Consider the following 144,179-nt stretch of genomic DNA (forward strand, 5'->3'; position numbering starts at 1 on the left):
TGAGAAACACTGACCTAAAACATCATAATTTGAGTTCCTAAGAAGAACGTAGATCTCAGGGGTTTGGAATGACATGAGGGTGAGTAATTAATAACGTAATTGTCATTTTTGAGTGAATTAACACCAAGTAGTTATTTGATAGGAATATGTAACAATCAAAATATGGAAAAATGTACATGATGCCAGCATAATCCTCAAGACCGTAATGAGTTTTAGAAGGTTTTTATTAGCTTTATAAGCTTCTAGATTTTTAACAAAGGTCAAAATGAGTGTGTAAACCTGTGCAAAATGTCCTTATGGGCGAAAAGAAGCCAATTTTTACAACACAATGCTATAGTGGGAGTATTAATTGGTGATCAGTTTTCATTAGAGATCTCAATAAACTGTAAATATACTGTATGAAATCTCACAAACAGGTAAGCTGCTTCATATTCCATCGACTGCCGCGCACGTTCTCGGTTTCGTCGCCATGGTTGAACAACAGACAGCACCGTGGATCTGCATATAATTTGACAAGAAATATGCAAAGGTTTAAAGTCTAAAAACAGAGCAAGATAAAGAACAATTTTCTAAATACTCTCTTATCATCTCATGAGCCACAAAACATGTCTACATGGTACACCGTATGGATTTCGAAGTTGGCCTTGTGTTTATAATACTGTAAACTCACATCATCACAGTTTGTGTTTCCACCATGTAAACGCACAAGAGTTTCGTCATATGAAATAATAAGGGAACCAATCCCGCACACGGTGGGCCAAGCGCGATCTTTTCGTCGACAGATCGCCGGATTCAGAGCCTTCTGAGAGATGGACGGATGAGCTCAGATACTGTACATTTAGCATAAACGATTCTACGTCCTAAACACAAAGTCAAAAAACAGCTGTCTGCACGATGATTTAATGACAACGAACGATAATAATGCAAACTTGGGAGCGCTGAGTTTCCGTGGTGCACACACAGGGGTTATATCTGGTAGAAGTACAGAATATACAGCGGGTCTCGGCGTGACGGGTGACTCACATGAACATCAACACATCAATCTACAAGGTGCTCCACGAGGGTTTCTCGACGGCTACGTTTCTGCCGCTGTGTGTGTGTGGAGATGGACATTGTCTGAATGGGGGTTGGAAAGATCCCTCTTCCATGTACAGTTTGGAGTGTGGCTTTAGGAGCTCCGGGCCTCGTCCAGTGAGGTGTGTGTTAATCGCTTCCTCCTTTAGAGGGTCTCGTTGTGCCCGGAGGAGTGGTCTCTTCTGGGGGTTGAGGCGCGGGATGAGCCTTTGTCTGTGCTCTCGGAGCTGGAGCTCAGGTGCTGCTGTTCAGAGCCAGCGCTGGAGGTGACCGTGGAGGACGAGGTGGAGGACGAGCGGGTCTTCTCCTTAAAGTCTGTGATGATGACCGTCACGTTGCCCACTGTTATGGCGAGCTGCTGAGCCGAGCTCCGGTCCACGTTCTTCAGTTTTGGTCTGGAAAGTTAAAGAAAGAAACAATTGAGCATTACTATTGTGTTCAATGTGCAAAGATTATTAAATGTTCCGGTTGATTTGAACTGAAAATACTGCCATTGTTTACTAATAGGGATATAACGAGTCAATTCTGAGTCGAGTCAATTTAGAAATGAATTAGTGGTCTTTAATTTCTTAAATGCTGCACATTTCTTTGTGAAATACAGTAATTTACTGAGATACTGAATTTGAGGTTTTCATTAGTTGTCATCAAAATCCTCACAATTAAAAGAAATAAACACTTGATTATGTATCAGTCTGTGTGGAATGAATGTATACATGATACAAGTTTCACTTCTTGAACAGAAGTAGTGAAATAAATCAAGAGTTTCTAATTATATAGACCATTTTGAGGGATGTAAACAAAAACAATGGTCCCAATGTATTTCCTGTTTTACATTTTTAATATTTTTAATTTCTTCAGCTTCCGAGAATGCAAAAAGAGCCACGTGTTGATAAATAATGCTATGATAGCTGTTTTAACATTAAGTTATGATTTTTGCCTCTTCTTACAGTTATGAAATAGTTTGATAACAAGCAGGAAATGTTCATGGGCCAATGATGTGACCACTCGTACAGCCTCTTCACTCGTGTATTACTCCACCCACATCAGCAACATCAAGAAGGCTAAACAACTCTACACAGTTTGACAAATCTTGCAGCTCTTGGATAACATAATGGACTTTTGAGGCTTTTTTGGGTAAGAATGTAGTTGTTTAGACTGCAACTATACAGTTTATTTATAGTGCCTATTTGAAAATATGTTTTTATAAATTCGGGACTTTCAGCGAGTCGGCGGTTGTCAGCCTGTCATATTGCCTGTTATGAACACTCTACTGACGGCTACTAACTCAAAACTATGGTGAGCGTCTTTATTTTAGTCTACTGTTAAATGTTACTTGTTTAGGCTTATATCTAAAGGCAATATTTTGGTTACAGCCATCTGTTATTTACTCCAGAGCAAATATATTTGACTGCAATGGTGAAAAGTTTAGCTTATTGCTGACTGACAACTTAGTTGTGGTTCTTTTGACTGATTTACTTGTCTTTATACTGTTTGTTAAATGTTATTAATGAACAAATTCGTTGTAAATAAATTGCAGTAACATTCAATAAAAAATATTCTTGTAGTACAAATTTTGTAGTAATTTAGGACGACTTGAGCAAAGAAATTGACGTTACATTGTTACGCCACAAGATGGCGGCAGAGACAGCATAATAAGCCAGGAGATAAAAATGTTTTTCTGAGCGTAAATTTAAAACGAAACTTGAACAATTCATTATAAAACTGGTGAGTGACTTTCTAAGTCAATCTCTCACTTTTGTATGTTGTAGTGCTGCTTTTATACTATAGTCTGGTAGTGTTTGCTTTGGCTTTTTCAGGGTCAATTATTGTGATCTACCGATTGCAACAAAGAAATACTGGGAAATCTCTGTAGACTGATGGCATTTCATGCCGTTCAGCCTTGTAATCTTAAAATGTGACCAAAATCACCTTTAGACATTACGCTAGAGAATCATTCAAAAACTAGCTCTAAAGTGAAGTTGGTGAATTAGCAACAGTTTCTGCTGATGTGTCGTCAGCTGCAGATGTGAATGAACGGCAGAAGTAGTTCCTCACACAAAAGGATTTTAGACTCTTGTGTTGGATTTTCTTATTTAAATGCATGATTATGCCGTCGAACTGTTGTATAAACGCAATATCCCACTCGTATCAGTTCAATATGGCTGTATATTATCACTGATGGGACACTAACCAACGCACGCCTTCAAACAGTGCTGTGCTGGATCATCTACTAAATATTAGCATTTAGAATCCATAACTTAATGCCTAGTGACTTAGCTTCTTTTAAATTGTTGTTCCCATAGAAACATTCTGACAGTTAGAATCAGTTATTTGCCTCATTTAAAAAAGAACACCTTCAAGAAGTCACTTACAATCCTCTCATCCTGTGATCATCTGTAGAAGCATTGTCTGTAAGTTTATTATCTGTGTGTATTTATAATCTATCTCAGATGTTATTGTTATGTACATAGATAACTATTGCTCATTTTATGTACATCTTTTACATAGTTTCACTCTGTTTCAACATACTCAATGTGGCATGGAATAAAGCAGCATTCTCCCACAATCTCACGTGTTGGAAAGAGTTTATCTGTCTGTCTAACTTTGGGAAGAGAGACACCGGAGTGAGGGCAGAACAAGTGCCAATATACAGCCATATCGCACTGCTACTAATGAGTTATTGCATTTATAAAACAGTTCAACGGCATAACCATGATATTGCTCATATTAGGGATGTGACGAGATGCTTACTCCACGAGACGAGACACAAGATTGGGTTCACAAGAACAAGATGTGATTTTGTATATTATATTTAATCATCAATGATGAAATATTTGAATTAAAAATGGCTGTTTATTTCAACTGAAATGCTTTTTTTAAATCAACTTGTAATTAATGTTATTTTACTTCTATTTTAATGAATTCTATGCTATAAAAGGCATGCAAACACTGCCAAATATTTTGTTAAAATATGAAGGGAAAATAGATTTTTATGAAATAGATTTTTTTTTTTGCTAAAGAATAAAACGAAATAGCAATTTTAAATCACAATACAAAACAAAAACAAATAAAATAAGTAGCTTTAAATAAAAAACTAAGACTTTTGTCTTTTATTAGCCAAGATCTCTGCACATTTACAGTGTCCACTGCAGGACTCAATAAAGTATCTTTATGTTTCTAAGATGACAGAGAAATTAATTACTGCACTAACTTACATTTTTGGAATGAACAAACCTATTAAATATAAACCAAATTATCAACGTTGTTAAAAATGTGCAAAGTAATTGTTGGTTGGCAGTGTTTGCTGTAACTACATCATTCTGACAGCAAAAATTAGCTTTCCAAAATCCACTGGCAGCAGTTCCAAAGTCTGTTGCAGAAGTTTTGGCAACCGGTCATTAATTTACTCTGCAACCAAATGTGTCTCTTCATAAAAGAATAAAGAGAGTATTATTTAGCCGTCTTCTGATTATACATATCAAATAAAACAGCCATTTGAGTCTTGCATAATTGTATGCATATTAGTCTGTAATATGTACTTCTCATCCCTTTAAGAATAAAACCGTAATTATAATTAAGTGCATCTTTAAATGGGGAAATATGGCGGCTCAGTGGTTAGCACTGCCACTCCTCACAGCAAGAAGGCCGCTGGTTCGAGTCACGACTGGGTCAGTTGGCATTTCTGTGTGGAGTTTGCATGTTCTCCCTGAGTTTGCGCAGGTTTCCTCCGGGTGCTCCAGTTTCCCGCACAGTCTAAAGACATGCACTATAGGTGAATTGAACAAACTAAATTGGCCGTAGTGTATGAGTGTGAATGAATGTGCATGGGTGTTTCTCAGTACTGGGTTGCAGCTTGAAGGGCATCTGCTGTATAAAACATATGCTGGATAAGTTGGCGGTTAATTCCGCTGTGGCAACCCCTGATGAATAAAGGGACTAAGCCGAAAAGAAAATGAATGAATGCATCTTTAAATGTTTCATTAAGCCCAGCATACGTAATCCAATTTTACCATTTATAATGAAAGAAAGTAACAGACAGGCTGCTCAAAAACTGAATGTAATTTGTTTTTGTAGGAATCAAGAATTTTTACATTTAATATAAAACTGATAATATAAACTTGCCTGATATATTTTTTTTCTTTTCATATTGCGTTTTAAAAAATCTTTTAAAATATAATGTATGTAAAAAATGTCTAAAAAAGTAAGAATTCAAACTTACCGTGATATAACAGATTTGTTATTCTTCGGGACAGATTTGCCAGGCTTCATGCCATTACTTTCCCCAGCTGGACTTTTCTGAATAAGTTTGGGCCTGTAAATGTTGATACAACATGTAATTAGTAACAGACTATTAGCATAAAACTTAATTGCTTTGAATAATTTACATGCAAATGTGGGCTGGTAAAAAAAAAAGTTTTGAATAACATTTAAATGTATTCATTTAGCAGACAGACTTATCAAAATCAACATTGAGGAACTTTTAAAGTGCACCTATTATGGATTTTCAAAAAAAACTCTTTTTATGCAATGTGAAACAGCTCTAAGTGCTTGAGCTGTCCAGTTGAGTTTTAAATCTAAAACTCTATGTATAAAATCTTGGCCATGTCTGAAATCGCATACTCCCATACCATATAGTACGTTAAAAGGAGTATGCGAGCAGAGTAGTATGAGCAAGTTTATAGTATTTGAAAAACGGTATGCGAAAACTATCTGGATGACCAACTACTTCTGGTAAGATTGTGAAGTGTGTATTCCACGATGCCATGCGAAAGAGTTCATGAATGGGAATGAAGCAACTGACATGAGTAGGTTACAAGATAATTACAAATGGCAGATCTAATATGTCCGAATTACATTCATACTTCTCATATTTCAAATTCAATCTCAGATGTAGTACCTGCTCAAGTACTCGGCGATTCAGACGCAATCCTTGACTCTCAAAATGAAAGAGTTGACTCAGAGTCGTTAATTTCAATCATCCATAATAAATCATCCAGAAATTAATATTAAACATCATCCACTCCCACCTCCAAATGTTGAAGCAGATAGTGGGGGATGGGATTGCATTACAACTTGACAATGAATTGTTAAAGTTAATTTGTCACAAAAATCCTACAGTATAGCCCTAACTTTGTGCTGTGTAAGATATTGCTGTTAAGTATTGCAATATCATTCTAAAACAGAGGTCTCAAACTCAATTCCTGGAGGGCCACAGCTCTGCAGAGTTTAGCTCAGACTCACACCTGCTTAATGGTTCCTAGTAGTCTTGAACACCTTGATTAGTTGGATCAGGTGTGTTTGATTAGGGTTGGAGCTAAACTACAGAGCCGGGGCCAGAAATCCAGTTTCAGACTTATGTACTAAAATAAACTTCGTCATAGATACTAATTTTATCCAATAAAATCTTATTCAGGCAAAAAAAAAATCATTTACTTTAAAACAATATGAATAAGTGAACACCTCATTGGGTATTCTAATTCTTATTGGGCGCTGTCATTTTATTGAAACATACAATAAATGGATATTATTGCACCTCTCTGTGATACTGATAGCACATATACCATCACTGTGATAACGAAAATATTTCAATATACTTTGTGCAACCCTATTCCTGTAATTATACTGATGACTGCTACAGCAACCTAGAATGTGGGATTCACCCGCTATTTATTATTAAAGAAAGGATCAATACCAAATACTAGATGTACTTGGTAATTTGTCAGTACCGTGTTCATTTGGACAACTTAACCCTTTAAATCCCAACCAGAGTGTGACAAAATGGTTGTCTTCTTGTACTCTATGGGCTCTATTTTAAAAATCTAGTTTAAAGCGCAGGGCGCAAAAGCATTAAGGGCGTGTCAAAAAAATATGCTCTGCGCCATGACGCATGGTCTAACAGGGTTGTGTTTATTCTCTTAATCAGTTATGGGTGTGTTTTGAGAATAAACCAATCAGAGTCTCATCTCACATTCCCTTTACGAGTCAGTCTTGTTGCGCCATGACGCATTTGCTATTTACATGGCGGACTTTGTAATGGAAGAACTGAACGCTTCACTAGTAAGAAAACAGTTAAACAGACCATCTGCAGCGCGAGGATAAAGAATGAGCCTCCTCCAATCTGCCTTTACTTTTTTCTTTCTTTCGTGGATGAGGAAACGGTGTTGTATGCACTCCACTGAAGACGTCCATTAGCCTACATGATTAATTTTGTTTGTTAAGCGCAAAGATCAGTTTCAAAACTATTTCTAAATACAGTTTCCAGCAAATGAATAAATGAACAATAATAACGAAGTGTAGACAAAAAAACTGAGTTATATCCAAACACGCGTCATATGCCCTATGTGGTCCAAAACCTGACAGATGGACAAATCTAAGCTTGTTTTTAATAAAACAAATATTTATATATATTTATTTATATATATATATATATATATATATATATATATATATATATATATATATATATATATATATATATGCACAAAATAAATAATCAAAATAATAATATTAATATTTTACAAAAGCAAGTTGTTGTGAATAAACCGAGAAAAGCCCCCGGAGATGAAGGCTGTGGTTTTTATATTTATGTAGAAAATAACAATTTTTGTAATATTTTATTCCTTTAATTCTTTTTCATTTGTAAAGATAGTTACATATTGCTTTCGGCTGGTCTATTGCACAGTCTATTTTAGTTTCTCAAAATAGCAACGCGCCAACAATGCACCTTAACACACCTTAACAGCTCTGCACAAGACGTTTGGGCAGCGGAGAAATTAAAATGGTCGTGCCCAACTGAGTCTGGTTTCTCTCAAGGTTTTTTTTCTTCACTTTCACCATTTAGGGAAGTTTTTTCCCTCTCTGCTGTCGCCACTGGCTTGCATGGTTTGGGATCTGTAGAGCTGTGCATCGTTGGATTTGCTCTTCAGTGTTTGGACTCTCAGTAGTGATTTTTAAACCACACTGAACTGAGCTAAACTGAACTGAACTTAAACACTTCAAACTGAACTACACTGTTCCAATTTACTATGATCTTTCATGTGAAGCTGCTTTGACACAATCTACATTGTAAAAGCGCTATACAAATAAAGGTGAATTGAATTGAACCTCTTTTCTAGACCGGAACACCCATGACTTCACAAAGTGGTGCAAATGGATTTGGTATTTAAACAACGTGGTGGAAAACGGGAAAATTAAGGTTGCACTAGTCTGAAAATAGCAATGTCGGGGGAAACATGTCTTGCGCCTTATTGCGCTAGGTGTATAATAGGGCCCTATAGCATGCAAATCATGCATAGAGTTGTGCGTGTTGTGCATTTGCTCCACACACACGAAAAAAACTTTGATTTGACTGGATTGCTATTTAGCAGAGCTGCTGCAACCACATAACTATGATCAGATGCTTTCTTAACCTTGGAAAATTCTCATGATTTTCTTACTTCGAGGAAACGCGCACAACACATTTTAGTAGCATCAAGATGTTGGGTAATGGCGTTCTCATAGCTCAGGTATTTTCTTTACACCCCCAAGCAAAGCTGAAAAGAACTTTGCGGGACCATAAAAACATTACACTCACTTCATCTTCTTAGGAGTGGGTTTTTTGCTAGGCGTCAGGCTTTTGTGTCTCTCTTTGTGCTTTTCCATCATGGCTCTCTCGATCTTTCCTTTTTTGAGCTCTTCTCTCTCCGCGCCCATCCTCTCGGCCGGCTGCATCCCGGAGCCTGCCGTGTGCGGATGATCTTTCTCCATGTGCTCTCTGAGAGGCTGAAGTTTCTCCAGCATAGCTCTGTCTGTGTGCTCTCTGTCTATTCTGTTGTGCTGCTGTGGATGTTGCTGAGGCTGCTGCTGTGGATGTTGCTGAGGCTGCTGCTGTGGATGTTGCTGCGACTGCTGCTGTGGCTGCTGCTGTGGATGCTGCGGCTGCTGCTGTGGATGCTGTGGATGCTGCGGCTGCTGCTGCGGTTGTTGTTGTTGTTGGAGGAGGTCTGGGGTCAGTCCTGCTCTTTCAGGCCTCCTGTCTGAATCGAGTGCTTGCGGTTTGTCCAGAGCACGTTCCTGTCTCCGTTCTTTGAGCGAATGTCCGCGGTCCAGCTGACCTCCTTCTAGACCAAGTCTCTCAGGATGGTCGGAGTCAGGATGGAGGCTGCTGAGTCTGTCCGAGTCGGAGTTGTCCATGTCGAAGTGGTCGTCGTCAGGCAGGTCTCTGTCTGTTCGTTCTCTTCTTTCTTTCTTGGCTGGAGGTGGAGCGGCGTACTGTTGAGCGACCTGCTGTGCCACGAGTTGAGAGTTTATCCTAGGTTTTCTGAAAGAGACGATGTTACCAGAAATCAAGTGCTTTGTCAACAATACCAATCCCCAAGTTAAACACAAGTGTCAGCTGATTTGCTTCTGGTGTCAAAATATGATGCTAGATAATCTTAACATACAGTGAGGGGGACAATAAGTTTTGTAATAATAAATACATGTCATGTTTTTCCTTGAAATGATATCTCTAAAGGAGCTGTTGACAAGGAGTTGAACCAGGGGACTGTTCCAAAAACCAAGCTTAGAGAAAAAGCCAGGCTTATTTTGGTAAGTCAGGTTTATTAATGGCGGATTCGGTTTCATAAATCAAATTTACGATAGTTCAAACTCAGTTACTCTGGCAACTTATGCTGGGAAGCTAGCCTGGTCCGGGACAGGTTAACTCTCAGGTTTAAGTTCAAGCTTAATCAACCTAACCTAAGTCTCAAGTTCAAGCTTAATCAATGTAATGTTAACATTCACCTGCCATCATTTGATGCCACTTTAATTCACTTAACTTCTTAATAATGATTAAGACTTAATAGTCACCTAATTGTAAATATATATACACCAAACATCTTTACAAATAGAACAAGAACACATTTAAATTCAAATAAAGTTATTCCAAATGAAACAAATAAATACTACAACATTTCAACTAAATGTTATTTTTTTCCGTTTTTGTAGATCTTTTATTAGAATTTGTTTATTAAAATTTTATTTACTATTTTCCCCCAGCATATTAATTTGGGTGTACTACTTTTATTTTTTGTCAGATTAGATTCAGATTTTCTTTGGTACTGAATAATCTAATGTATAAGCACAAAGATATTATTGTAAAGCATTTCCAGAGCAAATTAAAAATCCCGCCGATTGTGCGTGCACGGGTCTTTGTAGCCATTACTTTAAACTTAAGTACTTACCTTTTTGTTACATTATGTATGTTACAGTGAGTCTGCAATGTATTAAAATTTATCCTTGCAAGCAACAATTGGCAGTAAGCGTGTATTCGGTTTCTCTCTCTCGTGTACAAGCACAATGTCAATGCATTGTTTAAATTAATCTCGTCTATCTAATATGATCTTTATTTTGTATTTTTATTGGATTCAATTGAGGTGATTGGCTGGGCCATTCTACAGCTTGATTTTCTTTCTCTGAAATCATTTGAGAGTTTCCTTGGCTGTGTTTTGGATCATTGTCTTGCTGAAATGTCCACCCTGGTTTCATCTTCACCATCCTGATAATGTAGATGTTGGACTGAAGCAGCTAACATTAATTTACAATGACGAAGGGCCCAGGATTGCTGAATAACTACTGAGAGATTTGAATGCCTTTTTACACCTCCCTTTCTTCATGAGTTTTTCACAATTTTTCACTGTGTCATTTTATTTTATCACGTATGATATATGTGTATATATATATATATATATATATATATATATATATATATATATATATATATATATATATATATATATATATATATATATATATATATATATATATATATATATATATATATATATATATTAAAGGAATTTAATAAAAAATTGCTGTAAAATGTCTAACAGCTGTTGTGAGATAAGACTCTTTGCAAAAAAAAATATTTAGATTATTTAGATTGTTGGCGATTAGATGGCTTTCCGCTCGATTGGGTAACATTACTTTTAAAATTAAGACCTGTTTAAAATGATTTAAGACCTACAACACAATATTTCTGTGAATTTAAGACTTTTTAAAGCCTAAAATTTTGTTTTTGAATTTGAAAACCTGGACACCCTGAAGAGGAATACAGATATTTTCAGCATTGATAATAACAACAACCAATAAATAACTGTTTTTGAACACACTGACTCAAACAGATTACATTTTTTCAGAAGAATTAATTACATTTTTTAAATATTTAAAGTAAAACTTCAAATATTTGACATTTCTGCTGTATTTTGGTCAAATTAATGCAGTTTTGTGAAGCACATGAAACGATAACCATTCATTTTTTTAAAAAGCACAAACAAAATGAAACTGTGTATAAGCCATTAAGACTATCATTAGACAATAATTCACGAAAAGAGGAACAACTACTTCCCTTTGAAAAAACGGCAACCTTATTATATTAACCTGTGCATATACTCTCACAATGGCTCAAAATTATTCAGCTTATATAACTGGACTATCAATTTCAGCCCGTCTCAATACTATTTCTTACTGGCACAGCAGAAAGCAATGAGAGATTATAACTGGGCAGCCAAGTTTCGGTTCATAAGGGTGTGAACGAGGAAGGGTGAATTCTGGGGTTTAAAACTGAATTCCTTCATTACCTGAAAAAAGGAGTGCACATATGTCGAGAGAGAATCACAATAAATATGTATCGGAGTTAGTGATTGATTGGCGGCTCTCTATGATACTGTAATTACATTTCCTGGACATAATCACTCTCTTCTGATCTTATTAAAGAACGATGAAGTTGTGCTCATTTTTCCTAAACAATCTCTGCAGCAACATAACAAAGCACTAACTTAAATCATTTTTTATAACTGGTAAAGTTGTATTTTCAAAACTTTCTTATGCAAAGTTTGACAACTGAAACTAATTATAAAATACCTTGAATTTTCTTGCATATTTACAGTTGCTAATGATTATTTTGATACTCATAAAATCTGTTGATTATTTCTTAGAATCATAATCATATGCCACATATGTAATGTGCTAACATTTGTTTTCATATGACACCAATTAACTGATTGTGGTTACAGCAGTTTTGAGTTTTGCTGAAATAAAAAATGTTGTCATAAAAACACAAACACACACACAAACTATTTTTGTATAACTAATGGGTTGCAATTCACAATTATTTTGATACTTGAATAATCTGTAGATAACTTCTTTGATTAATTAGATGAGCACATTGTAAAGTGGATGTAATTTCGGAAGTAATACAATTTTGGTATTGCTATGCAGAAAACAAACTTTAAAACTAGGGCTCCACAATATATCGTTTCAGCATCGATATCGCAATGTGATCATTCGCAATAGTCACATTGCAGGATATGCAATGTTGAGTTGGCATTATATAGTTTAAAATTTTATATATATATATATATATATATATATATATATATATATATATATATATATATATATATATATATATATATATATATATATGTAAAGCATACATATATACATATATATACATATATATATATATATATATATATATATATATATATATATATATATATATATATATTTTTTTTTTTTATTTTTTTTTTTAATTATACAGAACAAACCATCGTTACACAATAACTTGCCTAATTACCCTAACCTGTCTAGTTAACCTAATGAACCTAGTTAAGCCTTTAAATGTCACTTTAAGCTGTATAGAAGTGTCTTGAAAAATATCTAGTCAAATATTGTTTACTGTCATCATGGCAAAGTTCTAATAACTGATTTATTTGATATTTATAGTTATTAAAACTATTATGTTTAGAAATGTGTTCTCCCGGTTAAACAGAAACAGGGGGGCTAATAATTCAGGGGGAAGTTTAAAGCATTCAGGCACAAACAATTTTAGCATTTCTATCTTTAATAGGAAATCATTTTATTGAACTTCTGGACCTGAATATGATTTGATTGCCTTGAAAACCATAAAGCGCTGTTTATTTCACTTTTCTATTTGCCCTGTTGCATGTATCTTTTCTTCTAAGTTGTTTATTTCATGAATGATACACTCCCTATACAGAATCATCCCAGTCAAATCAAAATTTATCTAAAATTAATAAATTATATCCAATTACAGCTATTCAAGTCACCAGGTGAAATTGTACATATTTATTGCAGTGTGCATCGCAGAAATACAAAATATCACAATGTCAGATGTTTCCAATATCGTGCAGCCCTAGTTTACAATATAATTTATCATTTGCATGTGCTTTTGAGGCATGTGATTGTAAGATTTTAAAAGCATTCACAATTGTTCCATTTCTAACTTTAATAACAAGTAATTTTATGGAACTATCTTTATTTTGTTATTCAATTACTGTATCTGAATACTGTTAGACTTGGAAAAGGATAAAACCCTCTTTGTTTCAATTGTGTCTTTTTCTTTATTGCATTTATACAAATAGAGATATTAAGCCATCTGGTGAAACTACATATCACAATATATATATTGCAGGAAAAAAAATGTGCAATATCGTGCAGCCCTACCTTAAACATTTACATTTCGTCATTTAGCAGATGTTTTCATCCAAAGCAATGTACAAAAGAAGATAACACATCAAATAGCTTTTTTGCAAGAATTTTGCAAAAATTAATTTGGAAAAGATTTCCCGGGGGGGGGGGGGGGGGGGGGTTCTGCTTTTTTCTGCATTATTCTGCATAAAAATGCTTTTTTCTGCATTATTATAAATCTTAATGAGTGAAGTTTCACAAACTAATTTCGAGAGGAGCACGTGAAATGATTGACTGCAGCTGGCCACCCATCTACATTCATTAGTTAGCCAATCAGATTAATCCCAACGCACTATAAGTAGCCTAGCTAGTACTACTCTCTTATCTTCTTTTTCTGAAGAAACCCCCCCATCCACCCCTTCTCCTCCTTTACCAGGGGGAGCTCTCGAGAACCAGCTGATCTCGTACTCCCCTCACATGGACCAGGCGGGAGCCCTGGGCTTAACTATCTCCGAGCCCAGGGTTCTCTCCCGGGACAGCATGCCAAACCTGCTAACAGTTGTCAAACAATATCTAAGTGTGAACTCTTGAAACTATTTTGATACTTTATAAAATAGGACTCTTAAAAAACATTTGCTTCATTATAGGGCTATAACTGTCAACTATCAAAATATTACAAATAATGAAATAAGAAAGAATCATGTACTTTTCCTACAGGTATTTATCCTGTGCTGTCGCTACATGTCATAAGCATTTTATTTACTACAGTTTCCATTTTTTTTTACTGATAACCGATCAAAATTGTTAGTTGATCTCATTATCGATTAACTGTTGTAGCCCTAGATTTTATAAGCCTGTGGTCCCCTTCACAGCATAAATCTGGCTTAAAAGAGAAAGACGGAGGCTTTGTTTATGTGTATGTGTGTGTGTGTGTGTGTGTGTGTGTGTGTGTGTGTCTGTCTATGCGATACCCTGCTGATTCCCTCAGCTGTTGCTACTCTGGTGTGCAACAGTATCGAGACACAGACGACACTCTCTCAGGTCAGCAGAAACAGATCTCAGAGCAGCCTAATAAACCATCAAATAACCTCATTACAAGAGAGCCCAGACTGATCCTGTGGCTTCAACAAATCTAGAAAAATTAACATTCAAGCATGCGGTTTAATTTATGCGAGAGAAGATGCGTGCACTTCAGGCCCTAAACAATACATGAAAAGACTGTCACTTTGGCAGAGATATGAGCACCTGTGATAGAGCCAGCGTGTGCTCGCTGCATTCATCCCACTAGAATATTCCTCTGAAAGCAGGCAATGGAGCGAAACTTAAAAGGATGTGGTGTTTCATTTATGATCTGTCAATTTTCAAGAGCAATTCTTTTGCATATATGAAGAATTAAACACCTTTCACATATGGTGCAAAGGTGTGCAAATGCTTGATGCACTGGTGAAAATAGTTTCTTCTAGTGATGTAATGGGTCACAAATCTCATGGTTCGGATCTCAATGGTTTTTAGTCATGGATCAGACCATTTTTCAGATCAGCCAAAAAGGGGAGGAGACAAATATAATTTGCTTTCCATTTATTACAAAAACAGCAGTGCAAGACACTTTTGGTTTTAACAAGCAGAACTGAGAATATGTCATTGTATTACAAATAAAATGAAGAAATAAAGATATTCAGTATGTGAAAAATTCCCTGTTACTACTACTGTTGTGAATATTTTTAATTTGTTCAACACTTATTTTTTTTTAGTCTCATTTTTAGTAAATGATTCAGTTATTCACTCATAAAACTTCATGTTTTATTACTAGATGTGTCATTTTTCAGAATTATTCAATGGAATATTTTTGATGGCTGGTTAACCACCTATTGGTTAAATAATGTAATTGCTGCCTACAACTTTCATTTTTGAGCATCAAGTTAAATGCATATAATGGTGATTTTAATCTTTACCATAAACATCAGTGTTTTCATCTAAACAGTAACCTGTTGTCCCAGTACTTCGGTGTTATTTGACTGATAAACTAAAGACTGAATCTCCTCCTTGATTTTTGCATTTTCAGATTTGAATGCAGCGATTCGAAGGATTAATAATTATATGCAAATCAAGTTGGGTGGGTGTTGAGATCCCGATCTTTTAATGATTAATCATGCAGCTTACACTGAATGCATTGATGCAGGTTAAACAAGTAGTGACAGAAAACATATTTTAAGAAACCCACCACATCCCAATTAACCTACCACAACTTCTTCCGTCATCAATATATTTTACAGAAAAAGTCTAATTGCTTTCATACATGTGATTTGAATGACGCGAGAGGTGATCTCCCTGTGATCAATACAAATTTAGGGTTAACCTACAAGTAAACCAAAAAAAAAAGATCAACCGTGACCCGTTACACCACTAGTTTCTGCCCCCTTTTTTCATTGGAATTCAGTACTTTCAGAACTTAAAATGATAATTTATTTATTGTTTTTACTTTTTTTTTTTTTTTTTTTAATTACCAGCAATTTTCCGCAAAGGTCTTTATGTGTGAACGGGCCCTTTTTGTAAATATAGGCAAATTTGTTCCGGCAATTTTCTGGAAAGAGAAGTTACCAATAATTTGCCAGAATGCTGCGCCGTGTGAACGCAGAAGGAAAATTGCCGGAAAGATCGCATTCACGCGTGGAACACGCTGACAAAAGATGTCTACTCCAGCCAATCAGAACATTCAGACTCATTCATATCCGCACTGTCATGTTCCTTCTTAATGCCAACTGTCTAATAAATTATCGATAAAATGCTTTTGATAACACAGTTTGTTTACCTTCAAGCTCTGCTTGTTTGACGCATGTGCACGTGAAGTAAAGGAATGCTCCGGTGAGCGCCAGCACACACACATATTATGTACATCTCGACATGCGAAAGCATTCCTCCATAAGTTTTCACTGAAGTTGTTTAGAATACTTATCCATCCGCAGAATTTGTAATGTAGTCGAATGTGTAAACATTTAGCCGAGGTTCGCACTTCTGCCTTTGGATGTCTGGGACAACCGCAGCTGTATGATTTAAATTAAAGTTAAACTATCAACGAAAGTTGGACCTCTATTATGTTTACAAATACAAGCGCAGCCGTTTAGAGCTAATTTCTGGTTTATTATGTCAGAATTTACCAGTATTTTCGAATGGATGTGTGAACGGTCTTTTCCAGAAAATTTCCAGAACGTCCTTCCTGTGTGAAAATTGTTTTTTGTTTTTTTTTACCGATAAACGTGTTCTGGTAATTTGCCAGATATTTACCAATATCGCTGTGTGAAAGGGGCTAAAGATCACCTCAGGTAGACCTCATGTGCTTGCTTCAGTGTTAAATACTAATAGTGTGAGTTTGAATGCCATTTTACATGACATGTATTAGCATACTACTGAAAGCAGCAACAGATAGTTCACCTCAGATCTTGAAAATAAAAATTAACCGTTTGATATAGACTGTGACTCAATGCAAGCTAACACATATCAGTGATTCAGCATCAACATTTAATAATGTAAAAGGGGTTTAATATGTATTAATTAGATTATAAATCTTACCATTTTGTAGCAGTGCAGTAGGTGCACTATTCAATGCTTCCGAATGGCTGTATTTAAATTTCTGTGGCGTTTCATCTGGTCCAAATAGCCAAATTGCTTATCAAAGCAAATCTTGTAATATGTTGTTAGGACACAGGTTTACAATGCAATGCTCACCTAATATTAACAATTATAATATTTATATTATTTGCTAATTAATAACCACTCCGTGTGGAATTCTGAATCTGCATCTCATTTCAGAGTCTGCTACTGTCCACCAGAGGTCGCATTTTAGTCGCTGGATGCACACTTTCCGACTAATGAATGAAATATGCTGTTTTCCACCAAGGCAACCCGGGGTTCTGAAATATAATTGCCTAAACTGGCATTGGGCGGGCTAAATGACCAAAACAAATACAGACTTTCCAGCACATAACGCACATTTTCAAAGCAGAATATCTGACTTCAGCATTGTATTTCAGATAAACAATAGTGTTCACTCAGCATGTTTCTTAAATATCTGAAAACATATTATGATATTTTTATGCTTTGGAAGACTCAAAAACTTTCATACAGCACCTTTAAGTAACAGTCATTAAAATATCTTTATCTAAGCCTCTCTATTTGATGATTGGTTCTGCGCATCCACCATGCTTGTAGTTTGTTAACAGTTTTTAGTTCTAAGCAAAAAAAAAAAATGAAGTGCTACTGCAACATATGTCAGCACGCTAACCACTAGGCTATTGCGCCAACTAAAGTTTCACGTTTTAAATTATTTATTTTTTTGGTGTAGAAGCTACTGGTAAACATTGACATTTTAGTGCTCCCCTACGGTGGTTTAGAGAGCTCAAATGCGCGGCAAGTCCAAAAAACACATGCAAACAGAAAAACACTAACAAATTGAGAAAACATCTACATCAATTTAACACATGCAAATTCTCACAACACGTGCAACGACAAAAACATGAAGCAAATAGTGCATATCACAACAGAAATGTGTCAGGGGCCCCAAAATGCGACAAACCCAGTTGCTTCCTGTTGTGTTGCATGCCAAAGAACTGACAGGTTAGTTTTTAGTTTATTTTAACGTTCTGAGTGCTCAGTTTCTTGCTGTTTGTATATTTTAGCCTTAACAATCTGACAAACTAACTCATCTCTCAAACCTTTCAGCAGTGGTCTGTGCTATTTGCAGCACACTTCTTTATTTGCATGTTTTGAGAGAATTTGTGTATGTGTTGCCAAATTGGTGGGGGTGTTTTTCTTTATGCGTTTTCATACATTGCAGCACATTTGAGCTCTCTTTATCATTGTTTACCGATAGCTTCTACAACAAAACTCAGCTAAAATAAGAATACATTATTGACATAAAAAAACATTTAAATATCACAGGTCAGTGTAACATATTACACAACTATTTTATATAGTTATTTTATACAACTGTCGTTCAAAATCAATAGGATTTACCCAGCAAGTTTTTTTTAAATGTAAAACAACTAAATTTAGTGTGATCACTAGGGTCACACGGAATCTGCATGCACAGAAATGCACAGATTTTTATCCCATCAAGCATATTTATTTATTTGTGTAAATGTATATTTATTCTGTTTTAAAATTAATTTCAGTAATATTATACTATGAATGTGTTTATATAATTTTATTTACATCGCGTGGGTTTCCTCCAGGTGCTCCGGTTTCCCCCACAGTCTGAAGACATGCGGTACAGGTGAATTCGGTAAGCTAAATTGGGTAAGCTAAATTGTCCGTAGTGTATGATTGTGAATGAGTGTGTATGGATGTTTCCCAGAGATGGGTTGCAGCTGGAAGGGCATCTGCTGCGTAAAACATGTGCTGGATAAGGTGGCGGTTCATTCCGCTGTGGTGACCCTGGATTAATAAAGGGACTAAGCCGAAAAGAAAATGAATTAATGATTTATATACATATTTCATAAATTAAGTTTTAGTTATGATACTTCTAAAATCATTCCGCATAAATCTGCAGACCCTTTACAAAATTTTGCACAAAAATAGCAAAAAATTTTCACAGATTCTGTCTGGCCTTAGTGATCACTTACCCTTATGTATTTAACCCTTTAACTGCCTGCTCTACCAAATGGTTGACCATGCTTTGACCGTTTAAAAGAATGACTGTTTTAAATAATGGTTTACACCCACAGCATTGTTGATTTACAAAAACATCTAACAAATATATTTCTGTTCTACTACTTCACTTGATTTTGGTTTTAATGTAAAAAAACAAACAAGAAAGTGTTTTAAATGAGAATCTGAAATATTTATGTCATACTTCAAAAAATAAAGATGATTTAGTATTCGAAATGTTTTTATTATGAGTATGTTTTATTTTGAATATATTTTTTAATAAATTGGTCTTCCACTTCATATTTTCTGATTTTTCCTAGTACATGTATTATTTTTCAAGTACTTTTACCATAAACCGACATAAACCATTTTGTAGACATTGATATTTTAGAAATTATGGGATGTGTTTTAAAAAAACGCATTGAGTGTGTTAACTAGCAATATGAGGAGTTAAGAAATGCAATCCAAAATTTTTTTTTCTGGAAGGGCAGTTAATGGGTCAATAAGGTTAAACAGCAGGTTCCACTTTTACAAAAGATGATCTGACATGTTGAAGAATGATGATGAAATAGCGTCCATATATTTACATTTTATTGTCATTAAAGTAGACATTAAGTAGACCTTTATTTGCATTTATGATGGTTTTATGTACGCAAGAACATTTCCGCTTTTAATTTAACATTATGCAGACACTAGCTATGTTTCAATCCAAAAATGCGAATTAACTTGATGCGCAAAACTGGATTAATCGCATAAAATATGTGCGAATAAAGCAGCGCTTCCATCCAACGAGTTAAAGCGAGCAAAATATAAAAAAGCGAGCCACTTCCTCATTTGCTGGCGCCAAATATCAACAGTAGAAATAGAATTTGCTGCAGTAGGAAAATCTGCTTCAATTTTTTCTTTATTTAATAAACGACTTGCATCTTAAAAGGCAATCCTGACACGCTGTGGCGTTTGAAGGCGTGAGACATGGAGCACAGATGATCTTGATTCTGAAGGTGATTAATAATATAATAACACTAATACTGAAACGGTTAAGGTGTTTTAGAATGACCAAAACAACATTTCAGATACTTTACAATATGCTCAGTCTGCTGGTTTGTCCATTCACACACATTTTTATCATCACATGATCCCTTATAACAAAATCACATTACTTTTTTTAATGTACATCTTTTCTTATCGAATAAAAAGTTGATCCTACTCAGTTATGCGCATTCGTTTTTGAAGAGCATTCTCAAAATGTATGCATAAATTTATTAATGTTTCCATTAACTGATTTCTATGCGCATCTCCAAAATGTTCATAAAATTTGTGGATGAACACGTAGCTACGGTGTTGTTTTAAACCTAGGGCTGAGCGATTAATCGAAAAGTAATCGAAATCGACATTCAGAATCTATAATCGATCTAATTTTTCTAGGTTACTTTTTTCAATTACTTTCCCTATCGTGTGTGAAGTCATGTGACGCCGTTTTGTTAGGGTTTATTTATACTTAAGGCTTCACGCAGTCCAGTCGCACCTCTCACAAAATGTAACTACATGTTGCACGTTTGCACTACATTGCCGATGATTGGAAGCGGTGCCAGAGATGCCGTGAGACGGCATATTTCTATAAAATAAATAAAATAATCATTCAATAATCATAATCGAGTTAAACTGTTCAATTAATCGAGATTTTGATTTCAGGCGAAATTGTCCAGCCCTATTTTAACCCCATCCTTCTGAAATTTTTCCAGAACATTTACTTGGAAGCATCTGATATTCTGTACCAGTTTAGCATAAAAAAAAATCCCAACTGCATCTCATAATCCACTATCGCGACATGTGCAACAACTAAAATAATTACACTACCATCTGTGATTAAAAAAAATACATTTTAATTAAATAAAACATGCTCATATCTACAACAATTTTAAAATGCATTTATCTTTACTACGGGCCAACATATCTGATCTTTAACTTCCTCACCAGACGCCTTTCTACATATTTTCCAGAGACCATATTCGCCACTCACACACTAAATTCTAGCACTTAACGTCATCAATATGATACCATCAGTGCATTAGTGGCCACAGCACTACATCAGCCACACACACAAAAAAACAGCCATACGCTCCATATTCTGAACAAATAACTCAACCTCCATTAACAAATCAGCTGTTAAAGCCTTAACCTTGCAGTTTTCCATTTCCTATACTATAGGATCACATAATGGGCCCCTGCACACACACACACACACACACACACACACACACACACACACACACGGGCGCGCGCCAGGATACATCCATACTATCCCAGATCCTGCCGCCTGTCCTAGAGTGTCATTGAAATTCTACAGGAATCTAATGACGTCAGTATGCACGAAGACACAAATCCGACATCAACAAGTCACAAAATATCAATGTTGACATCCTCGTCGCATGCGTGTGCAGTGTGTTTATGCTGCATGATGTGAATGCACAGCTCGTCCTTGTGCCACTTTACCTTGTAGATGTACCTTTCCGCACATCACATATACTGCATTTGAATGCCTCTGCACTGTTTTTGAAGGTGCAGACGCTACAGTCCCAAAATCCGTTGTCTGCAGAGGGCTTGGCTTGTCTTTTTGGCCTGCAAGATTTAAAGGGAGCAATGGTTAGGGCATTTAAATAGCACGCTGCACCCTAATTAGTGCAAGTGTCATCATGTGCACTTAATTCTACGCGCTGGAGACTGTAAACCAGGCTTCACAATCACACCATTACGCGATTTAGCATGCCTAAAGGGCAAACTAGCTTTATCTGTTGACAAAAAGCCGAGTAAAATAGAAGAGAGGAGGCGTTTCCTGAATTCCCTTTGTCTAAAGCTGGATACCGGGAGTCAGGCAAGGCTCTGTATCCGCCATGGCTGCGCTTTTTTTCCGTTAAATCCGACCAGGAAAAATAAGTAGACTTCATCCGCATTACGCGGCTATTCGCCAGTGTACACAAACGCGCGAGGTGCTTTACGAAAAGGCAGAGCAAACGAGTCGTTTCTATACCTGGATGGGCTTTTCTTGTCGCCCATAATGGGAGAAACACCGTCTTCCAGAGGAGGGGGCTTCTGTAATGTACAGTGTGAGCTCCAGACAGAGCCGCTGCTGCTGTTATCGCACACTTGCACTCGCTGACCGCTGCAGCGCAAGGCGTCGGTCCGTCACGTGACCCCGTCCTTAGCCAATCACGACTCGCGCACGTTTAAAAGTCTAAATGTTTTATAAAGAAATTTGCTCGTTTGATGGATATGAGAGCTGCAAACCGCGTGTGTTTGTTGTAGGGTATAAAGGAAAATTACAAAAAATAAAAATAATCCATGGCCCTTGTTTGTAGGATAGCAAGTTGAGTACACTGAAAAAATGGGAACTGGAAGTCAAATAATGAATGTCGGAAAATGACGGGAATTGAAAGCAACTTTTAAAAACTAAAGAGTTGCAGAAACATGGCTTTGACCAGCATGAGCTGTTTTAGCTGATTCTTTGAAAGAAAATCAATCATTCATTTTCTTTTCAGCTTAGTCCCTTTATTAATCTGGGGTCGCCACAGCGGAATGAACCACCAACTTATCCAGCACATGTTTTATGCAGCAGATGCCCTTCCAGCCACAACCCATCACTGGGAAACATCCTTACACACTCATTCACACTACAGACAATTTAGCTTAACCAATTCACCTGTACCATATGTCTTTGGACTGTGGGGGAAACCGGAGCACCTGGAGGAAACCCACGTGAACGTGGGGAGAACATGCAAACTCCACACAGAAACGCCAACTGACCCACCCAAGGCTCGAACCAGCGACCTTCTTGCTGTGAGGTGACAGCACCCACTGCGCCACTGCATTGCCTGAAAGAAAATCCTAACAAATGTAAACATTTTATGAAACACTAATCTTGTGAAATTATTATGTTATGAAACTAATCAATCTTTTAATAACAAAAAAGATTAAAATAAATAATTAGTCAGACACTTTATTATAACCTAAATTTAGACCTACAGTTGAAGTCAGAATTATTAGCCCCTCAGCGTTATGGGAGAGTTTAACAGAGCAAGGAAATTTTCACAGTATGTCTGATAATATTTTTCCTCTGGAGAAAGTCTTATTTGTTTTATTTTGGCTAGAATAAAAGCAGTTTTAAAAAAATTTTATGAACCATTTTAAGGTCAAAATTATTAGCCCCTATAAGCTATATATTCTTTTCGATAGTCTACAGAACAAACCATCATTATACAATAACTTGTCTAATTACTCTAACCTGCCTAGTTAACCTAATTAACCAAGTTAAGCTTTTAAATGTCACTTTAAGCTGTATAGAAGTGTCTTGAAAAATATCTAGTGAAATATTATTTACTGTCATCATGGCAAAGATAAAATAAATCAGTTATTAGAAATGAGTTATTAAAACTATTATGATTAGAAATGTGTTGAAAAAATCAGTTAAACAAAAAATTGGGGAAAAAAATAATCAGGGGGGCTAATAAATCTGACTTTAACTGTAGATTTAAGTTTAAAATAAAGTAAATTAAAACTGGATATAAGGGTATCTAATGATAAAAAATATCAATAATTTAAATTCAACAATTTAAAACAAAGATTATTATTTAATATGATTCTAATAAATTAATTGAAATAAACAATACTGTGATAAATTAATAAGCAAATAAATAAGTACGATACAATAATGATTGTAATAAAAATGTAATATGATAATTATGATAAGTATGTATTTGAGACGACGAGGAAGTGGTGCAGTAGGCAGTGCTGTCGCCTCACAGCAAGAAGGTCGCTGGTTCGAGCCTCGGCTGGGTCAGTTGACAGTTGGGTCAGAACATGGAGTTTGCATGTTCTCCCTGCGTTCGCGTGGGTTTCCTCCGGGTGCTCCGGTTTCCCCCACAGTCAACAGACATGTGGTACAGGTGAATTGGGTAAGCTAAATTGTCTGTAGTGTATGCGTGTGACTGAGTGTGTATGGATGTTTCCCAGAGATGGGTTGCAGCTGGAAGGGCATCTGCTGCATTAAAAACATGTGCTGGATAAGTTTGCGCTTAATATATTAATATATTATATTAATATTATTGTATTAAATATACTAAAACATACCAAAAAAAAGCATTAAAATCACATTTCACAGTGCGCTGGATAACAATCATCTGGTGTGTATAAAATTATGTACATTTTTATTTGTATAGGTCAACTTTTCAATTACAATTTCGATTTAATCAATACAGTATGTTAATCACATTAAAAAGTATTAGATTATAAAATCACAGCCAAATCTGTAAATAAAATCTACAATATTTATCACAGATTTCAGATTTTCGATTTTTACTGTCTTGTTTTTAAAGAAGACACAATAAATTACATAGGCTCATAACTTATTGTTTTTAATTACATTTTTATTTCATTTTTGTGTGTGTGAGTGTGTGATCAGAGAAATGTGCAGTGAACAAAAAGTTAGATTAAAATAAAATGCAACTTTTGATGGTAAGATGCATGACCATAACCCATTTTTAGGACAACACTTTTTTTTCAATAAATAATTCATTCATTAATTTTCTCTCAGCTTAGTCCCTTTATTCATCAGGGGTCACCACAGCAGAATGAACCACCAACTTATCCAGAATATGTTTTACACAGTGGATGCCCTTCCAGTTGCAACCCTTTACTGAGAAACATCCATACACACTCTTTCACACACATACACTACGGCCAATTTAGTTTATTCAGTTCACCTATCGCACATGTCTTTGGACTGTGGGGAAACCCGGAGCACGCGGAGGAAACCCACGCAAACACGAGGAGAACTTACAAACTCCACACAGAAATGCCAACTGACCCAGCCAGGACTCGAACCAGCGACCTTCTTGCTGTGAGGTGACAGTGCTAACACTGCACCACTGTGTCGCCCATAGCCAATTTTTTTAATTGATTTTTGTATAAATTAATAAACAAATAAATAAATTAATTAAAAACACTAATTTACTAATGAATTTAATTTTTTTATGAAAATTATTTTATTTTACTAAAATATTTATCACCAATTGTCTTTATTCGACTCTTGACTCTTGTTCTAAAACTCTTGTTCGAGTGCTAAAATTTCTATTATTCTTCGTTGCATGGTTGATTACAATAATAAAGACTATAAAACTTGAGAACGGGCAGCACGGTGGCGCAGTGGGTAGCACAATCTCCTCAAAGCAAGAAGGTCACCGGTTCGAGCCTCGGCTGGGTCAGTTTGCATTTCTGTGTGGAGTTTTCATGTTCTCCCTGTGTTCATGTGGGTTTCCCTTACAAGTCTAAAATCATGTGTTATAGGTGAATTGGGTAAGCTAAAATTGTCTGTAGTGTATTGGTGTGAATGAGCGTGTATGGATGTTTCCCAGTTATGGTTGCAGCTGGAAGGGCATCTGCTATGTAAAACATATGCTGGATAAGTTGGCGGTTTATTACAATGTGGCGACCCCAGATTAATAAAAGCACTAAGCTGAAAAGAAAATGAATGAATGAATAAAACTTAAGAACAAAACCAATCAGAACTGTTTTATTATGCGGTGTCTGTGTATAGTGTAAAATGACTGTATAGAAATATTCCACTGTAATCACTTTTAATCTTTTTCATTTTATATTTCTTTGGGACAGGTGCATAAGGGTTAGAATTTAACATGATATTACAACAAAAGACTACTGTGTTTTTTGCTTGTCTGTGCACAATGTGCAGTTGAGTTTTGATCAACAGATGAAGACCTGGCGCATGCCCAGCAGAAGCGGTCAGGCAGGTAGTGACGTCACCGGCGCCATATTAAAGATTTGCTGCTGTTTTCTCCGTGTCGCTGTTGCCATCTTTCTGTTTCCAGCTGGACTCAGAGAGACCAGAGAGTAGCAAACATACCTCCACAATGGAAATCGACACGCTTCTGGGAGCATTTCGAGGTACTACGGGGGCTATCTAACGGATAACGAAAAAGATTTGGTAGATTCGTTAGCTTGTGAGCTATGCTAGGGAATCAAACTAGCAGCTGATGCTAGGTGCTGATTCCACCGGGAAAGCTTTGTGTATCAACAATAATCGGGGGTGATGGTTTATTAACAGTACACAGAAAATGTATTGGAGTTGACCTTGAAGATATACCCGGTCGGAAGTTAATAAAGTGGTCCGTTATCCGGGGACAGAGAGAAAGCCGGTTAGCTCTGAGCAGGTCTGATGTTACAGTGTGAGGAGAGAATACACTGCTTTAGTCACTTATTTACTGACACAACTTCTTACTTGCAGTAACTTCGTTGCATAGTCAGCACAAAAGTTTCTCGGGCTATTGTTTACGCGACTTAACCTTGATGAAGATTATAGGTGACTTTTGTTAAAGGAAAATCAAAGTTACTCAGTGAGTGATGTTTTGAAATTGACATGATGGTCTTGTTTATGGTATCTATTTTGGTTTTAGATAAGACATTGAATATACTTTAAATATACTTTATATATATAATATATACTTTACTGAATATATCTTTAAAAATCCACATTTGAGCATTTCCAGCATTATGGATGTGACATTTGCAGCAAAAACTCAAAGCATAAATCCACATAGAAGGTATATGTTAACATTATATAAAAAATAATGATGATAGAATATAGATGTAAAGTTGGTTTTATATTCAGATATTCAGACATTCTCCTTAATATAATTTCAGAAAAGTATTCTTCGCAAATTCTAAATAGGCAAATCAAATTATGTTGTGTACTGCAAACTTGTGTACTGTGCTAACGTTTTCTGTCACATCTATAACGCATGTTTATTTTCCTCATTTAAAATATAAAACATATTTACAGATTGATATTTTTCTGATTGAGGTAAAGTTAATTTTATGTTCACACATTTGGACTCTCCTTTATGCTATAATTTCAGAAAAGTATTCTTTGCAAATTTTAACAGGGAAATCATATGAGCAGTCAATGTTTATCAAAGTACAACAATACTCGCAGTCAAATAAATAGTGCTAATGTTGTTTTGAAGTCACACTTACTGAATTTCAACTCTGAAAACTGGACTGACACAGTTTCAATTTACTATAACTTCTATGTGAAGCTGCTTTGACACAATTTACATTGTAAAAGCGCGATAGAAATAAAAATGAATTGAATTGAACTTGCATGTGATTTCAGACAGACTATTCGATGTACCATGGTAAACAATGGTATGTAAAAGATTCTGACTGTATGAAAACTTTGGATAAAAATCACGGTTTCACAGTATGACAATATTGTGATTCCTGCTCTAAAATATGTTCCTCTGGGTAAAAAAAAACTTTTTTTCTGTTGAACACAATATATTTAATTTAAAAAAACATTTAAAATATTTTGGAACAGTAAACAGGGTTCAACACGAATGATTTTTTTCCCCAGTGGTTCAGATTTTTATTTTCCCTGCCAATAAATGATAAGCGAAATTCTAAGTGTTACGCAAACAAAAAGAGCAGTATGAAAAATGTGCAGATGTTTTATCGCAGTTCTACAATATTTAACAAAAGGTAGCTGACTTGCCAAACTGATGGTAAACTGTGTAAAACCTCACTTCATTTTTTTCATTGTGTTGTACCCACGTAAATGTCTGCTTCTATGACGTTAGAGACAGACATTTTCTTTTAGCCCTATGATTTGATCTGAGTTTGATTTGAGTCTTTTTGCTAGTTTTTACCAAGTTACGGAAAAAAAATAACATGCTCAAAACATCCAAACAGATAAGAGGATCCAAAATAAAAAACTGTTTACGACGTTACAGAAAAGGTAGCATTTAAAGGCTTAAAAGCACATGCTGTTTCTCAATTCCAAGACTGTATTTGCATGCTATTGACAAATTAAACTTTAGTGACAAGGCAGCATGGGCCCGATCGGACCAGTAATGGTCCTGTCTACTGTCCCGAGCGTTTCTCACGCTAGCCCCGGGCCATCAGGCAGTCCTTATTGTTGAGCCCTGGTAAAGATGTCAGGTTAAATAATTAAAGTAAATCATTGACTTCTGCTTTGTTAATTAGTTTACAAAACACAGATTTCTTTACAACTGAAAAAAGGCATCTTTGGATCTCTTTCTGTTCTTTAGATATAAAGTAAGCAAGCCACTGCAATGTTCGGGTGCAAAGCACATCGAATGCACATAGCATGTTAGTTTACAAGGCTACATTTACACTGCAAATCTTGATGGTCAGTTCTGATTTTGTGACTGTTTCCGATTATTATTATTATTTTTTTTTTTGATGACCTGCTTGCATCATCTTTTAAAAGTGACTCATATCTGATTGTCTGCTTTTACACAGCACACGGCAAGGGTGCAATGACCAGGAAAAAAGAGTGGGTGCTGACTGACAGCTGATAATAAAAGAGCGTCATTTTCTCCGTTCCAGTATTTAATCGGTTCACAGCTGAGCGCAGGGTTTCATTTTTTAAAATTCTTTTTGACAATTTGTTTTACTATCGTTTAAGACTGAAAAGTTCTCCTTCGGCCAACTTCTTTTAATCTAGGCCTTTGTACTACTGAACCTACACACAGGAGCCTAATAAAGATTTTTAATTTTATTAAAAAAAATTCAGACGGCATTTAAAGGTTTTTGCATCTAATCTTAAACTCTTTGTAAAAAAAACAAACAAAAAAAATATATACCTTAGGAACGATATAACGTTTTTTGTGGTTTTAAAACCTTCACTTTTAAAAACTGCATTAAACCTTGAAAACGATTATTGTCCCATGCCTGATAGGGAGCATGTCACAAATTGTTACAGAGTGAATGTGCGAATGTAATACCAACTTTACCTTAAAATAACCACCACTATATCTGCAGGAATGCAACTGTTGATATTTCATTAACTTTGCTGAAACCTCTATCACACGCAATTTAAAAAGGCTGTACTAATTAAATAATGTTTCAATAATGTTAACCAGCACAATATGCAATAGATTGAGGTACAGTTGGCTTTATATTCAGAGATTGACATTCAATAAAGTAGTAAAGAAGAATTTCAAAAGGGTTATACCGATTTATTATGTTTACGTACTGTTATAAGCACAACTTATGACATGGGGCCTATATTGTTTACCACACTACTTCGAATATTCGTGCTGAAGTCAGAAGTATGACTTCGAAACAACAATAACACTATTTCATTGACCGTAAACAATGTTGTACTCTGATAGTGATTGACTGCTGTTAGCATGAATATTAGATTACTTTGAAATTATATTTAGAAGGTGAAAGTCTGAATGTGCAAATATAAAACCAACTTTACCCAAAGATGCAGTAGCATTAAATAAACATTCTGCAGTACCTCCATGAAGCATGATTGTTTACTTTTTTGTTCATTGTAGATTTCGAGAAGAAGGGAGACAAGGAAAGCTGCCCAATTTTGGATCAGTTTCTATCGCATGTTGCAAGAACGGGAGAGACCATGTAAGTTCAGCAGTACTTTTACAAACTGATCTATTCAAATGCATGTTTATACTGTTGTGGAGAGAATATGCTACTGTAACATGTTGATTTATCTGATCTACAAAGATTTAGCTTCTGTAAACAGTGTCTACTTCGACCCTACTCTTAAATGTGTTGTCAACATAGTTGAAAATAACCTATGGTTTTGTTTAGACAAGACATTTTTTCTATACAAGTAAATAAACAATTGCGCTGAAAATATATTAATCGTAAATAAAGGACTAAGCCAAAAGAAAGCAAACGAATGAAATAATTGTTCAGTTAATCAAGGCTTTGATTTTAGGTTTTATCACCCAGCCCTAACCAGTCATTTACATGATCAATAAACAATGAATTTCAGTTGGAAGCATTAAAGTTTGACACACAATTGTCCCAATAAAACTACAAATTAAATCAGAATTGTGGAATGCTCATTTAATTTATTAGATTATTTAAGTGCTACATATATAAAATGAGTAATTTAATATTATTTGTTTTTTTTAAATGTGATATTAGGTGTGCATTTTTATTTAGAAATAAATAATGTCTTTAGATTGTTGTTTTTCATAAAATGTTTTATTGAAAATATTATTAATCTACTTTTACTGTGGTATTGAGGAAATGTACCTGTGGTTATCATGATCTGCATGTGCAGTGTTATTAGTTTTGGTGACATTGTTGCTAGAAGCCCCCATTAATATCTGACTGATGGACTTGCGCTTGTAAATGCTAATGTAGATCAATTACACAATTGTGAAACCTACAACTAATAAACGCCCCCATTTCAGAGTTTCAGACTCTGACTGAGAAAAAAGTATTCTAAAACATGTAATTCGTTAATGATGGTAAAATAACATTTTAAGTACAAACTAAATGCAGATGCAGCTATTTTGATTCATGTAAATGGTGGTTTTTAAAAACTAACAATTCTGCATGTTCCAGAAGATGTCAAATAAGTTACAGGCAAACTGAGAAAATGAAATCCTAAATAAATATATGATGTTCAAAACAGTGGTGTTTTCTTTTTATAACAAATGCCATAGACAGCTTATAGTTAAAATTAGTTGTAATTTATTTGCAGACACAAGTGTTCAAAAGATCATTTAAAGTAGCTTACTGTCACACATACAGCACAACATACTGTAGGCTACAGCGGCATTGCCAGTATTTTGAAGTTCCCTACTCGCGCTACTACTGCAGAATCGGTTAACCATACAACCATAGTGCATTGGTGTGAAGCAACAGTAACTCATGCCCTCAATCATATGTTCCTTACATACAGTTAGCAAGCTATAACAGTCACTCACTTTTTTAGAAGTTAATCTATTTTGGGGGAAAAAGAGTTTTGACCTACTCATGGTTTCCGCTACATTCATTCATTCTTTCATGGTGGGGCGCCACACCAAAGTTCATTCCTGCCACGGCTACATTACAGCTTCTCATTCAAAACCTTCAGTTGTTGCTGTTTTTATTTTTTTTTAAATAGCACAAATTATAATTGCACCAAAATGTATTAAATGCAAGTGAATTATAACAGAGGGAACTTTTCTGTAATCGTAGTAGTGCTGTGTGTTATTTGTTTAACCCTTTAAGGTTACATACTGACTGACTGACTGACTGACAGGGCTGCACGGTGCTTGAGGCATTGTTCATCATAGCTTTCAGTTATGATGAACACAGTTTCCATAATTATAGTTTATAGATAAAGGTCTATGGTTCTGCATACAATGACTTTATCTTGCTGAAGTTCATGGCCGTTTCACTTTACTTCAGGACACATCAATGCCGTTCTGTAGGTCTATTGGAGACATTCAACACACTAAATCGCACTTCAGCAGCGTGATTTGAGAGCGCACAAGAAAATCTGTGTTTGAGCAGCATATATTTGAGGGCGTGCAAAATGTTTTGTGCACAAACAGAGGAAATCGGCGCACAATCGAAGATATTCGCATGCTTGTATTACATGAATGCGATCTTGACTTGTAATATTACGTTCACCACGCAATGTAGGTGGTTGGAAGATCTGTGTAAAAGGCCTGCCACTACAGCTGGAAAAAAATTCTAGAGGAAACACTGCTACTCATTAAGTGGTGTAATATTTTCCAAGTGCTGTTTAATGTAAAGAGAAATTTTCAGCTAATTCTTAAACTCAGTAGTTTTAATAACTCTTTTCTAATAGCTAATGAATTTAGTTTTTGCCATGATGACTACATTATATTTTAGTGGTTATTTTGCAAGATGCTAATATTTAGATTAAAGTGCAATTTAAAGGTTTAACTAGACTTACTAGGCAAAAATAATAATAAATAATAATAATAATAATAATATTGCCTTTTGCAGTTTTTACACTTAATTACAACCAAACAAAAACAAATAAGACTTTCTGAAGACGAAACAAGCAGTAGAAAAAAATACCATCAAACAATTTAAATCTCACTTAAAAAATATATATATAAATTACTGTATCACAGGCAGTGGTGGAAAGAGTCCTGAAAAATCATACCTAAGTAAAAGTACCATTACTTGCCTAAAAATGTAGTGCCAGTAGAGTAAAAGTATCTGTTGAAAATATTGCTCAAAGTATGAGTAAAACGTAGCCCTTTCAAAAGTACTCAAGAGTAGTGAGTATTACGATGTAAAAAGCTGATACATTTACATGTAAATTGTGAATGTGTGTAAACGTAACATTCTGTAGTGCATTTAGGTATTGCACAGCAGGCACACAACATCATAAGACGTTAATATTAGGTTAGATTTAGGTTGTGATGTCAGGTGACCAAAATTCAATGTCTAGCCAGCGTCTAATGATGATGTTATTTTGATGTCCTATAACAACGTCGTGTTATAACAATGACGTTGATTTTAGGTTGTGTTAGAAGCTGACCAAAATCCAACGTCGAACCAACATCTTAAACCAACGTCATAAAGACGTCAAATACTGACATTTATTCGTCAGGTATGGCAACCAAAATAAAACGTCTGATAAACATCATAGTGGTAACATCCACACAACGTCTTTACTTTGATATTAGGTTGATTTTAGGTTTGCCTTAGACATTGACGTAGGCATAATGTTGTGTTCTGGCGTCAACATGATTTTTATTTGCAAACAAAATGCAACATCCCCACAACATTGGGGTACAACGTCAATCTGACGTCATGTTGACGTCTTGTGCTTGCTGGGTGTTTAAGGCCATTTCGGACATCCGTCATCTTGTCATCAGTGACATGCATCTAAACAGTCTTTGGGTCAATGCGTGTAAAGATTTTGGACATCTTGGACACGTTTAATTTTCTAAACAGTTTACTGCAATCATCAATTGCCCATGTCTTGAGGTAGTTTATTTGGATGTGATTTGCCTTCTATGTGCGTGGGAATTACAGGACTGATTTTTTTCTAACCCCCATAGACAAGAAAAAATGAAGTAGTGACTGCAGGTTGAAGCAAAGTAGTGGAGTAAAAGTAGCGATACTGCATTAAAAATGTACTCGAGTCAAAGTAAAAGTACACATTTTTAAAACGACTTGGTAAATTACAATTTCTGAGAAAAATCACTCAATTACAGTAATCTGAGTATTTGTAATTTACTTTACACCACTGATCATAGGTGGGCTAATTATTTTGTTGTCATCTATGTATGTACTGTAAATGAGAAGTATCTTGAAATTTATTCTAGAATTGCCCATTTCGTCATATTTTTATCTTATTGAAGCTGTTCCTTACTATGCCTCTAGGATTCAGTGGTCTCAGTTTAAAAGCTACTTCCTCTTCAAACTGGAAAAAGTGATGGATGATTTTAAAGCCTCATGTCCAGAGCAGCGGGGACCTGCAAATCCAAATGTTGAGTACATTCCTTTTGAAGAAATGAAGCAGAGGATTCTCAAAATCGTCAATGGGTACAACGGGTAAGACACGATAAACATATTCCACAGGTGTTTATTTCCTGTGTGAAAATATTTCATAATAAAGTTGCAACAATTGTTTTTTAGGATTCCTTTCACTATTCAACGTCTCTGTGAGCTGCTTACTGAGCCAAAAAGAAACTACGCAGGAACAGACAAGTTCCTCAGGGGTGTGGAGAAGGTATGTTGATACTTTCTATTATAGATTTAATTTGTGCCATGGTTTCTTAATGTCTTAATGGAGATTTACTTAAAGGGATGGTTCTTCCCTAAACATGATAGCTTTGTCATCATTTACTTACCCTCCACTTGTATCAAACTTGTATGAGTTTTTTTTTTTTTTTAGATTTTTTTAAGCTGGGCTGATAAATTGATGTCTTGAGTTTTGTTTATCAGTTCTGCAAATTATTTATTTATTTATTTTTAATTAATTTATTCTTTTCTTTTATTATTATGATTATTATTGTTATTTCTTTCTTTCTAGTTAATTTTATTCTTTTATTTTATTATTATTTATTTATTTTATTTTTAATTAAATTTATTAATTTTTTTTTTGAATGGATCATGATTCTTTTTGTAATCCATTCTGAGCTTGGTTTTGAAGAGCAGATGGCGTTCTATGCTAGGTTTTAATCATTCACTCTTATGCCCACAAAGAAAAGCTATAATATAGGCATAAAGGCCCTGGTATACTTCAAATAACTAACTGAATTGACATCATTTGGACAAATCCGGCCAAAATTAAGTTTGTTTTGTGTTTGATTTGGCAGTTTGAAACTGCTTACCACTCTTGTACTGAACACTCTTGTATGTCCTTAAATTTTCCTTTTATTAATGAATATTTTAGTTTTAAGAAGTATAATTGTAAGGATTGGCTGTACAAGCATACATCGCCATCTGTTGGTAAAAACTAAGCTCAGAATGAGTTCAAAGAGAGATGGAATTCATTGAATTCATCTCAAAATCAACACAGAATTGATTCTCAAATTTCAGTCCATCAATTTGTTGTCCCAGCCCTATTGAATATAGAAATGTTGGTCACTAACTACATTTAGTTGTTCATGAATAATGTGCTTGTTTCTAATAATCAGAGTAAGGGCTTAATCGCAATTTAATGTTACATGTCATGAGCAAAGCACTTAATCCCATTTACATGCCATTTCCATTATTGCATTATTCTATTGTTCCAACAAGCCCGAATCACATGGGGCTTCCGCGTCAACCTTTGATGGAGGGGGTGTCTGATGTTGGGGCTGACGTGATCATCATAGCAGCATCAGCCAATGAAATTAGTCCGCAATCGGCTACTGTCTGAGCTGGGGTATTTGCATTAAGCGATTTGATTGGCTGATGCTTCCGTTGGCACTTGAAAAGTTGAGAAATTTCCAACTTCTGTAGCAAGCAACGCCACTGAAGCGGTGCAGATGGATCCACAATTCAGTTCGACAACACTTGATGTCACACATTCAAAGTGATTGGGAAGCATTGACGCTGACGCATCGTGTGAATTGGGCTTCTTATTCTTACTTCACTTTTATTTACTCAATCACTTTCCTTCTGCGTAGTCCCTGATTTATCTGGGGTCACCACAACAGAATGAACGATTGGCAATTACTCTGGCATATGTTATATGCGGTTGATGCCCTTCTAGCTGCAACCAAGCACTTGGAAACACCCATACACTCAAACCAGCAACCTTCTTGCTGTGAGGCGACAGTGCTTACCACGGAGCGACTGTGCTCCCTTTCACTTTGATCTATTTCCACCTAATGCAAAACACTTTTGTATGGTTGAATTCTGTGCCATAGAAATACCACTTTAGCTGGGTTTCGTCTGCGTTGCCGTCAAGTTCTTCATGCCATTTCGGAATGAGCAAACAGAGGCTGGTGTTAAGGAGTTAACAGAATTCCGGAATATGGAGTGTAGGGGAAGTTTTACAATGTCACGGATATCATTCATAGAGCTGTGTGAACTTGTTGGTCACCGAATGAATCCACAAGAGTTTTTCATTCATGCACCTGACTAACAAAACTGCGAACAGATTTGAAATCGCATTCCATAGATGGCACACTGGACCTTCACCCTCACACGCACTGTGTTCAAAATGGAAATAACTATAGACTGTAAAAAAATATGCACAACGCGACAGTGCCATTTTCCATTAAATACTTCAAATGCAAAATGCCTCGTGATGGACACAAACGGTAGAAAAAACTACTGAAAAAGGAGCCTGGGCATGCGCAGTAGGACTACCTGATGGAGCCGGAGACTGAGCTGCAGAATTAAACTTCCAACCAAACGCGTGTATGTCAAATCAACCACGCCCCTGAACTTCTCATTTGACTGCCTGTATCTGCACTGTAACAAAGGCTCGCTAACTAAATATAAGCACTTGCATTTAAAAACGCTTAATATACCATTTATTCAAAATCTGTGATGTAAACTGTTTTTAATAATTTAATAAAAACATCCCTCTCACCAATCTTTCATACAGTCTTGCCTAAATTAGACTAAGCTGTAAGACGACAAGATGCTTTTCCTCGTCATGGCTAGGTGTTTATCAGCAAACAACTAGGATGAATCCCGACAAAGCTCACACATTACCAAACAAACAGTGATGAATTAGATCCTGCAGGTCAGAAAGGATAGTTTATTGCTGAACAGCTCATTTTATCATGGTAAAATAACACAAAAATCGAACATTGATACTTCAGTCTCCTCTCAAAGCTCCGATGGTCTGCTTGGAGAAGTTGTCAATCACAACTGTCAATCATGATGACATGCCCCATTTTTATAGCATTAAATTACTATCTAAAATCATAATCTTTACAAAAACGAACATCTGAACCTACATCAGCTTGATAACCAGTGCGTTAATTGACCAAAACCATCTTTCAGGAAATTTCATTGCAAGTGTTATTAATTTTTAAAGTTGGACTGAAGTCTCGTTTGATAACATGGAGAAGACAGGCTTTGCCTCCATAGGGTGATCTAACAGCCAAGAGCGTTACTCAAAAGCAGGCATGATGCACACTTGGAAAAGTGCTATTAAGGTAGTTTACATCCCTGAATACTTGAATTAAAATTGGTCTATGCCACCTTTGTTAATGTGATTATGCTTACTGCAATTATGAGCTTGCATTATTTCTATCAAATTATTGTGTTTACATCAAATAAAGTTTAGTCGCAATATTGCCAAAATCCTATTATAATTACATTAAGATGGTACATTTAACATATTCAATGTTAATTATTAAATTCCATAGTAATTTTGTTCATACTATGTATTTTGTTCATACAATTCAGTGGTTACTTACCAATCCAATGTTTAATCAAGATGGTGGAGGGTGAGTAAATTTGTAAATTCTCTGGAAGTACAATGCCTTCAGTTATGTTTCCTGTTGGTTTCAATTAAATTGTTTTTGTTTTTTTATTTCCAGAATGTAATGGTGGTCAGTTGTGTGTATCCTACCTCAGAGTGAGTGAACCTTTCTTTATGTTCTATTTTTTGGTTTATTGTGTGGGATTTCAATATCAGCTTTCATCCAACTATTCTGCTTTCCTTAATTCTACTATTCATAATATTTTTTTTAACAGGAAAAAAGGGTCAAGTTGTGTGAACCGAATGAATGGTGTCATGTTTCCTGGCAACACTTCAGCTTTTCCAGATAGGTGAGTTTATCACTTTAACCACCACTGTGGAGAACTTTGATAATAGCCTTATTGGTCACTGATTTCAGTGATTCAGTTCGAAATGTTAGTAATTGCTTAAAAGAGATTGATGGCTTGATGTCTGTAACAGAAATGTGAATGGTCCAGGAACACCAAGGCCGCTGAATAGACCAAAACACTCCTTGTCCAGCAATGTAGCTACAAACGGCCTTCCTGACAGCACAGAAAGCAAAGAACAAGCCTCTGAGCAATCAGAGAGGACAGTCAGGTAAGTTTGAAATACAGTTGAAGTCAGAATTATTAGCCCCCCTTGAATTTTCTTTTCTTTTTTAATTATTTACCAAATGATGTTTAACAGAGCAAGGAAATTTTCACAGTATGTCTGATAATATTTTTTCTTCTGAAGAAAGTCTTATTCAACCCAGGCTCATTCTGAAAACGTACTTCACGGACGTATCTGGAGACCACGAAATACGTCCTGGCGGCACGTTTTTCTGCAGTTTTTGTTTTTGCGAATCCTCCAGAGGCCGCTGTGTACGCTTTTTGAGATCTCAAATTTCCCTTGGGAGTGCCGTTCTCGCGTAAACCCACCAGAGGCTACTGTCGACTCACTTTTTGACAGACTTTCTGACTGACTGAGCGAACGATCGGCTGACCCACCCTCCCCCTTTCCTAAACTCAACCAATTTTATCGATTGAGCCGCCCTCCCACCTCCCTAAACCCTACCAACACGTTTCAAAAGCAATCCAAAAAATATATATATATATTTTATTTTTTTTACCATGTTTTCAGATTTTACCACATTCTCAACCTGCTATTTACTTATTTGTTTTATATTTTGGATTCGGTTTTTGTCTTACCTGCTTTCTGGAACCGCTCTTCACCGGACTTGAACCCCCGTCTTCGTGGTCAACTCCGCCGATGTACGTGGCGCGCTAACGGGACAAACTGGTTGCAGCCGGAATGCCATCCATACAGAGGTCAGCTGGTAAGCGCGAAAAGAAACGGCGTCACACCGCCCTGTAGCATTTGTTTAAAAAAATGAAATGCAGCCATACTCGCCTCCGCTTACGTAATTCGCTGTCTCCAGAAACGTCCGCAGGGCTACGTTTTCACAATGATCCTATGTTGGTCTTATTTGTTGTATTTTGGCTAGAATAAAAGCAGTTTTAGATTTTTTTTTTTAAAAGCCATTTTAAGATTAAAATGATTAGCCCCTTTAATCCATATGTTTTTTCGATAGTCTACAGAACAAACCATTGTTATACATTAATTTGCTTAATTACCCTAACCTGCCTAGTTTACCTAATTAACCTAGTTAAGCATTTAAATGTCACTTTAAGCTGTATAGAAGTGTCTTGAAAAATATCTAGTGAAATATTATTTATTTTCATCATGGCAAAGATAAAATAAATCAGTTATTAGAAATGAGTTATTAAAACTATTATGTTTAGACGTGTTGAAAAAAATCTTCTCTCCGTTAAATAGAAATTGGCTAATAATTCTGACTTCAACTGTACCAGTGCATGCGACACGCTTGTTCAAACCGTTAAAAAGAATATACATTGAGATATACACTCACCGGCCACTACAACTGCTCGTTAATGCACATTTCTAATCAGCCAATCACATGACAGCAACTCAATGCATTTATGCATGTAAAGATGGTTAAAACTGTCTGCTTTAGATCAAACCGAGCATCAGAATGAGGAAAATAGATTATTTAAGTGACTTGGATTGTGGCATGGTTGTTGGTGCCAGACGGGCTGGTCTGAGTATTTCAGAAACTGCTGATCTACTGGGATTTTCATGCACAACCATATCTAGGGTTTACAGAGAATGGTTCAAAAAAGAGAAAATATCCAGTGAGCGGCAGTTCTCTGGGCACAAATGCCTTGTTGATGCCAGAGGTCTGAGGAGAATGGCCATCAGGTTTGAGCTGATAGAAAGGCAACAGTAACAACACACCGAACCTTGAGGTGGATGGGCTACAGCAGCAGAAGACCACACCGGGTGCCGCTCCTGTCAGCCAAGAACAAGAAACTGAGGCTACAATTCACTCAGGTTCACCAAAATTGGACAATAGAAGATTGGAAAACGTTGGCTGGTCTAATGAGTCTCGATTTCTGCTGTGACATTTGGATGTTCGAGTCAGAATTTGTCGTCAACAACATGAAAGCATGGCTTTATCCTACATTGTATCAATGGTTCAGGCTGATGGTGGCAGTGTAATAGTATGGGGAATCATTTTTTGGCACACTTTGAGCTCATTAGTACCATCGTGTCAACACCACAGTCTACCTGAGTATTGTTGCTGACCATGTCGATCCCTTTATGACCACAGTGTATCCATCTTCTGATGGCTATTTCCAGCAGGATAACGTGCGAATCATCTCAGACTGGTTTCTTGAACATAACAATAAGTTCACTGTACTAAATGGCCTCCACAGTCACCAGAGCTCAATCCAATAGAGCACCTTAGGTATGTAGTGGAATGGGAGATTCGCATCATAGATGTGCAGATAACAAATCTGCTGCAACTGCGTGATGCTATCATGTCAGTATGGACCAAATTCTCTGAGGAATATTTCCAGTACCTTGTTGAAGCTATGCCATGAAGGATTAACGCAGTTCTGAAGGCAAAAGGGGGTCCAACCCGGTACTAGTAAGGTGTACCTAATAAAGTGGCCGGTGAGTGTATATAGAGAGATTTGCTGAATGCATTTTTATTGGGGGTTATAACAGTATGTTTCTGCAGTTTTCTTAATACAGTATCTACTGTATAATTAGTTGTAAAGATGTAGGAATAATCACATTCACTTGTGCCTCACAGCTGTTTCAACTGTTTCAAGGCAATGATCTGTTATGCCATATCAAAGAGCATTAAAACAGTGTTTATTGTTTGAATTTTCTGTTAAAAATGAACAGAATTTGGAAGAAGAAACTTTTTATTTTTATTTCAAAGTAACAAAACAAATCTTCTAGCGATTGTTGGAATGGATGTGTGCTAAAAATGACTGGTAAACGTTTCTACATGCATCAACTAAAATGCCATAGGCTGTTATCTTTGGAGTTCTAAAATCTGTTTCAAATATCAAATTTTGTACAAGGGTGAAAACGATGCTGTTTTTGTTTTGTAAACGTGCCACATAAGTTTCAAATTATGTACAAAGTTATCCTTATTCATAAATCAAGAATCAAACTAAATTGCTTGGTAATTGATGTGTCTGTGCTCTTTGGATAATAGATTCATAAAAATACACAAAAAATCATAAATCCAAGGCTCTCAAAGTAGGTGAAAAAGTTAAAAAACCTTTATTGAAATTTGTATTGTTATAAAAAAACATCTCTTGCCTTCATCAGGGTGTACAAATGTATTTTTGCTTGATAGCTCTTGTACATGCAATATTTAAAGACTCTCCAGGAAAACTTAAACTGTATTTTGTTTTATCTTTGATTCTATTGTATTTATATAGGCTTGTATAAAAATAAACCCCAAACATTCTGAATAATTTTTGTTTATCTTATTATTTTATATTATCATTATATTAACCTAGAACTGTTCAAGTCATGGTGAAATTTTTATTGTGTGTGATTTTAAAAATGAAGTTTATACTTGCCTGAATCTGTATATAACGTTCAGGACTATTGTTTTTGTTTTAGCGAGTCTTCGGCATCAGAAGCAGAAGGTTTACATAGTGGTCCAGTGAAGAGTAAACATCGTGATGACGAAGATGCTACACATGCTGAGACACATGAAGCAAAGAGGCTCAAGTTTGACAAGGAGGAAGAGGAGGAGGGGGAGGAGGAGGAAGACGATGAAGATGGGGATGGAATGAAGAAAGAGATTGATGAACAGCACTCGCCCTGCACATCAGTAGCCGAGAGCTCATCAGACGTAACGCAGTCTTCAACAGACGTCAATGCTGAGGTGAAGGATGAAGACCAAGGTATGTCCTATTTACGGTTTCAAATCCTAACCTGTTTCTACCTGGTATTAACATGTTTTTAGGCATGCTGTCATAAATGGTCAGCCAGGATGCATCACTGTTTAATAAACATTGATTTAAATAGTACCTGTTTGATTTTTGTGATCAATTAAAGAATCGAATGAATCAAAGCTAATGCAGTATACCTAATCAAATCACAGTATGGATTGTTGTCTATGAATATCAAACAAATTTAAATATGAGATCTGCATTTTTTGAGTCCGAGAATTATGGATGCACTGAAAGGAAAATTCTGGATGCACTTGACCAAAAATTAAAAAAAAATAGTTTTTAATAATTTTTTATTTGATCAAATGAAAATTTTTTTAAGCTTAATAAAAAAAAAACACAAGCTAAAAAAGTACAGATGGTTATTTTCAGAGCTGATCACATTTTCCATTTTTGAAAAGTGATGAAATATTGTCTTTCTGACTACCTGTCAAAATAAAAGTCTGGTTTTAATTTAATCTTTTGTTTAAATTGTTAAATTGGCAGTGTTGTTTTTAGTTTTTCATAAATTGTTAAATTTAAAGTTTCATGATTTCAATCTAATATACATGCCTTTTAACTATTGAAATTATTTGTTAAAATTGAGTCCAGTAAAAAATCAACAGTGGGAAAAAATGGAAGCCCAAAAAATTAAAGCAAAAAAAAGTTACTCTGGAATTAAATGGAATTGAGGGCCCTATGTATGTTTTGAGACTAGTTGCGAGTGTCTACACCAGGGCTTTTCAAAGTTTGGATGAAAAGTGTGGATTAGGGCTGTGCGATATGGGCGAAAGAAACCTATCATGATTTTCTTGAACAGTATTTCGATTTTAATCACGATTTTGACACACAGATGTTTTACAAATGGAATCTAATTGTTTTCCTTTGGAAATGTTTCAGATCTTTATCAAAGACCTGTAACGTGTCTCTAAAACAGACATAAGGCAAAATAAAAATCACCTAGTAAAGGTGTAACAAATTGTCTCTAGAACAGCCCTATAGCAAAACAAACAAATAGACAAAAACTTGCCTTGAAATAGTGTGTGCCGTCAAACACAAGTAGACTTTGATGTTCTGTTTGACCACATGTTAGGAGTAGTTGTGTGTATTTTGGTATGTCGTTTTTTTTTTTTTTTGTGCTCAAAATCATAGACCTCTTTGTGACGCTGCTATAAAATAGTTCGTTCATATATTGCATCTTTTGCCTCCACAAGTTCGTTATTTCCAATGAAGTTGCCCAGCTTGCTCGCATATTGGGAATGACGTGCGAATATGCCAGGCGCAACTAGTTAAAAACATCTCTGCTTTCAAAATGCTGCAAGCGAACCGCGAGTCATGTAACAAGAACTGAGCGATCAGCTTCATACTTTATATAGAATTTACACATTTAGGTAGTAGGGGTGGGCGGTACACCGGTGTCATAGTCATCACCGGTGTGACATTGCGCCACGACATGGATTTTCTAATACCGTCAATACCGTGATAAATCAATTATGCGCCTTGAATGGCTGCATTTACATCAATAATAGCTAATTCTAAATAATAAGGCATTCAATTTTCTTCAAACGTTCAGTTGTGGTCTGAATACATGTCCTTATACTACAGGGCTCGAAATTGCAACCATTTTGGTCGTATGAGCGCCCGAAATTTAATCTATGCGCCCTCATAATATATTTGGGAGCATTTGTGTGTCTGAATTAGGGCTGTGACGGTAATGGAAGAAATCATGCGGTATGTCGGTTAACCGCGAAGATATCTAAAAATAAGCATTTTTAACGCACCGCTGTAATTTCTATATCCCAGTCCCTTTATCAACATTTTTAATACAAGTCATTATTTTAAAGAATATGACTTGAGAATATGATTTTACCTCAGCGCTGCACTTTTCTCCTTCGCCCTCGCGCTGAGCAGGTGACGGAGTGTTGTGAAGTAGTTAAACTCTCCTCAGTTTAATTTACAGTGTCAAACTGGCACAGGAATATCAGTATATTAATATAGGCTTTGCTAAAAGGCTGGTCAAATGTGGGTCTTTTTTTACAGAAGCTTTTAACAGACGCGCATGCTGCAACCGGTGATGAGTCAACAATCGCAAATATTTGACTTATTTAAAGTAGGCTATAGGCTTTAGCATATAATAATTTTGTGTAAAGACATTTATAAAAAATGTAGCTAATATATCACAGGGTTTTGTGTAGCAATTACAGTGGAGCATTAATTAAATCCTTTTTTTCCCGTGGAGTGAAACAAACACTACACAGTTGTGTAGCGGATGGGGACGCACAAAAATATACAATTCAGATATTTTCGTCGGAAGAAAAATATTCTTTGAACGAATTTTGTTTTGTACAATTTGTATCTTAGTTTTTGTCGGTCAGTTATTTACAAAATAAACAAGAATAACTAATAAACTGAAGTGAAGCGATGTGCCTCAGGGTCCGCTATATGCCGCGGCCAAAACACAAACTAAATACAATCGTAATATAAATAAAATAAAAGTGAAATATTCAGTTTCGAATATCTCGAATAGGCTGCTCTTTTAATTTTGATCATACAGTTAACAAAGATTCCATATTCGAAACTGAATATTTCACTTTTATTTTATTTATATTACGATTGTATTTAACAGACCAGTTTGTGTTTTGGCCGCGGCATATAGCGGACCATGAGGCACATCGCTTCACCTCAAAGGTTATTAGTTATTCTTGTTTATTTTGTAAATAACTGACCGACAAAAACTAAGATACAAATTGTACAAAACAAAATTCGTTCAAAGAATATTTTTCTTCCGACGAAAATATCTGAATTGTATATTTTTGTGCGTCTCCATTCGCTACACATCTGTGCAGTGTTTGTTTCGCTCTACGGGAAAAAAGGATTTAATTAATACTCCACTGTAATTGCTACACAAACCCCTGTGATATATTAGCTACATTTTTAATAAACTTCTTTACACACAATTATTATATGCTAAAGCCTATAGCCTACTTTAAATAAGTCAAATATATGCGATTGTTGACTCATCACCGGTCGCAGCATGCTGTTTATAGCTTCTGTAAAAAAAAGACCCACATTTGACCAGCCTTTTAGCAAAGCCTATATTAATATACTGATATTCCTGTGCCAGTTTGACACTGTAAATTAAACTGAGGAGAGTTTAACTACTTCACAACACTCCGTCACCTGCTCAGCGTGAGGGCGAAGGAGAAAAGTGCAGCGCTGAGGTAAAATCATATTCTTAAGTCATATTCTTTAAAATAATGACTTGTATTAAAAATGTTGATAAAGGGATTGGGATATAGAAATTACAGCGGTGCGTTAAAAATGCTTATTTTCTGTGGAGCGATTGATTTGAGTTAGTAGGTCTGCTTTATTAAAATAAGCTTAAAAAACAGCCTATGCTGGTTATAAAAAGGATTCGGTGTTTTCGTTTTGTAATCTAAATTTGTAATTTAAGTGGAAAATACTCAGGGCAGGCCTTTTATTCCTTTTATTTAGTTTATTCTGTTTTTCTATACAATCCTGAAAGATTCACAAGCAAAAATCAATACTAAACTAAAATGGGCGGTGATGACTGTAATAACCACATCACTGCGGTTGACATCTCATTATGGCGGTGATGCGGTTACCGTCACACCCCTAGTCTGAATATAATGGTTGTAGTGCAATCTGATTTGATTTTCTCTAAAAACTTGCTGAATCGTTCTACCCTGCTGAAGTATTGGTTATTAGCTGTCAGTCACTCAACGCTTCCCGCTGTCAGATAACAGGGAGCTTTTGTTACTGCAGGAAATGCAAACGGCTAAAGAGTGAAAATTGCACAGGTTTGCAAACCTCACCTAAAGTTATAATAATAATAATAATGGCGCAGATGACAGCGATCATAACATGAGGTAAATGTTGATCCGCCAGCTGAGATCAATCGAGTGTTTTCGGAGAAGGTGCCCGAATCTCGATGCGTTGCATTCACCGCGTGTTCAGCGCAAATGTCCGCTAAATATAAAGTCTAATACTGTAGACATCATCGCCAAAGAAACTCGCCTTTACTAAGTTTACACTGAAACTACAGCTCATAACAAAGAGCGGTATTGCGCCGGTGGTCATCATGAGAATCCTGCTCTGTCTGCTCATAAATTGGTGCGGCTGACTCACCAGCTCATAACGAGACTGAGCATTTAAAATGACCCAAACCAAAACCAAAAAGAGCGATAGAAGTGAGACTTTCTTTTGTCCGTTCTTCCTTGAGATGTATATTATTTTGCTATTGAAAGTAATACCGTGATATTATACCGTCACCGTTCAAAAGATGAAAAATACCGTGATATTAATTTTAGGTCATATCGCCCACCCCTATTAGGTAGACTAATTACCTAAGATGAACACAGAACACCCAAACACTGCAGTGGTTTTTAATTTTCTCCATAAATAAAACTTCAGAACTACCAGACCTGCAGCAATGTTTTGTTTAACATCCTCTGAGGCAACAGTTGATGGACGCTGAGCAACGACAAAGGAGCGTGAATATACAAATCACGTTAAATGCTGAAGGAAGCAACGCAGCTCGCACTTTCCACAAGCTTTTAGACACAAAATGTGACCGACAGGTCTTACAAATTACCTGATTCGGCGATTCATCAGCCTTCCTCTATCCAAAGTAATCCCACACCATAGAACAGGGGTCTCAAACTCGCAGCCCGCACTGCCATCCATCCATACACAGATGGTAGTCAAGCACTAGTTAAAGCAAACTTTACGTTTATTTATTGGTCCTGAAAAATATTTTCAACCAATCATCTTTCTTGTGGTTACAATCACTCTCATTGTTTGGTGCTTATTGTTTCGCGAGCAGTGAGCAGAAAAGAAGTCAAAGTGATGCGTACGCGGCGGGATAAAAGAAAAGTTAGGAACTCAATGCAGCCTAATGTAGGCGTCTGCAGTCACATATTGATCATATTGGTAACCCAGACCAATTATAGAGTCGCACTGTTATTTATGGGTCATTTGCATCGCTCTACCTGCATTGTATTTTCATCGCCTCACACAATAAACATTACATATTTCTATATGATGTAAAAGTAGTCAAAACAAATGTCAACAACACAGTGTTGCTGCTTTTTTCTGTAACAACAGCACAGTGGATAACAGTAAATCTTATTATTATTATTATTAATTGATTTTCTTATTCATTTTTTATTTTTATTTTTTCCATCTTATTTTGTGTTAAAAAAAATAAATAAAAAATTCCAATCTTCTCAAATCTCTTTATTTTTATTTTTCAACAAAAATAACATGAAAAAATAAACAAATAAAAAATGTATAATAAAAATAATTTCTTGCGGCCCAGCCTCATCCAGGCCCCCAGGTAAATTGAGATTGAGACCCCTGCCATAGACTTTTTTTGGGCACCAAGTCCTCCTGTGCTGTACTCATCATCCCTGTTTATGCAGACTATTTGTCATTAAGCTCAGTCTCCTGTTCTCATGCTCTGTTTAGGCGTGCTGCGTTATGATTGGTTTAAATAGCATACTGTGGAAAAATTGTGCTGTAAGATGATTTAGAATTCAAATCGCAATTTCGATATGATTTCAGTTAATCGCACAGCCCTAGTGTGGATTTACTACTTTAAAAAAAAAAAAGTGTTTTCATGTTAGTTTTTTATGTCTTTTTCACAAACGTCCCAAATGAAATGGAAGACGAAAACATTTTGTGCGTGACGCTTTTTAGTCGTGACATATCTTGAGGGTATGAAGTTTGCTGTAATCTGATGACACACTTCATTGTAGTGTTTAGGTGGGTGAGGATGTTAGTTTCCAGAACACAAAAGTTGACCGAATATTCGAGTTTTCAAAAATTATTGGAGAGAGAAGTGTGGATCAGCGACCTTCTTGCTGTGAGGCGATCGTGCTACCCACTGCGCCACCTTGACGCCCATCAGATTAATAAAAATTATTCATTACCAATTATATGCCAGGCATGAATAGGGATTTAAACACATTGACATACATCTAAATACATAGCTTCTAACATCCTCTATAGATGCAGACTGTGAATGTCAGATCACTTTTAATCAAACATCTGGATATTTGTCACTCCCTAAAGGTTTTTTGCCGGCCATCAGAGTGCCGCCTTCTGTTGTATGAGTTTTTAAACCACTTGCTAATGCTATATGTTATTGTCGAACTATAAGCTTACAAAATTGTCTTCACCAGTTTTCACATTTGGTTTGATTGTTTTGGTCTCATCCCTTTTAATATTGCATTATTTGGCTGAGATCCACAATGCATTTGTATTATGAACACGAGTGTCACAGTGAGCACTAGCAGCAGCTGTTTACCACAGTATCTAGGTAACCATTGAGGACAACATGCCAAAAATGGAAAGTGCTGTTAGTTCATTTTTTCACTTGTGTTTTTGTAAGCGAAACTAAACCTTAATACGCACCGCAAAAGCAATTTCTCCTGACATGACCAGCAGTGAAAAATGCATTGTGTTGTAATGGGCTTCCACATAATAAAGCAGATTAATTTTATGGAATTTGCTAACTGTACTGGAGTTCACAAAATCTCATTTTAAAGGTTTGGTGCACAGGCTCATTCAGGAAATGGATTGTCTCATCCCTCTCTGCCTGTCAGTCTGTTCTTGAAATGGGATGTATAATGTCTTTATAAAGGCTATATAGTCATAGGCACATACCGATTCATTCTTGATTATTACTGCATTGAACATCTTGCAGTCTAAGAAAAGTTATAAAAGCTAGAAATGTGGAAAGGTTTAGCACTATGCTAACCATCCCCCACCCCCACAGTATAAAAATGCAAAAAAAAAAAAAAAAAAAAAAAAAAAAAAACAAGCATGTGTATTGTTTTCCAATTTACAAATAATCTGTCAAAGATCACATTTAAAGAGAGTATTAGTTTTATATACAGTGCTCAGCATATATAAGTACGCCCCTCACAAATCTATCTTTTAAATTCATATTTTTAATAGAAAGCTTTACACTATTATATTTGTGCATATACATTAGATTAGTCAGTACTGAAGCCAAATCTGGAGCTTATCTAGCAAATAACATGTGATAACTGTCCAAAAACTAGTATATGCATATTTATAGGTGCATCCAAATCGCACACTTGCGCACTATTCAATGCAATTTTGTAGTATAAATAGTGCAAGTAGTGCATTCACACTGAAAACTTGAAAAAGAAGTGAACTTTAAATACCCAGATGATGCACTTATTCAACCGTTAAAATTAAGTGTGGTCTGTTGGACACTTCATGCACTCAACGGCAGCTGCTTTGCTCAAATAGCGGAAAGGGTGGAGTTTTCGGGCACTGATATTGGATTGCTTGTATTTATTTTGGATTGTGAAAGCAAAATTCTCCTACAGGAGGGATTATAGGGCCTCCCGGTATAATTATACTGGTTATACTTGGTTATTAAACTGGTATTATTTGGCACTTTGGTCATTTATTTCACTAATTTCGAAACTCAAAACGTCAACTGTGAAACGGTTTGATTTCCAGCTTGTAAAAAAAATGTTAGTGTTCCTCTTGGGACGACGCTACATACATATGCTGTTGCGTGTTTAAGTGCATAGGTACATAGTGGATATATCCATAGTGGATATATATGTATGTATGTGTGTGTGTGTATGTATGTACGTATGTATGTGTGTATATGTATGTATATGTATATGTATTTGTATGTGTGTATATATTTGTATACGTGTGTGTGTGTGTATATATATATATATATATATATATATATATATATATATATATATATATATATATATATATATATATATATATATATATATATATATATATATATATATATATATGTATGTATGTATGTATGCATATATATATATATATATATATATATATATATATATATATATACATACATACATACATACATACATACATACATACATACATACATACATACATACATACATACATACATACATACATACATACATACATACATACATACATACATATATATGCATACATACATATACACATATATATATATATGCATACATACATATACACATATATATATATATATATATATATATATATATATATATATATATATATATATATATATATATATATATATATATATATATATATATATATATATACATGCATACATACACACGCACACACACACATATACACATATATATATATATATATATATATATATATATATATATATATATATACATACATACATACATACCTGTAAACAACTTTTAAGCGTCTAGAAATACAACTATACATTAAAAACAATACATTCATTGATATACATTTTTTTTTGACCCCAAATAAGAACCATGAGGTTAAAATGCATCATTAATAAAGTTGCAGCAAATAAGCATATTTCTGAAGTATAATGTGACACTGAAGTATAGATTAATAATGCTGAAATTTCAGGTGTGCAGGACAGAAATAATGTACATTTTTCAATATATTAAAATGGAAAAGTCATTTTAATATTGTTGACTTTTTAATACAATAAAAAATGTTATGTTTTGATTAAATGAATGTAGTCTTAAGAGACCCTTAAAGAAACACTACACTTTTAACAAATAACCTAGAGCTAAACAGTTGAGTTTTAATCCATTCAGCCGATTTGTGGATCTGGCTGGAGCACTTATCTTTTAGGAGCAAAAATAATTATATCAGATTAAATTATTAGCATCTCGTGCAGTGCTTCCCACAGGTTTGAAATATACTTGTGGTGGAAGCCCGATTGAAACACAGCTTTTACCCATGCGACAAAAAAAGTAATTTTTAACAATATTTTTTTATTTATTATGACACTGTTATACACCGTTCTTTTCAATGGGTTGATGTTTTTTTGTTTTTCCTTTTGTTTTTAAATAAAGACTTGAAAAAAAAAAAAAGAAATCCACCGATTGTTTACTTTTATTTTATTCAGGAGCCATGTGCACCCACTGACAGGTCAAATCTGCTGCTGACATGCAAATGAGAAATAAATTACATAAAGGATTAAAAACAGACTATCTCTAAAAAGTATAATAATTACAAGAAAAAAAGTGTAGATTGTTATTTAAATAAGGCAAATAAGTAAATTAACCGTTTCTAATGGTGTACAAATATTTTGCAGCCAGTTTAGTTGCAATTTTGTCCTGGCTGGGTATATAGAAAAGTTTATCCGAGTTGTTTAGATCAAAGAATTAATTCTTTTAATGTTTCTCTTGCACTTGCGGCTGTGCATGCAATCTCATCTGCGAAGCCAAAAGAAAGTTAATCAGGCTTAAAATAAAAATGTAATGCAAAAACGCATACAATTAATAACGACTTTAGAAAGCAAAAGCCGATTCCTGGACATTTTAGGAAATTTAGAAACCCCGAATGGACGCATTAAGTCCCAAAAAGGTGCATCTTTGCAGAGCATGTCTGTGGTTCTCACGTGCACGCACAACTAAATGTAGGAAATGTGTAGGGTGAGAGAGATTTTCCACTGGTTAATCGATCGCAGATGTTTGGCTATTGGGCGAATACAAAAAAAATGTAAATGGATGATAATCGGAAAAAAATAAATGTCACCAAATATACTTGGGCAGCCGTTAATATACCTAGGCGGCCCACCTTAAAGTCTGTGTGTGAAGCACAGTGATAAATGAAAATTGCTTCTTTTTTTGGTCAATATGGCTAGGAAGTACTCTGTTTTCAGTGTAATAATCAAGGAACTTTGCTGCTGTACCATGGCTGCAGCAGGTGCAATGATATTACTCAGTACTATTACCTAGCATGGGAATAGTTCCAGATTTAATTTTGAGTAAAATGCTAATGGTCTAATCCGATTCAGTGATTTATGCTAGGCTAAAAGTGCTCCTACCAGACCCTGAGATCAGCTGAAAGGATGTAAAAATGGTAATACTTAACTAATTAACTCTTTGACTTGTAAAATTATCCTAATTCCAAAAAAGTGGAGTGTTGCTTCAAGCAAGCATAAGAGACTTCCTTTAAAAAGATACAAAAAATATTTAAAACTTTGCATATCAGTAGTGTCTGAGCATATTTTACAATACATTTTTGCTTCTCTCTCTACAGAGCCCTCTAGTACACAGTCAGAGGTCGTAGAAAATGGGGTTGACAGATCTACTTCAGAAGATTCACCCGACCCTTCCCACAACAAAGCAACTGGCAGTGAATCGGACCTTCAAGAGCAGCAAGCGGGGGAGGAGGAGGAGGAAGAAGAGGAGAGCGCAGAGGCTCAGCAAACAGAGGAGACAAATGACCCAGTCAGCAGTAGCAGCAATAACAGCAGTGACGAGGGACTGTCCAGTGCAGATACTCCATCTGCGTCTCCCAGCAGTTCCACAGAGCTGCCAGCAGAGGGCAGTGTCACCGCAGAAATCACTTCAGACAGCTCAGAGACTGCAGATGACAACATGGAGCAAGACTGAAGTGTGGCCACACGCTGTTGATTTTTACACTCTACTGTACAAACCCCCCCACAAATTACTTATCCTGCAAATTTAGCAGATCCTTTATAGACCAGGAGAAGAGGGCATTTTGGTGACGCCCCTAAAGAGCTCTCGAGACGCATCTCCTCCTTTTGAGCCTCCTTTGGGCATTGTCTGTTAATATGGGTTCTTCTCTGAAGAACCACTTCAAAAACTGGAAGCTCACTTTTCTGATGGCTTAGCAGAGCATTTGCCATTGAATAACACAAGTCCTTGTGTCCATGGCGCTTTTCTGTAATCCTACTCTAATCATGGGTGTCCATCAAATTCATGTCTCTCGCCTGCTTTTCTAGGAGTGAAAACGTGGCACATCTTTGGTTTGTGTGAACATATGTTTGAAGGGTAAGGGGCGTATGTGCACTTCCTTTTTAGTTATGTCCAGTCAACAAATGATCTCAGGATTCCCGTTGAATGGCAGACCGGTGTCTAAACATTCCAGGAGAACACCCACTTTTGCCCTTATTGCCTTCCGCATTCATCTGGTGGATTGTAGCACAAAGTGCTCAATAGCAGAATTTAGCCTGATTTCCTTTCTTTGCTAATTGTTTCTCTTTTATTTTTAGCTCCTTTGATTTTAACTGCCTTCCCAGCATAGCACCGAAATGTATTAATCCACTGATGCTGGTAAATAGATTCTAAAATGGACTAATGTGATTTTCCATGCACTAGATGCTTGAGTGCTGTTGGTTGCAATGTGTAACTTAATATAGTGAGCCTGTCTTTTCAACCGACATAATGTGCTTAACCACTATTGAGCCATTCTTATTTGTTATGAGCTTTTCATTTTCTTTCATAAAACGAACGATGGCAAACAGTTGTATACAATTGAAATGAACAACACAGTCAACAGCAACATCTCTTAAACTGTACTTTTCATGCTTCCTACAGACATGTATAGAGGCTGTCCCACCCATACCTATTTCCACAGCTCCTTTTTGATATGTAGAATTTTTAAATTAGATTTTTGTAGATTATGATAAGTGTTCACTGCTTTTGTGAAAAGTGAAATTGTATGATCTCCATGTGAACTGAACGCTTGGGCTTTCGACAGTATTTCTGAAGAGCAATAAATGTTCACATTAAAATCGGTGACATGCTTAATCTGTGGCAAGCTGAGACATTTCTAAACGTTTGTCTGATTTTAGATCACCGACTCAATTAATTTGGATTGCAAATGCTAGGTTTGCTAGGTGGATTGCTAGGTGAAGCCTAAAACTGATAGCCATCTCATATAATGCTGTGTTCACACCAGGCGCAGAACACATGAATAAATGTTGCAATTCACGTGTAAATAGACATGTGAATATTTTTAGTTTACTCGCTTCATTCGCTAATCAGAATCGCCTCACAATAGATGTGGATTTGTGTCATGGGCAGGACTTCTGTTTGCCCGCTGACTCTAGTTTTGTTGCTAAATGGCTAACATGGATTTTATTGAGAGAATAGCTGTGTTTATATTCTTTAGGAAGGCTAAAAACAGTGTATATATTCGTCCGCTAGATTCCTTTAGAGGTGCACCCAGCTCTGTGAGATCATCAACTCTTCCAGAAACTGTACCTGGGTGATGGAAGCTTTCAGTAGTGCTTCCGACTGAGCCGAGCCCAGTTTGATGAATTGTTGTCGCTGTCGGCAGAAGGATTTCCCTTTGGGTCACCAACAACAGGTGCTACATCATGATCACGACCCAACAAGAGAAAGCTCCTGATTGGTTAACGCAGTGAGAATGTCCGCTGAAGTTCAGATTTTTCCAACTTGAACGTAACGCACGATACTATCAAACGTGCAAAACACTCAACTCGCGCCGCTTCATTCACGCGAATTGTGTAATTCGCACTTTTCATGCAGCAGGATGTCCACTCGCGTCTTTGCATTGACTTAACATGTAAATCACTCGCGTCTGGTATGAACGCAGCATAAGTGGGTGATATGCAAGCGGAAATAACTGAAAATAAGAGCATACTGTAAAAAAGGTTTTGCATGAGTTATTGCATAAACTAGGATAAGTTGCCCAATATGAAATTTGGGTACAAAAATTAATTTTGGTGCAGCTGAAAGTTTTGTAAAGTATTAAGATTTGAAATAGATACTTGGAATTCATCATTGCTGTATTCGAACTGCTGTCACACAAATCTCGGTAGGTTTACAAGTACCTAAATGACCCCTTAAATGAGGCAAGTCTTCCCACACCAGTCTGCACAAAATTTTACACAGTAAACTTGTAAAGTGCCCTGAACCATTGTGTAATCCACAGGTGTCAAGCTCAGTTCCTGAAGGGCCGCAGCTCTGCACAGTTTAGTTCCAACCCTAATTAAACACACCTGATCAAACTAATTGAGTCTTTCAGGCTTGTTTTAAACCTACAGGTAAATGTGTTGGCACTAAACTGCAGGGCTGTGGCCCCTTCAGGAACTGAGGTTGACATCCCTTACACTGTTGTCACAGAGAGAAAGGAATTATATAGCTTAGTCCCATCTGTGGATTTTGTTCCATGTGTCAGCAGCTCCTGAATGGTCATCCAGTTGTCAAATATCCTCTTATTCCTCCTCTTCATCATCTTTTTACGGCTAAGCTGGATGATGTCAGGCTCTTTGTTGTTGAGTGTTCCTGTTTTTCCCTTGTTCTCCATGTAGCACTGCTTCATGAGTTCCCGTTGCTGCTGCTGTTCCTTGGCTTGCACGGCATGTTGCTTGCGTTCCTTCTTGTTCCAATATCTACCCAGTTTGAGTTCGCTTCCTGCATCATCGTCTGTAGTTATGCTGTAGCGCTCTTCTCGAATACGCGAAGCACGCTCCTTTAGCAGCTGGTCCCTAATGGGTCTTCGAGTAATGTACTTTGTTCCGTCATTACGGACCTTTACCTTCCACCCCAACTTGGGCCTGGAATCAGTTGTAGTGTTTTCTGGATTCTTGCAAAGGCTGGCTATGCTCACTTGACTGTGGGCGTATTCCACAGCTGACTTTTGCTGAATAAGTTGCATGTAGCTTTGGTAATGTTGTGCATGGGCTGGGATGTAGGTGTTCTTGTATGAGGAATGATGTAAAGAAGACCTTGGGTTCTTCCTCTTATTCTGCTTTCGTTTGCCCTGATTTGTTACCTCTGGATCTCCGGCTAAACTCTTGGTGGGGCTGATCTCCCGAATAGGAGAGAGGTTATGTTTTGAACATGCTGTCGTTGAGTTGCATCTAATCATAGGTGAACCTTTACCCTTGTCTCCAATTAGCATCCTTTGGGATTCAGGAGAATGTGACTCCAAAGCAGGCTGTAAGCTCCAACAGCTCTCTCCAGTGTTATAAGCACTAGTAAAGCATTCGTTGTCCACCTTGTTATTTAAGAGGTCGTGGTGATCTTTATCATTTAGTTGTTGAATGAAGTGCTTTGTGCAGGGATCTTTGGCTTGTGGACCACTATCTTCATCCTGAAGCCTGTGTGCTTGTATTATACTCAGACATTCCAGCTCAATGTTCAACAATTGCTCATTAAGCATCTGATCCTCTTGATCATCACAGTCTACACTAATCCTCTTTCCATATTGTGTAGCATCGTGCTCCAGCAGTCCTTGAAGATTGTTGCTGTTCATAAGACATTTCAATTCAAGCAGTTTCCGGAAACGTTCGCATGCAGTGCCAGGTATACCAATGAAGTTTCCATTGTCTCCATTGTCAACTGAAAGGAAGGATTCATTGCTTAAGTGCATGTCCCCACATTCCAATGTGTCCTGGCTATAGCTGAACTTCTTATGGTTTTCTGTGAGGGTGTCACAAAGAGAATTCTGGTCATCCCCTAAGATGTCCTGCTCGGAGCTTTCATCATTACGAGTGCTTTCATCAGTGCGGCCTACACCACTGTCTTTTTCATGATGGTTGGACAATAAGGTTGCTGTATCAGTAGTGCCTCCATCTTCTTCACGTGTGCTCTGTTAAAGTGAGAGGAAAAATCTTTTAATGACCCCTTTTTTTGGAAAACAATTTACTGATGACTTGACTATTAATATCATACCTGCTGCAGCATACTTGTATCAAACTCTTTGACCTTGTCATTCAGTTGCTCAAAAATGCCCATTTTCAAGTCCTCCTCCAACCAGCAAACATCCTATGACCCAAATTGTAATGCAACGTTATACTTCTACTATAATCAGGGATCTGCATACCTGCTTCTAGAAGTCCATCTCCCCTCAGAGCTTTAAGCCAATCCTATTTCCCTGTTTTGCATTTGAAGGGGTAGGGGTCATCTAATACAGTGTTTCTCAACCACGTTCCTGGAGGACCTCCAAAACTGCACGAGACAACTCCTTTGTCTGTCACACCCATTACAAGTCTTTCAGTCTCTATAAATAATCTGATGATCTGAATCAGGTGTGTTTGGTTAAGGAGGCACGGGAAATGTGCAGAGCTGGTGGGACTCCAGGAACATGGTTGAGAAACACTGATCTAAAATATTTTGCTTGGAGTGAGAAGGGCTTGCTAGCACTTCAAACAAATATTTATTATACCTTACACAAAGTACTATGTCAAACAAAAATGTAGTAGAGTGGTCAACATTTGAAGTGAATCAAAAACTTTCAATGTTGTTCTAAAACCTACTGAACAAAACCCATTCTTTTTAGGACAAGTTTTTTGATTCACTTCTTATGTTGACCACTGTAGTTATGTTATGTATTCTGTCCCTATCAAATTCAATTCCTGGAAGGCTGCTGCCCTGCCCAGTTTAGTGATAACCCTGTTTCAACACACTGAAGCTGCGGTCACACTGGGCTTTTCCTCCCATAGACTTTCATTCATACGCATGTGAATGCGTCAGACCGGAAACGCACGGTCATGCATCAAGTTTCGCATGTTGCTACGGTGCAAAGTTCAAGCTTGGTGAACTCTGACCTGTGAAATTGCATCACTTGACTGCGTAAGACCAATCGAGGATCAAAACAGGACCTCTTTAAAACAAAGGACCTCTTTAAAACAGAAATTTAAAACATGGAGCAATTGCTCGCTTTTTTAATGTCTAATCATCTTGTTTAATCCCACCCCTTTTCGCAGCGCCGTACGACAGAATTTCGCACACACAAAGCCCAGTGTGACAGCAGCTTTACCTGTAGGTTTCAAACAAACCTAAAGGGCCCAATTAGTTTGATCAGGAGTGTTTAATTAGGGTTGGAACTAAACTATGCAGAGCTGAGGCTCTCTAGCAACTAAATTTTAAACTTGTGCTCTAAGGCAGGGTTGTCCAAACACAGTTCTCCAACTTGCCTAAACACACCTCCCTGGAAGTTTCTACTATACCTAAAAAAGTTTGATTAGCTGATCCAGGTGTGTTAATTGGGGTTGGAACTAAAATATGCAGGACACTGGCCCTTCAGGACTGAGTTTAGACAGCCCTGGTCTAAGGGAACGGGTAGAAATAAGGGATCCAGTTCAGGTGTATTTGAATAGGTTTGGAGCTTAACATTGTTGAAAGGTGGTCTAACAGGAGCAAGAACAGGACCCCTGATATAAAACAAATGATTCTTACTAAAATATTTTCTGTGAGATTACAGAACCAGTAACAGACCTGTCTTTTTGGTCGAGCTACTAGGATGGACACATTCTTACTGTCCTCCGTGGTCAGAAGTGCTACTGCCACCTTATGGCTCTGAATATCTTCTCCATTGATCTTCAACATAGAGAATAAAATCGTTTTGTTATACATTTTGTCCAAATATTCCAAAAAGGCAAAGGTATGTTTTCTACCTGGATGATCTGGTCTCCTTCTTGGATTCTACCATCCTTTGCTGCAATTCCTTCTGGATCAATCTAAGGACAGTGAGTTTAGTCTTAACAGTTGAGCTTGGACCAGACTGGAATATCCAAGTCTGCACAGACTTTTGATGCAAAATGTACCGCTGTATAACCCTACCTTGCTAACATAAATGGTAGTCTTCTCATCATCCATCTTGTAACACAACATTAGGCCAAACTTATCCTGAGTGTTTTTCCTCTGGAGATCCACCTCCTATTAAACAGATAATTGAACTGAATTGAAGAGGGTGAAAAAGATTAAGCATTTTACTCAATGTCATCATGTAAGCCAAAGCTTTCAGAATTTGCAGTGCTCTCTGCAGCTCATAGATAAATGCATGATAAATTCATGTGTAATTAAAATGTACTTGGGGAAATGTTAGCAGGTATACGAAATTAAAAATAACCCCAGGAGATGCTCCAATTAAACATGTATCATGCAATAGAGTGTGAAGACGCATCTATACAAACACAATACCTCATATTCCAGTCCTTTACTCTCAATGTTTTTCTCTACACAGTCATCAAAGTCTGGGGGGTAAGGTGAGTCACATCTAGCTTTTTGACACCTTTGATACAACACATATTAACACATTAAATTAAAAATATAATTGATATACTTTTATGACATGGTAGAACAAATGTTTGTAAAACTGACTAGCACTTACTGTTTCAGAATAGCCATACTCTGTGGTGTTGTGGGTGATGGTAACTGGGCCATAGTCTCTATATGTTTAAAATATTGCAGTGTAATGTTGGTCTGAGTGCTGTTGTCCATTCCACAGGCTGGTTTGAGAGCCTTGCAAGTCTTGTGCGTAACCCTGCGTAGTACCTCAACCTCAATGGGATCTTCGGTAGTTTGGAATGCCTCAACTGCTTGATCATGGGTGGCAACTGAAAGACTCTTTCCATTTATCTGCACAAAGAGAATAGAGAAGATATTTCAGTCAAATGGTGGAAAATGTTTCAGAATAACAATGTACACTACCTGATAAAAGTTTTAGGAACAACAAATAATAACGTGACTTCTAGTCAATCATTTGGTATCAGAAGTGGCTTATATGAAAGACAAAGTCCTCTAGATTACGCTTATTTTACTAAAATCAAATACGATCATGCCTTGATTCTTAATTATTTAATTAAGACAGAAAGGTCTGACTCCCATGAGCTTGGACTATTGCATCCATAAATATTTGCAATGACTTAATCAGAATCAGTTTTATTGCCAAATGTGCTTCACACACACAAGGAATTTGTTTTGGCTACAGAAGCTTCCAGTGTACATAAAGTGACAAGTGACAACACAAAATAAATCTGAGAAGAAAAAAAAAAGTTCTTCTAAAGTCCACTATCATCTCCACTGTGTTCAGTGGAGTGTGTTCAGCTCCAGGTTGTTGTATCTGCACCATAAACCAGCCGCTCCACCTCCTGTGTGTATGCAGACTCGTCACCGTTCCAGATGGAGGGGTCTTTTGCAGTCCTTGGTGTACAGGGAGAAGAGCGGTGGAGAAAGAACACATCCCTGGGGGGCACCAGTGCGGATGGTGCGGCTGTCGGATGTGATTTTGCCCATTCTGACTAGCTGCTGTCTATCTGTCAGAAAGCTGTTAATCCATTGACAGACAGAGCTAGGAACAGACAGCTGGGTCAGTTTGTACTTGAGCAGTGATGGGACAATGGTGTTAAAGGCAGAATTGAAGTCCGCAAACAGAATCCTTGCGTAGTTCCTTGGTTTGTCCAGATGTTGTAGGGTATAATGCAGTCCCATGTTGACTGCATCATTCACAGACCGGTTTGCTCTATAGGCAAACTGCAGGGGGTCCAGCAGAGGTCCAGTGATGTCCTTCAGATATGCTAGCACAAGTCTTTCGAATGACTTAATGGCCACAGATGTTAAGACAACAGGTCTGTAGTCACTGAGTCCTGTGATCTTTGGCTTCTTCTGGATTGGGATGATAGTGAAGCGCTTAAAGCAGGATGGAACTTTGTGCTGTTCCAGTGATCTGTTGAAGATATGTGAGAAAATGGGAGCCAGCTGGTCAGCGCAGGTTCTCAGACAGGCTGGGGAAACAACGTCTGGGCCTGGCGCTTTCCTATCTTCTGTTTACTGAAGATCTGACGCACATTATCCTCACTGATCAGAAGTGCAGGGGGGAGAGGAAGATGGCTGGAGGTGTTGATGGCTGTGTAGGGAGATGGTCCGGGCTGTGTTGATGTGGTGTTGATGGCTGTGTAGAGAGATGGTCCGAGCTGTGTTGATGTGGTGTTGATGGCTGTGTAGGGAGATGGTCCGAGCTGTGTTGATGTGGTGTTGATGGCTGTGTAGGGAGATGGTCCGGGCGGGTGTGAGGTGTCTGGTCAGAGGTGTCAAATCTACAGTAGAACATATTCAGCTCGTTTGCAAGATGTTTATTGCTGTCGATACTTGGGGACGGTGTCTTGTAGTTAGTAAAATCCTTCAAGCCTCTCCACACTGATGCAGGGTCGTTGGCAGAAAACTGGTTTTGCAGCTTTTTGGTATAGTGGTTCTTAGCCACACCAATCTCCTTTGTCAATGTGTTCCTGGCCTGATTGTACAAGATTCTGTCCACACTCCTGTAAGCATCCTCTTTGGCTTGACGAAGCTGTCTGAGTTTTGGTGTGAACCATGGTTTTTCATTGTTAAATGATAGTAGGTCCTGGTAGGGATGCATAACTCCTCACAGAAACTGATGTATGATGTTACAGTCTCTGTGAGCTCGTCCAGGTCTGAGAATCAGAATCAGAATCAGAATCAGAAAGAGCTTTATTGCCAGGTATGTTCACACATACGAGGAATTTGTTTTCGTGACAGAGCTTCTACAGTGCAACAGGATTACAGAGACAGGACAAAAAACAGATAATAAATATATTTTTTTTAAAATAGAAGTAAGTAGTGAGTGCAAATATACAGATTGACAAGTGTATGTACATGTTTATTACTATATACAACGTTATATGTGCAGCTGTTATGTGCAAATTGGCATGTAAAGTGTGTTGTTAAATAAGTGTATATGTGTATAAAAGTGTATAGCAAGTAGTGATGTTGGTTCCGCAATTATTATCATCAAGTGTTCATGAGATGGATTGCCTGAGGGAAGAAACTGTTTCTGTGTCGGGCTGTTCTGGTGCGCAGTGCTCTGTAGCGTCGACCAGAAGGTAAAAGTTCAAAGAGGCAGTGAGGCAGTGTGGCTGCAGATTCAAAAACACTCCAGTCAGTGCATTCAAAACAGGCTTGTAGGACTTGTTCTGTGTCGTTGATCCATCTCTTAACAGTCCTTAATACTGGCTTAGTAGTTAAGTTTTTGCCTGTAATTTGGTATAAGATGAACCAGGCAGTGATTGGAGAGTCCTAGAGCTGCTCTGGCGACGGAGCGATATGCATCCTTTATTGTGGTGTAGCAATGTTCCAAAATGTTATTGTCTCTGGTGTGGCATGTAATGTTCTGTTTGAATTGAGGCAGCTCATGTGTGAGTTTGGCCTGATTAAAGTCACCAAGAATGATAAAAACAGAGTCCGGGTGTTGTTGTTCTGTCTCTGTGATCAGATCAGCCAGCTGTTGCAGCGCAGTACTCACGTGTGCTTGCGGTGGAATGTAAACACAGACGAGAATGAACGAGGAAAACTCTCTTGGTGAATAAAACGACTTACAGTTAATGAAAAGCACTTCCACATCAGGACAGCACATCTTCTTTAACACAGTTACATCCGTACACCACCTTCTTTTGATGTAAAAGCATGTCCCACCACTGTGCGTTTTGCCCGTTGACTCCGTATCGCGATCTGCTCTGTACAGCTGATAGTCCAGTAGGTGTAATGCACTGTCCGAAATGGCTTCGTTTAGCCAGGTTTCTGTGAAACACAGCGCAGCAGAGTTGTTAAAGTTCTTGTTTTTGCGTGTGAGCAGAAGTAGTTCGTCCATTTTGTTAGGAAGAGAGTGGAGATTTGCCAGATAGATGCTGGGCAGTGACGTTCTGATGCCGCGCTGTCTCAGCCTGACAAGCGTGCCGGCTCGCTTCCCACGCTTGCGCGTCTTGTAGCGATTCCACAGTGCAGCTGCTCCACCGACGATAATGTTCCACAAAACGCCAGAGAAGTCAAAATCTGGTTCTTGATTAGTTGGTGAGCACTGCCGAGCTGTTCAGCAGCTCGTCCCTGGTGTAACTGATTGTGTTTGATAAACATAAAACAGGACAAATTAACAAAAACAGTGCAAACACTGGAGAGCTCCACACTGAGGCGGCCATCTGCGGCGCCATCTTGATGAGGTCTATATAACTTTATTAGTAAAGTCATCTGGAATGGCAAAGAACACGTTCTTGCAGGACTCCCAGAGATCATCAAGATTCTTTATATTCATCTTCAATGCCGCCTCCTTCATTTTCCCCAGTCATGCTCAATAATGTTCATGTCAGGCGACAGGGCTGGCCAATCCTGAAGCACCTTGACCTTCTTAGCTTTCAGGAACTTTGATGTGGAAACTGACGACTGAAAATGAGCACTATCCTGCTTAAGAATTTGCCCTCACTTGTGGTTTGTAATGTAATGGGGAGCAAAAATATCTTGAAACCTCAGACTGTTGATGTTGCCATCCACTCTCGCAGATCTCTCGCACGCCCCCATACTGAATGTAACCCCAAACCATGCCTTTTGCTTCACCAAACTTTATTGATTTTTTTTTTTTTGAGAATTTTGGGTCCATGCGGGTTCCGATAGGTCTTCTGCAGTATTTATGATGATTGGTATGCAGTTCAACAGATCTACCTTCTGCCACTTTTCCAAATGATCAACTAGAACTCAAATTATTATTAAAACTGGGATCGACGTCAAGACTTTGTCAGGTAGTGTAAGTATGGGATTAGGGTTGGAATTCTTAATTTTTTTTCCCTATTTCCTCTGCTGTACATTTACTTCTTTTAGTAACTTCAATTTTAGTTTTATGATAGCAGCCCTGCATTTATAATACACAGAATCATGTAAGAAACCCCTATACGCAGTACAGCCGCTCCCTATACGCAGAGTATGCAGGTTGCGTAGGGAACGACCTCCAGAGGGGGGCACCATCTCGGTTGCTTAAAAATAGATTATTAATATTTATATTTGTAATATTAACATAAACTAAGTGTAAATAAAATATATTGATAAAATGTTGATAAATACATTTAAAAAATGCATTTTATGGCGAACGCAAAAAAAATACGTGACGCAATTTTTTTCCGCACAGCTGGGCCTACTTGTGTCTGCGACTGCTAACAGTCAATAGCAGTCTGGAGCCGAGAAGAGGAAAAAAGTACAAGATGAATAGCGTGCATCACTTTCAGGTAACTTATGTCTATGAATCTGGAAAACATATTTTTGGTTGGTAAACCAAATTTTACCAATAAGTAAATTAATGAGGCTAAAGTTTTACTTCACCACAACTGCACAAAATCTGCCTGATTTGTTGTTTACATTCGGTTTCTTGCTTTGCTGCTGTGCATTGTGTTTTGAACTACTGTATGATAGGACATGTTCTATGACTTTTTATAATAAATCAATCTGTTTGCCCCTCTCTTCCCTATGTTGCTGCTAATTACACAAACTCAGTTATTATTATTCTTAAGTTGTGCAGTACTTTACAATTCTGTTTGCACACCAGTTACAAAGATGCACTGCACGATTATTTCACTGTATGTATTATTTATTATAATTCAGTGCAGTTATCTTTGTTTATGGTTTTGTCTATTCCTATACATTTCTTATTGCTGCTGTTCTCTCTGAGAGCTGACAAGTTAATTTCGTTATATCGCTGCAATGACTATAAAATCTCTTTAGTCTTTACATCATAAAATTGATGTGCTATAAAAAGGCCAGTTGTTTTCATCTTTTTACATAACTTTTGGAAATAACAAAACTGACTAATATTCTGTGGTTTCTGAAAGATCAATAATATAACCACAGTTAAATTTCGCTTAGTACCCTTTTGGCCAGCAGTGGCCCTGCCTTTATGCAATTAAAATCATAAAAACTCCAATGAACCTTAACTTACAATAGTATTTTTAACCATTTTTTGTTGTTTGTACTTGAACCTTTTTCTTGAAATGTGTCTTAAATTGATAATAGACTCTTGGCTCTCATGGGACTTTTGTACTGATGCATACGAAGTGGTCACTGTCACTCCGAAAAAGCATATCTGGAGATTTTTAGTCATGACAGATCAGTAGTTTGCGATGAAACCTTAGACACATATACAGTAGTCAACATTTGAATCAAAACCATTGATTGAATGCTATGTTCCAAATGGGATATATATCGCCTTCCAAAGGTCACTTCAGAGTGAAAACAATCATAGCTGCCTTATTAAAGTTATATTCCACAAAAAAAAAAAAAAAAAACGCTAAAGCCGGCCACTTTGAAGTGCCTTTTGGAATGAGGGATGAAACTGATGGATACTTCAGGCCATGATCACACAGGGAAGTTGTTTGGGCTCTCACACTGCATTCAGTATGGAAGTGCTCATCTCTAGGCTCTAATCCCTTCAATGGGACTCTTCATAGAGATTAGGGCACCAGCCCTTCTGAATAGAACCCAGTGGAAGTTGTGCTAAAACTATTAAACAACACCTATTCTCATCTCATTACAATTTTGAAAACTTTTTTCCCCTTATCTACTTGCATATCTTAATGCACAATTTTGATTTCTTAATCCATTATTTCTTGCATCGGCTTAAATCTTCTTTAAGAAGTGACCAATATCTGATATTGTAGCATATGCAATTACGCTACAAACTTTTCAAAACAACCAAGGTTAGAGTGAGCTGGAAAGAAAAGAAATAAGAAATTACCCAATTTGCACTAGATACAATCAAAATGATATGTCAAGCGTTTTGCTTTCTGTACCACCTGTAAAGGTCCCCTAGGAGGAGTCTTTGTCCCCCATTGTGCCATTAAAAAGAGTAGTGGTTGATGCTGTACTGTCTTTAAAGGTCAGCACAAAATATAACTTCAGCATGATTCCTCTGTGTTTAGCCTTCGTCTTCCAAGAGTCATGTGATTGCAGTCGGTGTTCACTTGAGTTGATGTCATCATTAGAATTCATGTATTTTGTTTTTCTCCAATGTTTGATGGTCCTCTTATGTCTGCCATTAGTAGAATTGAGTAACTAGTATAAATGTGACCTTTGTGAAGAAACAATATGGCTCTGTGCACATTTGAATTTTTCTACGGTCCTGTAATCAACCATTATTGTCCTGCACTTTAAGTCCTGTTTCCAAAAGCTTGTTTTTAGGTCCCTAAGGTGTAAACGAGCATAACTTTTTCTATTTAGTTGCTAATTGGTGTCACGTGAATGCACTTTTTAAAAGAAAGGCAACATTAGTTTATTTTTCAGCAACACATTTTTCAATTTTGTCATTTAAAAAAATTGGACTAGCTCTTTTGAGATAGATGACATATTATTAGTGAATTACTCCAATGGCTGTGAATTTAATTATCTTAAACCAGGGGTGACCAAGCTTCTACCTTCCTGCAGATTTCAGATCAAACACACTTGTCTGTAATGGGCTGTTCAGGTTCTAATTAATTGGTTCAAGTGTGTTTGATCAAGGTTGGAACTGAACTCTGCAGGAAGGTAGATCTCCAGGAACAGGTTTGAGCACCAGTCTTAAACCAATAACTGGTCCGTTGTGGTAAAGAAGGAGGTGAGCCCAAAGGCAAAGCTCTAGTAGTTAACCCAAAGATCATGACCGTAGGTAAGAGAACATAGATTGACCAGTAAGTTTACCTATGTTCATGTCCGAAAGGACAAGACCTCAGATATAAGTGGACAAAATGAGCTTCCTTGGCAGGGTGCACCATCCATAGGTTGAAGAGCTCTCTCAACCGGGAGGATTGGGAGTAGAGCTGCTGCTCCTCAACATCGAGAGAAGCCAGTCGAGACTGTATTGAATGCCTACCTAGGTAGGGGTTCCAGGGTTGTCCCACTAGTAGGAGGAGCCAGGGAAGACCCATGACATGCTAGAGGGACTGTGGGTGCACTCACATTAGGTACAGTTGCCTTAAACCGTGACACAGCGTGATTGTCCTTATCCCCTCTCCCCCTCGGCCTGCACTCACATGGCATTTTTTACCTACCAGACCTGAGCACGCTTAAGTCATCGATGATGCGACTGTTCAGTTTAACAGGAAGAGAAGCCCTCTCGCTCAGCACAGTGGAGATTGCTTTAGTTATATCGTTTTGTATTATTTTTAGTTATTTGGGATGCGGTGATACTTTGGCGAACAGATCCACCATCTTTGACACTCATAATATATCATAAAAGTCCTCGTGCTGCACGTATTAGGAGGTTTACTGAAGGTCCAGCTGGCGTGCAGTGAGGGATTTACGTCTTTAATAAACTACGACAGTTTACGTTCATTGAAAATTAAAAATGATTAATAAATTCACATGAAACAGTCCTCTAAAAGTGTCGTCGCATCCTAAGTTTCATGCTCAGGTGCCCTTTGCACCTACACTACAAGCATACCGCGCCAAAGCCCAAGTGAACCGCCCTCTGGCACGCCTCTTCCAACTGGGCCAGGGCTGGCCAACTGAACCGTGCTTGATTCAGAGCACTCACACTTCTCAAACAAATCAAGAAACGCGCCTGTGCACAGTTCGGATAGCATAGTGTGAGTGCGCCCAAAGTTTCTTGGGCTGAGAGCACCTTGTGATCCTCCCAAAGAAAGGAATAGGAGGAAGGCTCTGGATAGAGGAAAGTTTGAGGTTCCTTGGTGAGACTGCTGCCCCTACACCAGATAAGTGATGGAAAATGAACAGATACAGCTTAGTTCACCCAAAAATGAAAATTAAGTTCTTACTCTCATGTCGTTCCAATCCCCTGAGATCTTCATTCATCTTCAGAACACAAATTAAGATATTTTAGATTGAATCCAAGATTACATACAAAGCTCCAAGAGCAGTTTTGTGTGCCAAAAACCTAAAAAGGACAATGTCTTATCTTCCTCACCAGGTCCTCGAGGTGTGTGTTTACTAAAGGCAGTATGAAGTATTGCCATTAGAGTAAGCAGTACAACACACAAATGTTGTATTGTCCATAGGAAACATGGAGTGTAAACTGATCTGGAACAAAGTTGTTTATCCAGGTTTTTGGCACACAAGTGTTCTTGAAGATTCATATGCTTACAGTTGAAGCACTGAAGGATTGTTTTGACAATGGTTTTGGATCCTTTTCTGCACTTTTAATAGGGCCAGATGAAATCTGCGGACGTTTTTTGCCATTTCTGTGGAGAACTTTGGTAAAAATCGGCGGATTTCTGCGGAATTATTTTTGGAGTATCATAACTAAAACCTTAATATGTGAAATAAAAACTAATATCTTTTTAACTTTTATTTAATTTTTAAAATGCAAATGCAATTAGATTGACTTTTATTGGTAAACAAAGCAGGTCTCATATAATATCTCTACTAAAAGACAGAAAATACTACTGTACAAACTGCATTGTACATAAATCAGATGAACATTTTAATATTAGTCAATAATATTACTGTAATTAATTAAAAAACTGAATAAATATAGATTTACACACATTTACTCGAGTAAATAAACAGAATTTATGATTTATTTATGGGCTAAAAATCTGCGGAATTCTGCGCACGCAGATTCCGTGTGGGCTTACTATGACCATTGCTGTCAATGGAGGATAAGACAGCTCTCAGATTTCATCTAAAATTTCTTAATTTGTGTTTCAAAAATGCATGAAGGTCTCAAGGGTTTGAAATGAGGGTGAGCAATAACTAACAGAATTTTCATTTTTGGGTGAACTAACCCTTTAAGCAAGGTCTGAGTTTGCATTCTGCAAGAACTCTGCTTCTTCAATGTTCACTTCCCATTATACTTTTTGACAGGCTGACATGTATATTAACAAAAGGAAACCATTCTATAGACAGTATTTCTATAAAATAAATACTACAGTTCAGAGAATACACCTAAATTATCACTTTTAAGTTAATGTATGCTTTGCAGTTCTATGCATTGTCATTGCAACTCGACAATATATCAAACTTGAGTCCTGTTTGTGGCTGTACATTAACCTTAAACCCAGGAATGAGGGCAAAATCCAAAAACCTTCAGATTATTGAGGGGAGATTTGACCTTCCTAGTAATGTAAAGCAGATGAGAAATTAAACATGAGGACTGTTTTTCACAAGCGCAAAAGAACTGTCCATTCAACCCTGTTAATGGACTCTATATTATTATTAAAAGTAATATTTTGGTGAGTTGACTCCAATGACAAAAAAATAAATAAATCATACAAACACTAAGAACAGTTAACCAGCAAGTTAATGATTTGCTGACTAAGAATGAACGACTGTGGACAAATATTGTCATATGAAACACTGACTTCTTGACCTAAAAACAGTTCATTTTGGCTAAACATTGCAAAGCCAGTCCTGAATTTGCAAAAGCATTGCAGAAAGTGATTTATATATATATAACCGGAAGCTCGGTTTTAACATTATCACACAGTTAGTGAGATTTCATTCATCGATTGGAGACCAACAGGGTGTGTAAAAGCTTCTGAATCGCACAAGGAAATGGCTATGTGCCAGTAAGCTAATGGGAGAGAACTTCATTTATCAAAGCGCCGTAAGACTCGAATCTCTAGGCTAATGTCCTGAGGGAGCGCGACTCAATCTGCTGTCTGTTCTGGAATCTTGCAGTGGCAATAACACACATGGGAACTTTGTCAGTGTGCCCATTCATGTGTGAGCTGACAAACTACTTTAAATTCACTTGCTCACACTGTTTCTCTTACGCCTTTTGGCACACGGGGCAGAAAATTCACTGCATATACTTGAGTTTAATTCAATGAGACAAGCTTTGCCTGACTACAGCCATTTTTAAAGTTGCACTAAAGCAAGACGAATTCAGTATGTAGCGTTGCAGCTAGTTTGATGTATTAAATTAACCTGTTGATCTTTTGTTAATGAATGAAATAATCAAATAAAGAATATTTGTTTCCAGCCTTTTATTGGAAAGCAAACTAAATTGAGGACTACAAAAAAAAAAAAAGGTAAATGTTACGATAACTTAATTGTGTCCACAAAATATATTCGTGTCCAAGAAAAAAAGCAAGCAATAATATATCATACAAAAAATAAGACTGCTTATCGTGCTACAGGAATAAGAATGACTAAATTTCATACAGGAATAACAGCGCAATCTGTGCATTAGAATAATCCTTTTATTTACTTTTCTTGGTGATGACGTAATGATGGCGTAATGATGACGTGTTTATTTTTAGCTGCGTAAAGCTTAAATAAAAATAATGCTTTTGAATGAAGATAAGAGTTTGAACAAAGGTCTACGAGAACTGAAAGGCTACAGTGCTTCACGTTTTCTTCTGCAGTTTCTGACTAAAAACTGAACAAAAGGTGGTTTGGATTACTTGTTGGTGAAAATTGATCAGTATGTCATGCGACGGGGAGTTGTCTTCCACGCACTGCCCGTACTGTTGAAAATATCACCACTGTAGAAGACATGTTACTAAGCTAAGAAGACATACCACACACCCACTGCACTGTCCGACAGATTGCATGGGAGTTTGGCAATTAATAACTCTGATATGTAAATATTGCTTTATTTCTGCACGTGCTACTTTAGTTTGCAAGTAATAAAATTAAAGCGTTCTGTCAATATTTGTGTTATCCTTGTTTAACAAGGTAAAGCGGTGATATAAATAAGGTGAGGTGAAAAACATATACATACCATATAGTTTAATCTATTTGCCATCTAATTACAAAATATAATTAAAGTTGGAGGTATTTTGACGAAATTCTGACAGAATTAATTTTGCTTGGATTTTTTAGGACACGGTATATATATTATGGCTGTATATCGGCACAGGTGAGAGGTGTGCGAGGCCGTCTTAGTGTCCCACCAGTGACGATTTAAAGCAATATCGCACTGATGTGTGATTTTGCATTTATGCAACAGTTCGACGGCATATTCGTGTATATAAAAGAGAAAATCACACATGTATGAGGAAGTACTTTCTTCTGCTATTCATTCACATCTGCAGCTGATGTCAGATGAGCAGAAACTGTTGCTAATTACCAACGTCACTTTAGAGCTAGTATTTGAATGATTCTCCAGTGTAATATCTGAAGTGATGACAAAACAGGTGATTTTGCACACATTTTAAGAATATAGGGCTGAACGGCATGAAATGCCATCAGTCTACAGAGTTTTCCCAGTATTTCACTGTTGCAATGAGGATCTCACAATAAGTAACCCTGAAAAAGCCAAAGCAGCGCAAATACTACCAGATTACTGTTGTGTTTGCAATAAGGAAAAAAGCTAAACACATGCAGGCATTTCTTCTTTCTTTCTGTTTACTGAACTAGTCTGCAGTAATGAAAACAACAGACTCATTAGAAACAGATGCCAGACCAAAGTAACTCAGGGTTTTACAAAGAGTGGCGAACACAAAATATACACATTCCTAATATGTGAGTCCCATCTCAATCTCAATACACTACAATTACTATGGTATAAATACAGCACTACAACATACAAAAGAGAGAGATTGACTTAGAAAGTCACTTACAAGTTTTATAATGATTTGATCAACTGTAGTTTAAAATTACGCTGGGATTTTTCTCCTCTAAGGGCTTATTATGCAGTCTCTGTCACCATCTTGTGGATGGTTCTGTATCTCAGAAATTATAAATATTTAAAATAGGCACTATCCTTATAAATAAACGGCAGAGTCGCAATCTAAACAACTACGTTCTCGCCTAAAAAAAGCCTCAAAAGTACATTATGTTGTCCAACAGCAGGAATATTTGTCAAACTGAAGTGAGTTTGTTGATCTGCTGTCACGCTATGTGGGCAGAGTAATACAGAAGGGTGAGGAGGCTGTAGTAGTTATGATATTGCAGAATATCGCATGGCTATCAGCCAATCAGATTCGAGAACCAGACAGAACTGTTGTATAAATACATATATAGTCATGATATTTAGTAACAAAATTTAAATAATAGCAAAAAAAACATTAAAATATCATATTTAAACTGAGAGATTTGTGATACAAATAACCACACTTTAAAAAAAGACAAAACGCATTACTTTAAAAATTGAGTAAACCTGTTGCCTTAAAAGGGACAAGTTGACAAAAAGTGAGTAAACTGAGCTGGAACTCAGAACTGTTGTTAACTTAATTTCTATAATTAAGCACATTTACTTAATAATTAAAGGCTACGGGTCAACTCATGTTTATAAGTAAAGAAATTGCTTTGTGCAGTGCACTAATAACTTTCTAATAACTTTAACTTTCTTCAGTTAAACAAAGAGAAAGCTGAAGTTATTGCATTTGGGAACAGAGATGAGGTTCTCAAGGTGAATGTGTACCTTGGCACTAAGGGTCAAACAACAAAAAATAAGGTCAAAAATCAGATCTGAGTTTCAATAGTCATGTCAAAGCAGTAAGTAAATCAGCATACTATCATCTTAAAAACATTGCAAGATTAAGATGCTTTTATCAGCAGCAGAGTGGATTACTGTAACAGCCTCCTCGACGGCCTTTCCAAAAAGACAGACAGACAGTTGCAGCACATCCCACCTATCCTCAGGTCTTTACTCTGGCTCCAAGTTACTTTCAGAATAGATAGACAAGTATTATTACTTGTCTATAAATCACTAAATGGCCTAGGACCTCAATACATTACAGATATACTCACTGAATACAAACCTAACAGATCCCTCAGATCTTTAGGATCATATGAATAGCAGGGTGAATCGTCTTTCAGCAACTATGCCCCCCGCTGCTGGAATCAGCTTCCAGAAATGATCAGATGTGCTCCAACATTAGGCACATTCAAATCAAGACTGGAAACACATCTGTTTAGCTGTGCCTTTACTGAATGTCCGACAGATCGCACTATTATGTTTTTCTTTTCTTTTTCGTAGTTTTATAACCTGTTTTCACACATTTAATCAGTTTTAATCTGTTTTTAATCATTTTTATTATTAGTTTTTCTTTTTCTTTTACATGTTTCTTTTATTCCTGTTTATGTAAAGCACTTTGAATTACCACTGTGTATGAAATGTGCTATATAAATAAACTTGCCTTGCCTTGCCTTGCCTTGCATAAGTCACTTTTTTTAATTAGTTGGTTTTGACACAATTTTTGTCACAAGAAACATTTCAAATCTGACAGACCAAATGCCAAATTAGAAACAAGTGATTTTTTTACATTCATTCACAGTAATGTTAACATATAAATCAGGCGATATACGGATATCCAATTGTGGTCTTGACTGGTCTCAAAATAAAATTCAGAGTCCTCTTCAGCTGGGACTGGAAAAAGACTGAGTACAAATGTGCTCAACTGTTGTAATCAAGACAGCTTTTAAGGAACGCGTGCATCATTTTGCTTTATTTGTTTACCACTAGCACATGCTGATGTTTTATTTTTCTATACCAACTTGCGTCATAGTTTATGATTCACACATCATATTCTACATACGTCACATTCAAGTTCATAAGGTTCATGTCACACTGTGGGATTTGTAATGATTTTATAAGATGTCTAAAAATCACAGTCTATAGAAGTCTTAAGATGCTTTTTAAAAACATATTGACCACAGACCTTTGGTAGTGTACCGATAAACTGATTCAAACTGGTAAATATATGGTTTGCTCCATTTATCTTAATTATTCCTGGCACTCACACAAGCTTATGACAATAGTTCACATCTTAGAGGTCAACCAGAGGTTAAATTACAGTGAGAGCTAATTAAACAGTGATTGTGGGAATGTTGCTGATCTATATTAAACCCAACCGCATAAACAAAGAAATAAACACACACAGAGATTAAGTATTTGCATTTCTCACTCGTCTTCAGTGGAGTGTGACCCTCTCATGACCCTGTCAAATGTACACACCGTCTCCAAAACACATTCCTTCTGTCTGCAAAATAACCTTTTGCAACCTTTTTAGCATGCGAAACAACCTCCGGAGGCTAACGGCGTGAACTCCAAGGCATTCCAGATTGCTCGTTCAATGGTCTTAATCTAATTATGATTAATTCAATAGCAATGAATGACATTTCTTAATCAGTTTAAATTAAAACACACCTTCACGCCCAGCGGATGTTACCGGAGAATAAACAAACCTAAATGACACGGTGACAAGTCAACTGCAACTCAACATAACTTCATTAATATTCATTTTTACTTGACATTTGCCTTGTAGGAGTTTGCAATTCTCATTTGATTGCTTGATTAATTCAAACTAGCATATTTCTGAAAAAAATGATATGCAAAATATGCTATTTCTGATCCAAAATGAACAAACTTAAGTGACAAGCCAACTAAAATACAGTCTTTATTATTTACCTGACATGTTGTTTGTAGGAGTTTGTAGTTCTCATCTGATCGCCGTATAGCACACAAACTGCAGCCCATGATGGAAACGCATCAGAAAACAGCAGAACGACTCCAATACGTGATCATAAAAGCAAAAGAGCATCTACTGAAGCGTGCAGACACAACAACTCCAGTGTTTGTGTCTGAAAACCACACATGTGAGAGCTTGTAATCTCCTCCCATTGAGTGCAACCCTCTCTCATTAAACCAACGTGTTGTCTATTTGCTCAACTATGTTGTTTTTATCATCATCATCATAAAAAAAAAAAACAATTCAACCCCGTAATCCAAAGATGATAATAACCACGTTCCTCAGGTGTGGCGCAAAAGGGTCTGTTTCGCAATGTGTGGAACCAAGGTGTGAAAATGTTTTGTCGCAGGCCATTAAAAAGCGCACTTCTACGATTGCCGGCACGAGCATGTCGATTGAAAAGTTGCTGCAATAAAAATGAGCAGTTGCTGTAATGTCAGTGCGGTACAAGCATAACCGGAGGGTTTTGTTATTTGTTTTTCTCCTGAAAGTGCACCAATGTTCAGCCTGTGGGCTCTAGGCTGTGCTGTAATCTTGCATGTCACAGACAGGGTAAAGGTTACTGAGGAGCCTGATGCATTTATTCCGTCCTTTTGAAAATAACTTTAAAAGGCAGCACTGAAAGAGTGGTGGAATCATCCAGCAGAATGATAAATAAATGATGGAAGGATGCATTTAATTGATCTAAAGTAAGGGGCCAGATCAGTCTCAAAAAAAAAAAATTTCGAAATAAAATTCATAAATGAACAGCACAATTGACATTTACAAAATCCAAATTAAACACAATTCCCAATTCACAAGTAAAAATCAATAAATAAATAAATTTAAAAAATTTTTTTTTGCCAAATGAATTGGATTTGTGTATTTATGAATCGTGTTTTGAATCTACGAATTGGATTTGTGTATTCATGAATCGTGTTTTGAATTACCGAATTAGATTTGTGTATTTATAAATCGTGTTTTGAATTTATGGATTGGATTTGTGCATTTATGAATCGTGTTTTGAATTTACGAATTGGATTTGTGTATTTATGAATCGTGTTTTGAATTTACGATTTGGATTTGTGTATTTATGAATCGTGTTTTGAATTAATGAATTAGATTAGTATATTTTTGAATCGTGTTTTTAATTAACGAACTGGATTTGTGTATTTATAAATCGTGTTTTGAATTTCCGAATTGGATTTGTGTATTTTTGAATCGTGTTTTGAATTTCCGAATTGGATTTGTGTATTTTTGAATCGTGTTTTGAATTTACGAATTGGATTTGTGTATTCATGAATCATGATTTTAATTTATGAAATGGATTTGTGTATTCATGAATCGTGTTTTGAATTTATGAATTGAATTTGTGTATTTATAAATCATGATTTAAATTTGCGAATTGGATTTGTGTATTTTTTAATCGTGTTTTTAATTAACGAACTGGATTTGTGTATTTATAAATCGTGTTTTGAATTTCCGAATTGGATTTGTGTATTTATGAATCGTGTTTTGAATTTCCGAATTGGATTTGTGTATTTATGAATCGTGTTTTGAATTTCCGAATTGGATTTGTGTATTTTTGAATCGTGTTTCGAATTTATGAATTGGATTTGTGTATTTATGAATCGTGTTTTGAATTTACGAATTGGATTTGTGCATTTATGAATCGTGTTTTGAATTTATGATTTGGATTTGTGTATTTATACGTTTTTAGTATTAGACAGACTGGTTACATATATACAATTGAAGTCAGAATTATTAATCCCCCTTTGAATATTTTTGTCTTTTTTAAAATATTTCCCAAATTATATTTAACAGAGCAAGGAAATTTTCACAGTATGTCTGATAATATTTTTTCTTCTGGAGAAAGTCTTATTTGTTTTATTTCGGCTATAATAAAAGCAGTTTTAATTTTTTTTATGAATCATTTTAAGGTCAGTATTATTAGCCCCTTTAAGCAATTTTTTAAGCTATTGGGGAAAAAATAAACAGGGAGGCTAATAATTCAGGGGGGCTAATAATTCTGACTTCAACTCTACATTCCTAATCAAAACCGGTCTTATACTGTTTACAGTAGAAAATATACAACATATCTTAATGGAACATCTTTAATTAATATTGTAATACTGTAATTTTTGTACTGCCAGAAAATATACTTGTGCAACATAAGACTAGCATTGTGACTAATTTTACATTTGATTTTTTTGCTTTAAAAAAGGAGTTTGACTAGCTTTCAGATTGTGTTGATATTATTGTGCTGGATATACGTTTCTTGAAAAAGTTAAAAACTAGAGTCAATGACCACTGAATAAGAGACTTCTGTTCAGTTGATTCAGTGAAGCATTCAGTGATTCAAAGATTCAAACCACTAACTGTCATTAAAGGATTATAAGCCATGTTTGAATCAGACTTTAATTTGTCAATGTTTTGAATTTATGATTTGGATTTGTGTATTTATGAATTGTGTTTTGAATTAACCAATTAGATTTGTGTATTTTTGAATCATGTTTTGAATTTACGAATTGGATTTGTGTATTTATGAATCGTGTTTTGAATTTACGAATTGGATTTGTGTATTTATGAATCGTGTTTTAAATTTACGAATTGAATTTGTGAATTTATGAATCGTGTTTTGAATTTATGAATTGAATTTGTGTAATTATGAATCATGTTTTGAATTTATGAATTGAATTTGTGTATTTATGAATCGTGTTTTGAATTTACGAATCATGATTTGGATTTACGAATTGGATTTGTATATTTTTGAATCGTGTTTATTCAAATTCAATAGAATTTGTGTAAATTCGAATCATTTCTACACTTGGGCTACACTTTTTCACATACCCGACATTGTGTTCATTGATGCCTGATGCATTTATTGCATCATTTTGAAAATAACTTTAAAAGAGAGCACTGGAGGTGTAGTGGAACCATCCAGAAAAATGATAGAAATCAGTAAGATATTTTCATTGGACAAGGATGGATTTAATTGATGTAAGTGACAGTAAAAGCATTTAAAATATTTTGAAAGATTTGGATTTTTGATCAAACAATTGTTGTTCTTATGAACTTTTTGTTTATTGTAGAACACTTTAAAAAAAATCAGCCTAGGATCATTGGAAATACATGCCTCAGTCTACATTTTTTTGCTAAATTAAAAATTTGTTGCTCGGGGTACATTTCATTGCACGTTTCAGATGAAACATCCACTAGAGGGCACTGTCTACTTTATTTGTGAATCTGAAATATGTATTTGAGAAAGGTCATGATGGTATGGTGGGACAAACGTGTTCACATGTTTAATGTGTTCATCATGTTTATTGATAGTTGGATATCATAATACATTACAGCAAACTGGCAGCTTAGCAATGCCAAACTAAAAATTGGCCACTGTCAAATTTAGTATTTATTTTATTTTAAAATGTAACTTCAAGAATGAGCACAGTGCTGAGCAGTTATCCCTAGAACACATTATAGACAACATCTTACTAGCATATTGGCATAGTTGTCTATCCTAGGCAGATGGTAGTGATGACATTTACATTTAACAGATGCTTTTGTCCAAAGTGACTTACAATTGAAGAGGCATTCAGCGATTCAACAAGAAGCAATACGCACTTGCAAGAAGTGCTAATTACACTAAGCAAATTTTAGCACTCAGTGAATTAAGTGCTAGAGTAAAGAGGGGGAGTGTTTTTAACAGAGAGAAAAGTGTTTCTACAGGTGGTTTGTCAAGCCCACTCACCTGTGTGAAGCACACTTCATAAATGCATTGGTTTCTTTTTGTTTTTGTTAGAGATATGGGGTGATTGTAAGAAAACATTTTTAAGCGTTTATTGACATATTTGTTGAAACATTCATTTGATTGTATTTTTATGTAATTTATATTTTATAAATTTTATAATTAAGCTTATTTAATTATATTACACGTACAAAAAAAACATTAGTTTGTTTCTGAGCTATTTTATATTTACAATATAATTTAATATTTATACGTTTTTATTATTAGACAGACTGGTTACATATATACAATTGAACTCAGAATTATTAATCCCCATTTAACAGACAGACATGTTACATTTGCGGCATTATTTGATCTTTTTCACACTCAGGCTTCAAACTCACATTCACAAATGGTGTGAACTATGATTTCTCTTGCTGTGACACTGAAAATTCAGCAGGAGATTTACACTGAGATCTCATTACACTACAAATAAAAACATATTTACATGAAAATGTCAAGTTATGCTTGATAAAAAGAAAGAAAACTACTACTATAGTATGCTGTGTAATGTTAATAGCAGTCAGTTATGTAAACACACATATAACATTCCATCCAGGATTTAGCGAGGCCAATGGTTCTTGAGATCAAAATAATACATTTTTAATACATTTTACTGCAAAACACAAAAATTCAAGCAAATTATGTAATGTGTTTTGGGAAAAGCTGTATTTTAAATCACAAATATTTAAAAAGGTTCCAGCTAAATTCTGAAGGTACTGATATACAGTTGGAAGTCTAGTTGATTAGCCCTCCTGTGATATTTGAATTGTTTCCTTTTTGACATTTGAAGTGCTGTTAAGGAAGAGAATATTTTTTCAACACATTTTTAAAAAATTATACTTTTAATAAATAATACCTAATAACGAATTTCTTTTGACTTTGCCATGAACCGGCCACTTTATTAGGTACATATGTCCAACTGCTCGTTAACGATGATCTACTTGATTTTCACGCACAACCATCTCTAGGGTTTACAGAGAATGGGCCAAAAAGGAGAAATTATCCAGTGAGCAGCAGTTCTGTGGGTGCAAATGCCTTGTTGATGCCAGAGGTCAGAGGAGAATGGCCAGACTGGTTTGAGCTGATATAAAGGCAACAGTAACTCAAATAACCACTCGTTACAACCGAGGTATGCAGAAGAGCATCTCTGAACATACAACAAACCTTCATGGGCTACAACAGCAAAAGACCACACCGGGTGCCACTCCTGTTAGCTAAAAACAGGAAACTGAGGCTACAATTGGCACAAGGTCTCCAAAATTGGAAAATAGAAGATTGGAAAAAGGTTGCCTGGTCTGATGAGTCTCGATTTCTGCTGCGATATTCAGATGGTAGGGTCAAAATTTGGAGTCAACACCATGAAGCAAGGATACATCCTGCCTTGCATCAACTATTCAGGCTGGTGGTGGTGGTGTAATGGTGTGGGGAATATCTTCTTGGCACACTTTAGTACCAATTGAGCATTGTGTCAATGCCACAGCCTACCTGAGTAATGCTGCTAACCATGTCCATCCCTTTATGACCACATCTTCTGATGGCTACTTCCAGCAGGATAACATGCCATGTCATAAAGCACAAATCATCTCAGACTGGTTTCTTGAACATGACAATGAGTTCACTGTACTCAAATGGCCTCCACAGTCACCAGAGCATCGTTGGGATGTGGGGGAACGGGAGATTCGCATCATAGATGTGCAGCCGATAAATCTGCTGCAACTGCGTGATGCTATCATGTCAATATGGAGCAAAATCTCTGAGGAATATTTCTAGTACTTTGTTGAATCTATGCCATGAAGGATTAAGGCTGTTCTGAAAGCAAAAGGGGGTCCAACCTGGTACTAGTAAGGTGTACCTAATAAAGTGGCCGGTGAGTGTATATTAAGTTAGGTTAGGTTAATTAGGCAAGTCATAATAATATTGATAGCTAATAATATAATATTATATTTAAATATTTCAGGCAAACTAAGAAGAAATAAGACTTTGTCCAGAAGAAAAATATAACAGGAAATTCTGTAAAACATGTAAACATCATATGGGAAATATTTGAAAAATAATTCAACTGTATGTCGTTCATCTTGGACGGAAACACAACATCAGTGGCTGCACGTTTGAAACACACTTGTCATGCATGTAAATACTGAGGAAGCACATGCTAAAGCAGGGGTAAAAGCTTGAAAGTCTCTTTACACGTCCGTGTCCTGATATCCAGATATCATTAAGCCCTTCCTCAGGGTCTGTATAATCCTCTCATATGGCTCAGTGCTCCATCAGGCTAATGAAAATCTCTGCTGGAGGTTGTGTATCACTGAGCCGCAGTGTCTGCCGCAGTGCATACAGCCAACTTAATAGTGAATTGTGCCTTTTTTTACCTCAACCAATGGCATGTATGCTAATGCAAGTGTTGGCGAAATCTAGTTCTAAAAATAATTTAGCTGCGGAAGCCAGTAATCAATATTAAACATTCATCATGAAACCTGCAGTGATTAAATCAATTGGTTAGATAAACAGAAATCTTTCTCCATTCTGTTATTTGGATGTCTTGTGTCTGAGCTGTAGTTCAGTGTGGATCGTTTCTTTTATTTCTGCCTGTAAACTGAGGAGAGATGATTCAGATTGTGTAAGAACACAGTGTCAGGATTGAGTCACCTTTTGTGACTGTGTGTGAGAGCATGCTCCATCTCTTCTGAACATCTCAGGAAAAGCATGACTCACACATGGATAAACTGTTCTGTTTTTCACTCCTCTGTTCTATTCTCATCCATCTGGAGAGTTATGTGTAACAAACTCTACTGTATTGTCTTGAATTAAAAATAGAAGCTAGAACATCCATAACTGCAAACCAGACTCAGTGAAAATACATTCCTCAGCCTACAATTCGTTGCACGTTTCAGATAAAAAAAATCCACTAGAAGGTGCTGTTGACATTTTTGCAAATCTGAAATATGTCACTTGGGGTAACTTACTTGGGGTAAGATTTAGACGAGAAACTGTTGCTTGTTGTACAGTTCACCTAGACCAGCGGTTCCCAAATAGCTATGTTTCCATCCAAAAATGTGAATTAACTTTATGTGCAAAACTGTATTATCGCATAAAGGTGCAAATTAAGCATCGGTTCCATCCAATGAGTCAAAGCGAACAAAATCGTCACTTCCTGATTAACTGGTGCTAAATATCAACAGTAAAGACTGAATTTGCTGGAGAAGCTGCGTGAATCTTTTCTTCATTTAATAAATCCCTTGCACCTCAGAAGGCAATCCTGACACGCAGTGAATGCATGGTGGCGTTTACATTTACAGGCGTGAGACGTGGAGCACAGACGCTCTTGATTCTGGAGGTAATTAATAATGAAATAACACTAATACTGAGATGGTTACGGTGTTTTAAAATGACCAAAGCAACATTTCAGATCTTTTATAATGTGCTGAGCTTTTTTTAATGCGCATACTGGAATTTGTTCGGTAAAAATGTTTCCGTCGTAGTTTACGCACATCTTTTCTTATTGAATAAAAAGTTTCTCCTACTCAGTTATGCGCACATGTTTTTTATGCGCATTTTCAAAACTTATGCGCATCTTGGCATTTCCATCAACCGTTTTTTTAATGCGCATATCCAAAATGCATGTAAAAATAGGTGGATGGAAACGTAGCCAATGACAGGTGATTTCCAAAAGACAAATAAATATTATTAAACTATTAGAATTACCATATTTTATCCATAATCCACAGATGATAAAAATAGTAGTTAATGTTTACATAAAAAAGACAGTAACAACATGCAAATGAAAATCCATCAGTCTTTCAATCTTTTTTTTTTCAGAGGATTGGTGTGTTTATGTTAGATTAACAACACAGCAATAGCGTCAGCTGCTGCAGATTGATTTTATAGCACCAGATTAAACTTTCTAACACCTTTATGGCAATGAAATACATTAAAAATAAATACAGGCCACAACTGAACATTGGTTAATATTAAATTAAACAAACTAATAAATGACTATAAATATTATATGATTGTTAGACTGTAACACTTTTTTTGTGTTGTCAATATGCTCATGTTTATATATGTCATGATTACCAGCGATCTCTAACCACCAAAGGTCACTGGTAAGCACTCACTTTCACATGGACTACATCTTATGAACTACAAATTCAGTCATGCCACACACACACACACCTGCTCCAAGTCTCCACTGATTGGACTCCCACAGCTGATGCTGCTTCTGGACTAATCACACACACTACTTTAGCAGCACACACACTCACTTCCTGACTGAGTCTTGTTTACCTGTAAAATGACAATTCAACGCGTTTTCCTTAGTCTTGTTTCTCCATGTTTTGACCTTTGCCAAGTTTGTCTGTTTGTCCCTGTTCACTGCCTGCCTTCCGACCTCTTGCCTGTTATAATGACTACGATTCTGGATTTGCCTTTTTTCATCTGTTTGCACCTGTGTTGACCCTTGCTTGCCTGACTACCGTATAAACCTGCACTTGGATCCTAACGTTGTCTCTGTCATCCACGTGTTACAATATAGAACTATTATTGTGTGCACAACTTTTGTATATTTATAACTACCTACAAGAAATGTGGGGGTCGCGAGTCACTGGCATTGTTATTTTGGGGGTCATGGGCTGAAAAGTTTGGGAAAGCCTGACCTAGATCAGCAAGTCATTGATTTAAACCTTTCTCTAAACCCTACAAATAGTGTTTTCAAAAGTAAACGTAAGAGAAAATGCACTGTAACTGCATAGTTTTCCTTGATTTTACATTGCTTTCTCTTTTGTGGAACCGTGACACTGACCACACCAGAAAAGTTGTCTATATGCGATAGATAGCTGAGGCAAGCTTATTCAATTACAAATCATTGACACCGTGAAGTGGTTTTGTGATATTTATTTGGTTTTATATAAGAACTATTCATTCATTTTCCCTCTGCTTAGTTGCTTTTTTTATTAGGCGTCGGCACAGTGGAAACCACCAACTATACCAGCTGGGTATGCTCCGATCAGGATTTTTGCAGCCGATACAGTGTACCGATACCTTGATATGGTGATCAGCTGATGCAGAGTATCGATTCTGATGCTTTATAATGCATTAAGCACATTTTCCCCTCTAAGTATGATACTTAAGCATGTCTCTTTTAACCATTTAGGTGCGATAGATGGCACAAAAAAAAAAATTATAAATTACATTGCAAATGATGAAAGGATTCAACATGTCTCAATCAAGAAAATGTTTGGAGCGCATATTTGATGCAGTTGCAGATGAAGTTAAAATGCACACCTGTAAATCTATTACTTACTAAAAGGAAATAGGCTTATAAACTACTGTTTACTGCAATAAGTAAATTACAAGAACTATTTTTTAAATATTCCTATTAAAAATTACATTTTAAAGGATTTTTTTTAACTCATTTAATATTTCCAGCCAAGTTTCACCTGAAAACCACACAGTGCCACTCCTGTCAGCTAAGAACAGGTAACTGTGGCTACAATTGGCACAGGCTCACCAGAATTGGACAATAGAAGATTAGAAAAATGTTGCCTGGTCTGATGAGTCTCAGAGGGTCAGAACTTGGCGTCAACAACATGAAAGCGTAGATCCATCCTGCCTTGAAACAATGGTTAAGACTGGTGGTGGTGGTTTAATGGTATGGGGGATATTTTCTTGGCACACTTTGGGCACATTAGTACCAATTGAGGATCCAGTTTCAGACTGGTTTCTTGAACATGACATTGAGTTCACTGTATTTAAATGGCCTCCACAGTCACCAGACTTAATCCCATAGAGCACCTTTGGGATGTGGTGGAATGGGAAATTCGCATCACAGATGTGCAACTGACAAATCTGCAGCAATTACGTGATGCTATCATGTCAATATGGTCCAAAATCTCTGAGGAATATTTCCAGTACCTTGTTGAATCTTTGCAATGGAGGAATAAGGCAGTTCTGAATGAAAAATGGGGTCCAACCTGGTACTAGTAAGGTGTACCTAATAAAGTGGCTGGTGAGTGTACATAACCCATTTTGCAATTTCCGTTTACTTTTAAATCAGGCAAAACCACCGTAACACTCATATATTTAATGGCTTATTGCCTGTATTTTGATGAATCATAATTCAAACACTGACTGTTATTGTCTGCAAAGGAGTCGTACTCTCCACAATCACTTTCTCTCTCACCAGCATAAGAAACTCTCTCGTCACATCAACACAATTATCATAATAACACAGTCGCACTTCACTCACTCACTCAACATTTCCACAGAAGACAGGACTGTAAACCTGTTTTCAACATCTTGACATGAAAGCACTTGCCAAACCAACGCTTTTTAGGACAACTTGTACAAAAACAACCACAAATAGAGCCAGCATCAGGGCTCGGGCTGCTTTAAAACACAGCACACTATATAGCTAACTTGTACAATTGAGTTCACTCAAAAATATGTGCACTCACTCTCAGGTCATCCAACATGTAGGTGATTTTATTTCCGTCACTAAAAAATTCAAGTAGATTTTTTCAATGAAAGATTTTTTATCTGAAGTTGTTAATAAAAATCCAATGCAACAGCTAGAGACACTCTAAGAGTCAAAAAGGAGAGAAAATATAATTATATAATTAGTATCGTCATCATTTAAAATGCAGTAAAATGGTTAAATATTACTTTGTCATCCATTGATCTATTGTTGAAAAAACTGCTGTGTTATTAAATTATTTACATTTTTGAGCCAAATCTCAAAACTGTCCTATGGTGTGACTGTTTCAAGCATAGTTTAATAAATTACAGCTCTTATAAATTTAAAAGAAAATCCCTAATAAATACCTCAGGCATTTTATTCAATGGAAATCATTTTTTATCCATATATTTCTCAAAATATAGGAACTTGATACATTTCCTTTCTGAAAAGCATGTCCATGGGGGGCACGGTGGCGCAGTGGGTAGCACTGTCGCCTCACAGCAAGAAGGTTGCTGGTTCGAGCCTCAGCTGGGTCAGTTGGCATTTCTGTGTGGAGTTTGCATGTTCTCCCCATGTTGACGCGGGTTTCCTCCGGGTGCTCCGGTTTCCCCCACAAGTCCAAAGACATGTGGTACAGGTGAATTGGGTAAGCTAAATGTGTAGTAGTGTATGTGTGTGAATGAGTGTGTATGTGTTTCCCAGTGATGGGTTGCAGCTGGAAAGGCATCTGCTGCGTAAAACATGTGCTGGATAAGTTGGCCATTCATTCCACAGTGGTGACCCCTGATTAATAAAGAGACTAAGCTGAAAAGGAAATGTCCTCTGGTATGACACTATATGCTAAATTTAAATTGGTAATCAGTTAAAGGACCCCATTCAAGGTCATGTGACTGAAGCCTCCTGAGTAGCCCATGATGAGCACCTGTTATTTTATTTCTCAACATTTTTCACGTTTCACTTTTTTTGGATTCACTAAAAAGATTAAGTTGTGTTGTCATTTTCTGTGACACCCCTGTTTACTGAAAATGTCCAACAAATAAAACAAAAAAAGTCATGGAGAAACAATCCAGGCTCATTCTGAAAATGTACCTCTATATACATTTCTGGACAGCACCAAATACGTCCCAGGAGCTACATTTTTCTGCAGTTTTTGTTTTCGCGAAACCACCAGAGGCCGCTGTGTATGCTTTTTGAGATCTCAAATTTCTCTTCCGAGTGCCATTCGTGCCGGCCCTTCTTGTGTAAATCCACCAGAGGTCACTGTTGACTGACTGATTGACTGACCAATTGACTGACCCACCCTCATCCTTCCCTAAACCCAACCCAAACTTGTTTTCAAAAGCACAGATGGCCACATAATTCACAATCTCCAGAAATGTACAGTTGAAGTCAGAATTATTAGGCCCCTTGAATTATTAGAACCCCTGTTTATTTTTGTTTAACAAAGAGAAGTTTTTTCAACACATTTCTAAACGTAATAGTTCTAATAACTCATTTCTAATAACTGATTATTTTATCTTTGCCATGATGACAGTAGGCGACGCGGTGGTGTAGTAGGTAGTGCTGTCGCCTCACAGCAAGAAGGTCGCTGGTTCGAGCCTCGGCTGGATCAGTTAGCATTTCTGTGAGGAGCTTGCATGCTCTCCCCGCATTCGTGTGGGTTTCCTCCGAGTGCTCCGGTTTCTCCCACAGTCCAAAGACATGTGGTGTAGATGAATTGGGTAGGCTAAATTATTCGTAGTGTATGAGTGTGTATGGATGTTTCCCTGACATGGGTTGCAGCTGGAAGTGCATCCGCTGCGTAAGACATATGTTGGATGAGTTGGCAGTTAATTCGCTGTGGTGACCACTGATTAATAAAGGGACTAAGCCGAAAAGAAAATAAATGAATGAATGATGACAGTAAATAATACTTTACTAGATATTTTTCAAGACACTTCTATCCAGCTTAAAGTGACATTTAAAGGCTTAACTAGGTTAATTAGCTTAACTAGGCAGGTTAGGGTAATTAGGCAAGTTATTGTATAACGATGGTTTGTTCTGTAGACTATCGGAAAAAATAATTAGCTTAAAGGGGCTAATAATTTTGACCTTAAAATGTTTTAAAAAAATTTAAAAATACTTTTATTCTAGCTGAAATAAAACAAATAAGACTTTCTCCAGAAGAAAAAATATTATCAGAAATACTGTGAAAATTTCCTTGCTCTGTTAAACATAATTTAGGAAATATTTAAAAAAGAAAAAAAAAAAATTCAAAGGGGGGCTATTAATTCTGACTACATTTTCAGAATGAGCCTATGTTGGGAGAAAACAAAACATGTTTTATAATTTCAGATTTGAAATAGCATTATATGTATACAGGTGTCCAAAATGAAAATAAACCCCACTCACGATATTTGTATATTATACATTTTTATCTTCATTTTTATATCATAAAATTACAGTATTTATGGTGAAGTTCAGTAAAAATTCTAATAGAAAAAAACAGTAAAAGAATGGATTAGGTTAGTGACCCCTTATATTTTCTCAAATATTAGACTGCAAACTACATGAATATAATTGTTTTCTTCAAAAAGGGTGTTTTACAAAAAAAGAAATTATTTTTGCCTATTTGCTTACCACCTATATATGTATATTTATATTATACACTACCTTCAAAAGTCTTGTCGCCTATGCAAGTTTTAGGAACAGCAAACAATAACTTGACTTCTAGTTGATAATTGGTATCAGAAGTGGCTTATTTGAAAGGCAAAGGCCTCTAGATTACGCTTCATTTGCCAAAATAAAATAAAATCATGCCTTGATTTTTAATTATTTAATTAGGACAGTAAGGTCTGACTTTGCTTCGACAAAAGTCTTGTCACTTAACAGAAATAATGTACAGTATAGAATATAAAGTCATGATGCAGTGGAAAAAGAATGAATATTGTGTATGACTCCTATGAGCTTGGAGGACTGCATCCATACATCTCTGCAATGACTCAAATCACTTATTAATAAAGTCATCTGGAATGGCAAAGAAAGCGTTCTTGCAGGACTCCCAGAGTTTATCAAGATTTCTTGGATTCATCTTCAATACTTTTTCCTTCATCTTACCTCAGACATGCTCAATAATGTTCATGTCTGGTGACTGGGCTGGCCAATCCTAGAGCACCTTGACCTTCTTTGCATTCAGAAACTTTGATGTGGAGGCTGAAGTATGAGAAGGAGCGCTATCCTGCTGAAGAATTTGCCCTCTTCTGTGGTTTGTAATGTAATGGGCAACACAAATGTCTTGATACCATACTGAATGTAACCCCAAACTATGAATTTTTTCACCAAACTTGACAGATTTCTTGGGTCCAAGCGGGTTTCAATAGGTCTTATGCAGTATTTGTGATGATTGAGATGCAGTTTAACAGATGATTCATCAGAAATAAATCTACCTTCTGCCACTTTTCCAAATGATCAACTAAAAGTCAAGTTATTATTTGTTTCTTGAACAACTGGAATCAACAACAAGACTTTTATCAGATGTACATGAACACACACACACACACACACACAGGGCAAACTAAATTAATATACCCTAGACTCCTATTGATACATTCAGGATTTATATAATGATGCTCGCTCTGTGCAAGAAACCTCATGTACAACATTATTACTTTTGACACAATGGCGAATTGATGAATTTTCATGTAATGTAATACTGAACGCATAAAGAGCACCTGTGCAGAATAGAGCCTAGTCATTATTTCTTAACACCACTGAATTCCCATAATACTGCAGTAAAACAGGTCTGATCAGTTCTCTGGATGACCTTACAAGCTACATGAAGGAAGAGAGGTGCTCCGTGTCTTTATGAAACCATGAAAGCAATGCTTTATTACTTGAAAAAACTTGCATAGGAGTGCTCTAACTGTTTGATTTGCAAAGACATGCCTCTCAGCGCTCCTATAAAAATAACAGGCATTCACAGTATTCATGAAAAGGTACTTCCGTTGAGACTAATCACGCTTTCAAGTTTGGAAATGGGCAGAAAGGAACAATGCGAATAAACAATTGCACAAAAGAGTCGTTCTTTCCACCAGAGAATAGAAGACGCCAAGAAAAGCAGGCCTGAACTTAAGACCAGAGTTTCATTTCACTGGAGGTAAATGCAGAGCAAAATCGGTGTCCTTGAAGATGTAACTAGATGAATCTACAGTGGTCTGCATTGATACTGCTTCATATCTCTACTTGTACATTTCTGTGAACCAAGACAGACTTATTAGACTGCATTTACACCACATGTTTCAAGTGAACCAAATATGATTTTTTTTCTCCCATGTGCCAGATATTGGATATATTGAAATACAGTCTCTCCCCTGCTGTCCAAAGCCATGCCTCCTGAAATCACAAACACACATCTTAAAGACGACAGTAGATAACCCACTAGATCATGTTATTGGCCAGTTGGAAACCTTTTGGTACTTTATAATATAATTATAATTCCCAACGAAAAAGGTATTATATTTAGCAGGTTTTCAGTTGTGTAGCAAGCAAAACTTGTCATATTGTGCAATATTTCATGCATGCAGGGATCGCTGGTCTCCCTCTCTCATGCGATTTGTCCTATTGAATGCTGTTTCAGAGCGAATATTCAGAGTAGCATGGTAAACAATATAGGGAGCACGTCACAGGTTGTCATTGTTCAAAAATGAACCAATGTGAATATAAAAGCAACTTCAGTTCTGTAAAGCAGTCTAGGTGGAATAGCACTATTTACTGAATACTTTTTTGTTAAATTAAAAAAAGATCTACATTATCAATGCTGTAAAAGATCCCTTATGAAACTGAAAATAGTCACATCAATCTATCGCCAGAAGATTTCAGTGGCTGAACAACACTTCCATGCATATAACCCATTCGTAAAACAACACAATCTACACAAGCTTTATTTTAAAATATAACATTACTTGTCTAAAAGAAATACTTCAGCCATGCTGTCATCCCTCCTCCATCGTGCAAAAGTAACTCCAATACTGATTCAGGATTTTAAAAAGTTTTGATTCAGCATTTGTTTTTAGCGCTGTGACTGTCTCGTGTGCACGTGAATGCGGCACAGTTCTGTGTAAACAGGGGTGCGCAGATGTACAAATCTACATTTGTTGACAGTTTGGGCTACTTATTAGTATAATGGGAATTATCGGCCCGACAATTTTTAATTGGATAAACATTTTTCAGTCTTATGCCTCACTCAGAATATAAAAATACTTATACATACATCTAGATCATTGACTTTATGGCTGCGTATGGCTGCATTTCAACAATGAAAATCGGCACCAATAGCCTGGTGGTTAAGTGCGCGGCAGAGAAATGAACAGTGTCCTGAGTCGTGGCTGGGCGCTGCGGACAGCCGCCGACTTGCGGCGCCGGTGTGTGTACCGTAATAGAAACCTATGTTTAGAATTCTGAAATGTATGACGTTGCGTGGCGCTACAGCGGCGCTTTCGGTGTGCGACCTGCTTCACTGGAAAGATACGAAGCACAGTGAAGCTCTTGATTTATAGAAATAAACAGCTGAAAAAACTCCAATAACAGAAGCTAATTTTACTTTTATCACAATTATTTAACCCAGTTGGTTTTGTCCATATTTACCCACATTTGGGTTAACTGAAAAAAAACTGCACTTTTAGTTAAAGGGAAATTGAAATGTGTAATTTAAAATAAACTATATATCCAGTCAAAATTATTAGCCCTACTGTAAAATTTTAAATTCTTTTTCAAAATTTTCTAATACGCTGCTTTAACAGGCTTTTAACATAATAGTTTTAAAAACTAATTTATTTTGTCTTTGCCACGATCACGGTATATTTTATTTTATTATTATACAAGATACTAGAATTTAGTGCAATTCAAAACGTTAACTTTATTCATTTTTTTTTTCGGTTTAGTCCCTTTATTAATCTAGGGTCGCCACAGCAGAATGAACCGCCAAGTTATCCAGCATGTGAGCACCCGGAGGAAACCCACGCCAACATGGGGAGAACATATAAACTCCACACAGATAAACCAACTGACCCAGCCAGGGCTCGACCCAGCGACCTTCTTGCTGTGAGGCGGTTGTGCTACCCACTGCGCCACCGTGCTGCCCCGATTAGGTTAACTTATTTCAGTTAATTACTACAGTTATTTAATAACATATATGTTGTATGATATCTTGTTTATTCATGCCAAAAAAGTCTTACTTTAGTCTGCCATGTAACAAGGCTAGAAAATGAATGTGGGCCTGCAGCAAAAATCCTGCCAATCACTGTTAAATGTGAAACAGCCCTTACATTTTGATCTGTGCACATTGCTTTAGATTCATTACCATTGAGAATTGAGTTGAGAATTACAATAAATCACCAAACTTTCTCAGTTAAGTAAAGTCTCTGATTAGCTTATGAATGCAGTAGCCAATCAGATTTGTCTCCGCTGTGCATGTCATCATCAGAGAATTTGATTTTGCGAGCTCAATTCAAAATCATGATTACATGAATTCTCCGTGAATTTCAATAATCTAAATACTCATTCCTCATCCTGTTTGTGCATCCAGTGACAGCTATGACAGCTATGAACTGTTGTGACCGAAAGACTTAAAATAGGATTATATGATTACAGCAATAGCTTAATAGAACTATTTGAGAAGTTTAACCAGAAGTAACAAGAGCATGTGATTTCTGAACTCATGCACAAACAATAATGCACTGTAATAAGTGATTAAGTAAATAAGTAATAAGTGATTAGTTACTTTCCTTAAAAACAGTGAGAAAGGGTGTAGATTTGACTTTGATATTTGTGGGGACCTAATTTACCCTCCATTATTTTATTTTGGAGGTGATTAAATTATTGGTAGGAACATTTCAATAATCGGTGGATATTGGTGGGGACACGTCCTCTCTATCCATACTAATTATACATCTTGACAGTGAGTAAACTTGGAACTAGGAACTGTTAACATAACAACATAACATAACATAACATAACATAACATAACATAACATAACATGACATGACATGACATGACATGACATGACATGACATGACATGACATGACATGACATGACATGAAATGACATACTGTTATACTACTCTTTCCTCGAAACCAAACGTATCTCCTCCTAGGTTGTTCATGCTACAATGCCCCACTTTTGTCAGAGCGTGCCTTCTGTATTCTAGATTGTTGTTATATCCAGTGATGCCAATCAGACTTATCGTTTTTGAATACAAAATAATGTTAAAAATTACATTTTAATAATCCGGGCAAATAAAAAAATTACATGAGCCCCAAATTTGGCCAACAGCTGTTTTCTGCATTAGATTTTGTTGCTCTTTCTTTTCAGGTTTATCAGACTTTTTAAGCATTATTTTTCTCAAAATATGGCAAGTGTGTGAATGAGAGTGTATGGGTGTTTCTCAAAATATGGCAAGCCATAAACTCCATGAACTCCAATCTTTGAATTCTGTCATAACAAGCTCGATTTGATAAAAGCTTAAGTTCTACATGACACTCACGGATTCTGAGCCAGCATTAAACTGAACATAAAGTGTAATGCTTTGCTCTGGAGGCCGCTTTCTCACATATTTCTTTCCCTGTGAGGCAGAAGCTGTGCAGCACAAGAGCTTCTCTGTTCCAGACTTTTCAAAGTGAGTTTGCCAAACCTACAGTTCTGGCCCCATGAACGCATGCCTAAAATAACCAGAAACCAGCAACTCTTTTAGTATCTAGTTATAAAGATTTGTAGTGGTTTATTTAAAAAGTGGCCTATTATTCAAAAATCACTATTATAAGGGGTTGAAACACAGTTGTGTGGCAATAGTGTGTGAATACAACCAGCTTCTAGTGGTAAAAATGTATTCATTTATAATCACATTTGATGAAAAGAAAAGCAGAAACACTTTGATTGACATTCTCCCTTTGTACGTGACATTAGAGAGAGAAAGTCCGTCACATTAGTGATGATCTCTGCCTTATTAACATAAGACTTAAGTCTTGTTTTTGAATTTGCCACTATGCTGACACACAGGCATTAGTAGCTCGACCCTTTTTAAAAAAGAGGGCCAGAGCACAATCTCTTTTAAATTTACAGTGACAGTCACCAAAATGACACAATTAGGATTAAAGCATAAAAGGCGCCATTTCAGAAAGTTATAAAACATCATTTGTTTGTATTTAGAACTGAAACTTCACATACACACTCTATCTTTTAAAAAGGGGCATAATAGGAATCAATTTGTTCATTCATTCATTCATTCATTCATTCATTCATTCATTCATTCATTCATTCATTCATTCATTCATTCATTCATCCATCCTGTTGTGATTGCTAGCGGTGTTGTCTCCACTGGGGAATACTAAAGTCTCTTTAAGGCAAGTCATTTCACTCGGCGGCCATCTTTAAAACGCCTCTCGGGCAGTATGCTCAGGCATTATGTTTGAATGGGGAAACATCAAATTCTCCAAAACTACTTGCCAAGCTTACGATTACTTTTCAAATTACGAATAACCAATAAAATTATTTAACAACTATCTCTTTAGTTTCATTTTTTAATGTTCATTTCACGGCAATGCGGTGGCGCAGTAGGTAGTGCTGTCGCCTCACAGCAAGAAGGTCGTGTGTTCGAGCTTCAGCTGGGTCAGTTGGCATTACTGTGTGGAGTTTGCATGTTCTCCCCATGTTCGTGTGGATTTCCTCCGGGTGTTCTGGTTTCCCCCACAAGTCCAAAAACATGTGGTACAGGTGAATTAGGTAAGATGAATTGGTCATAGTGCATGTGTGTGAATGAGAGTGTATGGGTGTTCCCCAGTGATGAGTTGCAGCTGGAAAGGCATCTGCTACGTAAAACATATGCTGGATAAGTTGGCAGTTCATTCCGCTGTGGGGACCCCAGATTAATAAAGGGACTAAGCCGAAAAGAAAATGAATGAATGAATAAATGTTCGTATCACACAAAATCTGCAGAAACTCACGTCTGGTCTGAACCCCTCCCCCGGACAATTGTCATTCGATACACTTTTTCCCATTCAAAAGTATACAAGTGTCTTGTGTATTCTATAGTCTTTGGGAATACTTCCTGTAGTCCAGTGTAATCAGCAGCACTATTTTCTCTGTTGGAGACTACTTCTTAATGAACTTTAATTTAAAGAATTTACTCCAGTACCACTTCTAAACGTTTACATTTACTTCAGATAATTACAAACATATGACAGCCAAAAAACAAAACTTGCACAATTTGATGATGAATAACCAGAGGAATGCTTGTAAATCTGCTTTGTCATACATGAGATCATATGAATGCTGACAGAATGTAAACCTCAAATCCCTGGCTTTGTTTATGATTGTTTTGTGATTAAATCAAATGTCAGTTCTGATCTTCATTTAATAATGTTGTCAATTATGTAGTTAAACAGTCATTGCACATCTGCTTTAAAACATTTAACAACAAAGGGGTTTACTCTAGTAAGCAGGTTATGTGACATACCGGGGTTGATTGAATGGTAATTAAGAGAATCACCCACTTGCATTCACACACATGCACTATGGCCAGTTTAGCTTATTCAATTCACCTGTACCGCATGTCTTTGGACTGTGGGGGGAAGTGGAGAACCTGGAGGAAACTTACGCGAACACGGGGAGAACATGCAGACTCCCCACAGAAATGCCAACTGACCCAGCCGGGGCTCGAACCAGTGACCTTTTTGCTGTGAGGTGATCCTGCTACCCACTGTGCTGCCATGAAATTAAAATGTCTGGTCACACTTTATTTTGATGGTCCGTTTGTTAAACTTAAGTTGCATTGCATCTGCATGCCAACTAATTCTCATTAGATTACGTTAGGGTTAGTGTAAGTTGACATTTACTTGCAAGGTTTCTTATAGTCAGTTAAATGTCTGTTGAAGGAGCAGTATCAACATATATTAAGCAAACAGTCTACTAATACTTAAATGCACCATCAAAATAAAGTGTTACCAAATTTCTAACTACCCATTAGGGCGTGATAAGAACTAAAAATGCAACTTGCAATTAAACAGAAGAAGAATATAGAGGCATCGCTCACTGCGTTTTAGCATTTTTATAGTTTGTTCACAGTTAGCATACACTGAGTAGACTTTTATTTCCAACATATTTGGATTAAGAATGTTAGGTTAAGCAAGTAAGGAGATTCGTTTATTATGTTAAATTTGCTTTCTGGGATACATTAAGAGAGGCCTTAAAGCTAGTTTCACCCAGGTACATTCAGGGTTAAGTTGAAGTAAAGCCTACAAACATTTTTCAGGCTCAAGAAAGTAGGTTGGTGTTAATTAGGTTTCACTACCATGGTAACTTAAGCTACACGACCAACCTGCTCAGAAGCAGGTTTTATTCTTGGTTAGAGATCGCAAACCCAATCTGGACCAATCAGCAGTGATTAAAGCATGCATTTTGTGTAATAAAGCCACTCCAGGTTAACATGCATATTTTTGCTCCAAATTAAAAGACTTTTACAGTAAAATTGTCGCGAAACATCAAAATTGTCTTTAATTCATTAATTCATTCATTTTCCTTTGGCTTAGTCTCTATTTCAAAGGTCGCTACAGTGGAATGAACAGTCAACTATTTCAGCATATGTTTTACACAGCGGATGCCCTTCTAGCCTTTAGATTGTGGGGGAAACCGGAGCACCCGAAGGAAACCTAAGTGAACACTGTGAGAACATGCAAACTCCACACAGAAATGCCAACTGACCCAGCCGGGACTTGAACCAGCAACCTTCTTACTGTGAGGTGGCAGTGCTAACCGTGTCGCCAATAATATTAAATTATTTCTATATTTATGTGAATATTATACATTCAAATAGTCCCAATTAATAGAAGAACTGCTTTCAAAATAAATATACATTTAACATCATTTACATTTGCATTAAAGCTTTAAAATGGACCATTTTTTGACCTGTTTGTGAACCTACGTTAATAAAATTAGTTGATTATTTTCCACTGATGTAATAATTTTTTACTAAGTTGCTTTTTTGAAACGTTTACTTCAATAGCAGTGTTCATTTTTAATGTGAAATTGCTTTTGAATTTATAATACTTTTCAAATAATCTTCATCAGAGAAGTGAAGTGAATTAAACTGACCCTCTCATGTGTTGTGTGCTTGGCTGTTTGCTGCACCAATTCCAGAGATAAACCCAGAGTTAACACAGACAGTTCATACAGAATCAATCACTGTAAAACCACTTAACCTGATCTTAACCAGGTTGCATTCGTTTGGTTTTGTCATTTTGTGCAACAGGCCTCAGATTTGAGGAGATTTGCAATGGATACAACGAATCAAATTTTACAACAAACCCAGATAATTGTTGTGAAAGCGTTACTAACTGACATGGGACAAGCCTGGGATGTGCTTCTACTACAGAATTTCTTCAAAGAAAGAACAACCAGAAAGGAGAAATTGATGGATTTGTGCCAAATGGTAGCATCCTTGACCCTTAACAATCTACAGTATCTAAAGCTGTTAGTCCTTTTGGATGCTTTTTTATACAGTTTCTATTCTAATTTGAGTGCAGTTATAGTATAAATTGAAATGCAAAGTCAAAGTATAAATAGCAGAAGTGAACGAATAGATTTTCCTTATCAGCAAGTATTAAGCTAAGCAAAAAATAAAAAACAGCACCAGACACTTACAAGCCATACTGCCGTCACTAATGACTAAATCGCTGAGGAATATCCACAAGATAAAGGTAAACGTCGCTGAATTGGAGCTCTGACAGGTACATGAGGGTTTTAAATGACTGAAAAATGGCTGCGGGTGCAGAATATGGATGGCAAGTGCCCACAAATGTACAATTTGAGATCATATCTCTGTTTTGTTCTGTTGTGATCCAAAGATTCATAGCTTGAAGCAGATGGACATATGATCAGATTTGTACTGCGTTTCAATGGAGATCCCAGTTTAGCTGCAATTATGGCCAATTATTCTTTTTTGGCTGCCAGGTCTCCGTACAGGTCACGTGACTGAAAACTGTCAATTACTACATACCAAAACATTTCTTTATAAGGTGAATCCCAGTCTAAAGGTCTGTGCACCCTCAGTAGTGGACATTTGGTTCAACTGAGGCCCAGCAGAAACACAGAGCATCCTTATTTAACATCCCTGTAATGTTTCTAATGATTTAACTCTAAAACATGTGTTTCACCCGGACGAATGAATTGCTGTTTGTCCCCTTTTAGAGTCTAGTAAATCTTTTGCTTCAACTGCGTGGAGTTGTTTTCTGTCCAAGAGAACTGTCCATGTAATTGTTTCTGCGCTGAAACACATTCCACAATTTAATCTCATTTGTTTGGCACACACTTAATTACTGTAAATGTATAACACGTGAATATGATGAGAACCGTTTCAATTAGCATGACTTCATTAGAAACAGCTGAAATAAGTGTTTACTTTTAGACACAGATGCAGTCATAACCACACCTGTATTTAGTAAAGATGATCATTAAATTGATCAAATGTGATAATTTGTGAAGTGAAAAGTGAAAATAATAATTTCTATTTGAAAAATAATTTTCTTTAGCTGTTCAAAAAGCTAGTTACTGTAACTAGCTTTATATAGGAATCTTAATACTTACTCGCAATCTTCAGCTGACCAAAAATACATCTAAGGTTTTTAAAAATGGAACTGAAAATCTGAAAATTCATCTTGATTGTTCTGCAAATATTACCTTTTAAATGGGACCCGATCCAGCAAAATGAGTGAGTGACACAAATTTCAAAATTGAGATTATGGTATTGATGGAAAAAGGAGACTCTGCGCATTAAAATTATATCCTATTCATATTCATACCTTGAATGGTTTTGAATATATATATATATATACAGAGGAATGTGGCCGCCAACTTATCCAGCATATGTTTTACCAGCAGATGCCCTTCCGGCCCAATTCAGACCCAGTACTGGGAAACACTCGTTCACACTCATTCACACACATGCACTACAGCCAATTTAGCTTAACCAACTGACCCAGCCGGGACTGGAACCAGTGACCTTCTGGCTTTGAGGCAACAGTGCTAATCACTGAGCCACCATGCCGCCCCTATTTTCAACATATGCCCATTTAAAATATGGTTGTCTACCCTCTTTTTCCAATTAACAACCTGAGAAAATAGCAAGAAAAGGTTTTTTTTTGCTGATGTCTTTTAAAATCCATGGCATTTAAAGAGATTAACTATTTGTTTTACAGCTTAATTTGTACATATATAAATGCTATTAAACCAAGCTGATGCTCAAATTATTGTTAAGTAATCATTTGAATAAATATTTTAAAAGGCACTTTTAAAAAGATTTAATAAAATCAGAAAGCTTGAACAGAGTGCTGGGTGAACACATTTCGTCATAACAGAGATACCACCAGTTAAATATTGGGTTAAAATTACTCTGATTGGGTGAGGGAGGCCAGAGACAGACATATCTTGTAAACAAAATCTTCATCAAATGACAGAAAATACAGCTCTCCATCACTGATTTACGATTACTGCAAACGGCATGTGTTTTGGCTAACTCGTCATCTAAATCCATGCTTGTTTCCACACGCACTGCTTTACAACTATACATGGCCTTAATAACTTCCTCAACATCACAGGCTGTTCAACGTTTTCATCAACCGAGTGATTCTCATCCACACTACTTTAAATTACCCTCCACAGTATTGAATCTTTCTGAAGTGACCTGCTAGCTTGTGTACACGGAGTGCTGCTTAGTCAGGATGGCTGGCCCAATCGCGTGCCTGTCAGTTTTGAACAGAGATTCCCTTTGACAAATGATCAGCGTTTGTCATTGTGTTCATTTCTAACATTTTGATTGGTTTTATACAAGGTTTAACTCCATATTAGCAGAGATATTGACGGTTCACAGGAAACCCAGAATGTAAGGCCTGTTCTGTGAAATTAGCTGTAAACAGGGAAATTAGATTTTCATTGTTTTTTCACATTGTATCTTAAAATAAAATGGTGCGACTTCTGACTCATTTTGCCAGATCGAGTCACAAATACAAATTCTAAAATTGCTGGGTTATTTCAATGCAAATTTGATAAAATATGGACAAACACTATGGCTAGGTAAATTTTTTTAAATTCAATTTATAAACACAATATATAGCAACCCAGCAGTTTGGCTTGTCAATATGGGACCCAAATTTGGGTCAAAATAACCCAGTATTTTTTAGAGTGTAGGATTGGTATTAACATTTTACTATTTGTGTATAAATCATTAAATAATCTGGCTTCACAATAGTCACTGGCAGTGTTGTGGAAGTTACTTTAGAAAGTAGTGCATTACAATATTGAGGTACTCCCCAAAAAGTAACTAGTTGCGTTTCTTTTCATGGTAATGCATTACTTCCTTTTAAGTTACTTTTTTTTACCTGGCTGAGGCTTGATCTCTTTCAGAACTTGCAGGGTTTTTTCTTCTTCTTCTTCTTTTATTTTTTTAAATGAGGAGCTCTTCAATAACAACACACTGTATAACCTTCATTTACCTTTAAAAAAGCAAAAAGCACATAAATAAATTAAAGCAGGATAAAGAGTAACACTGTATAATAACTACACACTATGAATCATTTATTAAGCATTAGCATCTAGTGAATTCATTATTTGTTAGGCATTAACTCTACATTAATAAACATTAGTAAGCAGGTTATAACTGCAGCTACCACTGCTGTACTATTGACTTATAACCACATTTATAATGTGCTTAATAATTCTACTTTCATACTGTGTTAATAATTTATTTTTCATCACTAAATTAAGTTTTGCATTATTTACAAACCATATGTATTTAAGAGTAGTTGGAGGTTTTTAAGATTATTCAGAATGAGTTAGTAAATGATTAATAAACTATTGAAAGCAACGTTTCTATATCTTATTATTCAGGCATATAGTAATGGTTACTATGTATGTTAATAAATGCTTTATTAACTAAACTTCATGCAGTTTTGTGACCTAATCTAAAGTGAGGACTATTTATGCTTTATAAATCCCTTATAAATGACAATTAAAGGCTCAGCATCAAATGAACAATAATCTTTGCAATCTTATCTAAAAAGTAAAATGACTGTACAGTTTAAACATTGCCAAATAACAGGAGTGTTAAAATATGACATCAAATTAGATAAAACAACAATATAACAATTTAACAATATAATAAGATGCAATGTTTAAACTGTACAGTCCTTTTATTTTACGTAAGATTACAGACTTATTTTTCATTTGAAGTACAGTATCATTTGTGTTTCTCTTAAAACAAATAGGAATGAGTAATGTCGTTTATGTTCTTTTTTCCTATTTAGAATTTAACTGAGCCTTTAATTGTCATTTATAAGGGATTTATAAGACATAAATAGTCCTCACTTTAGATTAGGTTACAAAACTGGATGAAGTTGAGTTAATAAACATTTATTAACATACAAATTAACTATTGCTATATGCCTGAATAATAAGAATTATAAATGTTAATTTGAATAGTTTATTAATCATTTACTTATGCATTCTAAATGATCTTAAAAAAAACAACCAACTGTTCTTAAATAACTGTTTTGTAAATAATGCAATACTTAATTTAGTAATGAAAGTACAAGTATTGAGCACATTATAAATGTGTTTGTAAGTCAAGAATACAGCATTTGTAGCTGCAGTTATAAACTGCTTACTAACATTTATTAATGCAGAGTTAATGCTTAACACATAATGAATTGATTATTTGCTAATGTTTAATAAATGGTTCACAGTGTGTAGTTATTATAAAGTGTTACCGAATATTTCTGTCACAGAAATGTAAGGCTCTCCCATCCTTTCTGTCAGTTTCTGCATTCTCTCATTGACTGCGGATGCTAGACTATGATCATTTTAATTCAGCAATTTATTTTTAAAAGCAAATTAACTAAACTAAAAAGTAACTCGCATTACTTTTTTTTAAAAGTAACTCAAATATTATTTTGAAAAGGAATGCATTACTTTACTCATTACTTAGGAAAGTAATATTATAACGTAACTCGCGTTACTTGTAATGTGTTACCCCCAACAAGGTTACTAGCACTTTTAAAGTCTATTTATATCTATCAGATTTGCTTGGCATCCCAAGATTCAGACTTAAAGACACAAGTGAGTAACATGTGCATTAAGTTTTTAAAATGCTGCATAACTAAAGTGTTTCCATTGTTTCCATATCAAGGTCCAGTAAAGTTTGCATAACATTCATTCAGCTCAGCGTCCATTGTCAGAGCCCCGTTTCCTCATTCCACTAATCTTCCATTGATCATTTCTGATGTTTTCCCTCAATCTTTCATCTAATTCGGCATGTGTTGTGATTATTGTAAGCAGCAGTTGGAGATCTGAAGTGTAGAAAGGATTTAACTTGCATAAAAAGCACAGCGAGATCAAAGCAGTCGATCTCAACACACTTTCTCAGAAGATTACACAGAAACTGAGGTGAACCTTTAAGTAAAGAGCCAAGTCATAAAGGAATATTAGACAATCACTTAACATCATTGCCTCTATAATGTGGACAATGTCCTTTTGGCTCAACAGGCTTTCTTTAGTGGAACATAATCTGAGTGTTCTGACAATATTCAGACTCAGGGCTGATTACTATTATTCATTATTATTGGTCATTATCATTATTCATTTTAATTACTATTATTCATGATTATTATTATTTCACATTTTGTAATGTAAAGCCTGGGACACACAACTATCATTTTGACTTTAACTGTACATTCTCTGGCTGACACGGTGGTGCAGTGGATAGCGCTGTCACCTCACAGCAAGCAGGTCGTTGTTTCTAGCTCCGGCTCGTTCAGTTGGCATTTCTGTGTGGAGTTTGCATGTTCTCCCTGTGTTCGCGTGGGTTTCCTCCAGGTGCTCCGGTTTTCCCCACAGTCCAAAGACATGTAGTATAGGTGAATTAAATAAGCTAAATTGGTCGTAGTATATATGTGGCTGTGAATGCAAGAGTGTACCGATGTTTCCCAGTACACAGTTGCGGCTAAAAGGGCATCCTCTGTGTAAAACATATGCTGGAATAGTTGGCGGTTCATTGTCTGTGGTGACCCCTGATTAATAAAGTGACACACATACAAACTGTAGTCGTGTTTAAGTGCCATTTTCGCAGTACTTCTTGCTCACCACAAAGTGATTCGCTAGTTTCACTGTGGTCAATAGTGTTTAATATGAACAAATGCACACGGTGGCTCACTGTACAAGTCTGCCAGGAATAAACCCCATTCAGAAAGTGTGAAGTTTTTTACAGTTATGATCGATGCAGCAATGACGATGGATGTTGACAAGAGTTGGCATGTTTATTGTCTACCATTTCTTTTCTCAATTTAGATTTCACTCAATATCTAAAAAGCATTTAATGTTATAACGGAAAAGATGAAGGTAATGAAAACCAACATATCTTTGTTTAAAAAAATGACAAGCAAAAGTCCCACAATGTGGCATTGTATGAGCATTTGATATCCCCTGTTGTGCTAAGTTGACAATAGAAAAGGTAGAGTGCATGTAGGGAAAAGCAACCTGATTGCATCATTGCAAGTAATGTCTGCGCCCATGGTCTAAAATAAATGTGAATAACGAAAATATGTTGTGTTGTATTCAGCGCTGTAAAAAATGCTGGGTTCCACACAATTCCTTCACGTTGTACCTACACAAATTGATTAAGTTAATTCAATTATTTTTATATATTTAAGTAGATTGAACATAAAACAATTAAGTTGCCAGCCCAAAATGTAGGAATTGTGTTAATTCAGCTCATTTTAAATAAGTAGTTTAAACAAGCAGCAAAAATATTTTTTTATTATTTTAAAAGGCATTATTTACAGTGCATCCGGAAAGTATTCATAGTGCTTCACTTTTTCCAAATTTTTTTATGTTACAGCCTTATTCCAAAATGGATTAAATTAATTTATTTCCTCAAAATTCGACACACAATACCCCATAATGTCAATGTGAAAAAAGATTTTTTGAAATTAATAAAAAAGCTGAAAAATCTCATGTACGCAAGTATTCACAGCCTTTGCCGTGAAGTTCTAAATTGAGCTCAGGTACATTCTGTTTCCACTGATCATTCTTGAGATGTTTCAGCAGCCTAATTGGAGTTCACCTGCGGTAAATTCAGTTGATTGGACATGATTTGAAAAGGCATACACCTGTCTATATGAAGTCCCAGGGTTGACAGTGCATGTCAAAGCACAAACAATGCATGAAGGCAAAGGAATTGTCTGTAGACCTCTGAGACAGGATTGTTTCAAGGCATTTTTGTTTCTCTGAAAGTTCCAATGAGCACAGTGGCCTCCATCATCCTTAAGTGGAAGATATTTGGAACCACCAGGACTCTTGCTAGAACTGGCCGGCCATCTAAGCTGAGTGATCAGGAGAGAAAGGCCTTAGTAAGGGAGGTGATCAATAACCCAATGGTCACTCTGTCTGAGCTCCAGCATTCTTCTGTGGAGAGAGGAGAACCTTACAGAAGGACAACAATCTGTGCAGCAATCCACCAATCAGGCCTGTATGGTAGAGTGGTCAGACGGAAGCCACTCCCCTCCTGGAATTTGCCAAAAGGCATCTGAAGGACTAAAAAAACGAGGAAAAAATGAAGTGCTATAAATACTTTCCGCATACACTGTAAACAGTAAAACCTCCACTAAAAAAACTCCAGAAACCTTAAATCAAATACCATGGATAGTTTGGATCATGAGGAGGCTAGTAATTAGCACGATTGCCTTACAGCAAGAAGTTCTCTGGTTCAAATCCTGACTGGACCAGAACATCCCCAGGTGGTCCAGTTTCCCCCACAGTTGAAGTGTAAAAAAGTACTGTCTGAGTAAGCACTACATCATTGCTTTATTTAAAATTACCATTTAAAACATATATAGATGTTTAAAATTAGAGAGCAATCTACAATTTTCTACACTGTAAAAATTGCTGGCTTCCACACAGTTGATATGTATTGGGGCAACACAAAGGAATTAAATTAAATTGATAGATTTTACAAACTTAAGTAGATTGAACCTAAAACAATTAAGTTGTCTCCAAAAACAACCTCACAAATTGTGTTGATTCAGCTCATTTTAAATAAGTAGTTTGAACAAAGAGCAAATGTCATTCATTTGAGTTTACATTTCAAAGTCACTGTCCTATTTAAAGTTATTCTAGCAGGAGTAAAAGAGCCGTTTAAGCATACTTCAGGAGTTACATTCTGATGCACAGTATAAAAACATAAATGAGATGTTTGACAAAACACCGATCATCATTAGAGAACACTTTCAGATGTCAACGCTAATCTGCTGGTGTAATTTTGTTAATTAACTGACAAACCCTGTTTTACTGTCTAAACATTCAGGTTTTTACTGACTTTGCGAGATGTTGAGCTATTCAAAAGTGACTGTAACTTTTAGACAGCAGTTTGACCAGATGACCAAACGAATGAGCCTCTCAGCCAACACTATCCATTTGTTAAGTGTGACGTCACACAAAGCGGCTTCCAAGTCCAAGTGCTCTATTAGACTGAATGGGATTTATCAAATGGTAATAATAAACGTGTACAAAGTGCTGTAATACTTTCGAAAATCACGATCGCAATATATATATATATATATATCCATGAATAATATCTGATGGCCAGAAAGTGATACATTTTTTATAAATTGGTAAAATGCATCAAGTCCAGAGATTGTTGTGTATGCCATGATTTTATATGAAATTCACTTTAAAGAGTAATAAGACTATTAAGTGGTCATAAACTAATATTTTCTCAATTGAAATGAGTAGCGGCTTGGACCCGGAAACAGTATTCCACACGTCACCGATACGTCACGACTTAACAAGCAGATGAGACGATTATTACATCAAAGAAAATATTGTAAAATATGTACTTCAGTTCATTCAGTGGTTCATTCTGCTGTGGCAACCCCTGATGGATCAATGAATGAACGAATGAATGAATGTACTTCAGTTCATTTTGGGACCCTAAAAATGGTCTTTGAATATGTCACTTTAGGTAAATCTGGCTCCCCATTCAGTCACAGCAAGAGAAGCTGATCATTTCAGATCTTTGATTTCTAGAATATTGTACCTTTACAAGGCAATTCAAGTTCCCCAGACAGGCTGGTTGTCCACGAAAGCTGAGAGCACCATATTATGTGGAAAATTGCAATGGTAAATCAGTTCAACACTGTAGCTGGAATTCATCAACAGTTCAGCTAGAAACAGGGTAAAGATCTGCATATGTATTAATTTGAACTAAAAATTCCTGCAGTGACCAAACCTTCATCTGAAGAAATGATCAAAAGTCTAAACTAACATTTGCTGAGGGACATGTTTCGTGAACAGAGATCTGGACTAAAGATAACCCCAAAATGAAAATGTACTTATTATTTACTCACAATAAATTATTTAAAAAGATATAGTCTTGGTCTTTCAGATGAGACGTTAAACTGAGGTCCTGGCCAAATTCCCTCCACCATCCCTTACCCATTGTTATGGTCCCATCTTAAGCTACTTTGTCATTTTTGTACATCTTTATTTCGATTGTTTTTGTTTGTTTGTTTCTGGCTCAGCTCTTACCTGACAAGATTGAGAGATTTCAAGTTCACACTTTTTTCCTCAGAGTAAGGTGGATAGGGAAGATGTCGTACGACTTCCATTTTGCAAACATGATGCCCCACGAGAGAATTCATGAATAGGAGTAAAGCTATGCAACTGGCACAGGTAGGTCACGTGACCATGACAAAATGGCGAATGTAGTATGTCCGAATTCCATTCATACTGCTCATATTCATACCTACTTTTCTAGCTACTTAAAAAACTTTTTTTGAAGTGTGCCCAATAGAAACAAGACAGCCAGCAGGCATGGAAGAAAACACTCCATGGCAACGCTGCTGTAACTTTCACTCATTGGAAAATGTTTCTCTGCCTGCATCAAGCCCAGCTGATGTCCCACCCCTGAGAGCCATATACCCCACCGTGATTGGTGGGTTCGTTCAGCTCCACACACGAAACTGTAAAGTGCTATACATATCAAATTCGCGGGCAGCACTAACATTAAACTTTTAAATTAAGGCGGGGGTCACAAACTATCGTTCTGCTGGCTGCGAGTTTAAGACCCCTGCTTTAAGCTGAATACAGTATCTTGAAAAATATCTCATAAAATATTATGTACTATCATCATGGCAAAGATAAAAGAAATCGGTTATTAGAAATTAGTTATTAAGAACTGTCTTGAAAACATCTTCCCTCTGTTAAACAGAAATAGGGGAAAACTATACAGGGGGGCTAATAATTCAGGAGTTTTCTGATCCAAGCAAACTCCAAAGTATTTCCCATTGGACTTTTTTGACTTTTATAATGGTTTCCGACATCATTTGGTGAATATGGAGCCGTTTCGACAGAAGCAGTGATGTTTTACGACACGTCCAAGCATTTATATCTGGAAATTCATTTATTTGTCTTACAAATGCCACAAAGAAAACACGTTTCCCTACCACTCCTACCAGCTGATCACCCATCACCTGTATGCCCTTATAAAAGCTGGTGAACCGACGTGAAATATAGGTGTAATCCATATCACCAAAACCACTCGATCCGTGACAGAATAATACAGCATAATGTTATTAAGCTTAATTACTCAATAATCATACAACAAATAAAGTATAAAATTATATAAATATCATAAATGACTCCAACAGTAATACTCCAATAGTATTACACGGAATGGTTGGCAACACTAATACAGCTTGAGGACATTTATTTTCTAGCTCTAGAAAGAGTTTCCCAACAAAACATATTTCCTGTGTCTTCCAAAGCCCCTCTGACCCAGATCTCCTCTCTGCCCCAGATTTCTTCTAGGATGGAAAAGACCCCCTAATGCAGCACGTGAGTTCAAAGCATGTTTTATAAACTTTGCAGGCTAAAATATCACCGCTGTCCCGCTGACACTGACCTCACAGGCCGGTGGTCTGAACCTCTGAAATGGCTCACGGCGATTGCTTTCACCACACACCGGTGCGTTTAATGAAAGCACAGGAAAGAAGGAATGCTATCCATACTTCACAACCTGATATGGGGAAATAACGCGTCTCAGCCGTCTTGTTATTAAGTCAGGAGAAAAACATTCAAGTAGTTTGTTTTTCCAGATTTACAGGATGTCACAAACATGCTTACTGTATATGAATCACCTGGGTTTGCCTTTAAGCATATACACAAGAAGGCTTTTCGGGGATTTGTCAACAAACATGTCGCAATAGCATGACTGGGCAAGCAGATGTTCCTGATTCACAACACTTTTATTCCTAAGCTAACTTAAACGTTTAACTTTTTGCCACAATTAAGAATTAACTCCTGTTCAACTTATCAAATTGTCAGCATTTCTTATGTTATGGAAAGCATCATATTTGTTGATGAGACTAAAATCCATCATTCGTTCATTTTCCTTTGACTTATTCCTTTTATTCATCAGGGGTTGCCAAAGCGGAATGAACCGCCAACTTATCCAGCATAGGTTTTACTCAGCGGATGCCCTTCCAGCTGCAACCCAGTACTGGGAAACACCCAGTGTTGGCATTAGTGTTGCTATTTTATAAATCCAATAGCTTTTCAGTAGCGAAGCTATTTTTTTAGTTAAGTAGAGCAGTAGCGTCTACACAAGCTACATTTACCGATCGCAGATTAATAAGTGACAGCACCAACATTCACAGAGCTGTGAAGCCAGTGTCTAGCCGATGAAGGTAAATCCATATGATGGCGAGAATGACTTTTTTTCTTCTTCCTGTTTTACGATGGTTGACAACAAACTGTTTGGTGCGTTACTGTCACCTCTCGCTCTGGTTGCAAAACAATTATTGGGCTGACATGAGAAACTTGCTTGATGGAAAAATGACTGAGGGAGAGGAGTGATATATATTCAGTTTACTGTAGTAAAGGCTAAAATATACTACGGTAATTACTATTATTTCATGATAGTTATTAATGATACTACAATATGTAAGTTAGTGTAATTTTATGCATATTCTTAAATGTTTCCCTTTACTATACATTACTATAGTATTTTAAATGCGTAACACCTGGTTTCGTTGTATTTTTTTGTTTTTGCGGTTACATACTATCATTTGTTTCTGTTTGGTACAATATTATTTACAGTAAATAACTGAACTGAACAATTCTGCCTCATATGATTGATTGACATTGTTTTAGTGATCACTAAGATATGAAAGATAATTTAAGTTGCTTCGATTCAAAAATGAAAATTGCAAAAATAACTTAAATGTAGCTTTGTTTTGCAAAGTAGCTTTTAGCTTGCTACATTTCCCAGGGTGTAGTTTTTGTGCAGTTAAGCTACATTTTAAGTAGTGTAGCTAATAGCTTAGGTCACTACATTTTTCAAGTAGCTTCAAGTAGCCATATACACTCATACACACACACACATACAATTCGGCCAATTTACCTCATTCAATTCACCTGTACCGCATGCCTTTGAAACCGGAGCATCCGAAGGAAATCCACGTGAACACGGGGAGAACATGCAATCTCCACACAGAAATGCCAACTGACCCAGCCGGGACTCGAACCAACGACTTTTTTGCTGTGAGGCAACAGTGCTAACCACTGAGCCACCATGTCACCAGACTAAAATCAATGTTATGAATGTATAATAATAAATCTAAAAAATAGATAATAAAATAATTTAAATAATAATAAAAAAGATAATGAATATTAATCACCTATACTTCTATCTATCTGCATTTAAATATAAATATATGAAATATTTAACAATGTTCATTTTAATAATCATTTTAGGTGTGTGTGTGTGTGTACACATTTATACAGACTATAGAGCACATTATAGAACTATTTATTATTTAAATTGATTTTAAAATAATAACTAATAGTATTATTTAAAAGATATGTAAAAAAAACGTAATATCAATAAAAATTATAATTAATATAAATATAACAATATAAATATAAATGGTATAAAACTCCTAAAACCTCTCTCTTTCTCTCTGTACATAAATACACTGTATATTCATATATTTCTGGGCTGTATATCACTGACATATTTTATTTATAATATAAAAATAATTTTTTTTTTATATATAATTATAATTAAAAAAAAACAATATATACACACTTAACTGCCACTTTATTAGGTATACATTTCCAACTACTCGTTATCGCAAATTTCTAATTAGCCAATCACATGGCAGCAACTTAGTGCATTTAGACATGTAGACATGGTCAAGACAATCTGCTGCATACCTGTAGAGGTCAGAGGAGAATGGCCAGACTGGTTCCAGCTGATATAAAGGCAACAATAACTCAAAAAACCACTTGTTACAACCGAGGTATGCAGAAGAGCATCTCTGAACGCACAACACATCGAAACGTATAGCGGATAGGCTACAGCAGCAGAAGACCACACCGGGTGCCACTCCTGTCAGCTAAGAACAGGAAACTGAGTCTACAATTCGCTTAGGCTCACCAATATTGGACAATAGATGTTTGGAAAAATGTTCCCTGGTCTGATGAGTCTTGATTTCTGTTGCGACATTCGGATGGTAGGGTCAGAATTTGGCATCAACAACATGAAAGTATGGATCCATCCTGCCTTGTATCAACAGCTAGTGGTGGTGAATAATGATGTGAAGGATATTTTCTTGGCACACTTTGAGCACTTTAGTACCAATTGAGCATCGTGTCAATGCCACAGGCTACCTGAGTATTGTTGCTGACAATGTCCATCCCTTTATGACCACAGTATACTCATCTTCTGATGGCTACTTCCAGCAAGATAACGCACCATGTAATAAAGCGGAAATCATCTCAGACTGGTTTCTTGAACATGACAATGAGTTCACTGTACTCAAATGGCCTTCGCAGTCACCAGCTCTCAATCCAATAGAGCACCTTTGGGATGTTGTGGAACGGGAGATTCACATTATGGATGTGCAACTGACAAATCTGCAGCAACTGCGTGATGCTATTAAATACATCTGTGTAAATTAATCATATATAATGTTAAACTATAAATTAAATATTTGCAAATATAATTGTATTACTATTAAATATATTTTAAAACATAAACTATTTATATTTGATATAAGTATTATACTCATATTTATCCCTGTATTTATCTAACTGCTAATATAACCATGAATACACGATACTATGTAAGACAGTTTACTACTCATGATACATAAATAACTACCAAAAAACACCATAAAAAGTCAAGACCAAGTCAATGTTGACATTGATAGCATATATAATACTGTTTATAAGTATTTGATATACCACACAGTAGCTTTATATGAATAACAGAATGAAATTCATGCCATTAGTAACTGACAATCCAATCTGAAGACTTGAATACCTGAATAATGGACAAAACCACAGCATATGGGTTTTAAATGACCGTTTGTACATTTTCTGCTTGCAAAGGGGATCTGAGAGCTCCACAAAAGCTGCATGTGTCTTCCTCTCTGAATCGAGCGGTTGTATCATGCGCTCTTTGGGGAGCAAATGGAGTGTGATGCACAGATTTCAAAAGGCGCTGCTGCCATTGTTATGTTCATCACGTCAGACAGACAGCAAAGAGCCCACAGGAGACAAAACCAGTCAAGAAAGAAACCATCATACTCTGCTCAGCCTGTTTAAGAGGACACTCCATAAAAACATGAGGTCTTTCCTAGACATTCAGCAACAAAATGATGCTTCCAGATGTCATACATGTATATGTATTAACAAGCTACTTGTCATGACCCTCCCACTGTTAACCTGCACACCATAACCGCTACCAATCAAAATCCTTCCACAAAATATGTACCACATTCACACGCTGAACCTCATTCAGATCAGTTTGTAATATTAGTGAATCCTTTAATTGAGACTCACTCTGAATGGATCATTTGAATCAGTGAATCATTTACTGGAGACTCACTCTGAGTGGATCATTCAGATCCAGAAGCCACATCCACATGCTGAACCCCATTCAGATCAGTTTGTCATATCAGTGAATCATTTGCTGGAGACTCGCTCTGAATGGATTATTTGAATCAGTAAACCGCTGACTGGAGATTTACTCTAACTGGATCATTTAAATCACTAAATAGTTGACTGGAGACTCACTCTGAACGCATCGTTTAAATCAGTGAATCGCTTACTGGAGACTCCCTCTGAACAGATCATTCACATGTGGAAGCCATATTCACATGATAAACCCTGTTCAGATCAACTTGTAATATAAGGGAATTGTTTGATGTGAATGGATCATTTGAATAAGTCAATAATTTCCTGGAGACTCACTCTGAATGGATCATTTGATTAAGTGAATCATTTATTGGAGATTCACTCTGAACGGATCATTTGAATCAGTGAATTATTTACTGGCGATTTACTCTGAATGAATCATTTGAATCAGTGAATCATTTACTGGAGACTCACTCTGAACGGATCATTTGAATCAGTGAACAATTTACTGGAGACTCACTCTGAACGGATCATTTAAATCAGTGAATCATTTACTCTAGACTCACTCTGAACAAATAATTTGAATCAGTGAATCATTTAATGGAGACTCACTCTGAACAAATCATCTGAATCAGTGAATCATTTACTGGAGATTTACACTGAATGGATCATTTGAATAAGTGAATCATTTACTGGAGACTCACTCTGAATGGATCATTTGATTAAGTGAATCATTTACTGGAGACTCACTCTGAACGGATCGTTTGAATCAGTGAATCCTTTACTGGAGACTCACTCTGAATGGATTATTTGAATCAGTGAATTATTTACTGGATAATCACTCTGAACGGATCATTTGAATCAGTGAATCATTTACTGGAGGTTCATTCTGAATATATAATCTTAATCAGTGAATCATTTACTGGATACTCACTCTGAATGGATCATTTGAGTTAGTGAATCATTTACTGGAGGTTCACCCTGAATATATAATTTGAATCAGTGAATCATTTACTGGATACTCACTCTTGAGTGGATCATTTGAATCAGCAAATTATTTAATAGAGACTCACTCTGAATGGATCATTCACACCCAAAAGCCACATTCACACGCTAAACCCATTCAAATCAGTTTGTAATATCAGTGAATCATTAAATGTAGACTCACTCAGAATGGATGATTTGAATCAGTGCATCATTTACTGGAGACTCCCTCTGGACAGATCATACACACATAGAAGTCACATTAACACAATGTACCCCGTTCAGATCAATTTGTAATATAAGGGAATTGTTTAATGTAGACTCACTCTTAACAGATCATTTGAATCATTGATTCATTTACTGGAGACTCACTCAAAACGCTTCATTTGAATCAGTGAATCCCTGACTGCAGACTCACTCTGAATGGATCTTTGAATCAGAGAATCGTTTACTGGTAACTTACTCTGAACGCTTCATTTGAATCAGCGAATCACTGACTGCAGACTCACTCTGAACTCATTATTTGAATCAGTGAATCACGGACTGCAGACTCACTCCAAATGGATCATATGAACCAGTGCGTTATTTACTCATGAACAGATGCCAGTTGTTAATTCACAAAGAAATTGTTCAGTGCAATTTGTGAACTGATTAAACAGGTTCATTGTAAAAAGGAATCTCGTTCACTAAATGAAACACCACTATCTTGTCTCTGAACCGTTTCACCCCTTCAAAATAACTTTTCTCAGCTTCATTCAGGAAATTTACCTAAATTCCTAAGTAAAAAAAACAATAATTTGTTTTGGAATGTAGTGAAATAAAAGTAAAAGTTTCCTAAAATAAATATACTTAAGTACTTAAGTATATTAGTGAAGTATTTTTACTGTTTTTTACTGTTGTTTTCTCCATGTTTGTACAATAAATTCCCTGTTTTTGACATTATTTTGTTTAGAGTTTGGTTGCTTGTCACCATCACCATGAAAAATGTATGACAATCTAAATGTTTTTACACTTAGATCCAAATCTACAATCGTAATACACCCAAATCTCATATTTTATATCGTTCTCTACTGTTAGATAAAACATTTTGTTCCTGTCAGGGATGAATAACTGCTGGATGAACAGACTAATGCCCTTTTTTAAAGAAGTCTGCCCAGTGTGAAATCAACCTGCGACGGCGCCAACATTGTTAGCCTGAGTAGATCTGACAAATCTAACAGACAGACTGTGAAAACATTGGCACCAGTTGAGGAGCTCAGGCTAGCAGTATGATGTCTGTCTCCTTCAGCTTTCATAAATCCAGTGCTGGTCTTTGGTGAACTTTCTCTTCTATAGTGTGGAGTTTTGATTCTGATTCTGCATTTTGGCCATTATCCCGTCTAAGAAATGAAACTTTGCAAACCTCAGTTATCCGGTCATGAACGCGCAGTCCAGCCTTGTCTGCTGCTCCGTTTTCCACTATCTTGGATATATAGATCCCATCACTGAAGTCACCATGCTCATCCAGTTCCTTAGATAGAAGCAAATGTTGAATTTTAGATCAGTGAACTAATTATAGAAATGTATCTAACCTAGATTGCTAAAAGCACAAACTATAAATGATAGTTATATTAGTAACTAATTTAAAATCATGGATTGATGACCAGTGTTGGGGTAAAGCATTACAAGTAATGCAAGTTACGTAATAATTTTACTTTTCTAAGTAACGAGTAAAATAATGCATTACTTTGAAAAATGAAGTTAGAATTTTAGATTTACTTTAAAAAAAAATGAACACAAGCTACTTTATTCAATTATAAATAAAAGAGAAAAGGTTTGTACTTCACTAATAAGAAAAAAAGTACAAAATCAGCAAACACATTGCTTTCAACTTTTAACTGTATATACTGCATGTAGAGTTCTGGGCTCAGGAAGTTCTAAGAATATTACATTATCCTACATTACTATTTTTGATGTGTTTTTTGTTAATAAATAAAGGTGTAGATTATACAGTGTGTTGTTAATTGCAGAGCTTCTGTGTTTAAAAAAGAAAAAATAAACCTTCAAGTTCTGAAAATGATCAAGCCAGAAAAAGTAACGCAAAAGTAACTCAAAAGTAACTTAACACATTACTTACCATAAAAAAGCAACTAGTTACATTTTAGGTGAGTAACTCAATATTGTAATGCATTACTTTCAAAAGTAACTTTCCCCAACACTGCTGATGAATATACAGTTTTACTGTAAACTTCCGCAATGGCAAAATAAATACGTAAACACATTATAAACAAATAAACACATTAAACAAATATATCAACTAAGTACAAAACAAAACATTTCACTGCAAAAGTAACGAAAACAACAACAACACAGAATTTACTTAAACATACTAAATCAAATAACTTTTTGGTTTTTATCTTATAAGAAAGCAAAGAAAATCAAAGAAAGCAAAGTTTATCTGGAAAGACAAAGAATATTCAAACAAAACACAACACAACACAACACAACACAACACAACACAACACAACACAACACAACACAACAAAACAAAACAAAACAAAACAAAACAAAACAAAACAAGCGTTTCACTGGAATGACAAAACTAAATTAAGTTTCCATCAGAAAATAGATTTGTTAAATTGAAATGTAACAAAATTTGCTTGTCACACTACACAGAACTTACTCCAGCAAATAAACTAAATTAAAGAACTTTATTGTTTTTATCTTGTACACCCATTCTTAGAACACCAACAAACAAAATTTCTTCCCAAAACATTTTCCCTCTAATTTTAACTAAACTAAAATGCTAAAGACACAGACTATTATATTAGTAACTCATTTAAAATTATGTATTGATCAGTTTTATTGTAAACTGCAATGGCAAAATAAATAAGTAAACAAACAAACAAATTAATCAAATATAGTGGAACTAAGTACAAAAGTTGTCACAAAATATTTGGAAACACAAAAAGATTATTCAAACGAAACAAAACAAGTTTCAAAATTAGTTGCAATTACAAAAACAAGATTTTCATAATGTTGACACAATCACCAGCAATCTAGCCCTTGTAGATCACTAGAAACACTCACTATCACCCAAACTACAACTCTGTCACCGAACTGTCCTACATTTCCCATCAGGCACCTCACTCACACACCAGTTCCGGATGAGTCTTGTTATCCTGTAGCATTTCAAAGCATTCTATTGTCTAGCCTTGCCTTGTTTCCTGACCCTTGCCTTGTTTCCTGACCCTTGCCTTGTTTCCTGACCCTTGCCTTGTTTCTCATTTATGTTGTTTTGTCACTTGTATTGACCCCTTTGCCTGTAGCCATGATGGCAATTTTGGATTTTCCTCATGATACTGTTTGTTCCTGTTTTGACCATTGGCTGCATGAGTTAATAAACTGCATTTGGACCCTCAACTCCGTTGTACCCAGACTCACGTTACAAATATACTGCCCTTTTAAAAAGCTGGATAATCTGCTAAGTTGCGATTCAATAAAATGCAATAGTCACACGCAAAAATAATTAGCTAAACAGGCTTTCTCATACACTTCATCATGTAGTTTGAACAAATTTCAGCACGCAGTTCAGAAAACTTATGGTAATAGAAAAACACTTAGAAAAAAATCATCATCAGTTCGACAACAAACGTGCACGCAAATTCTCACAACACATGCAAAATCAGAAACTCACTTCCTATTTAGAGTCAGTGGTTCATTTAATGTTAATTGTGCAAATCGTCAGACTAAAAGGGCTAAAAGACATATACAACAAGGAACTGTATGACCAGGACATCAAAATAAACAAAAAACACACCTCTCAGATCTTCAACAACACAATGCTGTCTGACGCTTGTGGGTTTGTGCGCTCCTCTGATTGTTTGTTTTGGTTCCCTTGTACACGTGTTATTGTGTGTTGTTATGGTCACGTGTTTGGCATGCATCAGATGTTCTGATTAGCCAGCCAGCTGTGGCTCGTTATTGTGACTATATCTGGACGGTGGCATTCACGTACTCTGATTCTTGTTTAGGACTGGCGTGGACATGTCTCTGGATTCCGGTTCGGTTTATGTTTCTCTTAGTCCTTATTTTCTCTTTGTTTATTTATATTGACTGTGGGTACTGTATATTACCTTCGGACAATAATTCACTTGCAATTGGATTCAACTGTTTTCTCTTTTTCTTAAAGCTGCGGTCACACTGGGCTTTGTGTGTGCGAAATTCTGTCGTACGGCGCTGCGAAAAGGGGCCAGATTAAACAAGATGATTAGACATTAAAAAAAGTGAGCGATTGGTCCATGTTTTAAATTTCTGTCCAGAGAGGTCCTGTTTTGATCTTTTTTTTTTTGGTCCTGTTTTGATCTCGATTGGTCTCATGCAGTCAAGTGATGTGATTTCGCAAGTCAGAGTTCACCAAGCTTGAACTTTGCGAAACTTAACGCATGACCCTGTGTTTCCGGTCTGACGCATTCGTGTAAGTATGAATGGAAGTCTATTGGAGGAAAAGCCCAGTATGACCGCAGCTTAAGAAGTGCGACATAACGAACTGACAAGGAGACATAGGGCCATCCGCCCAGATTTAGTCACAATAATGAGCCACAGCTGGCCTGGTAATCAGAACAGCTGATGCTTGCCAAACACAAGAACATAACAACATAGATACAACAACACGTGCACAAGGGAAGCAAAACAAACACTCAGGTGAGTGCACAAACCCACAACAGTGACATGCTGACTCTAAATAGGAAGCAACCGGGTTCGTCACTTTTTGTGGTCCCCTGATATTTTTTGTTGTGTCTACTTTATTTGTGGCATGTTTCTCTACTTGCATGTGTTGTGAGCATTTCTGCTGAGTACACGTAAGTTATCTAAATAATGATGTTTTTTTTCAATTTGCTAGTGTTTCTCTATTAGCTTGCAGTGTATTTGAGCTCTCTCAGCCACAGTAAGTCTGGCACAGTTATGTTAAAACCAAAATTAGAGCATTCGATATAAAAAACAACAACAAAAAAAGTCTAAAGCATCCTCAGTTCTGAATCCACTTGAGCGTCACTCAGGGACAAACTCTCTGTGCATAAATGTATGTAGAGCAAGCGTAAACCTGGTTAACCATGGCTGTCCGTGAAGACAGAACAGGTGGTAAACAGCCTGTGGTGATTCTCGCTAGATTATAGAGGAGAATGTGAAGTGAGTGAAAGCCAAAGCCACAGCTTGCTCTCTCCTCTCCATTTGGACACAGTCTATGTGAGAATCTAATGGCACCCACGCTCACATTTCACACAGTGTACTCGACAGAAATGTGTGGAGCTCAAACTGTGCAATCTGCAATTATCTTTTTACATGTGGCTCGCTTGCTGATTTTTGTTTTGCTTTCGTACAATGGAGGTACAGTAGAAATGACGGGACAAATGTCTTCTGTGGCCAACTAACCTACTGTTTTTTTTGTCTGTACGTTAGAATGTGTCCTAGTGAATTTGATTCATTTTTACCATTATTTACAAAAAATACCTACTGAAATGCTGTTTTTGGTGTAAAATAAACGTTTATGTTACTCATTACAGAATCATGTGTGTATTTAAGGTACTTTCCATTCATTTTCCTTAAACTGAAATGATATACACTCACCGGCCACTTTATTAGGTACACCAGTCCAACTACGTGTTAACGCAAATTTCTAATCAGCCAATCATATGGCAGCAACTCAATGCATTTAGGCATGTAGACATGGTCAAGCTGATCTGCTGCAGTTCAAACTGGGCATCAGAATGTGGAAGAAAGGCCAGACTTTTTCCAGCTGATTGAAAGGCAACAGTAACTCAATTAACCACTCGTTACAACTGAGGTATGCAGAAGAGCATCTCTGAACGCACAACACATCCAACCTTAAGGCGGATAGGCTACATTGGTGGAAGACCACACCGGGTGCCACTCCTGTCAACTAAGAACAGGAAACTAAGGCTGCAATTAGCACAGGCTCACCCAATCTGGACAACAGAAGATTGGAAAAACGTTGCCTGGTCTGAGGGGTCTCGTTTTTTGCTGCAACATTCGGATGATGGGGTCAGAATTTGGCATCAATAACATGAAAGCATGGATTCATCCTGCCTTGTATCAACAGTGTGGGGGATATTTGGATATTTTCTTGGCACACTTTGGGCCTGTTAGTACCAATTGAGCATCGTATCAATGCCAGAGCCTACCTGAGTATTTCTGCTGACCATGTCCATCCCTTTATGACCACAGTGTACCCATGTTCTGATGGCTACTTCCAGCAGGATAATGCTCCATGTTATAAAGCGCAAATAATCTCAGACTGGTTTCTTGAACATGAAAACAAGTTCACTGTACTCAAATGACCTCCACAGTCACCAGAGCTCAATCCAATAAAGCACCATTTTGATGTGGTGGAACGGGAGATTCGCATCGTAGATGTGCAGCTGACAAATCTGCAGCAACTGCGTGATGCTATCATGTCAATATGGACCAAAATCTCTGAGGAATATTTCTAGTACCTTGTTGAATCTATGACATGAAGGATTAAGGCAGTTCTGAAGGCAAAAAGGGGTCCAAGCCGGTAGATCAGAAAGTATATTGTTTCATTTTTGTGATGTTATGCTAAAGGATTATCATTATTTCTCCCTTATTTTAATATTTTATTTTCACAAAAGATATACCTGCTTTTATATGGGATTATTGGTGCTCATTATGAACTATGCCTCTGATTATTTATAATTATTTGTAATGGAAACCGGATTCTATTGACCTTATTCTTCAAATATGAGTGGGCGCAAATCACTTTGGCTCGAGACTTCCGGTCTCATTCACTTCCATTCATTTTTCGACGCAAAAAGCAGCTTGTTCTGCTGCTTGAAGTTGCAAACTGATGTTTTGTTGTTATATTATTTTGCATTGTCTGTATAGTAATGGACACACTTGTTTTCTGACGTTTATTATTCCTAGTAATTTCTCCCATAGGCAACTAAATCGGATGTTCGCAAAAACGAGTGTACTTCCGCACTGAAGAATAAGGTCAATACAGGAATCTTTGATTAATAAAAAAATTAAAAGAACTGCATTTATTTGAAATGGAAATCTTATAAATTGTAATTACTTTTTAAAATAATTATCTTTTTTATAATATTTTTTGGGGGTTTTTCACCTTTAATTGATAGGACAGTAGAGAGTATTGACAGGAAAGTGTGGGGAGCAGAGAGAGGGGAAGGATTGGCATAGGACCACGTGGCAGAAATCAAACTCTGGTCACCGTGAGCACCGGAGAGCATGAGTCGACGCTCTAACCACTACACCACTGGCGCCGCCAATAATTATCCTTTTGATCAATTTATTTTTGATCAAATTAAATATGCAATAATTTCCTTTTTTTTGAACACTGTTCCCCAAATTCTCTTGTGATGTTTCATGGTTTCCACATACACATTAAGCAGCAAACGTTGTTCAGCAATGATGATGTTAACGATAAATGATTCTTGAGCAGAAAACCAGAATATGAGGATCAAAATTAGCTACATTTTGCAACATATCCAAGTTGATTCCTTCATAACAATAAATGCAAACAGAGACCATTGCACCAAAGCAGGTTTTTCAAAGATAATCACTAAATAATGACCTAAATTTGTCTTTTCCTCTCATAAAACTATTTCAACTGCTTACAGGTCATCTACTTTTATGATACTTTTGGTTAACTGACATCTGGGCCCCAATGAATCTCATACATTCATTTTCCTTCAGCTTAGTTCCTTATTTATCCGGGGTCGCCTGATGTTTTACGCAGCAGATGCCCTTCCAGCTGCAACCCAGTATTGGGAAACACCCATACACACACTCATTCACACACACACACACACACAGTGATACATTATGGCCAATTTAGTTCATCCAATTCACTTATACAGCATGTCTTTGGACTGTGGGGTAAAACTGGAGTACCTGGAGGAAACCTACGCCAACATGCAAACCCCAATGGAACCTCTTATGTTATGTTCCACAGAATAAAGAGAACGCTAATTATTTTCTACATGTAGTTCATTCCACAAGACGTTTTACATACCTCACACAATCTTCCTCCAATGATACTGAACCCGAGAGATCCTGACGTCTTGTGAAGGGTCACTTTGAGGCTCATTGTTTCTTCTCCCTGAAACAGAGGATTGAGATATAGAGAAGAGAAAGACACTCATTTCAGATGCTGCAACAGACAGACTGTTACTGCAGGTTTCAACACAGCTTCACTGACCCTGCTAACCATCTCTCTCCGAAGAAGCAGAGCTCTCTCCATTAGCTACCTAATGAAACGGCAGAGCCACATGAGATTCAGGGTATTACCATATATCAAGCAGAGAAGAGAGATCACACCCTCAGAGACACCTGGCAAAGTCACAATCAGGGTACTAGAAATGTCTGCAAATCACTTACGAACATGAGTTTACAGCATTTCACAACACAGTAGCTATGTAACTAAGTAATTTATAACTAAGTATTTATTGCAGAAAATGAAAATATGTGTGTAAAACATTTGCGAATAAAGCATCCATTTCATGTGCTCACAAGAATAAATCACTAATTGCTGGGAAACTAGCACGATACAATATTAATTATAAAAACATTTACGCAAAAAACAAGTTTTTTTCAATAGAAAATATGTTTTGTCTGACATATGTTGAAGGTGACTGCCTGATGACAGGGAAAAAAATCATAAAAGACAGTTAATAGTGGTTTATTATATTAAAAAAATGTCACTCATTGCACGATATATTGTCGGCTATATCGTTATTGGCCGATAAATGCTATTTTTAATGCCCAATGTCAAAATTAAGCCGATATCTTTAAGCCGATAGATTACGTAATTATACAGAACTGCCTGCCTCGCGCATGCGTAGGCCAAACCTGTTCAGACTTGCCCAGTGCACTGTAATGGAGCTTTCCTCACATTGTTTATTCCTTCAAAGTCTGTCCTTTCTTTGTGCGGTATTGCTGTGTTAATAACTCAGTAAGTAACCATACTCCTTGGATCAAAATCTGACTCCGCGTCACATGTATGCACATCACAGCGCCACAGTTAAAGCTTCAAATTCACAGCGGTTTATCATAAACCTTTCATTGATCATTTTTCCCGCAATTGACATAAAGAAGGAAAATAGAAGCGTTGTCTGATTGACGAGCAGCACATCAAAAGAATCTAAAAAGCCAAATGGGAAGAATTTATGTTGCATTTTCTAAAGTAAAACATACTATCTGTATTTAGCTTTTTGCTTGTACGGTCGCTCTGAACTGTCAAAACACCACTCAGAATGCCTTTCGGACATATTTCTACATATGTAGATTACTGTAACACGTTTTATTCAAGACCATTTGAGCTGGTTTCAGTTCTTAGTTCTTTCATTTTCGCTTTATTTCAAATATATTTATTTCACTTGTTTGTTAATTTGTACATTTTGTTATTTAACCTATTTTTTATGCAACGGTCAAGTTGCTTGTTAATTTGCTATGCGAAGAAAAGGAAATAATTGATTTTTGGCATGCTGATTTATGTGAAGGTCTATAAACTCAAGCTGCCGGCCCGCAGGCCATTTACGGCCCGCTCTCCTTCTCCCTCCGGCCGCAACTGACTTCAAAAATATACTGACATTAGGCCCCCCAAAACAAAATTTTTGAATCTCTATAATTATTGTGCAGTCACGTCTGGCCACTTGTGGTATTGACCACATTCACCTACTGGACATTTAAAGTACTGCATTCAGATTATTTTACTTTCATTTACTCTCAGTGTACGGACGAGAGTAACACACGTTTTAATTACGTGGCTGATTTAAACGTTCAAATATATGTCCATAAGTGCTCTATTTTTTACTAAAGCTCTGTTTTTTAAATATTCAAGGGTCATTTGACCTGTTATGCTGGTGGTGTAACAAATATGATAACTTTGCTAATGTTCGATTTAAATGGTCTCATTTAATAGATTTTCCTCTTATGCTTATTAAGATTTGCATAAAAACTATGTATATTAGTGAAATTGTACTGCTACCTGAATTAAACATGTTAAAGTAAAAGTGAATACATACATACATACTTTTCCCCTTTTTGTTGTAGTTTTACATAGAAAGATATTGAGAAGAACAATTGCCAGTAAAGTCACTTAAGTTACCCAAACTGCTTTCTGCTGTTTTTACGCTATTGGACAATACAATTGTTGGGACGGAATAAGAACTATTATGCCTACTATTTGTAGTATTTTAATAGCAATTTAAAATCCACCTTCAATATATACAACAAGAAGCAAAAAGCTGGAGTTTTGACTGCAAATACTGTGTGGAAGAATGACTGAGTGTCTGTCTAATGACTGGCCGTACAAACAAAATCAGATATATTTCAGCAGCTGATGTGTGACATCATAAATGTGCTGATTTGCATTATCAGTGGTGACAGGTAATGCTTGAAATAAAAATGTCATGTCTGTTATCATAAGATGCATCAATTATGTCAGGTTTCCACCTTTTTTCCACAACCCTCCTATGAATTGTAAGTCACTGAAATGGCTCCCTGTCAATTTGAGTTTAAGACCCCTGGTCTATATAATCACCTTGCAATTTTGAAATGATTGCTTATTTTGCTTTGAGTAGGTTATTTAAGATAATTTCAAACAATCAGTTCATAAGATCAGAACGATTTTCAAATAAAATCAGTTGTTTACTGTTTAAAAATATTAACTTTTGAACTATTTTTATTTATCTGTTAATATATTGATTATTGGCTTCCAAATCTTAAGCATTATCTTTTTTATCAGCCAAAAAATCCCTATTGGTGCTTTCCTAATACAATAATTACTTTGTGAGATGAGATCATTGAGTTCACTGATTAGTGCAGTTAGCCAATTGTATCAACATCACATGATGAATTTCTTGTTTCCATTGTGTATATCCATTTATCAGATAAAAAAATATCAGATTTAATTGAGTGTATTATTTTTATGAACCTTTTTCCTCTTCATGCACATTTTGATGCTTCTATTAATCAGTTTTTTAAGCATTCATCTCCTGCTAATTCGTAACTTTTTGATGTAGTGTCTAATTCATATGAATTTGTATGATTACATTTGTACATTTTATAGCGATTTGCTCATCCCGCAATGACTTTTGGGTTCAGTGGTGGGGTTTGCTGCCACATCTCCTTTTTAATATTGTATGTTTATGTATGACTAAAATGTGTACGAATTACCCACTAAACTGACAAAGAGTAAAATAGTTACGTTTCTTTCTTTTCTTACGCTTCTGAGATCAGGTTGGAAATACTGTACGTGCCTCAGCCTACATATTTGGGGAAACTTAAAATACATTGCACCTGGTACTTTTTGTTGCATGTTTCTGATGACAAATCAACTAAAGGGCGCTGTGCACAAATACGTTACTAATGTTTTTTTTTCTACATTTCAGATACACGTCCTACTTAAACGTGTCCAGGGAAGGCAGGGCTTGTCATACAAATCACTTAGACCAGGGGTTCCCAAACTTTTCAACCTACGACCCATAAAAAAAAAAACAATCCCGGTGACTCGAAAACTCCACTCTCCTCTGAGGTGGTTATAAACATACAAACATTGCATGCAACAGCAGACACACACACCAATATGTTCAAGTCTATTCTCTGCCCCTCAGAGAATATCCTCCATGTTCAGTCGTGGCCTGTATTTATTTTAATGTACATGAGTGCTGTAAAGGTGTCAGAAATTCAACCTGATGCATAAAATCAATCTGCTGCATCTGATGTAATTGTTGTGTCTTTAATATAATGTAATCACCCCAGGAGGATTTTAATGTTGCTATTTTAATATAACTATAACCTACTATTTTTATCTTCTGTAGGTCATGTATAAAATATGGTAATTATAATAGTGCGATAAAATGAATTTGATTCTTGGAAATCACCAAGTGACCCACCCCCCTCTTATTGTCCAATGACCCTCACTTTGGGACCCACTGACTTAGACCAGTGAACCCATAGTAGTCTACATGGACATAGATAGGTGAGGCTAACATGTTAGATTACAAATCATTAACACTACTTTGTGGTATTTATTTGGAGTTGTGCAAAGAATTACATGAAAATAATCCTTTCTACGTCCCTGTAAATATCATTAGTGTGAAAAGGAACAGAAGCTGTTGGCGTCATACTGGCATACAGCATTTATTTTGCCTGTAAAATGTAGTCAAACACATGTTTAAGTACATTTTGATGGTTTCACAGAAATGTAGATTGAAGCATGTCTTTTTAATGAGCCTGTCTTGGGTTTTCTATTTGATATCCTAAAGAAATAGCTAGTGAGATGTGTAGAAGAATTAACAGAGGGATTGAACTACACTTCTTTCATTCTGATTAATGCTAAAATATGTAGCAGGAGTGATAAAAAGGTTTATTTTGCATTGCTGGTATTGCTAAACCCAATTTGACTGCATATTTTATATGCATTATTCAACAATATGCACTCAACAAATATTTTTTTGTTTGCGCAAACTACTTAATTAAAATGAGCTGAAACAACACAATTCTTCAGATTTCATTGGGACAATATACTTTTTTTTATGTTCAATCCACATAAATTTGTTAAAAGTGTAAAGTTAAATTAATCGATTTGTGTTGGGTCAAAATGAATGAATTATGTGGAACCCTGCATTTTTTACAGTGTGTATGTGGGACAAAGAGGATCAAAATAACACTGTAATAAATTTCCAGATTATCACAACAAAGAACTGTAATATTTCACAGTAAATTACATTAGTATCGCTTTATAGGATTTTACTGTAAAAATTCACAGTAATATGTTGTATTCATAACTTTATTGTGAAATTAAGGCAGGTAGCATGATTACAGCAAATTACTGTAAAAGGGCTATATCTTTTGCACGTTAGTTATAGAAATTTAAACTTTTAAAATATTTTATTCAACACGGAAATAAATACAAATGAACTTTTATGCTAGTATTGGCACTTTTTTGATATTTAGAAATAACAGAATGTTATTGCAGTCCCAAAAACGATTTGGTTACCAAAACTTTTTTGGTTGCACTGCACCTTTATTTAATTTTATAAGGTTAACATGGAAATATGAAATAATTTTTGATGAACAGAACTTTGTATTTAGCCAAAACTTAATAAACTGGAACAAAAAGTTTAGGTGGATTTTAGAGACCCAACAAGTTTAATGAAACATTAAAGGGATAGTTCACTCAAAAATTACAAATCTATCATTTACTGACCTTTGGCTAGTTTTTTCGTTGTTCAACACAAGATAAGATATTCTGAAGAAAGCTAGAAACCTGTAACCATTGACTTCCATATAATACATTTTTCCTACTATAGACATAAATCGTTACAGGTTTCCAACATACTTCAAAATATCAACATTTGTGTTTAACAAAAAAAAAAAAAAAAAAAAAACTTAACCCTCTACCGCAGGTATTATGATAAATCTATAAAAAAATATTTTACTGTTTTTCTTTTCTTAAAATGGCTTGAAGTGCTGTAAAAAATTTGGAAAATTAATTTTTAAGGCCATATGGCAACAACGTCCAACAGTGGATCTAACTTAGAAATTTCAAATTTAAAACTTTTCTTATGATTAATAATTTCTCTGTTTGGTAGGTGTTAGGTGTTGCAGTATTATAAGCTTTAACACAGAACATATAAATGACACCTTATACATACGTTCCAACAACTCATATTCCCCCAGCTTTCACTTATTCCATTCTTTTTGCTGAATATTATTAAAAACAAACATAATATTGTATTTTCATGTATACAACATACAGTAGGTATGAATATTTCCTCCAGTAAATATTATAACAAATAAATAACAAGTCTGATATAACCAGATGCATCAGAATAATGTAGCTACTAGCTAACAATATTTATATATTATACTGTATACTATACTACACCTGTCTTATCTGCCTCAGAGCTACCTTACCTGAACTGTCTCTATCAAAGTCTGCATCATTCTCATTGTCACTAAAACCCATCTCATCCTCACTTTCATCTACAGGAAGAGCCAGTTCTGTCCTTTTCTTCTTTCACTTACCATAGAACATGGTGGTGCTCGCTAATACACTGTTTCATGTATTCAGATCTATTCAAAAGTAGTATTGGCATTAAAACTAGATTTTATCCATAATGCTAATTCCATTAACATACAACTAATCAATATTTTATTACTAGCATTCATGTTCTTATTGTTACAACTTAAAAGTTTACAGATGACCTTGCTAGCTAGCTAACCCATTGCGATATTGCATGTTCCACTATTGCACACTGTTGCCATTTGGAGTTGTTTGAGTTAGATATGTCATCAAAACTTACTGGAGGTGATGTTTCAGGTTTTTTTGTGGATATGACATAATTTGATCCTTTGTTTTTATTGATGTTTACATTTGCATTTATCAACTACTCACAATAAACATCAGTCTGTCAGAAATCACGCTACAGAAAAACACAGCATGTCATGTGACTTAACCTAAGTACATCATTGGCTACACTAATGTCTTCTCTTTCCAACAACAACAACAACAACAACAAAAAATGTTGGTTATAAAGAAACAGTGGCAGGGAAATAAACATAAGTATCATGTTACCATATGGTTACACCGTGTAGTAGAGGGTTAAACTGACTCAAGTCAAGGGTGATTAAATAATGGCAGAATATTTAGCTTTGGGTGAACTATCACTTTAAATTGACCGCTAAAATAAGATGTCGCCTCTGCCCAGTAAAGTTAAATCCATATTTGTAAAACTGCTTTATGACAGACATCAAGCTGTCTCAGCAGCTGGGTTTGATCAGCTGTCATGAAGCAGATGTGCCCGACTGAAAACGGAGGCAAGGCCTGTGACTTTTCAAGAATGACAGACAGTGCGATAGCCTTAAAATATCTGAACTTAAGTGAGTTGTCTGTTAACATTTCTAGCAGTGGCGTCCCCCGCTGAAACAGCAGCTGCAGGCGGAAATCTGTCACACTGAATGAGACAAACATCATGAGCTCTTGATTAGAGTCTGACTCAAACCACAGCGAGCGCAGAGAGCAAGAACGGACTCTTTTCTTTCGCTATTATATCTCTGAAGTCCACAAGACATGCCGCCTGTCAGCTCAATTAGAGCCATGTCTTAAGTTTTGCTCTTTCCACAGACTATGCACTCACTATATGCGAGACAGGGTAATTATGGGAAGGCATTTGAATAGTGAATGAGGATGTTCAAAAGCTTGATTTCTGTATGTACTGATGTAGATCGTTGGAGTGTGAATGCTTTAAACTGACATGGAAATTAACTGACAATTCTGGCTTGGTGGCAGTGAAGTGTTTTTAGTCTTGAGAGAGATCTCAGCTCGGATCTTTCATCAATCTTCAGTAAAATCTAATTAAATAAAAGTGCTTGAAAAGATTTCAAGGTTAGGTGCTGAATTAAATTATGATGGGAAATCACAGCTAGAAGTAACAAAATGTTGTCACAAGCTATATATACTGTGTGTATTCTGTATAATTTACGCAAAAATTAGTAAAAGGATTGCTTGTTAATGGAGTGGTACGTTTAATGTGACATCTCCAAAGGAATGTCCATCTCTTAGTGACCGCAAGCTGAAGCAAACTTGGGTTTTGCAGCAGGACAATGATCCAAATCACACCACAAAGTCCACTTCTGAATGGCTGAAGAAAACCAAAAATGAAGACGTTGGAGTGGCCTAGTCAAAGTCCTGACCTCAATCCAATTGAGAAGCTGTGGCATGACCTTAAAAAGGCGGTTCACGCTCAAATACCCCTAAATGTGGCTGAATTACAGCAATTCTGCAAAGATGAGTGGGCCAAAAGTCCTCCACATCACTGTAACAGACTCATTGCAAGTTATTGAAAACACAGAAGAAATCTAAAATATTTTACAGAGATGTCACTTTAACGGTACCTCTCCATTAACAAGCAATTCTTTTACAGTTTACTTGTTAAAGGAGAGGTATTGCAGTTAAAAAATATGGCAGAAACACTTTGAAATGTATTTCATTAACTTATACAATGATAATAAACAATGTATTGAAGTACTAATATCTGCTTTGTACACAGACAAAAATATCACCATACGCAGGTTGTGATAAGAAATTGCTCAGTTTCATTCACACAGATACTAAACACCATCATGGTAAGGCACAAGTCCAAAGTAATGCAATAAACATTATTTCAACGACATTAGTCTGTCCTGGACATAAGTGACAAGGAACAAACGGTTACTATTTATTTTAAGGTGTCCATGTTACAGTGTTACTATTCATTTAACTATTGAGTAATATTAGTAAATTACATGTATTTACTATATGGTTATGGTTAGAATGTGGGTTGGGTTTAGGGTGAGTTACATGTACTGTAATTATGCATAATTAATTGTAATTATGATGGCAATTACATGGAACATGCGTAACAAGGACACCTTCACATAAAGTTATTATGGGAATTCTGTGATTGTCAATTTACGGTTATTCACCTTAGAGATAACAGATTTTTACTCTAGCAATTTTACAGTGTTTTTCTGTAAATATCATGGCCATTTTATCAGTTTAGCCTACTCTTAAATAGATCATCCACCAAAGATTTTTTTAAAAATCTGTCATCATTTACAGAAAAGACACTGAAAACTGTTTTTGTTCCTATTGACTTCCATTCTATTTTTATTTTTAATGAAAACCAATTAGACAGAAAACTTTTTTGGCAGTATTCTTCAAAATATCACCCTTCTCCAAAACAGACAGACATTTGAAATGATATTAGGATAAATGATCATAAAATTTAGATTTCTGGGTAAACCATCATAAAGTACTACTATGTATGGGTTTCCCAGTAATGGGATGCGGCAGGAAGGGCATCCACTGTGTTAAACATTTGCTGGAATAGTTGCTGTTCGACCCTGATAAACAAGAGACAAATATACACACACACACACACACACACACACACACACACACACACACACACACACACACACACACACACACACATATATATATATATATATATATATATATATATATATATATATATATATATATATATATATATATATATATTAGCCTCTTTTCTTAAATATTTCCCAAATAATGCAGCAAGGAAATTTCTACAGTATGTCTGAAAATATTTTTTCTTATGGAAAAAGTCTTATTTGTTTTATTTTGACTAGAATAAAAGCAGTTAAAATTTTTTTAAAACCATTTTAAGGTCCATATTATTAGCCCTTTTAAGCTATATATTTATTTTCGATAGTCTACAGAACAAACCATAGTTATACATTAACTTGCCTAATTACCCTAACTAACCTAGTTAACCTAATTAACCTAGTTAAGCCTTTAAATGTCACTTTAAGCTGTATAGAAGTGTCTTGAAAAATATCTAGTCAAATGTTATTTACTGTCATCATGGCAAAGATAAAATAAATAAGTTATTAGAAATGAGTTATTAAAACTGTTATGTTTAGAAATGTGTTGAAAAAAAAATCTTCTCTCCGTTAAACAGAAATTGGGGAAAAAATAAACAGCGGGGCTAATAATTCAAGAGGCTATTAATTCTGACTTCAACTGTATATACATCCAGCAAACTGCTCTCTGCAATTCTCTTACTGATGGATTTTTGGGTACAAATTCTGCTGTTTAAACCGATTGTTTTTTTTTTTTTGTTTGTTTTTTTTTTGAAAAAAGAACAACTGATTAACAACCATGGAGCTTACAACAGGTTAGTCTTTAAATATTTATAAGTTATTACAAAAAAAAAAAAAAAAGATTGTCAAAATAAATTGAGTATTTACATTGCTCTATTATTTATTATTATTTTTTAAACACTTGGTAGTGAGTTAATAAGTAACCACAGAAACACTTTTTGTGTAAACTTTACACAAAATACTTATTACAATTTGCTTTAGTTATGCAAATGGTTTTAGCAAGTTTTTTGTACATTTCTATCCAAGAATGGCACAACAAACACAAAGTAGAGGCTAATATAATATTAATGAAATGTATCTCGTTCCAAACCAACAGTTTAGATAGACCTACATATTAAAATCTACCCTTTAGAATGAAATATTTTCATTAGGTTCAAAACCTTTTTGTTCAAATCTTGTCAAAACACTCTCAGCACTTCTCGACTTTATAAGTTTCCAAAGTTTCTTAGTCAGTATTTATACTCAAAGTGAACAATTAATGAGCTTCACAGCAGGACGCCACTTTCATTGGTCTTACAAATGTTAACATAAAACTCAAAATACAGCGTTCCTTGCACTCGCAGCTCTTCATGATACACTGACCTGATCTCGGGGCATCCAGCTGTTGGTCAGCGCGTCAATCCTGCTCTTGTACTCAGTGATTTTCTTCTGAAAGGTGAGCGCGGTGATGTGCAGCTCGCAGTGGAGCGCGGAGAGTTTGGACAGAAGAGACCTTTCCCTCTTGCTGAAGCTCAGCGCCTGCCGCTTCAGCTCTTTCTCCAGACTCTGCGCTTTGGTCTGGAGGAGACCGCCGTGCGCTTTCAGAGCCTGGAGACAGCTGTGCTCCTCCGACCTCTCCTTAGGGGTCAGCATAAGCCCACATCCATCCTTACAGACCTCCAGCGCCCTGTACTCGCACGTCTCCTGCAGGTGTGAGGCCGCGTCCTTCAGGTTGAGCACCGCGTTGCATCCTTCATTCCTGCATTTGACCGGAGAAAAGTCGCACATCTCCGCGTGCTCCGCCAGATGCTGGAGCTTCATCACCCGGGCGCAGCCTCGCTCGCGGTAGTCGCATTTGATGTCCAGTTTGAGAATAAGGTTTTTGAGGGGTAGGACGTGGTTCAGCTCTTTGGTGGAGATCTTTTGGCATTGGACGGGGCAGCTGTTGACTTTGGAGAGCCACTGGAGCGCGCACGCGGTGCAAAAGACATGTCCGCACGGAGTGGCGAGAGGATCCTCCAAAACTTTTCCGCACAGTTTACAGATCAAGTCCGGGTCCACGGGACCCTCAAAACGGTCTATGTCAAAGCCCATAATATGTGAGGTGGACCACGGAGACGACTGAGGAAATATGAGAGAGCTGTCTGCCCACGCTGATGAGATGAGTGATAAACTACTAGTTTGAGTCAGGAGTAGAGGCGCGTCTACCGTAATCACTCAACGAGCAGAGCAGTGCGCGCGCGCGCCCGGATACGAGTGCTCGATTAAAGTATTAGGCAGATGACGTGTTGTGTTGCTTTTAGAACTGTATTACTAAATGAATGGCCATGCCAAGCACATCCAAGGAGACTATTTGTGTATGTGTTTAAAATACACAGCTGTCTATTATAGATCCAAAGAAAAGAAAAGAAAAGAAAAGGACAGAAAAGAAAAGAAAAGAAAAAAAAAGATTAAAAACAAGCAAAAAAGCTAAATAAATAAATAAATAATAATAATAAAATAATAATAATAAAAATAGGTAGCACTTTAATTTGATGGTCCATTTAAGTATTAGACTGTCTGCTTAATATCTGTTGATACAGACATTCAACAGACATTTAACTGACTATAAGAAACTTTGCAAGTCCATGTCAACTTACACGAACTCTAAACTCTAACCACAACCCTAACCCCAACCTAACCTTAGTTGCAATGTAACTTAAATTCAACAAACGCACCATCAAAATAAAGTGTGACCTAAAAATAATTAAATATAATATAATATATAAATATATTTTATAAATAAAATATTATTTTGACTTGTTTTCAGTAATACAATTTAAAAAATGCTGGATTATTTAAACTCAAATTGGGTAAATATGGAGTAACCTACACATTAGGTTATATTTTGTCCAATTAATTTAATTCAAAAAACGAACCCAGGAGTTGGGCTAATCCCTATTACACCCAGAATTGGGTTAAAATAATACTGCATTTTAGTGTAAAGAAATTATGAGAGGTAAGTTTAGCCACCAATGATGATTTTTCAGTCATTCATTTTCTTTTTGGCTTTTTTAGTCCCTTTATTCATCAGGGGTCGCCATAGCGGAATGAACCGCCAACTTATCCAGCACATGTTTTACGCAGCAGATGCCCTTCCAGCGCAACCCAGCACTGGGAAACACCCATACAAACACATTCACAAACATACACTATACGGCCAGTTTAGCTTATTCAATTCACCTATAGCGCACGTGTTTGGTCTGTGGGGGAAACGCCAACTGACCCAGCCGGGTCTTGAACCAGCAACCTTTTTGCTGTGAGGTGATCGTGCCACCCTGACACCCCAATGATGATTACATGAATGAATAAAGCAAGGAAGCATTACATTGATCAAAAGTCACATTTAAAATGTTACAAACCATTTAGGTTTCAAATAAATATTGCTCTTCACAACACAACAATGGGTATCACTGTTGATAATTAAGGTACCTGTGAGTCATGGAATTTCTAGAATATCGTGATATTTTAAAAGCTCTATTTCAGACATTAAGAGTCTGGGGATTTTTATATGGAATATTGATATCATCTGCTTTTGTTTGCCAATTTACATTTTAGTTTCCACCCATTAAGATCTGTATTTTGACCATAATCTAATAATTAGTCTTTACATTATTATGTTTTTTAACGCATTGCTTCACAGAATTTGCCTATATTGTTATGATCTGGCATTAATTTAGTGACATTTATTCCCTTTCCCCAATTGTCAACTGGCAAGCACTTACTGTAAGTCAAATGGCTATACTTGTTAAATTTAGCGAGCAGAAATTTAGCCAGGAAAGCTTTGGCTCCAAAATGACCGCTTTTAGACTGTGTGCTGTTTTTTTACATTTTTTTTATAAAATCTGAAATGAATAATGACGGCACAGTAGCTCAGTGTTTAGCACAGTCGCCTCACAGCAAGAAGGTCACTGGTTTGAGTCCCGGCTGGGCATTTCTGTGAGGAGTTTGCATGTTTTCCCCATATTCACCTGGGTTTACTCTGGGTGCTCCAAAGACTGAAGTGAATTGGGTAAACAAAATTGGCCTTAGTGTATGAGTGTGTGTGTGTGAATGTGAGAGTGTTTAAGTGTTTCCAGTACTGGGTTGAGGCTGGAAGGGCATCTGCTGCGTAAAACATATGCTGGAATGGTTGGCGGTTCATTCCACTGTGGTGACCCCTGATAAATAAGGGACTAAGCCGAAGGAAAATTTATGAATAAATGAATGAAATGAATTATTGATTGTTACTCTCATAATAGCCATTAAAGGAAAAATTATATTCAGCCTCAAACTAATTTTAATGATATGTGAAACACAACAGCATCCTGTTTTTCAATTCATTATAGGCCATGGAAATTCAGCTTTTTAGTCAGTGAAAGTCAAGGAAAGTCAGGGAATTTGACATTTGCTTAAAATGTGAGACAAATCAGCATATTATAAACAGTTACTGAAATATCATGTGGCACAAAATACTTTAGTAATTTTGCTTGTGCCATAATAACATTTCAAAAGTTTAGTTTTTCTTACCGTTTAAACAGTGGGCTACTATTTTTTGAATTTTGAAGAACTTTGAAAGCTATTTAAAAGTCATTATTAAATTCTGTCAATACACCATTCATCTTGATTCACAATAATAATAAAAGTGAAACAAGAGTGCAAAAAAGCTTTCATGATGCAACAAATACGCAAGTAGTTGATTTAAAATAATCTGTGCCATCACTTAGATTTTTCATAATCATAATGTTTTTTAAGTGAAGTTTATTTATAAACTAATTTCGAGAGGATCACGTGCTTATGATTGCTTACGGCTGGTCCCGCATTATTCAATTCATGAGTCACCAATCAGACGATTCCTAAGCCACTATAAATACCCTAAGTTCTATATAACAGCCATCTTCGTTTTGAAGAATCCCCCCTTCCACCCCTACTCCTCCTCATTTCCTATATGGGTGGCATGGTGGCCCAGTGGTTAGCACTGTTGCCTCACAGCAAGAACGTCACTGGTTCTAGTCCTTACCAAGCCAGTCGACGTTTCTGTGGAGTTTACACGTTCTCCCCGTGCTCACGTGGGTTCCCCTGGGTTTCACCGGTTTCCTCCCACCGTCCAATACATGCAACTTAAGTTAATTGACTAATCCAAATCAGCACCATAGACATGCTCCTAGTAAGTAGTTATCTTTTAAGAGCAATCACTATCTGTTCATTTGCTACTACAGCAGGGGAGTTCTCGAGATCTACCTGAGCTCAAACTCCCCTCTCGCCTTGCAAACAGGTTGGGAGCCCCTGGTTCAAGGATCTTATGAGCTCAGACCTTTCTCCCAGGACAGCATGCCAAACAAGCGTTTATAATCAATCATCAGCTAAGTGTGAACTCTTGAAACAAAAATACTACAAAACACCATAATTTGTTCAACATGCAACATTATTGCAATATTTATACTGTACATTGCAATATTTATATACAGATGTTGGAAGTGGAATAACTATATTCCAATAATATAGGAATCAGATATCAGGAAAATCAGGGATATAGTTCATCCAAAAATATTCATCCTCAAGTGGTTCCAAACCTTTATGAGTCTCTTGACTCTGTTGAACACCAGGGTTGGGCATCCCACAGTGATGCGTTGCTGTATTCTAATGACATTTGAGGAATGCAGTAATGTAACAAATTATATTTTAATTTGTGTAACTTGATTACAGTTACTAAAGTCAATAAAATTGTGTTACTTATGTTACAAATATAGTTTTTAAAAGGGAAAAAATCACATTTTTTTAATCACATTTTCCCGCTGCAACATCAGTTAATAAGCATGCGCTTTTAAATTGCTGGAAAACATAATGGACGTTGTCGAGAGTGGCTGCTTCTTCAAGTGGAAATACAGACATTACTTTGATTTCATTGAGCATAAAAACAAAAATATTGCTGTGAAATGTCCAGTATCTAAAGAACTTTCGACTGCTTTTAACTTGACCAGCAACTTATTCGAGCACTTGAATAGAAAGCATTCTACAACAATACTTGTCACCAAGGAGGACACCGACACCCAGAAACACAGCGTCCCAACTCAGGCTAAACTGGCTAAATTGACTTTTTTTGTGTGCAGAATCAGAAGTAATCTTCTGAATGTGAGGAGAAGCGTAGCTGCTTATGGGGCCATTCACATATTGCATCTTTATGTGCTGCCCTGTAATGTTTTTCAGTGAATATTAAATTACTGAAAGAGCTGCAGTATATTTTGTATGTTTATAGGTATATTTTATAAGTTTTAAAAGTAACTTCAAAGTAAAGTAATTAGTAATCTGATTACTTTTTACAAAAAGTAATTAGTAATTTAATCAGATTACAAATTTCCAGTAATCAGTATTTAATAATCTATTACTTTTTAAACTTACCCAACACCATAGAACACTAAAAAATACATTTTAATGGAAGCTAAAAATCTGTAACCATTGACTTTCATAGTAGGAAAAAATAGAATAGAATGCATTCTACGACAATACTTGTCACCAAGGAGGACACTGGCGCCCAGAAACACGGCGTCCCAACTCAGCCTAAATTGAATTTTATTTTGTGCAGAACCGGGAGTGATTTTCTGAATGTGAAGAGAAGCGTAGCTGCTTATGGGGCCATTCACATATTGCATCTTTTGCGGGTACACATTTTGGGATCACATATTGTGCGTGCTAGCATTTCCCAGGTACACACAGTTGAAAACCACAAGTCACGTGACAAGAACTGACTGATCAGCTTCATACTTCGGAATATACACATTTCGGTAGACTAATTACCTCAGACAAACACTGAACACCCAAACACGGCAGTGCTTTTTCATATTATGGATGTCAGTGGTTACAGGTATCCAGTTTTCTTCTAAATGTCTTCTTTCATGTTCAACAAGCACAAACAGGTTTGGAACAAGTGAATGATTAGACAATTTTTGGGTGAACTATCTCTTTAAGTCTTTTGAAGATGTCAGACTGCTGTGATCAACCCATTGTAATGTTTTTCATTTATTCATTCATTCATTTTCTTTTCGGCTTAGTCTCTTTATTATTCTGGGCTTGGCACAGCGGAATGAACCGCCAACTTATCCAGCATAGGTTTTATGCAGCGGATGCCCTACCAGCTGAAACCCATCTCTGGAAAACATCCATACACGCTCATTCACACACATACTCTACTGACAATTTAGTCTACCCATTTCACCTATACTGCTTGTCTTTGGACTTGTGGGGGGAAACCGGAGCAGCCAGAGGAAACCCACGCGAACATGGGGAGAACTTCTAGGCTAAAAGATGAAACCATTTTGAAAGATGTAAAAAACACAGTGACTGCCAGCCGGGTTTTGAATAAAACATGACACAGCGGGGTTAGTTGTAACAGGGTGTTACAATTAAGTCACACACTGTTGAACACCAATTAAACTAACTAAATATTTTTTAATTTTGAGTGTAATGTTGAGAACTTTAAAAAAAAAAAAGATTTTTAATAGAATTTCTTTTTTGATAGACAAAAAATATTTTATTGCTAATACTACAAATAAATGCGTCTTACAATAATGGATAATAATCCAAATAAATCTAAATGTGTTTATCCAATAAATAAACATACTGTGCTATGTAGAATAAAAAAATTGAGCTAGGTACAGAGGATATATAGCTACTATTTAAAGTAAACTAAATTTAAATTAATTGTGTGTAATCTGCCTTTTAAAGCATGTGTTACAACTAACCCTCTGTCTGTTACAACTTGCCCCGCAGGTGCGGTAAATAGTAACATTTTTACTCCTGGCACTTTTGGCAACACTGCACAGAAACCATAGGTCATACTTTCAGTGCTCATTTGTAGGAGAGGCTTTTGTTTTGTTGGTAAAAAACACATGGTTTGTCTAACCCCAATACTTTGTTTATTATTTGACCAAAACCAAAAAGTGTTACTTTGTGCCCCGCTCTTCCCTACTTTTTAAACTTACCCAACACTGTTAAACACTAAAAAAGACATTTTAAAGAAAGCTAGAAATATGTAACCATTGACTTTCACAGTATAAAAAACAAATACAGTGAAGGTCAATGCTTACAGGTTTCCAGCTTTCTTCAAATATCTTATTTAGAGTTCAACAGCAGAAAGAAACTCAAACAGGATTTGAAACAAGTGAATAGTGACAAAGATGACAGAATATCCATTTTTGGTTGAACTATCCCTTTAAGACAGTTTAATTAGAATAGAAATATAATCATATATTACAACTGAAGTTCTCAACTCCCCCTCATGGGAGCTCTTAGCGTTGCACTTTTTTTTTTTTTTTTGCCTTATCTGATGTTCAGATCACGCATCTCTCTTCTAATGAGCTGATCGATTTAATCAGATGTAAAGAAAAACACACATCATACATTTTTAGCACTGATAATCATTGATGTCAAACAGTGCAAAATGATATACTTGCCACATTTTACAATCTACTAGTGCTGTTTAACATATCTACATGCAACAAGATAAACCCCCACACACACACAACTTATCTCAGCATCACTGAATAAAATTCAGCTGGACGTCGGTTTAAGCTGGAGTCTGTGGCCTGCTGTGGCAGCTCGTGTCAGGAATGCGCTGTCTCTTATCAGGCCTTCGTTTCCAAAGCATCAGCACTTGCCCCATTCCCCTGTGTAGATACACCAGTGTTAATATATTTCCCAGCGCGGGGTCAAACGGCAGGAAAAAAAGTGTTGCGAGAGGAGTGGGTTGCAGCCTTATCAAACTCCTTAAGATTGGTAGGTAAATCTTTAGCATCTTAACATGACAGCCAGCTGTTTTAGCTGGAGGAAAGGAACGAGCGGCAGGATGATTAAAGGCTTTCTGTTAGGCATAAGCTATGAGGAACAAGTCTATTCATTAACATCTCGTTATTTTTCAGCACCTAATTAAAGGGGAGGAAAAGGGCAATGTTTAAAGGCATGTGTGGGTAAACAGCATTTATCTCAACCTGTTAGTTTTATGTGATTCTCTGACAGGCCGTTTGAGAGTTCAGCATGTACAGAAGTCCAAAACTTGGTCTGATTTTCTGCATTTTTATGGTGCTAAACATCTTCACTATAAAATAGGAGATTATTATGGCTCATTCAACAACACTGATAAGAAATAACTAATATGTGCCTGAAAGATATGTTACTTTGAGTGCTGGCATATACAAATAAATGATCTATATTGGTTGTAAAGCTAGTGAGCTGCAGATGTTTTGTGTCATGTTGTTATCAGCAGTCGTGTTGAATGAAATTTATGGAAAGATGAAAAAGAAACTGACAAGCACGTCCACATTTGACAGCTAATAGTGTAAACGAATGGCATGAAGGCTGCATGACAGCATAGATGAAAATAGAAACATGTAGCAACTTAAATTGTCACCTCATTAGTGTGATTTGATGTCTTAAAAGAATCGTTGACTCAAAAAAATTCAGTCATTTTCTAACCCTCGAGCGAAAAAACCCATGACTTGTTTTATGATATATAAAAAAGAGATGTTTTCCACGCAATGAGCTCAGGAATCAGAGTTTAAAGTCCCTGAAATTACCATTTTCTATATACTTCTGAAGTCATACAATAGCTTTATGTGATTAACATTATGAAATAGAAAAAGAGATGCTTTGGAGAAAGTTCAGGCTGCACTTTCCTATATAATAATAGTGAATGGGAACCTCAAAACTATTCAATTCAATTTATACTTAATTATATAGCGCTTTTACAATGTAGATTGTGTCAAAGCAGCTTAACTTCGAAGTTCTAGTAGATTGAAACAGAGTCAGTCCAGTTTTCAGAGTTGAAGTTCAGTTTAGTTCAGGTCAGTGTGGTGTAATTTCACTGCTGAAAGTCCAAACACTGAAGAGCAAATCCATCAAAGCGCATCTCCACAAGTCCTAACCAAGCAAGCCAGTGGTGACAGTGGCGAGGAACAAACTTCACCAGTTGACAAAAGTGAAGGTAAAACCATCGAGAGAAACTAGGCTCTGTTGAGCATGACTCAAGTGTTCCTGAAATTACTATTTTCTATACACTTCTGATGCCATACAATAGGTTTATTTGATTAATGTAATGAAGTAGAAAAAAATATGCTTTGGAGAAAGTTCAGGCTGCACTTTCCTATACAGAAATAGTGGATGGGAACCTCAAACTGTACTGCATTGCAACATTACTGTCTGCTTCAAAGTTAATGAAAGCCATTACAAGAGTCATATTGTAAAGCTTAAATAAATGTACATGAAAATCATAATGAAGATAAAAAGAGACATTTTGAAGAAAGTTCACAAGGCTTTTTTTTTTTAGTTAAGGGAGACCTTAAAATCTAATATCAAGGTTCAAACTAATTAAAATGGATACTGACAAATTTAGGAGCGGCGCGGTGGTGCCTCACAGCAAGAAGGTCGCTGGTTCGAGCCTTGGCTGGGTCAGCTGGCATTTCTTTGTGGAGCTGTATGTTCTCCCCGTGTTTGCGTGGGTTTCCTCCGAGTGCACCGGTTTCTCCCACAAGTCCAAAGACATGTGGTATAGGTGAATTAGGTAAGCTAAATTGTCTGTAGTGTATGTGTGTTTCCCGGTGATGGGTTGCAGCAGGAAGGGCATCCACTGCGTAAAACATATGCTGGATAAGTTGGCAGTTCATTCTGCTGTTGTGACCCCAGATTAATAAAGGGTCTAAGCCGAAAAGAAAAAGAATGAATGAATACTAACAAATTTATAAAAACGTATATTCTGTGTCCTTTGAAACAATACAGCAACCTCATGTGATGAATACAATGAAATTTAAAAAGAGATGTTTTGAATAAAGTGCAGGCTGCACATTCCCACACAGCGATAGTGGATAAAACATGAAAAAAAGTTTGTTTCTAAATACTAATAAAAAACAATATAAAGAAATCTGTAAAATGCAGATATTCTGTCTTCTGAACATAAAATATGAATATTTTAAATAGAATATGAAAATGTTAAGCACAAGGTATAAAATCTCTTACTGCGGTAATAGCATGTTTACTTTTAAAGGGACAAGTCACTCAAAAATGAAAATTCTGTCATTAACTCTGCCTTCACTTCTTCCAAACTAGTTTGAGTTTCTTACTTGTACATTAAAAGGAAAATAAGACATTTTGAAGAAAGTTGGAAACTGGTAACCATTGACTTCCATATTTGGTTTTCTTATGGATGTCAATGATTACAGGTTTCCAACATTCTTTAAAATATCTTTTTTGTTCAACAGAAAAAAAATGATTTGGAATAAGTAGAGGTTAAGTAATTACTGACAGAATTCTTTTTTTTTTTTGAGTGAACTATCCTATTAAGGTAATATATACTTTTAAAGTATCAATATGAACCATTGAGGTAAATCCAGTTTATCTTTTGAAAAGGAACAACCCTACTGACAGCTTTTGTACATTTATTTCTGAAAGCGAATGTCATACTCTCTCTCAGGGACTTGTTATGCTGTTCTGTATTAATATGACAAATGTAACGCATATGAATAGAGATGCAAGGAGTCAAGGAGAGATTCTTGCCATGGGCTAATGTTTGGCAAGCTATTTACATCTGCAAGAGGAAACAGCTGCTGAATTATTGTGTGACCTGATGACTCACACGCCGCTACCACACATTAAACCCTCTGCCTTGAATTACAGCCAAACCAGTACATCAATCACATCCACAGGCAGTCACTCAATCGTGACCGATGCTTTGTGTCAAATGACAAAGAAAGAGGAAGAATATAAATTTATGAGTGAAAGGAGATTTCCTGATACCCCTCACACCCCACCCCTCCCTCCTCATTCTCTCTCTCTCTCACTCTCTCTCTCTCTAAACTCCATTTCTTAGCAGCAGATGAAAAACGGCTAACTGCATCTCTGGTTATCTGAAGCGCAGGGCTTGATTTAGGTCTTATTGAGCTTCTAGATCCAATTAGTTCTCTAAAGGCTCATTAGAATGAGTAAATCAAGCTAAAAATCTGCAGAGCTCACAGTGCACTTCTTAAATTAACAGTTTTGAAAGCTTGAGGATAGTATTTTTTCTCTTATGGCTCTTATCTTGGGTCATTTTTGTTCTTGATTACACAGCAGACTGTTCCGATTAGCTGCACTGGGTGCTAGAATTAAACCGAGATAACCACTTTTTCCTGCCTTTCACAAAACACATAGAGGTCCAAGGTACTGCTGATGGGATCATTTTAGTCAACCTCCTGATAAATCCTTACTGAGCTGATAACGCCATCTATTGATGGTGCAGCAGCAGATGCAATTGTCAACACAAACTCTGGGTGGCGCTGTTTTTCTAAATATGAGCGTGAACAACGTTTACCTGAAAATAACATTTGCTTCGTTTTTTGAACCCTACAGCAAATCGCCTCACATATCAAGAATCCTCAGGGCACATGGAATCTTTGCAGTAATACACATGCCAGTGACAGTGTGCGTTTAATTCCGCCATTATTTATTCAAGCAACTGTCCGTCTAGAGTTATGATTAAAATGTCGGCATGCAAAAGTTCTGCTTCAGCGAGATTTAATCTCAGAGATTTTGTTTTCATCTCCATGACTTTTATAGCGAATGCAAATAATGCAAATGCTTCCAGAACATTCTTTATGTTGTTCTATAGAGCTATGTTTAGATTTGTTGACTGGTTTAGCCTTCAAAGAGAGTGAAAGCATGGCTCCATACCCTGCAAATATAATTGCTGTGCAGCTAAGCACAATAATTTACGGTAAATCTACAGCTGAGCTTGTGTTGTGTTCTCTCATACTCAAGTTTAATAGGCACATATATGTGTAATATATTATCTGTAAAAGCCAACAGTCAACTTTATCAAATGAAATGAGTGTAGTTAACTCAAAATTTACTGAAAGTTAATTCTTCTAATTTAAAAAAGTTTTGAACTCAGTGTTGGAGGTAATGAGTTAATTAAATACCCCATTACTTAATTTAAATGGAGTAAGTTCACAGTACTCCTATAGGTTTATTTTTTTTTAACTCAAATGGTTTGTTGCAATCGTTTTTTTCAAAAGGTTTGAGTTGCCTTAACTTATTAGGTTTTACAGTACTCAGTTGGTTTGAGTTCTCTTGATTTATTGGGTTTTACTGTGCTCAAATTGCTTCATTTACTCAATTGGATTAAGTTCACAGTGTTCATTAGGATTAGTTTTTTAACATAAAGTTTGTTGCAATCGGTTTCCTCAAATGGTTTGATTTACCTTAACTTTTTGGGTTTTACAGCGTATGATTGTTTTGTCACTTGAAAGCATATTTGAAACCTATTTTAAATTGAAACAGTTTCGTATTGTATAAAATAAAAATTACATATTCAAAGATTACTATGGGTCATTATGTTATAAACGTTTTATTTTTTAAATTAATTCCAAGAAACTGTATAATACATTTTAGAGTACAGTAAAAGAGAACAGCTCTTTTACATAATATTCACAGATAAACAGGATAAAGAGCAAAACAAAGTAATAATAATAATAATGATAATAATAATAATAATAATAACAACAATAATAATAAAAATAAGTACATACAAATAATAATGCAATAAAAATTCAAGTAGCATGAAATATCCCATCATGTTTACCCAAGAAAGAAGTACATTTGTTATGATCAATTAATCTAAGTGAGTTAATTGAATGTTCTGTTATACATAAGAAGTCTATAAAAACTGGATTTTTTAGGGAACCTCTGTTTGTGAATGTAAAATTTCTCAACAAGTATAAGAAAGTTCACAGGGGCTTCTAACGACTTGTTTTGGTTTTCAAAATAACAAATAACATCCTTAAGGTGCAAATTACCACTTACATTAACCTTGGAAAAGCAATATGAACTTAAATCATTCCAAACCAATTACAATGATGATTCATTGCATGAACAAAACAAGTGACAAATGTTTTCACACTAACTTTTACAAAAGGTGCAAATATCAGTAATTTCACAATTTTTGGACAAGAGTGCATTACAGGGGTAAATATTGAGCAAAATTTTAAAGTGCACCTCTTTTATTTTATTAGGAATATAACATTTATATGGTATTGACAATGTTTTCCTTCAATGAATGTTAAGAGATTTTCTCTAGAAGGAAATTATGCTATAAACGTTCATCTTCCTTCAATACTGTAGATGTCGTATATATAAATAAATGAAATAAATAAATAAAGTTCTTATGATGGTGTATTTTCTTAGAAAATAATTACGCAAATATATTTTAAATGCTTTAACATATATGTTTGGCTAAAAGGTGTATTTGCAGTATTTTAAAAATGTATTTTAGCACATATAATGAATGACATGTAGCCTGAATTTCACTGTGATGCTTCAGTTTTTAACAGATAAGAGGTAAGTACAGCTAAATATTTAATATTTGACAACTAAAATAATAAAAAAAAACAGCATTGATATCCACAAACAGTGATATCTTTAGTTTGGTTACTGACAATCTTCCAAATATATTACATTTACATTTAGTCATTTAGCAGATGCTTTTATCTGAAGTAATTTAGGGAGGCATTCCGCGATTTAACAAAAAGAGGCAATACACACAAGAAATGCTAATTATACAAAGGAACTGTTAAAGAATTGGGTGCTAGAGTAAGGAGAAGTGTTTTTTTAGAGAAAGAGAGAGAGAGAGAGAGAGAGAGAGAGAGAGAGAGAGAGAGAGAGAGAGAGAGAGAGAGTTTCTACAGGTGGTTCGTCAAGCCCACTCAACTGTGTGAAACACACTTCATAAATGCACAGTGGGTTTTTTTGAGCTGATTGTAAAAAGGTGTCTGGTGCAAATGTGCAAAACTGGTGCAGGTGTTGTTAAAAGTGTTAAAGAGATTAAAATAAGCATGTTTTCTACAGGTGGTTTGTAAACCCCACTCATCTGTCATTTAATTGTGGGGTTATTGTGTGGTGAGGTGGGGGAGAGAAGAGTGCGTCCTGGTTTAGTTCACAGGGGTTCAGGTGATCTCAGAAGAGATGGGTTTTAAGTTGATGTGTGAATGCTCCCAGTTAATCAGCACAGCAGTCTCTGTGGGCATAGGAAGATCATTCCACCAGCTAGGAACATTGAATGAAATGGTTCTGGAAAGTGATTTACTCTCTGCAATGGTACCATAACAGCATAGGCTCATTTTAAAAACGTAGCCTTATATACATCTCTGGAGATTGCGAATTATGAGGCCAGAAGTACAAATGGCTGCATTTTATCTTTAAAAAACCTCTACGGGGCGGTATGACTCCATTCCTTTTCACACTTACCAGCTGACCGCTTACCTCCATATAGATGGCTCTCCCCGCTGTTACCAGTTTGTCCAGTGGCTTGCAGCATTCGTCAGCAGCCTTGAGATGCAGAGAAGAGTTGACTGTGATAACAGGGTTTGAGTCTGGTGAAGAACGGTTCCAGAAAGCAGGTAAGACAAAATTAAATAAAAGTAAATAACAGGGTGATAATGTGGTAAAATCTGAAAATGTGGTAAAAATCAGGGGGCTTTTCTTTTTCTGGATTGTTTTTTTAAAACACTATCAGTTGGGTTTAGGGAAGGGGGAGTGTGGGGGTATTTGTTGGTTGGTCCATCAGTCAGTCAGTCAACAATGGCCTCTGGTGGATTTACGTGAGAATGGCACTTGGGAATGGCACTCGAGAGCAGTGTGCGAATTATACATTGACGATCGCGGGGGTCAACTTTTTTCGGTAGTAGTTAGGTAATATATGCTTCAGTGAATCAAATTTATGAGTGAATTTAAATTACGTCTAATTTATTAATAAAATGTAAACATTTTTAGTGTTTTGAGGGATATTTGGTGTCTATTTTAGAGGTTACTGTAGATCAAACTACAAATTATTTGTCTATTTTTTTTAAGGCTACATGCAGATAAAAACACCTATTTTACAAGAAACGTGTTTTGTGAATACTTAAGATGTCTATCGGTGCTCTATAACTGCCAGTTTCAGATTGTTGAATGATAGTTTTCCTAGCATTGATTGGTGCATTATGCATTCACAATAGTATAATCCGTTATAGGGGGGGTCAAATGTATATTTATATTATACATTTTTAATTATTAATATTTAAGATACACTCTCAGAAATAAAGTTACAGGAGCTGTCACTGGGCCAAAAGATGCGTATTTGTACCTAAAGGGTCCATATTGGTACATCAAAGGTACTTTTTAGGTACATTTGGACACTAAAATGCACCTTTGTATATCTTTTGTATCTGTGTATAATATGTATCTTTTGAAAAGGTACTGCCCCAGTGACAGCTCCTGTACCTTTATTTCTGAGAGTGTATAGATCAGCGATCAGAGACAGCTATTACTATTAAAGGGCTGAACCCCCATACATCTTGTTTTGATGTCCTTCATGGGGCATCAATCGTTAAATAGGGGGGTCAATCCCCCCCGAACCCCCCTGTAATTCGCACCCTGCTTGCGAGAGAAATTTCAGATCTCACAAAGCAAACACAGCGGCCTCTGGTGGATTTGTGAAAACAAAAACTGCAAAAAACGTACCTCTTGGGACGCTCTCCAGAAACTTGTAACATAAGGTGATGCTCACTTTCTGATCAGTGGCTCCTGGAAGGGATGTAGACCTTTAGGAGCAGATGGAAGTAAGAGGGTGCGATGCCAGTAGCTGTCCTGTAAGGAAGCAACAAGAATTTGAACTTGATTCAAGCCTCAACCGGTTACTAATGAAGAGAGATAGAGAGGTGTTACCTGAGCTATCTTGGACTTTTATCCAATTATATCCAATTATATGTTTAATATAAAATAAGTTAAAATGAATAGCAAAGTGAATTTGATCAGGGCAGTACTGTAAATAATTTATGACAATTAACGCAGACATAATGCAACATATTCTCATTCATATTTTAAAACAGAAATATAATTTCATTCTTGCTCTTTTATTGTTCTGTTTTGCATTTTTATAAATCTTTAAATAAACTTAAAAATAAACAAGACCTGGTTTACAGCCTTGCATTTAAATAAGCACAATCTTGTGAAAAGGTCTTGCTGTTGTTGGTTTTTCATAACGCCCTGAGAGCTCAGACCAACAAGCAAGACATTTCGTCC

At 36.2% G+C, this 144,179-nt stretch overlaps 3 protein-coding genes across 3 annotated transcripts; 1 reads left to right on the top strand and 2 right to left on the bottom strand.

Moving 5' to 3' along the window:
- Positions 1 to 206: 206 nt before the first annotated feature.
- On the bottom strand, positions 207 to 22,323 carry rybpa (RING1 and YY1 binding protein a). The gene is made up of 5 exons (XM_056449386.1): positions 22,199 to 22,323; positions 21,664 to 21,789; positions 8,648 to 9,373; positions 5,294 to 5,386; positions 207 to 1,469 (listed from the first exon to the last, which is right to left on the bottom strand). The coding sequence occupies exons 1-5, from the start codon at positions 22,222 to 22,224 to the stop codon at positions 1,220 to 1,222; spliced, it is 1,221 nt and encodes a 406-aa protein (XP_056305361.1). The 5' UTR covers positions 22,225 to 22,323; the 3' UTR covers positions 207 to 1,219.
- Positions 22,324 to 25,979: 3,656 nt separating this feature from the next.
- On the top strand, positions 25,980 to 52,802 carry ppp4r2a (protein phosphatase 4, regulatory subunit 2a). Its single transcript, XM_056448884.1, has 9 exons — positions 25,980 to 26,124; positions 29,547 to 29,628; positions 33,382 to 33,552; positions 33,637 to 33,730; positions 36,990 to 37,027; positions 37,147 to 37,221; positions 37,352 to 37,489; positions 40,886 to 41,172; positions 51,298 to 52,802. The coding sequence occupies exons 1-9, from the start codon at positions 26,091 to 26,093 to the stop codon at positions 51,651 to 51,653; spliced, it is 1,275 nt and encodes a 424-aa protein (XP_056304859.1). The 5' UTR covers positions 25,980 to 26,090; the 3' UTR covers positions 51,654 to 52,802.
- pdzrn3a (PDZ domain containing RING finger 3a) lies at positions 52,792 to 73,029 on the bottom strand. The gene is made up of 8 exons (XM_056448883.1): positions 72,883 to 73,029; positions 58,150 to 58,397; positions 57,960 to 58,050; positions 57,600 to 57,695; positions 57,434 to 57,496; positions 57,255 to 57,356; positions 55,710 to 55,802; positions 52,792 to 55,626 (listed from the first exon to the last, which is right to left on the bottom strand). Exons 1-8 carry the CDS (start codon positions 72,949 to 72,951, stop codon positions 54,139 to 54,141), a joined length of 2,250 nt encoding a protein of 749 aa, XP_056304858.1. The 5' UTR covers positions 72,952 to 73,029; the 3' UTR covers positions 52,792 to 54,138.
- Positions 73,030 to 144,179: the final 71,150 nt, after the last annotated feature.

Source organism: Danio aesculapii, chromosome 23 (assembly GCF_903798145.1).
Source record: "Danio aesculapii chromosome 23, fDanAes4.1, whole genome shotgun sequence".
NCBI classification, from domain to species: domain Eukaryota; kingdom Metazoa; phylum Chordata; class Actinopteri; order Cypriniformes; family Danionidae; genus Danio; species Danio aesculapii.

What these genes read in the sequence shown, in the direction of transcription:
- pdzrn3a (XM_056448883.1), bottom strand. Translation starts at nt 72,951, where the DNA reads ATGGGCTGCAGTTTGTGTGCTATACGGCGATCAGATGAGAACTACAAA. An exon ending in GTAAAGGACTGGAATATGAG is followed by an intron (nt 57,696 to 57,959) that starts GTATTGTGTTTG and finishes TCTGTTTAATAG; the next exon opens with GAGGTGGATCTCCAGAGGAA. An exon ending in AAGGAGACCAGATCATCCAG is followed by an intron (nt 57,357 to 57,433) that starts GTAGAAAACATA and finishes TCTATGTTGAAG; the next exon opens with ATCAATGGAGAAGATATTCA.
- ppp4r2a (XM_056448884.1), top strand. Translation starts at nt 26,091, where the DNA reads ATGGAAATCGACACGCTTCTGGGAGCATTTCGAG. An exon ending in GCTTCTGGGAGCATTTCGAG is followed by an intron (nt 26,125 to 29,546) that starts GTACTACGGGGG and finishes TGTTCATTGTAG; the next exon opens with ATTTCGAGAAGAAGGGAGAC. An exon ending in TCCTCAGGGGTGTGGAGAAG is followed by an intron (nt 33,731 to 36,989) that starts GTATGTTGATAC and finishes TTTTATTTCCAG; the next exon opens with AATGTAATGGTGGTCAGTTG.
- rybpa (XM_056449386.1), bottom strand. Translation starts at nt 22,224, where the DNA reads ATGGGCGACAAGAAAAGCCCATCCAG. An exon ending in CGGAAAGGTACATCTACAAG is followed by an intron (nt 9,374 to 21,663) that starts GTAAAGTGGCAC and finishes CGTCTCTTTCAG; the next exon opens with AAAACCTAGGATAAACTCTC. An exon ending in CCCACTCCTAAGAAGATGAA is followed by an intron (nt 5,387 to 8,647) that starts GTGAGTGTAATG and finishes CAACATTTACAG; the next exon opens with GCCCAAACTTATTCAGAAAA.